Source organism: Macaca thibetana, chromosome 1, assembly GCF_024542745.1.
Source record: "Macaca thibetana thibetana isolate TM-01 chromosome 1, ASM2454274v1, whole genome shotgun sequence".
Taxonomy (NCBI): domain Eukaryota; kingdom Metazoa; phylum Chordata; class Mammalia; order Primates; family Cercopithecidae; genus Macaca; species Macaca thibetana.
This window is the reverse complement of record NC_065578.1, coordinates 111,392,870-111,537,048: the sequence shown is the minus strand read 5'-3', so window position 1 is coordinate 111,537,048 and position 144,179 is coordinate 111,392,870. Positions and strand designations below refer to the sequence as shown.

At 41.7% G+C, this 144,179-nt stretch overlaps 1 non-coding gene and 1 pseudogene across 1 annotated transcript; one reads left to right on the top strand and one right to left on the bottom strand.

The window, feature by feature from the left end:
* Positions 1 to 4,149: 4,149 nt before the first annotated feature.
* On the bottom strand, positions 4,150 to 4,254 carry LOC126945679 (small nucleolar RNA U13). Its single transcript, XR_007722518.1, has one exon. It is a non-coding gene; the product is annotated as a small nucleolar RNA U13 (small nucleolar RNA).
* Positions 4,255 to 63,495: 59,241 nt separating this feature from the next.
* On the top strand, positions 63,496 to 141,265 carry LOC126950991 (uncharacterized; annotated as a pseudogene).
* Positions 141,266 to 144,179: the final 2,914 nt, after the last annotated feature.

Here is a 144,179-nt window from a genome sequence, read left to right as displayed (position 1 = left end):
AGCAATTCTCCTGCCTCAACCTCCTGAGTAGCTGGTATTACAGGCATGTGCCACCACACCCAGCTAATTTTGTATTTTCAGTAGAGACGGATTTCTCCATGTTGGTCAGGCTGGTCTTGAACTCCCAACCTCAGGTAATCCGCCCATCTCGGCCTCCCAAAGTGCTGGGATTACAGGCGTGAGCTAGACCTTTTCCTTCCATCCTTCAGTGTCCTTATATTTAGTTAGATTTTGTTTCTTCATCTAGTCTGTCTTTATATTTCTCTTTTAACTAAACAATATGGTTTATTTATGGTTAATGTTATTACCAATATATTTCTTTCCAAATTTACCACTTGTTTTGTGCTTCCTATTCCCTCCAATACTCTGTTTTTCCTTTTATCTTCTTTTTTATTTTCTTTTGGAATGGGTTTTTAAAATCTTTGCATTTTTATTCTCCACTAGTTTAGATGTTGCACATTCTATTTCTATTATTTGAGTGGTTAGCTTTAAAATTATAACATGTGATCTTAATTTGTCAAAATCTAATGTTGGTAAGTTTTTTATTCTTGATCTACCTGCCTCAGCCTCCCAAAGTGTTGGGATTACAGGCGTGAGCCACCGTGCCCAGCCTTTCACTGAGCTTTTAAGGGTCTCCGATTTATGCAGGGGCCTTAGATTAACTTCTTACCTTTTATAAGCCCCGGGCCTTTGTTTTTTTCTTTTCCTTTTCTCCAGGAAAATGCTCATTGAAAAAGGAAACTTCAGTTTGCCAGTGATGAGCAGGTGTCCTCACAACAACTGGCTGCCCAGCACTCACACCTCTTTGGGTTGGTGTTTTATGTCTTTTTGATTTTTGAGGACTTTCCTTATTGTCATGTCACCTCTGCTATGCATTATTCATTTAAAAACATATTTGAGGCAGGGCACGGTGGCTTACACCTGTAATCTCAGCACTTTGAGAGGACAAGTGGGAAGATTGCTTGAGTTCAGGAGTTGGAGACAGTGAGACCTCATTTCTAAAAAAAAAATTAAAATAGGCTGAGCATGGTAACATACATATAGTCCCAGCTACTCAGGAGGCTGAGATGGGAGGATAGCATGAGCCCAGGAGTTTGGTTACAGTGAGCTATGATGGCACCCTAGGCAACAGAGTGAGAGCTCGTCTCCAAGAAAACAAAACAAAACAAAACAAAGCAAAACAAACAAACAAACAAACAAACAACATATCTGAAAATATTTCACACTACCTTCGTGGGTTCTTTGTACCTTGGTGGTTTTTCAAGATTTCTGGTCTGAAATATGGTCAGGAATTGAAATCAAGGGCTTCCTTTATTTTCTACTCAACTGCTAACATCTTCCAGAATACTTTTCTATTAACAGCTCTTTGGAAGATTCTGTGCCATGGCAAGCCAGATTTCAGTTTGGTTTAAGAGAGAGCTTTCTGTTAGAATGTCTGGAAGATGGAATGTGCTGAGGAGGTGGTGAGTTCCTGGAGGTTTTAGAGTGCAGACAAGATGATCTTTTTTTGGTAATTTTGGAGAGCAATGTATGCACCATGGATAGAATAATGGAGAGATAAGAAACATGGATGTTTCTTAAAGCTCACAATTCTTTGTTATTGGTGGTTGTCCTAAGGAGGAGTATGGTGGTAGAAATGCACTAACATTTGCCGAGTACCTATTATATATGTGGCACACATTATACTGGAAACTTACACAAACTTTATAATCTATTCCTTATAACAATCTTATTGTGGTAGGTATTGTTATCCCTAATTTATAGATGATATAAACAAGGTTATGAGAAAATAAATTTCTTAAGGTCACATATTAAGTGACTGAGCCAGAGTTGAAATTCGTCAGTTGGCTTCAAAGCTGAGGTGCTTTCTTTCACACTATACTGCTGATAGTCCCTGTAATAGGACAGCAGAGACAGATGAGGCTCTCATAACCATCTCCCAGGGGTAGCTGAACAGATTCTTTCCTGCCCTTGCTTTAAGCTCCTCCCTTTTTCTCTGCTTAATTTCCCACTGTTCAGATTTTAAATTGCTGTTTGAAAGACAGAAGTATACACAACCTCAAATCAATTTTGGCTAAAAAAGGAGAGCTTCCAAGTACATGCCACTGGAGGATCACTTAATGGCATCACTTTGATTTTTACTGCAAATGCTTAGGGATAAATGCGGTAGTAAATATACTATCTTGTTTAGCAATTTAAATATTCCCTGCAAGCTCATTAGGTTCTGTCACCTTATGGCTGTTCCTTGTGTGGGAGTGATACTCCCACCCCCACAGCCTGCTGTTCCCAAGACAGGTGTTTCTGGAGTGAGCGCTTGGGGGGATGCTCCTCACACGGAGGGTAGAGAGTCGGGAGGCAGCTCTTTAAAGGAATTACTGATGGTGTTGGTGTAATAAAGAATCAGACTCCATTTGTGGTGTTTGACTGCTGACAGCTTCCTAGCCCCACTAATCCCTTTTCTCTTTCTACCTCCTTATCTGGGGAGGGTTATAAGAGAGCCAGGGTGCTTTTTGCTTTTGTATCAGTGGGAAGTTCAAACCATGCAAGCCCAGGCCATCACCCCAGCCCCACTCCATAATCACCATGAAACTCCAACTCAGTTGTCCCTTGCTACTCTTTCTAAAAACCATTTTTGACCCTGCTTGGAAGTCTATCCTGCTTTTCCCAGAGAATCTCATTATATGAAGAACAAACATTTTTACCCTCTTGGCATGTGGGTGTATGGCAACATCAGTCTTGACATCTGGAAGCAAATTCCGGGTGAGGAGGGATGGCTCATTCTGCCTCTGTGGGGTAATCACAATACAGTCATGCACCACTTAACGATGGAAATCTGTTCTGGGAAATGCATCGTTAGGCAATTTCATCACTGTGTGAACATTACGGAGTGCACTTGCACAAACCTAGATAGTAGAGCCTACTAGACACCTAGCCTATATGGCAGAGCCTTTTGCTCCTAGACTACAAACCTCTACCACAAGTTATTGTAGTGAATATTGTAGGCAATTGTAACACAGTGATAAGTATATGTGCATCTAAACATAGAAAAGGTATGGTAAAATATGACATAAAATATAAAAAATGATATACTTGTATAGGGCATTTAGCATGAATGGAGCTTGAGGACTGGAAATTGATCTGGGTGAGTCAGTGAGTGAGTGGTGTGTGAACATGAAGGCCTAGGACGGCACTGTACTCTACTCTACTGTAGACATTATAAACACTATCCACTTAGGCTACACCAAATTTATGAAAAAAATAAAGTAATCATGCTACAACATTATCATGGTGATGACATCACTAGGAGATAGAAATTTTTCAGCTCCATTTTTATGGGACCATGTCACATGGTCTGTCATTGGGATCATGTCACATGGGACCATGTCACATGGGACCACGTCACATGGTCTGTCATTGACCAAAACGTTGTTATATGGCATATGACAGTGCTGGTAATGGAAAGATTGAGCAAGATGTGACAGGAACCTAGGTTTCTGAGTCCTTGGCTGTCTGTGCCAGACATTGACAACTCTGAAGTGTTCCTGAAAGCAGTGTGTGCAGAGGGCAAGGTCAGGCAAATGCTCCAGTGTTATCACCGTGAGGCTGTAGCACCGCACCTCACAGGCTCTTCTTGTATGCTGTATGGATGATTCCTTTTGCCTGGTGGAAGGTAGCTCAGAACCAAGAATAGAGAGAGGTTGAGTCCCTAAGCCTCATCCTACCTAAGTCTGTACCCAAATATCATGGCTAATGAAATTGGAGAAAGGCAATTTTAAAATAGTTGTATTTCTTCTTTTCCAGTCTGGGTGCTATTTATTTCTTTAGCCAAATTGCACATGGCTAGTATGTCCAGCACTCTGTTGACTAGGAATAGGGCAAGAAAACATCTTTTCTTTGTTTTTGATCTTAGGAGAAAAAACTTAGCTTTTCATCATTTACTATTATGCTAGCTGTAGGTTTCCCATGCATGACCTTTACCAGGTTGAGAAAGTTCCCTTCTAAGTTGACTGAGAGTTTTTATCACGAATGTGTGTTTTGAATTTTGGCAAATGATTTTTGTGTAACTATTGAGATGACCATATGATTTTCCTTTTAGAATGTTAATATGGCAACTACACTGATTTTTTTTCATTTTGTTTTTTTCCCGCATGTCAAATGGGTAAAGTGCCAGTGTAACAAAGTTCAAGAGAGGCATATCTCACACATGAGTGTGAAAACCTAATCATCATGCTTTGATACATTTTTTTAAATGTTAAACTGATTTTGCATTCTGGCGATAAACTCCACTTGGTCACGATGTATTAGCTTTTTTATATATTGCTGGATTCAATTTGCTTAAATTTTGTTAAGGAGTTTTGCTTCTATGTTCATGGTGGAAATTAGTTTGTAGGTTATTTTTCTTAGAATAACCACCTGGTTTTGGGGATCAAGATAATTCTTAAGTAATAGAATGAATTCAGGGTGCTCCCTCCAATTTTATTCTGTGGAAGAGTTTATGTAGAATAAATATTACATATTTCTTAATTTTGGTAGAATTCTTCAGTAAAGTTGTTTGGACCTAGAGTTTTCTTTATGGGAAAATTTTAAACTACAAACCCAATTTCTTTAATAGATACAGGGCTATTCAAGCTATTTCTTCTTTAGTAAGTTTTGACAGTTTGTGTCTTTAAAGGAATTTAAACCATTCACATTTAAAATGATTATTGGTGTAGTTGAATAAATATCTACCAAATTTGTAACTGTTTTCTATTCTTGCACTCTTTTTAAATCTTCCATTAATCTTCCGCCTTCTCCAATTTTAATTTTATATGATTTCATTTTCCCATTTTCTATCTTAAGTTATATTTATTGACATAAAATTTTTATATTTGTTTGGTCTCCTTTTAATGTTGGCAAGATCTATAGTTATGGCCCTTCTCTCATTCAGGATGATATTGGTAATTTGTTATGTTTCTCTCCTGATCAGCCTGTCTAGAAGGTTATCATTTTTATTGTTATTTTTAAAGAAAGAGGTTTGATTTTGTTGGTTTTCTCCATTATTTTTGTTTTCTATTTCATTGATTTTCACTCTTATCTTTACTATTTACTTCATTTCACATTAAGTTTGGTTTTATTTCTCTGGTTTCTTAAAGAGGAAGCTCTTTAAGATTTTAAATTTTTTATTTTTCTAATATAAGATTTGAATGCTACAAATTATCCTGTAAGTCCTGCTTTAGCTTTTTTTTAAAAGGGAAATTTTAATATGTTGTGTTTTCTTTTTTTCAGTCAAAATATTTTCTGATTTTCCTTGCAATTTATTCTTTGGCTCATGGGTTACTTAAAAGGAGGTTTCTTAGTTTCTAAATATTTGGATCTTTTTCACGTATTTTTGTATTGATATCGACTTAAATTCCATTGTGGTTAGATAATATGCTCTGGATTATTTTAATCCTTTTAAATTTATTGAGACTCGTTTCATGATCTAGAATATGGTAAATATTGGCAAACATTTAGTGTATACACTTGAAAGGAATGTATTTTCTTCTGTTGGATAGGATATTCTATAAATGTCAGCACAAGTTGGTTGATAGTGTTGTTCATGTCTTCTATATCTTTATTTTCTGTTTATGGTGTTTATCAATTATTTAGATAACAGTATGAAATCACTGACAATAACTGTGGATTTGTCAATTTCTGCACTTTTATTTCTGCTTCATGCATTTTAGAGCTCTGTTATTAGGCACATAAATATTTATTATTGTTATGTCTTCTTGATTAATTGACTTCTTTATCAGGGCTAATTTTTCTAGTTCTGAAGCCTGCTTTGTCTGAAATTAATATAGCTACTCCTGCTTTCTTTTAATTAATGTTAGTATGTTACAGATTTCTCCATTCTTTTACTTTTTTATTGTAGCAAAAAACACATAACATTAAATTTACCACTGTAGCCAGTTTTAAGTGTACAGTTTGGTAGTGTTAAGCATATTTACATTGTTGTGTGATTAATCTCTAGAATTTTTTCATCTTGCAAGCTTGAAACTCTATACCCATTAAACACTAATTCTTTCCTCCCCCTGCCCTGCCTCCATTCCTTTTCTTTTAATCTATAAGCATCTTTATATTCGAAAGATTTCTTATAGACGACTTATAGATGGGTGTTTTTATTTAAAAAAAATTGACTCCGATGTTTCTGTTTTTAATTGCTGTATTTAAACCATTTCCGTTTGAAGTCACTATCGATGTAGCTGGATAAATATCTACCAAATTTGTAACTGTTTTCTATTATTGGACTCTTTTTCAATCTTCCTTTCTTTTTCTGCCTTCTCCGATCTTAATTGAACATTTTACATGATTTCATTTTCTCTCCTCTCTTAGCTTATCAGTTATACTTCTTTTCAAAAAATTATTTTAGTAATTGTCCTAGTGTTTGCAATACACATTTACAACTACTCTGAGTCTACTTTCAAGTAACACTATACTTCTTCACAAATAGTGTCAGCATAGTAAGGTATTTCTAATATCTCCCTTCTATTCCTTGTATCATTGCTGTTATTCATTTTACTTATCCTTAAGGTATGATAACCTAAAGAATTGTTGCCATCATTATTTTGAGCTACCAGTTATTTATTAGATCAGATAAGAATAAGAAAACTAAATATTTTATTTTGTTATGGCTTCATTTATTCTTTCTGCAGTGCTCTTTCTTTATGTAGATTTAAGTTTCTGATATATATGCTTTTCCTTTCTCTGAAGAACGTTTACTATTTCTTGCAGACCATGTCTACTGGTGAAAAATTTTCTCAGTTTTTATTTGCAGGACACAGAATTCTAGGTTTGTTAGCTTTGTTCTCTTAACCTTAAATATTTTAATGCAATCTTATAATCCTGCCTTTTAATTCACGTGTTTACACTATTTACATTTAACGTGATGATCAATATAGTTGGGCTTAAGTTTGCCACCATAATGTTTCTTTTTTATTTGACTCACGTGTTCTTGTTCCCCCTCCTTTAGTTTTACTTTTCTTGACTTTAAAAAATTGATTTTATATCTTTTATGATCATTTTTTCTTCTTTATTGACTTACTTGTTTTGCTTTTGCTTTTGTTTTTCAGTGGTTGTTCTAGGGTTTGTAGTATATACTTTTAATTTAACACAGTCTACCTTCAAATAATTTTAACCATTACACATATTATATAACAACTGTATAATAGTAAATGGTTCCATTTTTATTTTTCCCTCCTGGCCTGTATGTTTTTGTTGTTACACATTTTACCTTTACATATGTTCAAACAAACCCCAAATGTGTTGTTAATATTTCTACTTTAAACAGTCAATTATGTTTTAAAGAGATTTAGAAATAAGAAAACACATCTTTTATATTTACTCTCATATTTACCATTTTTGGTGCACTCCATTCCATTGTGTAGATCCTAATTTGCATCTTGCATTGTTTTCCTTCCTGTAAGAAATCTGAACATTTCTTACAGCGCTACTCCTCTGGTGATAAATTATCTCAGTTTTTGTATACCTTAAAAACTCTTTATTTTGCCCTCTTTTGTAAAAAGACATTTTAACTCTGTACAGAACTCTATACTGACAGGTTTTTTTCCTTTCTGTTGTTTAAAGATGTGACTCCACCATCTTCTGACTTGCACTGTTTCAGATGGGGAATCTGTTGTAACTCTAAGTTTTGTTCCTCTCTATGTAATATAGCTCCTCCCACCCCCACCCTCCTTTGGTTTATTTTAAGATTTTATCTCTATTACTAGTTTCCAACAATGTGATGATTTTTGATGTTCTTTGGTGTGGTTTTCTTTATGTTTCTTTTGCTCAGGACTTACAGAACTTCTTGGATCTGTGGATCTGTAGTTTGGCTTTTTAAATTTTAGGATAAATAAGAGGTGGTTTTCATAGGTCAGGTTCCCTGGAAACACATCTTTAGATGTAGATGTTCATGCAGGAGGTTTACTGGGGTACACACTCAGGAACAACAACTGAGAGGAGCAGCATTGGGCAGAGTGAAAATGCTGAGAGTTGTCTCAAATTCAGACAAGGGAGCTAAGCCCTACACTGACTGATCATTGAGTGTGGGCTGCCCTTAGGAAGGTGGCATAACCATAGGCAAGGAAGCTTTCTTTGGCCAAAAGAAAATTCTGGAGAAGGATTTAGCTGTAAATTATCTGCAGTCCACACTCCTGGCAGTTGGGGTATTAAGTATCTCACTCCTGAAGGTGAAATATAGGCAGTACACACAGCATCCTTTATAGAAGTGGTTCCTAGTAATATGTAATGAACTTGAAATCATCAGTGCTAGCGGTGAAATACACTCACTACAGTATACCTTACTCCTGCAATGATTTTTGGCACTTCCATCAATAATGATCTTAGATTTTTACTCAACAATTTCATGTATGTAAGTCCTCAATGAAACTGTAAGCTTCTAGAAAACATTTTACCAATGTGTAGCCCCCTAAGTGACTTTCAGAGTATTGTGCTCATTTACTAGTGAAGTAATTAACTCCCAAAAGAAGCTTTTGGATTACCTCATCCAGATTCCACATTTTACAGCTGAGTAAACTAAGACTGAGATAAGTCATACAGCCAACAAGTACCGTACTTGAGACTAGAATCCAGATCTCTTAACCTATAACTCAATAAGTACTGCTTTCACTTTGCCCGGCTATATCACAAGGGCTCATCAGTAATTAGTACATAAATATAAATAAGTATTTACTACTTTACCTCTGGTGAATAAATAGCTCCAAGAAGACTTTAAGTAAACATGAGTGGTATTGCATAGATGTTTTAAGGTAATGTAGGATTCGAAGAAGACTCAAAGTTTTACTAATACAATAAATTACAAGTAATATATTTTATATTGGTAAACAAATATAGATTTTAAGTGTTTAAATAAAAAGAAAAAGACTATAAAGATATACAGTCAGCTCTCCATATCTGTGGGTTCTGCATCTGTGAATTCAACCAATTATAGATTGAAAATATTCAGAAAAAAGGATGGCTATATCTGTATTGAACAGGTGCAGATTTTTTGTCATCATTGTTCTTAAACAATACAGTAAAACAACTATTTACATAACATTTATATTATATTAAGTATTATAGGTAATCTAGAAATGATTTAAATTATATAGGAGGATGTGCACAGGTTATATGCAAATACTACACCATTTGATATAAGGGACTTGAGCATCTGTGAATTTTGGTATCCTTGGGTGTTCTGCAACCAACTTACCATGGATTCTGAGAGATGACTGTACCTTACAACAACATGTTAGCACTCATGATCTCTGAGTTGTGAAATTAAGAGCATTTGTTTTCACTAGCCATTAAAAATTTTTAAACAATAAACATAGATTAATTGTGTAATTTTAAATGAAACTAAATCAAATATCTTGTCCAATGAGCCATTTCAGAATTGTATTGTTATTCAGCATCCTTGTGACAAGTTGCTTATCACCTCTATAGCTAGTCTAATCCATTTTTAGACATTACTGCTTCTTAGAATACCCTTATGTTGAACTGGAATCTATTTCCCTAGAGTTTTTGCCTTTGATCCTTTTTTTTCCCTTGTGGTCATTCATTGGAAGTTTTATTTTAATTCTACATGAAAAACCTTCAGACACACAAAGACAGCCTATTCTTCCTCTACCCAAACGTCTCCTCCTTTTCATCTTCCCAACTTCAGGATATTTGGGCATGTCCTTAGTCATTGGGGACCATCCCAAACCACACCTCAACAGGTCTCTGGGAGCATCAAGCCAGACTCTTAGATGGATCCAGAGTGGCCACTGCTGGTTTATTTACTCACTAAACTAATCAAATACTCAACATGTGTCATGCTGGGGGCTGATGGTACAAGAATAAGTGTCCAGATGCTTCCCCTGGGATTCACAGTCTGGAAAAGGCAGATTTGTGACAGATGTTGACCATGTATTAATAGGTTAATGAAGATGTGAAAAGAGATCAATGGAAGCACAGAGTTGTGACAGCTCTCCCTGGGGGAGTGCAGGAAGCAGTGCAAAGGAGATGGCATTAGAGCTATATCTGAAAGGGAGAGAATGAGTTTGCCTTGGTCCAATTCAGAGAAAGACAAGCTGAGGCCACCAGCTTTTCCCAAGGAAGTTATGCTTCTCCAAATACAGTGACAAGTTCTTAGTGGTTCCCATCCAGTCACAGTGTGTTGGCTAGTTCACATCTTGGGCAGGGTAAGGTATGGAAATGAAAGCATGGCATAAAGCAATAGGGAGTTGTTGTAATCTACTAGGCAGATCTTTAGGCATTTCCCTCCTTTTGCTCCCAATCTGAACAGAGTTTCCCTAAACGAAGATAAGAAAACAGAGTCCACTTTTCCCATAGTGCTTGGTAAATCAGGTTCAGCCCAGTGTGGCCTTCAGCCAGATCCTCTGAACTAAGTGTGTCAATCATTTCTTCCTCATGCCACCTCATTCTTAGAAAACCTTCCCAATCACAGCCTGAAAGGGGTGGCTTTAGTTACCATGTGTCTCTACATCAGTAATATCTGATTACATAGTGTAGACAGCTGGTCCTAGCTGAGCCAATAGATGGCTCTTGTAGGGAATTTAGAATGGGAGTGCAGAGATTGAGTCATTAATTTGTGGGAGCATTCCTGCAAGATTCCATTAACTAGGGACTGAGGTCACCATTTCAGGGCATTCATGACAGACTGTGTGAAAGTGGGATCATGAGTACAGAAACTGGTTTAGGAACAGAGAAATATTATCATGAAGATAACATGGAAGACGTGAAAGACATGTAGTTTGAGGTGGAAAGAAGATAGAGGGAGGAAGAGAGAGAACGGGAGCACATCAACTCCCCATTTCTTCTAAGGCTCATTATAATTTTTTTTCTGACAATTTTGTTTTAGGAGATCTCTCTTTTTTTTTTTAATAAGTTCTATTTTATTCAAATTAGCTTCAGTGAATATCGGTTCCTTGCAACCAAAATATCTCTAAGACATCTCATTTACTCAGTTTACCTCTTTAATTCTTTTTTTTTTTTTTTTTTTGAGACAGAGTCTCGCTCTGTCGCCCAGGCTGGAGTGCAGTGGCCGGGTCTCAGCTCACTGCAAGCTCCGCCTCCCGGTTCACGCCATTCTCCTGCCTCAGCCTCCCGAGTAGCTGGGACTACAGGCGCCCGCCACCTCGCCCGGCTAGTTTTTTGTATTTTTTTAGTAGAGACGGGGTTTCACCGGGTTAGCCAGGATGGTCTCGATCTCCTGACCTCGTGATCCGCCCGTCTCGGCCTCCCAAAGTGCTGGGATTATAGGCTTGAGCCACCGCGCCCGGCCTACCTCTTTAATTCTTATACAATGCTAGTATAATTAGATTGAACTACTAGCCCCTTCTCCAGACCTCCTGTTATCCTGACCCAAAAGCAAGAATCCTTTTTAAGAGAAGGACCAGCCTCTGTTGGGACTGCATTTGACAAGCAATAATTCGTGATGCCAATTTATAAATGTGATCTTGGCTATTCCCGACTACTTTTTGCTCTCCTCAAATCTGTTTGGTCTCACAATATGTAAGAATCAAAGGCAGCTGGCATGAGAAACTCATGGTGGCTTTGAGACTTCAACAATATGCCTGTTCCCCTGGTTGTGGCCTGAGAAAGCTGTTAATTTCCTCAGAGGGTGAGGTCTGAGTCTCATATTGCAGTGCCTGAGAAATCAGAAAGTAGTTGCCTACCTTGTAGGACAGAGATAAAGACATGCTCAGTGTCCCTTGAGACATTTAACTTCATTTCTCCTCAGTCCAGGTGGGTTCAATTGATTTGCAAGTATTTATTGAGCATCTACTGTGTATCAATTATCTCGTCTTTCTTTTCCCTATTGCCCCTCCTCTAACTCCTATCCCTCAATTTACATTCTGAGAACATTTTCTTCTCCAGTACTCTCTTGGGTTACTGATGCACATCTCTATTTTATTGCTGAATTTCTTAAAGAACCATCCTCAGTTGTTATCTCTACTTCCTAAACTTTCTTTCACTGACTTCTTATTTCTGTGCCATCTATCTTCTGCTTTCCTCATGATACAGTTTGGTTCTCTGAATTTTATTGTATCTCTAAATAAATGTCTCTCTTCTTAAGTTAGTTGAAGTGATTTTCCATTCCTTGTAAGTAAACAGCTTTTGAGACATTCTTATTTCCTCGATTCACCTCTCCAACCCTACACAAGACTAGCATACTCCGACTCAGAGTGCTTTTCCCTCACGCATCTAAAGGAATGGGGATTTCTCTGTTAAAGACCAGGTGGATCTAGGAATAGCCAAATCTTGCCTTGACTTAGCCACAAATTCTCCCTTAATGTGCCTGAGATGGCTGTATACATACATGGCAAATGGGAAACCAGGAAGCACTCTGTTATTGGTTGAGCTAGGGCTTGATACCTCAGCTGTTTTGGGTAAAGTCAATTAGAACATGCATCTTGAGCTTAAACCCAAGGAGGATCTCTCTGCAGTTGGTCTTCAGGCTTGAGTGGGCAGGCTCAGTTATTGTTCCTGAGAGAGGAGGCAGAAGAGAGGGCCAATCAATAGCCTGAAATCAGACCAGTGAGATCAGAATTTGACTCATTCCTCCATGGGGAGAGGGAGGGATAGGGTTGGTGGTGGAGACCTCACTTGCCAGAGAGAGACCAGAGGGAATTTATTATGAAAATTATCTTTCTCTAGGGTGTGGAGATAAATATGTAGGTAAAGTGCAGGAACAAAATTTGATACCACCTGTTGACTACAGACCATTTTTGGTATAGACGCTGATATATTTAACCATCTATTTGCACTTCAATTACTCTTATCCCAATCAAATAATTGTTCTCAAAGTATATAAATTGTTGTATCATTTATTCATGGAATTGTTATATCAATTTATTCTTTCACTCAGCAAATGTTTTTTGAGCTAGGTAGCAGAGAATAAAAGTGAATCTGTAAGGCAAGATCCCTAGTCTTAAAAGCTCATAGTCTATGGGTAGGGTTGGGAGTGGGAACGACAGGTTTATAAATGGGTAGGTGCCACAGGGTGTCGTAAGAGAAGCCTGAAGAATGTATAAGGAGAAAACAAAGGAGGGAGGCTCTGGGCAGCCAGATGAATACAGGAGGCTCCACTTCTAGCCAGCTGGTATCACAGCAAGCCCAGAAGAGAGGAGTAACCAAATCCTACATTGTTTATATTAGGGGATGCTGAGGAATCTTCTAGTTCAACTCCTTCAGCTATAGGATAAGAAAACAGATCACCCTTCACCCTCCCAAGGGAAGAACATAGATTGGACTAAAGTCTCAGAGCTGGTCAAGGGCAGGGCCTGGATCCCTGTTCTCCCAGCCCAGAGATCTCTTCTCTAACGTGTCTGCCCCAGGCATCCTTTTACCCAGGTTGGGAGCCCCCAGCCTCTCTCTGGAAGATGTAGTCCAGGGTCTCCAGCCCAAGCTTGGCCATTCACAGGCCGCAGCCTAACTTGTGCTCCCCGTTCTTCCATTTCCAGAATCCTCTCTGGTCTTCACTGGGTGTGAAGCCCCTTGGTCAGCTCCTGGAGCTGTTCATTCATTTCCTCCTTTTTCCAATTTGTTCTTGATAGCTTCCTGCTTCTCTCAGCTGTAACTAGTTCATCCTTAGTCTGATCTAGTTTTTCTAGTCAGCTTCTCTCTCCCCTTGGCTGTTTCTCCTCCAACAGCTCCTGCTTTCCTAGAAGCTCCCTCCTCCCCAGACCCAGCCTCCAGCTCCTCCTAGAGGCTCTTAACCTATCCTGAGACACAGACCCTCCAGCTGCCTGGCAAAGCCTGTGCACCCTTTCTCACAGTAATGATTTTAAATATATTAAGTAAACTCTAGAGGACAAAAAAGGAAACATGTTATTTTGAAAAACAGTTACAAAAACATAAAAAACCAAATTTGTAATATAATAATAGATACACTTTTAAATCAATGTGTTAAATAACAAGACATATTGGTGAGTCTAATGACTTCTATCACGTTGAAGTAATGATGAGCACAAATGATCTTGCAAGGTATCTGTGATGGTTGTAACATGTATGAAAATATCTGTAAATTCTATTGTTCACAAAAGTCACAGGTACTGCATATACTGCTGTAGGTTGCTGCCTACAGTCAGTCATAACTGAAAAAAAAATGCTAAATTTCAGGTGGAAGTTAGTAAAAATGAAGATATAATATTTTTTCCATTCAGGTTTATGAAATCCTTTATGCACAGATCCTTGGACGTTATATCCTTCAAGTCAAGGAATCCTGTATTAGATGTTACCATGATTTGAGATGCTGTATCTGTGTAGCTATTACCAAAATTAGAATCTTCAGACCAGTAACTATTTGGATATCTCACAGGTGTCTAGAAAACTTAACAGGTCAAAAAATAAGTTTTGATCTTATCCTCCAAAATAGCTTCTCCTCATTTTTCTCATTTCAATAAATATCACCTTCAATCCTGGAATTCACTCTCTACACCTTCTTCTCTTTTATTTTTACCTCAAATTTATAAATCATTCCATCATAATTTCATTTGACAAATATTACCCAATACCCACTGTATGCAAGCACTGTTGTAGGTGCTGGGACTCAGCAGTGTATAAGACAAGTCCTTGTCCTCATGGAGCTTACGTTCTAATTGTGAAACATTGACAATAAGTAAGAAAACGCATACAAGAAAGTTAGGTAGCAATAAGTGTATCTCAAATATTATATCTCCCAAAATATTTCTCCAATATTGTCACTTCTGTCCATATCCACTGCCACTCCTTTAGTCTAAATTCTTCCCTGCCACAGTCTCCTAACTTAATTCTGTAGCCAGTCTAATCTTTATCCATGCAGCAGTCAAAGTGAAGGGTGGATTATGTTCCTTCTCTGCTGAAATCCTTCAGTGACTTCCTACTGTGCTTAGAAAAAGCCCAGACTTCTCACCTGGAGGGCCCCACACTATCAAGTACTCATCTACCCTCCATCTTCCTCTCCTACCAATCCCTCTGCCTCTACACTTGGGTCCTCTTGGCTTTGCAGTTTCTTGCAGGCACCAGTTTCCTATATTGGGGCCTTGTATATCTCTAAGGCTGCCTGACTCTTACTGGCCCTTCAGGTCTCAACCTAGTTAACCTTTGTATAAAATTCCCTGTCTTTGAGGAGCACTTTGCTGACCCTTCAATCTAAATTATGTGTCTTTCTCATTCTCCTTCAGAGTAATGTCTTCTTTTTCTTTATATAACAAGCTACTTGTTATAATTATTATTTAACATAATATTCATGTATATACCTAATATCTGTTTCTCTCACTACACTGCAAGTCCCGAGAAGGCAAGCTTTGTTTTGCTCACCAGCAGCATAACAGTTCCTGGGATATGGTTAGTGCTTAACACACATGTAGCTGTTGAATGAGTTATGAGTTACTGCACCTTTCATCTCTGACATCTGCCCCCAAGCTCTTCACATATTCCAGGTTCATACTTCCTCTTTTATGCACAGGCATATTAAAATCTCTATCTGTACTTAAGTTGTTCCTCACCTAATCAGGTACAGTTATACTCAAATTCATTTATCCATCCATTCATTTAACCATTATTTATTGTGTACCTTCTAATTACAAGGCACCATGCCAGGCACTATATAAGATTAAAACATGAATAAGACATGGTTCTTGTTCTCAAGACATTTACAGTCTAGAAGGAGATTTAAGACACTGTCGGATAGCGATAGCAGAAAAACGGGTGCTATGTGCCACCATCAGCAGAGTCAGTGGCAATGAAAGTGCAGAAGAGGTAATAATAATATTTCCAACTTGAGGTTTCAGGGAAGCTTTTATGGAGAAGATGGCATCTGAGTTTGGCCTTGATAGGTGGGAGGAATTTAGACACCCATAGATGGTAGGTAGAGTCCCAGATGAAAAAGCAGAAAAACACAGAGCTTGTAGAAGAATAAGTGGTTCATTGCCTAGGTTACGTGTAGGGGAGCTGTAAAGGCAAGGATGGGGCATGTGAAATTTTGATCTTTATTTGATATTGCTTGAGAGTCAACAAATATTGTGGGACAGAGGAATAAAATAAGAGTTAAGAGGGAGCACTGAAAAGATATAACTGCCTGCCTATATGATTTTAAGTTATTATCCTTGTAAAATTAAGAGATAATCAAACAAAACACGAGGGCAGGAAGAGTCCAGGGAGGAAAGATGTTTCTGTGAGCTGGAGCAGATGAGGAAGTCCTGTGGAGGAACTAGACATTCCTTTGCCTTCAAACTGGAACGCTGACTTATGGACATTAAAGGAGTCAAATTCAAAGTTATGATGGCCACTCTCATCTTTGGACCAAGAGGCCACTGGTTCCACAGCTGGGACATATTAGTTCAGAATGCCCTAACAAAATACCAAAGACTAGGTGGCTTAAATAACAGAAATGTATTCTCACAGTTCTGGAGACTGAGAAGTCCCACATCAAGGTGCTAGCTCCTTTGATTCCCAGTGGGGGCTCTCTTTCCGGCTTGCAGATGGCTTTTTTCTTGCTGTGTCCTACAATGGCCTTAACTCGGTGCATGCACGTGGTGAAAGAGATATCGCTCTTTCTTCCTCTTCCTATAAGGTCACCAATTCTGTTGGATTAGGAGCCTCCCCACCATGATGTCATTTAACCATTACCTCCTAAAAATCGTATCTCCAAATACAGTAGCATCAGGAATTAAGGCTTCAACATATGAATTGCAGAGGGCTGGTGGGAGAGACACAATTCAATCCATAGCATGGGGCAAATCAACCTCTGAATCCTTTATAATCAAAGACTATGAGAGTTTCTAACTCAGTGGTTTCCAAGCAGTGTTTCTAGGAGCATTGGGCATCCCAAGGAGCACTTTCTGAGGACAAAGTACAAGTGGGCTCTACTTTACCTGTTTACTGTATTAGACCTCCATATAAATTTTCTCTGAAGACAGGGTTTTACAGATAAAATCATATTAGAAAATCTCTGGTCTGGTTTGATGACTTCATTTTATGAAAAAAAGATAGGATATTGAGATCTAGAAAGGAAAAGAGACTTTCCTACAGTCACACAGCAGGTAGGGACAAATTCTAGTAGCCAATGAGTAGATCTACCATCCTGTGTGTAGATTTCTAGTCCAGTGTTTTGTCCATTGTTCTTCTTAGGTCCCTCCAGGTTCAAGAGGGGGAAGCCCCAGATGTCCTTATTGTGAGCACAATGAATGGGGAACCCTCCTGGCATATCAAAGAGTGGTTGCTTACTGAAGGTTTTGTGCAGAGCAGAATTAGTGCCTTGGGGCTCCAGCAGGGCACTGATCTTTTATTTATTCTTCCTTCCCCATCTGGTTCACATGCCCAGACTTTATAATGAGTTGGCAGGAGTTATGGACTATTAAATAATTAAGTTATTTTTCCTAAATAAATGTGCCCAGAAAATTATGCCATAAATGCCTAAGTGTTGCTCTAATGGGCTGCTGTCAGACACTCAGAGGAATCAGAAGAGGTAAATGGTTTCCTCTCTGGAGATGGGAGAGACAAATCCATGCCACCTAGGGAGAGATCACTATGCTGAGGTTCTTCAGATCAGTTCAAATCCTTCAAGAAGTCAAAGACTTGCAATGAAGATATAGAACAAAGCTGTTGGAACAAAGAAGAAACCAGTCTGGTCTTCCTTCTGAGGCCCGAATACCCAGACTTGGAGTGCAAAAGTTACATCTGTAGACAAAGAATTTATTTTAAAAAATTTGATTTCCCTTGTAGCTAAAAGGGTGTGTGAAAAAGTGGCAAAGAGCTCCCTGTATGATTCCTGGAGTGAGGGACCTCACTTTCCCTCATCCATGGATACAGGCCATCCAGGGGGCCAGACTCTTTCCCTTGGGTCATCTCCCTTTAACTTTTCACTCATCAGCCTTCAGGTTGCAGCTCAAATGTTTTATCTTCTCTTCAGAGAGGCATTTCCTGACCACCTTGTTGCCCCATTGTTATTCTCAACAAGATAATTTCCCTTTTCTTCAGAGCAGTTAAGCCAAGGTATAATTACATATTTATATGTTTGACGTTTGCCTCTCCCAGACTGTAAGCTCCACTCAAGTGCTATGCTAAATGCCAGGGTATTATGGGTGCCTGATACTACCTGGCACAGCATAGGTGCCCAGTATTTACTGAATGAAAGAGTGGTTCATTTCCACTAATGTGGAAGTTTTGTTGTTTTCTCTTGTTTTGTTGAGGATCAACCATCTGTATCTTCCTGTTACATTCAATAATTTCTATAGCTATGGATTTGCAGCCTAGAGTCAAAAACAAGAAGGAATGTGAGAAAGAAGGGATTTTAGTCTGTAATTGGCCAATGAAAGATCAAATCCTGGAATGGAACTTCCTTTGATAAATTCACTCATTTAGTTTTTCAAAAAATGTTTACTGATCAAGTGCTATATTACTTGCACCGTAAAGTACAAGGGATACATCATGAACAAGATATAAATAGTCTCTGTCTTCATGGAGTAGAGAGAAAACAAAAGGAATTAAGCAAAGTTGTTGCGAGAATCAGCAGGATGATGAGATGGAGTGTAAGTAGGGCAGACTATGCTGATAGGGGGTCACAGAAGGCTGCCTTATACTGAGAGCTGGAGGATGAGAAGCCACTGGTTGTATAAAACATAGACAGAGGGAACAACAATGCAAGAGCCTTAAGGTGGGAATGAACTTAGCATGTTGAAATGACAGAAAGGAGATGAGACTGGCCAGAGGACAGTAAGCAAGAGGCAAGAAGTGTAGGCTGAGATGAGTGGCCATGAAGAGCTCTAAAACTGTGCTAATGAATCTGGATTTTGTTGTAAGAGCAATGAAAGATTTTAAACAGAAGAGTGACAAGATTTGGTCTATATTTTAGAAATGTTGCTGAGTAGAGAGTGGTTTACAGAAAGGTAAAATAGAGTCAAAGAGACAAGTGAATCTAATGGTAATAGTCAAACAAGAGGAATAGGGGCTTGACCTTGGGTTGTGACAGTGGGAATGAAGAGAAGTGGACGTCTGAGATTTATTTGGAGGTAGAACTGACAGGGCTTATTGATGGATTGAGTGTAGAGGGTGAGGGAGAGGGAGAAATTGAGGATGACTCTAGTATGACAAACAGCCTTTTCTTTGAAGTAATGCATCTTTTCAATTTTCTACTGACTTGATCTACCCTGCTTTCCATTGTTATAAACCATTAAGGCTTTCAATATTCTCTCCTTGGCATCACTTAGTCTCCATATTTAGCATCTTAATTCAATAATGTACAATCTGTATGGCTCATATCTTGATCTTCACAGCTCATTGAACCCCTTTAAATGGCCTGCAACACACATGAATTAAACATGGTGGGCAAAGTGAGAGAGGCTCTAAGTGGCAGATATCCTGGCTCTTTCAGCCAAATATTCTGAATACAATCCAGGTGGGGATTATGACTACAAAGTAATGCTCATGGCCACTGTCTCCCCAGGTATTTTCAGGAAAGATGGGGAAATTAAATTGTATCAAGGAGAAAAGGATTTGGGGAAATGAAGGAGGGGGAGAGAGAGAGACAAAATCTGAAATACCAGGGACTGCCTAATCAAGAATCTTGATGAATTTGAGATACTAAAATGGATAAGGTAATCAGTGTTTTGTTAAGCCAGGCTATGCATGTGTGTAGACACACACAGTCAAAGGGAAAAATAGAGGGAGCTGGGTGTGGGGAAATGAGACAAGTAACAGGAATAATGTGGCCACCATTTGTTGAATTTGTCATGCATTATGCTAAATCCTTCAGGCAACACATGCCATGTGGTCCTCACAAATCACCTATGAGGATTATCTCCATTTCACAGATAAGAAAACTGAGACTCATAAGGTTTCAGTGACTTGTTTGTAGAAAAGCGGCTAGTAACTGGTATAGCAAGGATTTAACTCCAGATTAGCACGACTGCAAATCCTGTTCAATCAGTTATACTACACTGCCTTCTTAAAACTGGTAAGAAGCAATGGAAGGCAGAGGTGGCATGTAAAGAGAGGGAGAGAAAGCCTAAGAGGACAAATGTACTTGATATTGAAAAAAAAAAAAAAAAAAAAAAAAAAAAAAAAAGAGTAGTTGACTAAAATGAAGGGGAATCTAACCTGAAGAAAAAAAAGTAAATTAGTGTATGACATGAGAGTGAATCAAATCTTATGAAATTTCTAGAGATGAATATGGTGTGTTAGCAGCTTCCCATTCTATTTCCCTGCTGGCTGTAGACTCATAATTTCTATCTTTATTGCTGTTTCTGCTCCCAGCCATGAAACTGTCTGTCTTGAGATGAGCCAACAGCACCTTACTCCTCTGACCCAGACCAAAGCTCACTCTGGGAATGAAGGGACTGGGGAAGATTGCAGTAGGAACCTTGATTCCCAAGTGAAGGCAATTCATGCCAGATGAAGGACCCCCAAAGGAGCAGCACTGAGCTGTAATTAGCTGAGATTTGTAACTTGGCACAAAAACTGCTCATGTTAGATATTCAATTTCCCTGTTCTTGTTCCAGGTTTTCAAAGAAATTCCCCTAGCATCCTTGTCACTCCTGCATTCCAGGGGACATTCCAGGAAAAGGCTGTTTTACCACTTGAGAAAGAGGACTAGAATAAGTGAAGGGTGTCTCATGCATCTGTGTCCTGAGTTCACCAATCTCCGTATATGGGTAAATATTTATTGAGACCCAACTAGATGGCAATTAATTGACTCATCGATATTATGTCATTACTACAGTCAATGTGGATGTACCACATCCCATACTAGACAGTGGAGCTACACAAGGAGAAACATGACAGATACAAGCCCTGTCCTCATGATGCGTGCAGAGCTGGATAGATATGGAATAAGAAATTACAATTGCCAAGGTGCACTTACAGTGGAGGAGAAATAATAAGCATTTTGGTGTCAGAAGACCTCAGTTTATGCCTTTAGTGGTTCTTTGACCATGGCTAAGTACTTTGTAATCACAGTGAGTCTCATTTTCCTCATCTACAAAATGGAGATCATTCATTCATTCAACAGATGTTTATTGATTAGTGCTAGGATTACTGTAGCTTGAGTCACACGAGAAAGCCTCTTTGGAGATGGCATTTGAACTGAGATCTGATTGATGTGAAGGCATCAACACGTAAAGGGTGGGAGTACAAGAGAAATATACCAGATGAAGGGAACAATCTTGCAAAGTCTGTAAAGTAGGAATGAGTGCAACCCTGTCTACCAAAGCCCATGGGCAGAACGGTATGAACTGCTAATCCAACACTGATTTATTATTGTTTTTGTCCTCAATATTTTCACATGTCATTATTATCCTAATAGAATATACCCTACCCTTAAAGAGCTTCCTTTATACTTGGGGAGGTAACATCTGGAATATTTAGAGAGGAATATAAGATGATGGGTAGCAAAGTGCCAACTGGTGAGAATTCGAATATGCTGTGAAAGGTGGGGGCAAGGGGAGGTTAGTCTGGAAAGGATTAGGTGTATGCTCTTTGTCATGGGAGATACACCAATGACTGTGGGTGAGCCAGAGATGCTCCAAGCAGTGGAAACCACAGATGCTGCCCTGCAACTGGTATCTTCACTTTTTTTCTTTTGCTAAACCTGCTCCAAGAGTGGAGGGGCCTCATTGTAGTTATGGTTTTGATGCCCTCTGGAGACATTAGCCTTGAGGAGAGCCCTTGTGGGGCATGAGGTGGCAGAGGATGAATCCAGAAAGAAGTAGGGGGGAGAATGAGAAAAATCAAGCGGGCCAATGAACCAACCCCAATAATTAGGCATTGGCTCATTTGGTTGATCCTTGGTGGCCATCAGAACTTAAGTTCTCTCCTGCCTTCTGCTCCTCTCTAGAGTGCTCAGGACTGTAGATGGCATGGCTCATGGGACTGGCTGTTTAATTCTGGCTTCATTTCAATTCCCAAGATTATTTTTCTTGCTGTAACCTGTGTTGAAGACCATATGGGCATTTCAGACATCCCACGCCCACAAACCAATAAATACAAATGAAAACAAATCAGCTCAAAATATGTTCTCTCTGTATCTTGCAGGCTCGACTCCCAGTGGCAACAGCTGGAGAGGAGGCAAGGAACCCTGGAACTGCCACCTGATAGGCTGTCTTCCTAGCTCCTCTCGCACTGGCAATCCTTTCATCACACAGGCCTTGTTTTGAAGGGACCTATCCCACCCACAGTGGTTTCTCACCTCTAGGAGGCCAAAAAGCTGTAGTCAATTGCTGTGGCATCAGGAACTCCAGTTCTTCTCAGAGGTGTTGTGAAGAGCTTCCCTTCCAACAGTACATGGCCTAAATACCAGGGAGGAAGTATCTGACTCTTCCCATCTTCAGTGAAACAGAACAACTGTTGTGGATGCAGTGGCTTTGCAAGGAGAGTGGCATTGTCTCTTGGTGAATGTAGTTGTTCAGGGCATGGGGAGGAGACAGGTTTAGTTTTGATGCATATATTTTCACTATTAGTTCTCAATAGTGAAAATCTTAATTCACAGATGAGCCAAGATAGGAGGGCATCTTCCCAACATAAATGAGACACGAAGACAGTTTAGGTAAAAAGTGAAATCAGCTTTATTGTGAAACTGTAATCAAAGAAGAACTGGCTATTGGTGCTACCACCTGGATTCAAGAAGGTGGACAAAATGACCTCAAAATCAACCCACAAGTACTTACCGAGCATCCACAGTTTGTCAGGTACTCTCTATTGTAAGTCTGTTTCCTCAAGAGCTGTGCTGTTACTCTAGAGCAGGGGTCAGCAAACTATGGCCCTTGGGCCAAATCTAGCCACCTGCTTTAGTCAATAAAGTTTTATTAGAATGTAGCCATGCCCATTCACTTACCTATTGTCTGTGCCTGCCTTCATACTACACTGGCAAAGGTCAGTAGAGTCATGAATCACGATGGGGATAAAGTTTGAGAAATGTTAGGCAATTTCCTCATTGTGTGAACATCAGAAAGTGTACTTACACAAACCTAGATATATAGCCTACTGTACACCTAGGCTGTATGGTATAGCCTATTGCTCCTACACAGCATGTTACTGTTCTGAACACTCTAGAAAGCTATAACACAAAGGTGAGTATTTGTGTAGTTAAACATAGAAAAGGCACATAAAAAGTATATAATATAAATATAAGGCATATAAAAAGTATTATAATCTTATAGGACTGCCATCCTATGCGTGACCTGATGTTTACTGAAGTGTGTCATTAGACAGCACATGACTGTAATTGTAACAGAGACTATATGGCCCACATAGCTAAAAATACTTACTATTTTGCCCTTTTTAGAAAATTTGTTGACCCTTACTGTCAAACCTTGCATCTTGACAAAAAACTCCACAGTGAGGTGGTAGTTGTGGGGAGAGATGAGTAGAAAGGGAGAAGGGAAGTAATATGTATTTTGAATAGGTCCAGTAGTTAGGAACACAAGCCGTGGAGTAAAAAAGAACTGGGTTCAAATCCCAGCTCTCTCACTTACTAGTTGTGGGTTTGGGGCAAATTACTTTGCTCTCTAAATCTGAGTTTCCACATCTGTGAAATGGCTCTGACAATTATCTCGCAGGGTGGTCATGAGGATTGGAGTGATTAATGTAAGCACTGCCTAATGTATAATAAGTGCTCAGGAGGGGGAAGCTGTTATTTTTACCACTAATGCTGTATACCAGGCAGTAAGTTAAACACCTCATGTATTTAATCTCAGTTAATCCCTATGAGGTAGGTATTATTATTTCCATGTTAAGGAAGGGATCTATGGCATAGAACATTGCTTTAGGTCACAGGACTTGTAGGTGGCAAAGTGGTCTATGTGAACATACATCCTGTGGATCCCTAAGGAGGGAAAATGATATAACAGTCCCAAAGAGTCACAGTGGGGGCTGGGTAGGGTCCAAGGAGAATCAGACCACCTCTTTTGGAGCTCATGTCAGTGCCAGTCCCAGCCCCAGGAAGAAACTGAGTAGGCAAAGGGGCATGGGACTTATTGGAGGGTGAAGGGCAGAGTTCACTCTCCAGACTAAGGAGCAAATAGGCCTCAAATAGTTTTATTGTGAAAGATGGAGCAGAAGTGGCCAGAGCCCTGAGAATCTTTGAATCAGGTAGTTGATGAGGTCTGCTTTGGAACATGGGAAGGAATTGCATGGTTTCCTCCATTTCCTTTCACTGTCACCTTTAATTTCTACCCACGGCCTCCTCACATTATCCTGGGACTGCACAAGAAGTACCTGGGTTGGGAAGGGAAGGCTAGGGCTGAGATGAGGATGATGTTTAATAGTCACAGTGGATTGAGAACAGGGGAAGGGAGGGTGGCAAAGCTACCAGGTGGTGTCTTGAGTCTATATCATGCATATTTAAAGGCAAACACCAGAAGTTTTATTCAGTTACTTGGGTCTATTGATGTCACTTGGACTGGATCAATATATCTTCCTGGAGAATTCAGAGGAGAAAAATCTATGTGGGACCTACTCTGTAGGGAGAGCACGTTGGTGCCAGAGTGACAACTCTGTGAGGAGAGTGTTAAGCACTCACACACTGAGGTCCTCGCCGTCTCCCTGGCTGGAGCTCTAACTTACCATCCAGATGGAATGAACAATGGGAAGGGGAGTGAATGCGTGGGAAGCTGTCATACATTTACACACAAAAGGATCCAGCATCAACTGAGCTCCTGTGATATGCCAAGCTGTATGCTCGACACTGGAGTCACAAGACTAATGAGGCACCATGACTGCTCCTGTGGGACAAATTCTGGTTTGTTTTGCCCCTGGGACAGGCTCCTAGGGAGATCCAGATGTCAGGGGCCCCAGTAGGGAAGGGGTGTGGAGCTGTCTCCTTTGCCAGCTGCTGCAGCAATACAGTAAAAGGGATAGTTTGTTTTTTCAAAGCCAGCCTCCTTCATTTCCAGGGTACAACACAACCTCCAGCACTGAGTCATCAGGGCTGTTCAGTCTCACATTTTTTCCCATCTCCTTTTTTTTTTTTTTTTTTTTTCTGTACCCACAAGTGGGACGGCTTCATTAAGCTAATTAAAAAGGCACCAGGGAGAAAGCATGACAGAAAACCACTTGGGCTTTTTTATGTGGCATAGGTGGGAGCATGGGCTCTGATTTCCTTTTCTTCAGTTTGGGCTGCTTCTGGTCCTGTGGCTGTGGGGTGGGGGTAAGGGCAGAAGCAGCAGCAAAAGAATGGAATGGGAGAAGACAGAGACCTTTCTCAAGCAGCTGAGCCAAAGCCCAGGCTTCCAGGCCCCGAGGCAGTCTCCATACCCCTTCCTCTCCCACTTGCACAATTTTCTAACATACTGCAAGAAGTATAGTCTGAAAATTGCTGATGGGCTTTGGAAGGAGCATGCCCATGTAGAGCTGTTGCTTGAGAGCCTTTATAAAATAAGATGTCACAGATTCCTCAGCCAATATGTGGAGCACCCACATGTTGGGACAGGCCTTTCTTATATTTAATCCAAATTTTTTTGTTGTTGCCCAAAATCACATGTTTCTTGGAGGGAAAGAATGGAACAGATTTGGCATCGTGATCATTGTTCTTGCTTGGCAACAACTCAGGAGGGCTTTTCCAGCCTGACGACTTGCTCCATTCTGGATGTGGCATAGGCTTTGTCCTGCAGTGGTTCACAGTTTGTAATGCAACCTCATCCAGATGGAGACTCCTTTCCTGGACCTGCAGGGTGGACAATGGAAAGAGGTGCAATCCTTGCTATGGCACAGCTGGAGGCAGGGAGGCGGTAGGCTTCAGGTTGCCTCTTGGTGGCTGAGGACAGTCGTGTTTACTTTCTCTCTATCGTAGGGATCCTCCAACGGCTCGGCTCGCTGGCTTCCAATCTTTCCCAACCACCTCCCCTTAGCGCACTTCCTATCTAGCTTTTGGTCCCCGGGAGAAGGCAGTTGTTGGAGTGCCCCTCCATCCCTGAATGAGCCACACACCCACTCCAGGATTCTGCTAGCCAAGCTGCTGAAGCAGAGGGGGAAGGGGGTGAGGGAAGAGAGAGAGAGAGAACGCACAGATCTGAACTGTAAATTTCTGTGCTCTTTAAAGCCAGGTACTCAGACACTACATTGTCATTTTTCAACATTTTATTATGGAAATTTAAAGGCTTACACAAAGTTGAAAGAATTTTACAATGAAGAATTTTACAATGAAGATCTATATACCCACTTTTCAGATTCTGCCATTAGCAATTTAGTATATTTGTATTATTACATAACAATCTCTTCATCCTTTTTTTTTTTTTTTTTTTGAGACAGAGTTTTGCTCTTGTCACCCAGGCTGGAGTGCAATGGCTCGATCTCGGCTTACTGCAACCTCCACCTGCCAGGTTCAAGTGATTCTCCTGCCTCAGCCTCCTGAATAGCTGGGATTACAGGCACCCACCACCATGCCTGGCTAATTTTTTTTGTATTTTTTTAAGTAGAGATGGGGTTTCACCATGTTGGCCTGGCTGGTCTTGAACTCCTTCTAATCATCTACCAAACCACCTCAGTCCTACTCCAGACCCCAGAACAACTGAATCAGAAACTCTACAGTGGGAAAATGATATGTGGTTTAACAAACCCTCCAGGTGAGTGTTCAAACTAGAGAAACACTTAAATGTCTTGGTGCACTTCAAGATAAATTGAAGATATTGCTATACTTTCTCCTAAATACTTTATTCAATAATTATTTATTTATTGGTCACTTACCAGGTGCAAGGCACTATTCTTAATGATAGAGACAGCCTTTCACAGCCTGATAGACTTAAAATAGCTGTCATTAATAGAGAAGAGAGAGCAGACAGGGAGGGAAGTGGAAATAGGAGGAGAAAGGCATATGGGCAGGAAAGCAAGCAAGTAAAGCAAAGCTGAAAAATTTTATGTGGTTATTGGCACATGCAAGTAACTAGAAGTAAATAGATCAGAAGCCCATTAAGTTTTAAGGGACTTGTAATATCAAGGGACTTTACAATGCTTGCCTAATGGGATTTATAAATTTGTCACAGATCAGGGAATGCTGTGTGCCATTTATTCTTCCTCGTTTTCACTGGGAATGATGACTACAGTTCCATTGCCCTTGTTCCATCTCTGAGTGCAGCTCAGAGGCCACTCTCCGAGGTGCTGAAACCAGCACCCATTAGTCTCTGCCAAGAACTGACCCAGCACGAAGCAACCTTAATTATTGGGTAGATGTTTAGGGCTCCCAGGCAAATTTTCAGAAATGACCTTCTTGGGATTTTTAAAAAACAAACTGCTCTCCAGGTTCCATCAAAGCACAGAGGGGAGGGAAAGAGAGAGGGACTTGGAGAGTGAGGACTTGAAATTGAGTTTCACTGTACTTCATTGTTTCACACTGAGTCAGGCAAATAATTAAGCCTAAATAAGTAGAACTGTCTGATAGCCAGTGAGGGGTATTTCTTATAAGTAGAAAGGTTTAGGTGAATTGGTTTTGATAGGTAAGTAAAAGGCTTTGTGACACTTTAGAGCAGTGAATTTTAAACTATAGTCCCTGGGTCAGCAGCATGAGCATCATCTGGGAACCAGTTGTGAATGCAAATTCTCGGCTCCCACTCCAGATCAACTGAATCAGAAACTATGGAACCAGGCCCTAAAATCTGTGTTTTAACAAACCCTCCAGGTAATTTTGGTGCTTGCTAAAGTTTGAGAACCTCTACATCTAGAGTGATGGTTCTCAACACTGGTTGCACTTTAGAATCACCTGGAGGCTTGTAAAAATATTGAGGCCAGGTACCAGCAGCATGCCTCAAAAACAGAATCAGAATATGTAAGAATATTTTTCAGGTTTTAGTGTGTTTTAAAAGTTTCATGAGTGATTCTAGTGTGCAGCTATGTTGAATCACTGCCTTAAATTTTTATTGAAAATACATAGAAACATCCACTGAATCAACAAGGGGCCACAACTCCCAGCACTGTGACTTCTGGCCACCAGCCTTGGCCTTCTGGGCCCTGAAGGCTTTCTGGGGTTTCTTGGAGACTGACTAGACCCATCATTGCTGCACAAGGACATCACACTGATATGAAGTAGGAGTGTACTGAGGACATTTGCGTAGAATTGACATAAATAAGTGGGGTTTTGCCACCAGAGATTATAAACACTAATTTGTGGCATTGTTTGGATTGACATCATCATATTACAGCTCTCTGATGAGGTCACCAGATTCTGATTCATCTCTGATTTTCCCATTCTGTCTCCCTTGATTCTTTGATTCTAAATGGAATGAGAGACACAGCCATGTGGAGTAGAAGTCATGAAACCAAAAGAATGTAGAAACTTTTCTAAGACATCTTGGGGAATGAGGATGGGGAGCTCTCAACATGTCACCTCTGGTTTTTGTTATTCAAGAAATGTGAACTCACACTTCTTGCAGCATGTGGTTGGATCTCCAGTGTGACAGGCTAAAGGGAAAGAAGATATGTGTAACTGTGCTTTGTAAACTATACAGAATTATATAAATGTAAAGCACTATTATAACTTTTTTCTTTTTATACTAGTTATGTAGTTAGAAGCCTGATCTGGTTCTAGAAGAATCTGAAAGCTGCACATTGAATGAAGGATCTTAGCAGCATTTTCATTATATTAGAGTTCTTAGGAGCTGTGGACTCTGTTGAAAGTTTAGTATTTCAGACCAGCCACAGTTTATCTCCCAGTCACTTCTCTGGGTTTTCTGTTTTCTTTTCTCCCTTTCCTTTCCCTTCCTTCCTTCCTTCCTTTTCCTTTCTTTCTTTCTTTCTCTCTTTGTTTCTCTCTTTCTTTCTTTCTTTCTTTCTTTCTTTCTTTCTTTCTTTCTTTCTTTCTTTCTCTCTCTCTCTCTCTCTCTCTCTCTCTTTCTTTCTTTCTTTCTTTCTTTCTTTCTTTCTTTCCTTCCTTCCTTCCTTCCTTCCTTCCTTCCTTCCTTCCTTCCTTCCTTCAGACATGGCCTTACTCTGTCACCCACCATGCCATCGTGTTGGAAGTATACTGAGATACTGTCAAGAATACATGTGCATTAAAAGAGACTTTCTGGAAAGGCAGTATTTAACCCAAAGAAAGGTCTGTTTCAATGTTGGTGAGCTCTCCTTGGTCTTTACTAATGCATTTCTTGTTTGTATCAACTACTAGGCACCTCAATGAAATCATGGGCTCCCTCAGAGAAACTTCTGAATATTCTCCTTGGTTCCCATTTTGTTTTGTATCAGATAGAAACAAATTAATATGCTGATTAACTGAGAGCCTACAGACAAAAGTTCAGATATCACTGAGGGGTATATTTTGGGAATGAAGTCCTTCTTGAGCTAAAGTGTGCATACAAATAGCCATCACACAGCATAGAAAATGGAAGCTATAGGAGAGGCATCCTTCCTGTGGTAGGAAGATGAGATCATCCCTGTATTGAGGAATCGGAATAGTTTGTGCTTCAAATGGGAGTTTGAGCTCAGTCTTACAGAATGAGTAGAATGTGGACCTGCAGAGGTGAGGGCATGGGCATTCCAGGCAAGCGCAATAGCATAAATAGAGGCATGGAGACCAGAAAGCTGAGGTATATAATGTGGAATAACCAGAGGTTCCATGTGACCAAAGGGAAGAATTCATGGAGATAGTGGAAAATAAAGTTGGAATGAAATGTTGGAGTCAAATTATGAAGGACCCTGAATATCATCCTAAGATCTATGGACTTTACGGATAGAGAGTGATATGACCAGGTTGAGTATATTCAATTTGAAGAATATGAGAAAGGTCCCATTCACTTGTAACATGTCTTCCTTTAGCCCATTAGAGTTTAATTTGAGTTTCCATTAGAAGTTAGTGCGTTTGGAGTAACAGGTCCTGTGGAGTTGATAGCTCCTGAATATAAATGTTTATTCACACATTAGCTTAAACTAGTAAAATGACCACTTTGTTTTCTAATAACAGATGAAAATTAGGCAACTGGGCTACATTTATGAAAAGAGGAGCTGTCCACTGAGGGCAGGCTTTAACAGGGCTCTCCAGTATGGTACTTGGGGCAACAGACTAGGAACAAGAAAATGACTGCAACACAGGAGGTAGCTGTGGGATAATATTTACCAATGTTGTTAACTAATTTACAATTGACAGATCAGTTTTACCTCCAATATTTCATTTTGTCCTCACAAGAACTTTAGGAGGGAGATGAGACAGTGATTATTTTACGAATAGGACATTGAATATCACAGAGGTCAGCTTTCCTGCCCAAAGGTGAGCTGACAGTATTTGGATTTGAGCACAAGTCTCTGGAATGTAATTGCACTTTTCACCATTTTGCAATGCTCACGTATTTCATACTCTTGCCAAAGGTCAGTCCATCAGGGAGTTAAACCTTTGGTTCTTCCATTAAATGCTATCATGTAACTGAGCCTGTAATCCTCAAAGCCATGGACATTGACACATCTCTGAGAGACAAAATCAAGGAGGCTCAGACAGCCCTAGCTCTTGGCCTCCTTCCATCTTTGAACTTCTGTTTATTTTCTACTTGTCAGTGGATTTTCAGAATAAACGGAGTATAAAGAAAGGATATGAGTGATTACAGAGAGCAAAAAAGGTATTATTATTTTAATAAAACACTGAATATTTAATATTATAATTATTGCTTAGGCATGTCACTGGCATTTGTAGGGAGAGGACTCTGAGCCAAACCATTGCTAGAGTCCTTATTGTGCAGTTATTAATGCTGCATGGCTCATGTGCTCATTACTCCCAAACCCCACGCAACTCATTGCTGGTTGGGTCTCTACTTTACACTTCTCCCCATGGAGAGTCTTGCTTCCTGAGACTGAAGTCTGGAGCCGGGAACAGATGCTTGGGGCCCTCATGACAGCTCCAAGGGATACTTCAGAAAGCTTGGAGCTGGTGTGTCAAGGAAGAAAACCCTTTGTTAAGCTCATCCTGGCACTTAAGGAGGCAGGATCTACTTCTCCAGAGGCAACACCATTAAAGGAAGGGCCCCAGAGGGAAGACACCTGATCAGTTGGAGCCAGTCACCTTCCTCGTGCCTCCCTCTCCTCAGCCCTCTCAGTCCTCTCTTCTTTCTGACACAATGGGGAAGGCCCTGGCCAGAGATTGTATCAGTCTTGAATTTGGGAAATGATCTAATCAGATCAATATCGAGCTCCCAAATGAGTCCAATAAACTTCTACAGTGCAGAGGGCAACATGGGCACAGAGCAGGCTGGAAGAAAGGACTTAATAGATAACCTGGGACAGAGAGCTTGGCGCACCATTCATTTGTTTCCCATGGCACCATCAAATTTGAATGCCTGCAATGTCTGCTCAGGTCACTCATTCTTCTGTCCTAGGCACGCATACTCTCCTGCTCACAGGCACATTTGTTCACTATTGGTTCACACCATTTGGTGCATACTCTCTCTGTGTCAGGCACTGTGAGGAGTGCTGCATGGGGTAAAATGTGCTGCGCTGTCCCAGGACACCATCTGCACATCTGCTCCTGCCACTATTCTCATCTTTGCTTAGGTTTTAAGCTCCTGAGGGCAGGATGTAAGTTCTAACAATCTCTGTCTTTCTCTAAATACCTCATGCAATACTTTACCCTTAGATCTTACATATATATTTCCTGAATGCGTAAATAAATAAGTTAATAGATAAAGTGACATGGCCTCTATCTCTAAGTAGTTCATAGTCTGTCAGGGAAGAAAATATCTAATTCAATGAGTTCCAGATCCCACCCGATTTTATGATTCTGTTTTTATGAAATATCTACAATACAATGCAGAATGTAATCCATTCCATACAAGTATATGTATCTTCACAGGAGAGAAGAAACTCAGTTTTCATTCAACCAATTATTGAGTATTTGTGGTATTCCAGGCACTCCTGAATTACTGCTTCCTTTCATCATCTTTTATTCAGGGTGCAGTATAGTTTAATAACAGTAGATACTGTTCATCAAGTCTTGCTATGTGCTGGGCAATAGGCTGAACTCAGTGTGAATGATCTCCCTTAATCCCCATAACAAGCCTTTGAAATAGGTAGCATTATTTCCCTACATTAGAGATGAGGCAAGTGAGGCTGAGGGAAAGTAAATAACTTGTCCAAGAGAGATGGTGTCAGTTACTGCCCTCATAGGAGTTTAAAGTCCTGTTTGACATCAGTCCCTGGGTGTTGAATCACTCTTTCTGGGATGTGTATGGGCTCTGGGACATGTCCTACATCTGATTCCTGGCCCCTTACTTTTTTTTTTTTTGAGATGGAGTCTTGCTCTGTCGCCCAGGCTGGAGTGCAGTGGCTGATCTCGGCTCACTGCAACCTCTGCCTTCTGGGTTCAAGCGATTCTCCCGCCTCATCCTCCTGAGTAGCTGGGACTACAGGCGCATGCCACCATACTGGCAAATTTTTGTATTTTTAGTAGAGACGGGGTTTCACCATGCTGGCCAGGCTGGTCTCGAACTCCTGACTTTGTGATCCGCGTGCCTTGGCCTCCCAAAGTGCTGGCATTACAGGCGTGTGCCACCGCCTGGCCTTGCCCCTTAGCCATGTAATCTTGAGAACCTCATCCTCTCTGAACTTCAATTCCCTGACTTGCAAACCAGGGATAAGAACCACTACCATGAAAGATTGTTGTGAGGATTAAATGAGATAATCTGTGTATATGCTTGTCACATAGTAGGTGTCAATACATGTTGGTTCTTTAAAAAAAAAAAAATAGGGTAACTTTCAAAAAATGAACCAGCAAATAACAACTTGTCCTTCAAACCTGCCCTGTTGGATAACCCTTCTCTGCCCCTGGACAGATTCTAAAGCTTTTCCAGTCACTTTCAGATATTAGAAGTTTTATTTACAGGTATTAAAAAGGCCAGGTGGATCTAAATCAATACTTTCATTTCACATCCAATTTAAGCTTTTCTCTTTCCTCCCAACTCAGGGCCTACTCATGCTCAGCCGCCTGCGGTGGGGTGGAGGGTGGCTATTTATTTCTTACGCTCCCTATTCCATCTCATCCCCCCTACTGGCCACTGCCTGGGGCTCTTGCAGGGCCGGGTGAGAGGAGAAAGCAGAGAGAGGGACACATCTAACTAGACTGGTGCTGCTGCAGTTTGGTAGCAGGGACCTGTGCGAGCTCTTTGGGTGTCCAAATGCTGGCTCTTTCCTTCATGGGGTGCTTTCATGGGTCTTTTAAAGGTTTCCCTCGCTGTTCTCTAACATGAGGACTTCTGGATGACCTCCGATGACTTCTCCTAAGCTCCTTCTGCAGGGTCACGCCCCCTACCCCAGCCTCTCTGCTGGGGTCACTTCATCCCAGCAAGCCGTCCTTTAGGGCAGGTTCTTAAGATAACTCTAGTCTGGCTCTTATTGTGACATCTGCTTGTCCCAGGGAAAGCCCCACTAGACTCGGGCCCCCAGGTAGCTCTGACAGGCAGCTCCAGCCAGGCCTGACCTTATGCTGCCAGGTGAGGATCAGATGCCAGTCCCTAGTCTGTGCCCCTCAAACTCCACAGATGTAGTTTAGGTTCTCCAGAAGCTCTTTCCCTGCTTTGCTTCAGCCTTATGAAGTGAAGGTTTCCTTCTGCTCATTGCAGACGGCCTGCACTTTCTAAACATGATTCTCTGCAAGACTGAGGTGGGGGACAGGACTCCTTACTAAGGTAACAAGTCGCAGGAAATCTACTCTCTGAACCGTCCTTGATTTACCTGCTCTTATTTATGGGACTGAAGCAGGTGATGGGGTGAGGGTCACAGATGGAATTTTCCTGCCTAAACCCTGAAGATGAGATGTGTCTAAGCACTCTCTTAGAATGTGTGGGCATTTCACCATCACTTTTCTCAGCTTTGGAGCCTCAGCTCAAATTCCAAGACAATAAAAAAAAATTCCATTTAACATACTGCTATAATTCTCATACCCAGCCTGCCCACCCCCCACTTCTAATCAGAGTAACAATGTACATAGTTTTAAAAGTCAAATGGAATTCACAAGATTAATAACAGAAGAAAGCAGTTGCTTCTCCTATTCCTCCTAACGCTGTGTCCCATTTCCCAAAGGCAAACACATCCAACTTTTTCTATTTCTCTTGATAATTACATTTTTATTTCTAAATAATGTACACATGTAACCAATTCTGGATTTAAAACTTTTTCTTATTATTTATTGCCTTCCCAACACAGAAGAGGAGAATTAGATCTTCCACTACCCTCTCTCCCTCCACCCACCCTACCATAAATATTTCCTTCCCCCAATCTTTCTAATATAGTTATTTAATAATTTTGATTAAATAGTGTATCTGTTATTGTTGCTATGCAAATTTTAACAGTCAAGCTGTAATGATTACATTTCCGTTCTTGAATAATTTTTTGTTTTCACTGGGATCAATCTTTACTCATTTTGGTTGTTTGCTTAATATGTAATATATAAATAATTCATCTTCAGACTCCTTAACAAAATTATCAAACTCCCCTCAGTAAAGTTGAGCACATGAGGTAGTCTTTGTGTCCTAATGAGTTCTTCCTAGGACTAATATCCGCCAGGAGCCTTCAGCCAGCCTTGTCCCTGGGCTGCTCACCCTCCAAGGTTCACTATACTGCTATGACCTTGGCATTTCCCTTCACTGTCATCCCAAGAAATCATGCCTTTGAACTGTTTAGATCTTCTGTTTCCTGGACTTGTTATCTTTTTCTTTTGATGTATTTGTGGCTTTTTTTTTTTTTTTTTTTTTTTTTTTTTTGAGAGAGAATCTCACTCTGTCCCCCAGGCTGGAGTACAGTGGCACGATCTCAGTTCACTGCAACCTCTGTCTCCCAGGTTCAAGTGATTCTTCCACCTCAGCCTCCCGAGTAGCTGGGATTACAGGCACGTGCCACCAAACCTAGCTAATTTTTTTGTATTTTAGTGGAGACAGGGTTTCACCATGTTGCCCAGGCTGGTCTTGAACTCCTGACCTCAAGTGATCCACCCACCTCGGCTTCCCAAAGTGCTGGAATTACAGGTGTGAGCCACCATACCCTGCCTGTTTTTCATTTTGATGGCGCTTCCTGAGAAAGATTCATGGTAGATCATCCTTTTTCTAGACCTTGCTGGACATGTAAGACAGAGTAAGAGAAAGTTTGCTTGGCTATTGAATTCCAGGTTAGATGCAATTTGTTTTTTCTCTTGGAATGTTAAAGATAATGGTTTATTATCTCCTAGCTTCTAATATTTTTTGTAGATGTATCAAATGCCATATTGTTATCTGATTTTTTAAATGTATTTTTCCCTCTGAAGTTTTTCTCTTTATCTTTGTTCTAAAATTTCATGAGCATGTGTCTTGTGTGGTTCTTTTAAAACTCATTATATTAGGCACATTCTCTATCCTCTCATTCTTTCTCCGGAAGTTCCAGTAGCTGGATATTGGACCTCTAGATTGATTCCCCACTTCTAAAAAAGAAAACTTTCCATCTGTTTGTCTTCTTGTTTCACTATCAAAACAATTCCTCACTTCGTCCCCAATCTATTAAAACTTTTATTTATGCTACTATATTTTTAATTTCCAAAAATTCTCCTGTGCTTTCAATTTTTTGTAGTACTCTGCTCTTGTTTCACGGATGCAATATCTTATTTTTTGGGAAATTGTTTTAAAATAGTTCTTTTCTGTTGTATACATTGTCTCTGTTTCCTTCAAGTTTATTGTCTTTATTTGTTTCTTTGGACTCTGTTTTCTAATATGTAGATGCTCAGTCTCCATGTTTTCAGTAAGATTACTCAGCCCTGCCCTCAGTGGTGTCTGGTATCCTCAAGTTCAAAGTCTTATTGAAACTTTTCCAGGCCAAGAGTTTCAATAAGAGTTTGAATTTGAGGATACCGACTTGGGAGGCTGAAGTGGGAGTATCGCTTGAAGCCAGGAGTTTGGGACCAGCTTGGACAACATAGCAAGACCCTATCTCTAGAAAACAATTTAAAAATTAGCTGGGTGTCATGGTACACATGTGTAGTCCTAGCTGCTTAGGAGGCTGAGGCAGGAGGATTGTTTGTGCCCAGATGTTTGAGGTTACAGTGAGCTATGATCTCGCCACTGCACTCTGGCCTGGGTGACAGAGTGAGTCCCTGTCTCTGAAAAAGAAAATAGATAAATAAGCTTCTCCAATGCACAAACTTTACTCAAGGCTTATGCAGGGTGGTGGAGGTGCAGTTGCCTGGCATCTTGGACTGGAAGGAGATCTGAGAGTGTAAACTTCTTATATAGATTTTAAAAGACCCTCCTGTTTTTAGCCCCATCCCTCACACTTGCCTTCAGAGATCTCTGGAGGCTATCTAGGCTTGATTCTTTTTCTGGCTTTCTGGTGGTATCTCAGCATGATTAGGAAAACATTGCCTTTATGTACTGCATTATATTAGGCAGCTCAATCCCAGGGACAAAGAAGTAAGGGAAAATGGGAGTAAGACAGGGGTAAAGGAGAGCAAACACAAAATGTGTTCCTGTGCTGGCCATCACTCAGTTAAAGAGCCACTGACTGCTGTAGTGGAGTCGGTGGCTTTTAAATATGACTGCACCTTGGTATAATCTATGTGAGGGAAGGAAGAGGGATGAATTTACTTACTAGTCCCATGATCACACTGGTCAAAAGTTCACCTAAAGGGAGTTAACTTCTCTAAAGTTCCGGGTTATGCAGGACGGGCATTGAGCGAGTCCGACAGTGTCAACAGGGAAGCTGCAAGGCAGCACAAACATGAGGTGAAGTACTGGTGGCTGGTGCCTGCATGAATCTGTTTAGATCCCATGCACAGCTGGTTATGACATAATACATGGTAAGGAGTAAGTGGCAAAAGGCAAGACCAGGAGGTTGTGAAGTGATGCGTAGGAGGCATTTGATGTGAGTGGGGATCAACTTGCCTCTCATTGCTTTCTCACCATGGAACTTAGGTTTCACTGTCCTGGGAAATCAGTGTTTTCCCATCTGCTTTCCAGGTTCAAAGATTATGTGACATTTCTCATTTACTATGGTCTCTACTTCCATGATCTTTGTCTTTGTGAATTTATATTTTAAAAATAATTTGTAGTCATTTCAGAAATTTGGCATTTTGAGAAGAAATAGATATAAACATGTGCATTTATTCTGTCATGAGTCAATGTTCACAGCAACCTAGGTAAACTGATGTTTATGAGCACCTCAGTCTCCTATGCCCACCCTGCCGTTGATCTTGATACCCAAAGTTCCATGATTGTTTCTTCTTGTCCCTGATATGAAAACAGTCCCTTTTGTCTATGTGTGGTGGGGTCCAATATTGAACTTTCTTGGTCACCTGATCCAATAGATAAGGGAAAATCTCCTTCGCATGTCGGGTAGGGGATTTTAGAAGGCATCCTGAGAGAGTGGAATCTTAGCAAGGACTCAAAGTGTGCCCGTGATCCCCAAAGGGGAAAACATGATGTGGTGGCAGGTAGGACTTTCCTGGCATATGGAAGAGCAGGGAGTAATGATAGAGAAGGGGAAAGAACACAGTATTTGCAAAGACTGGCAATGAGCTTTGATTGACCCAGTATTTGTGTACTGTGGGATAGGAAGTTGGAAGCATTGTTTGTGGAGGGTCTTGAAGCCAGGTTAAGGGGTTGGAACTTTGTTCTGTATGCAATGGGAATGTTTGAGCAGTGAGGGAACTAATTGTATCAATGCTTTGGGAGGATTAACCCAGTGGTCACGGACTGGACTGATGGAGGAGGAAGATCTGGAGATTATGAAAGCAACTTGAGTCATGTGACAAAAATGTGGAAGAGAAATTAGGGGACAGACTTGGGGGATCTCAAAAGAGGGCTTAAAGATTTGCAGAGCAGTGGAAAGCCTGAGGGTCCTCGCACATGTTCCCTTCACATGGCCAACTCTCTCCCCTGCTTCAGGGGTCAGTTTGAGGTCAGGGGCCCTCCTCTGCACTGCTATCATCCACAGGCTTGGATCTACCATAATACTCTTTATCTTAAACTCTAAATATTGAACTTGTTAGAAAGTTCCTTGTGCACAGGGCCTTTGTTTTATTCAACGCTGTTTGCCCAGAGTCAGGAAAGAGTCTCGTCAATAATAAATGCTCAATAGGTATTTGTCGAGCGAATAGGTGAATAACTCTAGAAGTTCTCCAATAAAATGTATTTGCTGACTTTCTCTGGCCTGTGGGCAGGGGTGGAGGAGGCAGTCAATGGAGCTGGGCTAAGATCAGGGACTGGCATGATGGCTCTGAGAGGATCAAGGCATTGGGGGTCCAGCATTTCAGAGGAGGCAGCATCAAACCAGACCCCACTGAACTCAGGCTGGATCAGGAAGAACCCCTCAAGGACACAGGTGGTGGTTGTACTTATCAGTAGCACATATTGATCACAGACTGTATTTAAGTGCCTGTGACACAAACCCCTGAAGGGACTGTATTATTATATTCATTTTACAAGTGAGGCCGTTGAGGCTCAGGTTGCACAGGGATGCTAAATATCAGAGGCAGAACTCAAACCCATACATTCATCTCCTTGTTCCACATGGATTCAGTTTTGTCACACACACACCCATGCTGACACACGCATGCATGCTCAGGTGCACAGGTGAGCACAGACAAGCCTGCAGTCACAGAAATGCACATGGACACACACCCTAAAACTCAAAGCTTTTACAATTTATTTCACTGTGGGTCTTCCAAAGACCCATGTCTCAGGCTGACAGACTGCATAAGCTGCTGGAGAAGGAGGGGGAAAAAAAAAATCAAAGAGTCTCCTTGGCAGCTCCCATTAAGTGAAATATGAGGTGAAACGGAAGGAAATAAAATGGAGAATGAGATGACAGGGTTTTTCTATCTGACGGAAATACTTGCAAGCCCTTGACCTGATAGCAGCCCATTCATCAGCACTGAGGCAGGTGCAGACCCCTCTACAGGTCCCTTCCTCACACTTGCCACGGAGACAATCTTTCTTTGAAAAGGAATATCCCTGCCAAATCAGTTCAGGAAAGCAGTTTGTGTCGTGGATAACCTTGAGGCCTCCTACATTCACTAGCTTTCCAACTCCTTGCACTAAGCTCCGTTCCACTACGGCCCTGTTCCCAGAACATCTCTTTCTGGTTCCTATTTCCCATAGTCTCCACTTTCCTAGAGCAGCCCTACATGCCCAGATCTCATTCTCCCCTTCCCAGCAAGTCCCCCTATTCGAGGACACTCCAGAATCAACAGTGACCCCTTCCTTGCATCACCCTTCCTTGCCAGATCACCCCATATTCCAAGCTCATTTCTCCCACTCTTAACTCAGACTCCCATTTTCAGGGCAGGCACTCATTCTCAGAATCTAGTACCCGATCCAAGGAGCATTAGCATAGGTGTCCCGGATCACTCTCCCTGTCCCTTCTGCATCTTGAGCCCACCCCTGGTTTGTGGGGACGTTGGTAGCTTTCCTGATCACCTTAGTCTCCCTCTCCCAAACCAGCCTCTTCCTTTTCTCATCACCCTCCATCCACAGGTGAGTGGGAACCAAAGAGCAACACACCTAGGGTGTGAGGAGCTGTAAGGTCACTGAGACCTAAAATAGGTCCAAGTAAATCAGCTCATTCATTACTTGAAGAGGTTCTTTACCTGTCTTTGAAAGCTTTATTTCACTCTGAGCCTATGAAGGGGCTTGATTTGATCCTTCTCTGCTTTCTCCACCCCTGCCCACTGTGGTAGGGTCAGGAGATGCTGCCACTTCCTACTAGGATTAGATATTGGAATAAACTTCCCGATCTCCAGCTTCCCTCTTTAATTCATGCTTATCACAGCAATTCAAGTCATCCTTCCCAGGAGCCATTTTTATTCCATTAATAACTAATTAATATACCTATAGTGGTTCCTAATTATTTCTCCTTACAGACTCTTACAAAACAGTCACTCTTTTCTCTCCTCTGTATAACTACTGTCTTGCACTAGACATCAGAAGGATTAGTTATTAGTCTTATCCTTGAGTACTAGTGTTGTGACCCTGAGAAAGTCCCTAAGCCTTTGTGTTTTCACCTAAATTGGAGGGTAAGAATTCTTGTCTTTTAGGGTTGCAATGAAGTTCAGTTGAGACTGTGCGCAAGTGCCAAGCTCGTGGTGCCCCACAGATCTGTCTTTTTCTCACTCTCTGGACTCTATCTGTGCCTGCCCTGCTCAGGACCATCAGCTTCCTACCTCCAACATAGGCTTGCTCTCTCCTGACTTCATCCTTCACCACCAAGAAAAACAACACTCAAACAAGTCCATGGTGAAAAGTGGGCTCACAGGAAGGACACATAGGTACCTCCTTGACCATGGACCTTAAGGAAGGTGGGGAGCTGGAGGCCCAGCCCCTATCTGTCTGGGCTGTGTGGTATATGGCCTCTTTTCTCTGCTTCTGCTCTCCCCTTCATTGTTCCCTGCTGACCAGCATTCTAGGCACTGCGTGCACGTGGCAGAAATGCCCCCTCCCTGCCCTGCTACCCATGTTCCTTTAGTGCTGGTGCTCAAAACCAATTAACGTTAATCTCTGGGTCCTAACTCAAACCTGTCAGGGAGAGAATTCAATTGGTACTACATGCCTGGTTTTCCTTCCGTCTTGGCACCCCTTCAGTCCTTTGCAGATGTATCCACCTTTACCTCTTTTGTTCTTGTTCTATACTAGCTCTCTTGGTGACCTCATCCATTCCCATGGCTTCAGTGACCACACTGATGATTCCCAAATTTATAAACCATCCTAGACATTCCTTCTGAACTCAAGACCCATACATTCACTGGCCTACTTGATTGCTCCATTATTTTTTTAAATTTCAAAGACACTTCTAATTTTATATATGCAAAACAAAGCTCACACTCTCTCCACCCACCTTCCTCCCCACTCCCACCCCACCCAATTAGGTAGTTTTCTAGTGTTTACACATCCGTATCCATTCAAGAGTGAGCTCTCTGTCATTGTCCTTGACATTTTCCCTTCCATGGGTGGATATCCTTATTGTCATTGTCCTTGACATTTTCTCTTCCTCCATTCCTTACACCTAATCCATCATCAAATTTATATATTTTACTTCCTAAATATCTTTTCTCTCTATCTTCCTTGACACTTCCTTAGTCCAAGCTATTAGATCGCCTAGATTAATATGATAGCTTCTTAATGAGTATCTCCATACCACTTTTACACTCTCTCTAATATGCTGACCATTCTCTATATTGGGCCAGAAGAATTTATTTTTTTAAATGCAAATCTGATCAAGCCTCTTCATTGCATAAATGAAGATAGATTTAAGATTCATCCTGGGATTAGAATAAAATCCTAAATCCTTAACATCCTGCCTTTTCTGGCCCACCTGTCTCTTCAATGTCATCTTTGGCCCACTCTTTATTCTCCCATTTCCGCTACACTGGCTTCTGTTTAGTCAAGGCTGTTGAGGACAGACTCAGTGGAAAAAAGTTTCTGGGCAACCACTCATGAAGGTGTACTGTTAAATCATCTGTGTTTGTAACTCATACTGGCTTTCTCTCTCTCTCCTCACCCCTGGCTGGCCTTTGTTTTCAATTTCTTAAAATTAGAAAGCTCCCTCCAATATTGGGCCTCGTATTAGTCCTTTTTCACATTGCTATAAAGAACTACCTGAGACTGGGTAATTTATAAAGAAAAGAGGCTTAATTGACTCACAGTTCCACATGGCTGGGGAGGCCTCAGGAAACTTACAATCATGGTGGAAGGGGAAGGGGAAGCCAGGCACATCTTACATTGCGGCAGGAGAGAGAGAGAGAGTGCATGAAGGGGGAACTGCCACACACTTTTAAACCATCAAATCTTATGAGAAGTCACTCACTATCACGAGAACAACATGGAGAAAATCATGCCCATGACCCAATCACCTCCCACCAGATCCCTCCCCTGACATGAGGCAATTGCAATTTGAGATGAGATTTGGGTAGGGACACAGAGCCAAACCATATCATTCTGACCCTGCAGTCTCCCAAATCTAATGCTCTTCTCACATTTCAACACCACTCATGCCTTCCAAACAGTCCCTCAAAGTGTTAACTTATTCCAGCATTAACTCAAATGTCCAAGTTCTTTTTGATGGCTGCATAGTATTCCATGGTGTATATGTAACACATTTTCTTAATCCAGTCTGTCACTGATGGACATATGGGTTGATTCCAAGTCTTTGCTATTGTGAATAGTGCCGCAATAAACATACGTGTGCATGTGTCTTTATAGCAGCATGATTTATAATCCTTTGGGTATATACCCAGTAATGGGATGGCTGGGTCATATGGTACATCTAGTTCTAGATCCTTGAGGAATCGCCATACTGTTTTCCATAATGGTTGAACTAGTTTACAATCCCACCAACAGTGTAAAAGTGTTCCTATTTCTCCACATCCTCTCCAGCACCTGTTGTTTCCTGACTTTTTAATGATCGCCATTCTAACTGGTGTGAGATGGTATCTCATTGTGGTTTTGATTTGCATTTCTCTGATGGCCAGTGATGATGAGCATTTTTTCATATGCAGCCATAAAAAAGGATGAGTTTGTGTCCTTTGTAGGGACATGGATGCAGCTGGAAACCATCATTCTTAGCAAACTATCACAAGAACAGAAAACCAAACACCGCATGTTCTCGCTCATAGGTGGGAACTGAACAATGAGATCACTTGGACTGGGGAAGGGGAACATCACACACCGGGGTCTATCATGGGGAGGGGGGATGGGGGAGGGGGGAGGGATTGCATTGGGAGTTATACCTGATGTAAATGACGAGTTGATGGGTGCTGTCGAGTTGATGGGTGCAGCACAGCAACATGGCACAAGTATACATATGTAACAAACCTACACGTTATGCACATGTACCCTAGAACTTAAAGTATAATAATAATAAAAAATAAATTAAAAACAACAACAACAACAACAACAACAACAAATGTCCAAGTTCAAAGTCTCACCTGAGACAAGTCCCTTCTGCCTAGGAGCCTGTAAACCAAAAGCAAGCTATTTACTTCCAAGATACAATGGGAGTACAGGCATTGGGTAAATGTTCCCATTCAAAAAGGGAGAAGTTGGCCAAAACCAAGGGGCTACAGGCCCCATGTGAGTCCAAAATCCAAAGGGCAACTATTAAATCCAGAGGGCAACTATTAAATCTTAAAGCTCTGAAATAATCTCCTTTGATTCCATGTCTCACGTCAAGGGCATACTGAGGCAAGGGGTGAGCTCCCAAGGCCTTAGGAAGCTCCACCCCTGTGACTCTGCAGGGTGCAGCCCCCATGGCTGCTTTCACAGCTGGCATTGAGTGCCCATGGCTTTTCTAGGTGCATGGTGCAAGGTAGATCTACCATTCTGGGGTCTGGAGGATGGTAGCCCTCTTCTTATAGCTCCACTAGGCAGTTTCCTAGTGGACTCTGTGTGGGAACTCTAACCCCACATTTCCCCTCTGCTTGACCTAGTAGAGGTCCTCCATGAGGGCTTTACCCCTGCAGCCAACTTCTGCCTGGATATCCAGGTGTTTCCATACATCATCTGAAATCTAGATGGAGCTTCCCAAACCTCAACTCTTGTCTTCTGTGTACACATAGGCCCAACACATATGGAAGCTATCAATGCTTGGGGCTTGCACCCTCTGAAGTAATGACCCAAGCTGTACCTTGGCCTCTTTTAACCATGGCTGGAGTTGGAGTGGCTGGAACACAGGGTGCCATATTCTGAGGCTACACAGAATAGTGGAGTCCTGGGCTCAGCCCATGAAACCATTTTTCCCTCCTAGTTTTCTGGGCCTGTGATGGGAAGGGCTGCTGTGAAGATCTCTGAAATGCCCTGTAGACATTTTCCCCATTATCGTGGCTATTAACATTTGGTGCCTTGTTGCTTATGCAAATGTCTGCAGCCAGCTTGAATTTCTCCCCAGAAAACTGGTTTTTCTTTTCTACGGCATGGTCAGGCTGCAAATTTTCCAAATTTTTATGTTCTGCTTCCTTTTTGAACATAAGTTTCAATTTCAGATCATCTCTTTGTGAGTGCGTATGAGTATATGCTGTTAGAAACAGCCAGTTAACATCTTGAATGCTTTGCTGGTTAGTTATTTCTTCCTCTAGATACCTTAAATTATCTCTGTCAAGTTCAAAGTTCCACATATCTCTAGGGCAGGGGCAAAATGCTGCCAGTCTCATTGCTAAAGCATAGCAAGAGTGACCTTTATTCCAGTTCCCAATAAGTTCCTAATCTCCATCTGATACCATCTCAGCCTAAGTTCATTGTCTGTATCACTATCAGGATTGTGGTCAAAACCATTCAATAGTCAGTAGGAATTTCCAAACTTTCCCACATCTTCCTGTTTTCTCCCAAGCCCTCCAAACTCTTCCAACCTCTGCCCGTTACCCAGTTTCAGAGTAGCTTCCACATTTTCAGGTATCTTTATAGCAGTACCCCACTCTTCCAGCATCAATTTTCTGTATTAGTCCATTTTCACACTGCTATAAGGAATTACCTGAGACTGGGTAATTTGTAAAGAGGTTTAATTGACTCACAGTTCCATATGGCTGAGGAGGCCTCAGGAAACTTACAATCTTGGTGGAAGGGGAAGAGGAAGCAAGGCACATCTTACATGGTGGCAGGAGAAGAGAGAGAGAGAGCTTGAAGGGGGATCTGCCACACACTTTTAAACCATCAGATCTCATGGGAAGTTGCTCACTATCACAAGAACAGCATGGAGGAAACTACTCCCATGATTCAATCACCTCCCACCAGGTCCCTCTCCTGTCACCTGGGGATTACAATTGAAGATGAGATTTGAGCGGGGACACAGAGATGAATCATTTTAAGCCTCTCCCCAGAAAACTACACACACTCACTCCACCATCTTTAAATCCTACTTATCCATCTGCTCTGAGCTAAAATGTCACTTCTTCAAGGGAAAACTTTCTTGCTGCCTCAACTTACATTATGTCAACTTTGTCAAGCAATCACATCTTGTCCTGTAACTGTCATCCAGGGTACTCAATTAATCACAGCTAAATTTTATAGTTTTATTATGATTTGACTGATGCCATTCTCTGAATGTAGGATATGGTTTAGATGAAAAGAGATCATCTTTTTTGCTCATTTTTGTATCTTTCCTGTTTGGCACTATGGCTTGCATTCCTAGGAGTTCAATAAAAATCTGTTACATGCATTAGTGGCCCAGCTTGAGTTGGATCCATGCCTAGCCCCATCACCTGAAGCCACAGGAATTGGAACTTGAGACCAAATCTGCACATTTACCATGAGCAGCAGATACTGACAAGGCTGGGAAGCTACTCTATAAATTGGACACCGTGCATGTTGGGAGTCTTACATTTGTAAGAGTCTGGGTATCTGGGTATCTCTCTAGATTTCAATGATGTATAAAACAGCCGATATAAGAATAAAAAGAACACAATGGAAAGTGTGCTATAAGAAAAGGGCTTGCCATTCTTTATCTCCATTGGTGTAATGAGGGCTCAGTTACTCATTCAACAGATATTTATTGAACGCTTACTGTAGCCTGGCAGATAGTAGAAATTTACGGCAAGCAGGATCTACATCAGAGCTATTTGGTATAATCCTGCTCCCACACCAATTCTGGGTCGTCAAGATTTCCCAGTTTGTCAGCCTGACAGTTAAAAATATTCTTCTTCCTGTGGGTATAAACTCATTTTCTTCTTGATTCTGAGGATCACCTATCTTTATCCAGTAGCATTCTCCAATTAATAGAGCCCTGCTGGACCTCTAAGTTCCTGCCATCTGAGAAGCAGAGACAAAGGCAAAGCAGCCACTAACCCAAATCACAAAATAAAAACCCATCCCCATAAGCCTTGCTTAGGGATACTCTAGCAGTCTGGATGGAGGGTGCTTTCCACCAGGGCCCCCACAGTTGCATGTTCTCAGAAGGCAGGCAGGGAAGGAAGGAGAAAGAGAGGGAGGGAAGGAGTGAGAAGGAAGGAAGGAAGGAAGGAAGGAAGGAAGGAAGGAAGGAAGGAAGGAAGGAAGGAAGGAAGGAAGGAAGGAAGGAAGGAAGGCAGGCCTGACTCAGACCTCTGCTCACACTCCTAATTGTGATTCCTATGAAGCGAAGATGCTCAGAGCACCTGGCTTTTCTTTCCTACAATGGTGTCTCATTTATCTTCCCTGCCTGAGGTAAACATCTGTTGAACCAAATTGACAACAATAGTGGAGGTGTTATTGACATGGTGCAGGGTGCTTTGTCTATCCAGATGCTTAGGAGCTTAGTCCTGGGGAATTTTCCTGGATGATGGGGAAGAAACAACCAAGGGCGCAGGCTGCGTGATGGGCCATATGGAATTCTTAGTTGCTCAGCCCCTTGGTTCTTGCTGCTCCCCTTTGTGCTTGTCACTTTCCATTTGTTTTCCCTTTGTCTCAAGTCAATTCATATTACTCTTCCTATTGAGGCATGATGTTACCTGGTACCATTCCAATTCTGAAGATGCCTGCATATTAATCTTGACAATGCACCTGTGGTTTCACTCATTCTTACTTTAGCTGCTAATCCAAACAGTCCCGTCTGCGCTATGTATCACCTTGCTTATATCAGAAGAAGGGTTGGGAGCAGGACATACTGATTCACACTTCCATTGACCATGAGCCAAGGTAAGCAATTTTTCAGGCAATTGATATGCTGGTGAGGGAGGCCACAAAACTGGTGCTCTGGGCCAAAGGAGTTTTACCTTTTGTGGCTACCTGGTTCCTTGGTTCCTTCAAGGGAATGTTTTCCAAGTGTTCACCTTGTGTCAGGGGTCCATTCGCAGCTGACGGGGACCTGGCATCTTCCCCTTTGCACCCTTTTCTTGGAAAGTGTTTCCCAGTGGAAACACGGAATATCTAAGTGGGCACTTCCTGGAATGAGGGTGGAGGGTGGAGGAGGGCTTCCACAGACTCAGTGAATGTGAGTGTCTGGGAGTGGGGTGCAAGTCTCTGATTTAACAATCTCCCTAGGTAATTCTGATGTGATCCAAGTTTGACAACCACTTGCTTCAAGGCACTGATGCAGCATGATGAAGACTAGAGACTTCCCAATCTCAGCACTCTCGACATTTGGGGCTAGCAACTTTTTCTTGTGGCAGGGGTTTGGGGGGCTGTTAATGTAGAATGTTTAGCAGTGTTTCTGGCTCCTATCCACTAGAAGCCAGTATAGCAATCCCTCCCATAGTTATAATAGCCAAAACTATTTCCAGACATTGTCAAGGGTCCCTTGTGGGGCAAACCACCCTTGGTTGAGAGCCACTGATGTAGAGGACAGAGCAGAGAAGTTACAGTCAGACAAAAAGAGATTCAAATCTGGTCTCTCACTGAATCACTGCCAGACTTCAGGCAACTTACTGTGCTTCCCTGAGCCTCAGTTTCCTCATCTGTAATTTGAAGAAAATAATAATACCAACCTCCAGGATTGCTGCGATTTCCAGAGTCAGTGCTCAGCAAAGATAAATGTCTGTCTTCTCTATTGGAGAGGATGGCAGCTCTGGGTGACTGCGTGATTGGGGGCTAGGTTGAAGGGCAGGAAACCTCTCCCTTCTGGGGACTAGGAGGCATCTGTGGGTGGAATAGAAGAGTTCATAAGGAAAGAGTGAATGCAGTTGTAGTCTTCGGGGGGAATCACAGAGGCCAGAGTGAAGAGACAAAGCCAAAGGAGCCTTGGATGTACCCAGGTGCCCACAGCTGATCTCCCTTCTCACTGGCTCTGGGGGTGGCAGCCATAAACCATCTCACTGCCTAAGTGTGCTCTGCAGCCTCACAGCTTCTGTGACTGACTCTGTAGCCTGCTGTGCCTCCCAAGTTACTGATGGACCCGCCAGCCTCGAGCGTCTGCCTGTGTTCCTTCTGCCCCATCCTCCCCCTGCCCAGCTGGGGCCACGCAGCTGCAGATCCCAGGGTTCCTGAAGCCCCATGCCCCTGCCAGCCTGCAGTCTCTGGGGCACAGGAAGGCCGCATTGTCAGAAGTGTATTTTTAGCTTGTCCCCTGCTCTGAGCTGCCCCAGCCTCCTGATGCCTATTTTTAGCACCCAGCTGCATCTCCATGTTCAATGGGAAGGTGGAGAATGGCTCCTGACTGGCAGGTTGCTTTGCCAGCCCAGTCAAGTTGGCACAGCATCAGGCAAGATAATTAAGTAGTAAACTCTAGATTTCACAGTTCGAGCTTCACTGAGCCTATGGTGATCACCATTCAGGAGAGTTCATTTTCCCTGCACAAGACTTGAAAACCCTCTGATACCATAATGCCTCAAGTCTAAGCTTCCAGGAAATATTAAATAGCCAAGGAGAGGGATAGAGTAAGAAATGAAGGCCGAGACGAAGAGACCCAGAGAGCACAGAGGAGAGAGAGAGGAACTAAAAGCAGAAACAAACTGACAAAGACCAAAGCAGAGACAGATACTAAGAAAGGTTTGGTGATGGGTACACAGAGACAGAGACACAGACCAAAAGAGAGCAGAATAAAAGAAAAGAAGAGAGAAGAGAGGACAGCCCCAACAGCTAACACTTAGGGGAAATTTCCAGTACACCAGGCGGGGACCAGAACTCTTTATATACATTCTCTTTATGGTTTTACACCCATAACACTTGATTGTCAGTATCATTTCTTAAGAGGAGGAAGGTGAATAATTAAGTAACTTGCCCAGGATTACACTGGGATTGAGTGGTAGAGCAGGACTTGAGCCCGTGCCTGACTTCAGAGCTCGCACTCAGACAGTGTGTGCAGTAGATGGCAGAGCCACACATAGCAACCAGCAGAACCAGAATGGGGGATAGGGACAAGTACCCACTGCCACTGCAGAGACTGCTGAGCTGTTTGAGGCTAATACCTTGTCTGTTTCCCTGGGAAGGCAGCACAAAATGACGCTATTGATCGAGGTGTCGATGCTGAATTATAGCATTTCCCAAAATGTGTGTCACGCTGATAAGGTCCCTGTGCCATAGTTGAGGCTGCCAGACATGCTTCATGCCAGAAACCACAGCGATCGCAGCCCAGCTGTTTTCACTGTTTGAAAATACCATCTCCCACCATGTCATTAAGCTAATTGAACAGGCCAACTTTTCTCAGGAAGGCGGTGAGGGCAGGGGAGCAGGCAATAATAACTTTGGATTTGGCAATTGTCATTCACATCCTGACCGACCTCTGCCACTGTTCTTCTCTGGAACTACTAGATCCACCAGCTCCTGCCAAGGGCAGGGATGATAAATGCTATGCATGGAGAAGAATTATTCTTGCTAATGATCTCCACCTTAGAAACCCTCAGCCCCTGATGAGACCCTCAGTTCATCTTTCTACATTTGTTGAGGCTTCAACCAATGAGGCAACAAGAAAGCCATTTCCAACAACAAGGGCCTGCCTGTGTCGACAGCAATAGTAAGTAATCCCTTCTGCTACTGGCTCTCACCCCTCCCACCCCCAAGCAGCCATCTGTCTCTATAAATCTCCTGAGCAGGTAGAAATTTATACAGGAACTGAGGCTGCCCCTGTCTGTGGGCCCCTCTGATTACCTCTGACACTTTCAGGAAGAGAACCATGGGACTATTATATTATATTATATTATATTATATTATATTATATTCCTAAATCGAATATATTAATTGGTTGGTGCTTCATGGGGAGATGTATACTGGGGGAGCAGAGAATGGAGACTGGATTCCCTACTTGTCCAGAGATGTGTTGGGGGACAGAGAATGTGGGGATCATTTTTGAGACCCGATGGGCTGGCAAAACAGCGTTGTCATTTTTTGCTATCTTGGGACCCTTTGCAGACTTGCTTTCTCTTTTGAAAGGGGCAGATGCTTTCTAGAACACCTGCTCTTAGTGGGGTGACAGGGTACATGGGAAGGCAGGATATGTGAATGCGTCCGTAAAGCAAACCAGTTGTTGAAATATTAAGCCACTTCCATGCTAGTTGGTAAATAGTATAAGTTGTTGAGCCACCATTTGATGTTGCCCAGAGGTGGCCACAATGGTGGTTAATGAGGTCTGAGAACAGTGGGGAGCAGATCTGGGGACCTTGGGCAGCTACTGAGCTGACTGAGATCAATCATAGGGGTGTACACAGCCTTCGCCCCCTTCTCCAACGTGGCCTAGTGTTGATGAGACATGGAAGAGGGCATAGGGTAGGCGGAGGTTGGCGGCAGCATTGTTGGGGGACCTAAGACAGGTCCTCAGATTTAGGTCACGTGGTAAGCGTTGGCATCAGGTGCACATCCAACCATGGTGTGACTTTTGCACAAAGATCTGACCCTGGGGACCTCTGGACTAGCAATTGAATAGGAAGATTATTGGAAGAGCTGATGCAGTTCTCTATGTCCAGTCATAGACAGAGAGGGCCATCATTTAGCTAGTGACAACTGCATCAAACAAAAGATCACAACAACTTTAAAAAAAATCAACAAATAGGATGCTGTTGGAGTTGTTTGATGAATGACTTGTAGTACAGCTTGCACCACTTGGTAAGCAGTTTAAATTAGAAAATACATTTAAAAGGAATAGATTTAGAAATTATTGATATGTTAACTTGTGTGCTGCTTTATATTACTATACTGGCTATTAAATATTTTGAATATTTAATGTTACCCTTGCCCAGATACAAATGCCCCAACTACAGGAATAGTTTCAAGGTCAAAATAACAGACCCAAGTCTGGTACCCTGATCCAGCGGCAGGGACCAGCGAGTGTCAGCATGACCAGGCAGTAAGGGGTAAGGGCAGATGGTCAGAGTCAGAGAGGGCTTCCTGAAGAGAGGAATTTTAAGTCAGGCTTGGAAGGTCAGCAAGGACATTCTAGGGCAGAACATTGTGTGCGTGGGGCATGGGGGAGCAGGCGCTTGGCACAAGACACCTCTCCCTCTTACAGAGGACAAAGCTGGGAACATAGGGACCCTCAGGGCTTGCCAGTGATTGCACCAGACACTTGACCCCCCGACAACCCTTTGAAATCTGGGAAAGAAAAGCCGCCCTGGAATCCTTGAGAGGCTGGGAACAATTAGAGTGGTTACCACGACAGTGAAGGAAATAGGACGAGGGAGATAGTGAGAGAGTCTTAATTAATAGTTTCTTGTGGCGTAGTCCTGCTTTGATCATGAGGCTGATATTTCTGCAGTCTATTACAAACTTCATTAAGTTTATTTACCTGGCAGGCGCCTGCCCTTTCTCCCGTCCTGTCCTGTCAAAGATAAATGGCTCCAGTGGCTCAGCTGATCCCTTCTAAGCTTTGCCTCAAACCGTGGGCTGCTGGAGGACACCTGAAGGGAAGCCACAAAGCAGGAGACCCAGGGGAAACCAACACGTCAGATGATCCTCCCAAGTCAGTCTTTTCCACCACAATGGAGAGGCAATGTTCATTGCCCGGTGACCAATCAGAACTGAATTCCAAGTGCTTATGCATACTTGTGAGGTTCTTTCTAGAGCTGAAAGTGAGCCCATAATGTGGTCTCTGTGGGCTCCAGGCTATATTCAGGCCAATGAGTTGTATTGGGGAAACAATTTATCACGAGAATTGTGGAATGTCTGCCTTAAAAGACATTGGAAAGGTCACCTCCAGCCACCCACCCAAGCTCCAATCTCTTGTGCACAAGTGATTGCAGACTACGCTTGAACTCCTCCAGTGACAGGGAGCTCATCATTCCAGAGGCAGCTCATTCCCTCCTCAGACAGCTCTGACTGAGCCCGAAATCTGTTCCTCTAACTTCAAACTTATGATTCTAATATTCTCAGTGGAGTCAATAAGTTTAAAAAGATAACAACTAATTTATCTTCCACAAACTTCATCATATATTTGAAGAGAGAGATTGTGTCTTCCCAGGAATTTTCTCTTAAATCTGGCTAAACATCTTCAATTTATTTATGAATTCTTCACGTGGCATAATTTATGCCACTTTAAATATATCATTCCCAGAATTGACCAAATACAGTCAGACCAGCACAGGAAAGAACAGGACTATCACCTCCTTTGTTTTAGATATTGTGCTTCTACTAATGCAGCCGAAATCACATCTGCTTTTCTGTCAGCCACATTACTCTGTTAATGAAACTTCTGAGATTTAAACATGGGCCAAAAATAACAGACTATAAAGTGTGCTAGTTTATCAGCACCAGGAAATGGCTTAATGTAATAGGTAATGATATTCTATGTTATGGCTGCTGATAGCAGATCAAGTCCTGAAAGCTCTGCCAATTTAGATTGTTGTGGCTCAGTAAACTGATGGCTATTTTTTCAATGGTTTTAAATTATATTAATTAATCTATTAATTGATTATGTTTAAGAGAGTGATTTTAGAAATGTTTTGAATATGTTCAAACCAGAGTTAACAGGTAACTTGTTTGTCATTAGGACAATCATCCAAATAATAAGCTATTAAATTCACATTAGCATATAATAATTGTGTGAAGAATAACTAAGCAATTAATTAACATTTAATGTAATTCATAGTAAATTAGATGGCAAGACTTATTAAATGTCAATTAGCCATATTAGCTACTGACACCTAAGCGATTCAACATGCTAATGCTAATTAATTTCTTATTTCTTACAAGCTTAATGACTTAACAAAATTTATTTATGTACTTAGAGATTCTTAAAGTCACCAGACATCCAGATATGAGTGGCTGTCTCTATGGTGGTTTGGGAAGGAGTTTAGGAAAAATTGATTAGTGTTTTATTTGGAGCCTCTTCTCAGCATCCTTTCTTACTGTATTCCTCTTGGAGAATTTTATAGGGAGGAAGAGTATGCAAAGAGCATATTGGGAGGTGATCCCAGGAGCACTATGAGGGAATGGGGAGTAAGTCAGAGAAAGGATGGAGCCTGTAAAGTGTGCCTTAATGGGCAGTTTGCTGCTCTGGGCAACCAAAGCTCTCTCTCCATAGGGATACCCTAGAGATGAGATGAAACGAGAGGCAGTGTTAGCTCCCTGAGGGACAAGAAAGCTACTGTTTTGTTTTTTGTTTTTTTGTTTTAATACCAGCTCCCATCTAGGTGTTAGTTCTGACTGTTTTGGTTAACTGAATTGACTCACTGCTCTTGTGCATCTAAGTTCAATGTGAACATTCTTTGAAGGCATTCATTCATTTGGTCATTAACATGCTTCAAGCCCAAGCTGCCAGGAGCCCAAGACCATGGCTGAGCTTCAGGAGCACTTTGGACCATGACCCCTGTGTGCTACCGGGACTCTTCATCCCTCCTATAATTTCTACTATCCCTGACTGGCTTTCTTCACACTTCAGAAACATGGTCTCGAGCTCCAAGCTTTACATCTTTAAGACGCAAGCCACCAGGACAAAATGACTCTGAAGTGCTCTCACTCTTGGCAAGAGGACCTGGGCTTACTTGGATCAGGTGCCCATATTCTGGACCAACCCAGTGGCATGAACACCTACTGCATCATGCTTCCAGGAGAAGAGCTGCTGGGTGCTGTTCAGACAATCCCACTGAAGTCTGTGATACCTTCTAGGACTAGGCACTGGAATGGAGGTGGACCTGCACAGCTGAGCCGGAGTTATCTCCTCTACTCCTGTTGCTCACAGCTTAGTGACAGAGAGAAGCAGGGCAGTGGGATGGATGTTCAGAGAGGTATCTCAAGGAGCTACCTAAACACGGAGGTGGCCCCTGCTGAGTATTGTAAGGAGTAGGGAATGGGGTGGGAGTAATGCCTGAGTTAATCTCCTGGGAGTTAGCTACTGGAAAAGTAAGGGCAGGCTGTCCAGGTGACAGTGAGGTCTTCGGGGAACCTATGGAAATTTTGCATGACTGGTTTGTGGCATCCCAAGGCAGGTGGCCCGTTCCATCCACTTCCTCAACCCACGCTGGACACAAGAGCATAGACAGGACACTAAGTAGCAGTCTCCACTTTGGACTCTGTCCCTACAGAGACACAGAATCAAATGCTTTAGTTAATATATTCTTGAAAAAATGCCTTCCAGAATAGGATAACTTTTTAGTGAGTGAATCAGGTTGGACTCTAATATTACACTGTATTGGTCTCATCATTCTTAACTGTATGTATGTTATATTGGCCAGTGTCTTTACTGATATGTTGAATTCTCATAATAACTTCTATGATATATGTGTTATTATTCCCAATTAACAGAGAAAGGCACTGAAATTCTGAAACTGAGTACACTGCCTAAGGTTTTAACCTAATCTGTAAGTGGTAGAGCCTGTCTTCAAACCCAGATTTGACTGACTCCTAAGCCCATATTCATTCATTGATTCATTTATTCAACAACACTATGTAATAGGCATACTGTGCTGTGCTTATTACATAGTGAGATAAAAAGGGCACGACACTGTCCCTGACTTCAAATGGCTACAGAATAGCTCTAACAGTGAGAAAAGTGCTAGGATGTAGATAGACACAGAGTCAGTGCAGTGAAGACACTGGAGTCAGTCAAGGATAGGGGGAGTCACCCAGAGGTAATGATGCTCAAATTCCAATCTGAAGACTGAATGAGTGTCAAGCAGGTGAAGAGCAGATGAAGGGGATGTGGTAAATGTATTTTAGGCAGAGGGAAGAGTGTGTACCAAAGCCTGGATGGGAAAACAAGCAAGTGGCCTGATGGAGAGTGTGGAGGGAAAATCATGAAGGCAGGAGACACTGAGAGGTGAGAATGTGGAGGTAAACGGGGACTAGATTATAAAGGACCTTGAAGGTCTCTGTGAGGAGTTGGACCCAAGTTTTATGCCACCTTCACTAAAGAGCATGAGAGTTTTTGACCCAGTTCTGGATTCTGGACTGAGGACTCTAGTTGGTTGGCAAGACTGTGAAAATTGACACATGAGTAGAGGAATTCTTCCTGAATTTGTGAGCCCTCTTCTTCATGTAGGGAAATGCTCTTTAAGATGACCGTTCATTGCAGGTGTCCTCTCTGGCCAAACATAATCATGAGGAAGTATAGAGAAAGATAAAGGCATGCTGTATAAGAGCAACAACAAACTTCAGCGCAAGTCTTGGCTCTGCTATTTACAGGTTGTGATGTTAGGCAAAGTTCTTAGAGTCTCCCTCATCTATAAAGTAGAGGATTCAGCAGGGCAATTATGAGAATTAGATTAGATGTATACAAAGTGTCTGTAAACAGGGACTAGATTATAAATGACCTTGAAGCTCTCTTGAAGTCAATGTTAGTTCTCTTCTCCACAACTCCTCCAACCTTCAGAAATCGCAATACATAAACACCAGTAACTGTCTACCTACATAACAGAAAACCTATGCAATTACATCCTCAACTATTTGAAGACAATTATTTGCCTTATTAAGCTTTCTCTTCTTCAAGCCAAATATTACCTTTCCCCCAGTCATTCTCCATATGACATGCTTTCTAGATCCCTACCATGCTGACTATTCTCTTCTGAATAATTTCTAGTTGGCAGTTGTTCCCTCCAAAGTGTCTTGGCTGGAACTGGACCAGAAGTCCAGGTATAGTCTGAGCAACACAGAGCACAGCTGGGCCATCACAGTTCTTGTTCTGGATTTCGTAATCCTATCAGAGCAGACGCAGCTACCATTTCCTCTGAGCAGCTACATCTAACTGGAGGCACATATGGAGTTGGTGCCTTTTCCTCCACCTTACCTCTCATTTGCTGGGTAAAATAAACCTACTAAACTTCCAGAACCTGAGGACAGGCTCCGTTTTGTACAGCTCTGGCTACAGCTCAATACCCATGCACATTATTGGGATTATGTGCAAATGTGGAGTCAGTGTGGTGCAGTGGAAAGATAGATCTGGGTTCAAATGTCAGCTTGGAAATCTACTAGTAACAAAACCATATGCAATTTAGTTAATACCTCTGAGACTTAACATTGTCATCTATGAAATGAATATAATAGGGCTGTTATAAACCCAAATGCCCATCAATGATAGACTGGATAAAGAAAATTTGGTACATATACACCATGGAATATTATGCAGCCATAAAATCGAATGAGTTCATGTCCTTTGCAGGGACATAGATGAAGCTGGAAGCCATCATTGTCAGCAAACTAACACAGGAACAGAAAACCAAACACTGCAGGTTCTCACTCATAAGTGGGAGTTTAACAATGAGAACACATGGACCAAGGGAGGGGAACGTCACACACTGGGGCCTGTCAAGGGGTGGGAGGCAAGAGGAGGGAGAGCATTAGGAAAAATACTTAATGCGTGTGGGGCTTAAAACCTAGATGATGGGCTGATAGGTGCAGCAAATCACCATGGCACATGTGGTAACAAACCTGCACATTCTGCACATGTATCCCAGAACTTAAAGTAAAATTTAAAAAAAGAATTAAATAGGTTTTGGATGGAAAGTATTGGCACCTGTAGGCATTCATGAAGTCTTTGTCTTTCCCTGTACATGACCCTAGGCTCCTGAGATATAAAAGTGAGGCTTATTTTCTCACCTAGAAAAACTTATAAGAAGGGAAGCAGACCTGGTTCTAATAAAATGTATGGTATATGGTGATAGACGTAAGCTCAGGGAATGGTGAGGTCGGCATATAGTAGGTTCTCAGTAAGCGTTTGCTGAAGGAATAAATATTTCGCCATCAAGCCATGTATCCCAAATCTTGCAATTAGGCAATGGATTTTGAAGAAATCTAAAAGCAGGGTTTAACATTTATCTGGTTAAGTTGATCTATTGGTTTTCTTGTTACAGCCCATCAGAATATTTTTAGTCTTTATTCTAACATACAATACATTAGCTATTGTGTTTAGCTTTGTGCCCCTAAAGGTGTGATATCTCATTCAATTATCAACAGATATGTTGACCAGGATGGTACAGGAGATAGACCTGTGGCATCCTACTAAAGACTTCCCTTTAAGATGTTCTTTTGAGCCTAGGATATCAGGGCATTTAAAAAAAAACTACTGGAAAACACTCTGTAGATGTTGCCAGAAGTCCCTTCCTAGGGCCCAGCCTTGTATGGGACCAGGCAGCCATAACTTCCAAGCAACAGCAGCTCTCAGTCAGCATCCTATTTAACCAATGAGTCAAAGGGACTGGCCATGCCTCCATTGCCATAACCTTGCAGATCACTTTCTACCCTATCTTTTTATGACCCACCTGTCACACTGCTCCCAAAGGGATCCGTAATTAAACTGACTCTCGCTCACCTGCTTAAAACACTTCAGTAGTGGGTTGCTTGATACATGAACTCCAATTTCATTAATTTAATACAAAAGGTCCTCCATGGTTTAGCTCCTGCGTATTCCTCAGCCTTATATCCTGACATTCCATTTTTCATAATTTAAGCTCTAGTAATTCCTAATTGGTCATATTTAGCCATGTATCTTAATATTCCTCTGCCATACTTTTGCTGAAGTCATTCCTTCTGTATGGGCTATTTTTACCCTCTTCTAACCCCCTTCCCTAGTTTATTATATTAGTCTTCCAATTCAGGGTTCATCTGCTTTGCCCACATCCAGAGGGTTAGATGACCCTCTGGGCTCCATAGACTCCTGTGCACAGTCCAGTATCTGCACTTAGTATATTGATAGTAATCATCTACCCTACTAAATTTGAAGCATCTTGCACAGAAGGACCAAGTTTCAGTCATCTGAGAATTTCCTCTTACTCATTTAGGACGTGGTACATGAGAATTGTGAAATAAATGATTGTTGGAGAGACAGAGAGAGAGAGAGAGAGAGAGAGAGAGAGAGAGAGAGAGTATTCTCAGAGCAATTCTACTAAGTTCTAATGATTTCCCTGAGAGGTAGAATAGAGATAATTTTGGGGTAGAAGCTGAGTCCTAGAGAGGTTGAATGAACTGCCCATGTTCTCTTGGCTGGGATTAGAGTCTAATTTTCACTCCTAGCCCATAATTTCCATCAGTAGGCAGTACTGCCATCCACAATCTGATCCTTTAACATTCAGAACTGTGTGTATTAATGGCCCTGGCTCACTTGGGAATGCCCAGGCACTATTTTGGAGAGAGGAAGTGCATTTACATTGGGCAACAGGTCACTGCATTTTTCTCTGGTGAGGGCATTTTCACCCTAATGGAGGATTCTGGAGGCATTTTGCTTTACCCCATTGGAATTAGTTTTTACTGGTAAGATTTCAGACACTCTGGTCGGTACTCTTCCTAATACAGGAAGTGCTGCCAAGAAGTAGATCTTTTGGTGAATGTGAAATCACAGAGCACAGGTAACTGGTTTCTTCAGCACCTGTAGAGTCAATTCAACTTGAGAGACCATCTAGGTAGTCCTGAGGAACTGGCCAAACAGCAGGCTTAAAGGTTAGAGAGCATATTGGGAGTCTGATGGGAAAGGGAAGGGTGGACTGGGGAGGGGAGAAGAGAACCCTGGCCTATAGCCTTTGAGAGCAGAAGTCAAAGGTTATGCCCACCCCTTAACAGGTTAAAGGAAAAGACAAGCTCCCAAAGAGCCTCACACGTGTTGAATGTCAACTGCATTGCCGTCCTCTGAAGGATGACTGGCATCAATAAACTGGTCCTCTGTGGAACAAGGACAACAGAAGTCTCTTACACAGACAGGATGCTTATGAGGTGGCTCTTAACGTCTTCAAGGCAGGCTTTGACCTCAGGTTCTTTGCCATGGTGGAGTGTTTGATTATAGCCTAAGGCTGCTTCCAGTGTTGTCACTGGAAGCAGTTTTAGTCCTGTGCGTCCTATGGTTACAATGCTAGCAAGGATCAGGAGGCTACACTGAGTTTGGAGCCCAGGGACTCCAGACCAAGAGAGTTCATATGTTCAGCCCTATTTGGAAGGTGCCTGGCAGAAATGGAGTCGGCAGAGAGAATGAGGTGAAAAGAGCACAAAACAGAGCCTATGTCGATCATTCAAAATCAAGAGAATTATATGGGACATTACCCTGTACCTTTGGGCTAGCAAAGGCACCCCAGGGACTGGCTATAGGATGAAGACAGATTGCTTGAGGCTAGTTTCCCCTCTAATCTCCACACCCCAAACCTGCAGACCTCAATGACTGCCCAGTCCTCTGGTCTCCCAGGAGGTGAGTCACCTTCATATTATAATTCAAGTGTTAGTCTCCACAAAATACCTGCTGAATTTCTCCCAGCAGGAGACACTTCTTGCTACAAGTCATGCTGATAATGCAAGGGAAGGCAGCTAGAATGAGGGGGCATACTTGTTTTCAGCCTTCAGCCTGGCTTCCATCTTCCTGGCTGGCTAGCAGAGTGTGTCCTTCATTTCAGCTCAGCCTCTCCTGACCGCCTTTATTTTTGCCACTAAAAATTTGGAAATTTCTGGGACTTCCTGGCTAGGACCTTGGAGAGCTCTGAATCCAGCCAGCCTCCTGTGAAGTGCAACCACTTCTGGGGCTGGCAATATTGCTCTATGGGGCCTCCTAGACTATCCTTTAACATCCCTACACCAACTCCAATCCCAATGTGCCTGCTCACCAAAGACACGGTGCTGGAATTTTCCTTGCTCTCCACTCCAAAGAATCTTCCTCTTTTTTTTTCTTTTTGAGACGGAGTCTGGCTCTGTCCCCCAGGCTGCAGTGCAGTGGCGCGATCTCGGGCTCACTGTAAGCTCTGCCTCCTGCGTTCAGCCATTCTCCTGCCTCAGCCTTCCGAGTAGCTGGGACTACAGGCACCTGCCACCACGCCTGGCTAATTTTATTGTATTTTTAGTAGAGACAGGGTTTCACCATGTTAGCCAGGATGCTCTCGATCTCCTGACCCCGAGATCCGCCCACCTTGGCCTCCCAAAGTGCTGGGATTACAGGCGTGAGCCACTGTGCCCAGCCAAGAATCTTCCATCTTGATTGGGATTATTCCTCTCGTCTCCTATTTACTCTTTTTTGCTTTCCCTGCATCAGTTTCTCTGATAAGTGTGGCCGACAGCCTCTCATGGGCCTAGAGTCTTTGAATTACAGAGCAGGTATGAAGTACACTCATTGTCGTTTTGGAAGGGTTGGGAAAAGATAGAAGGTGGAAAGTGCAGTCATGGCTTGAGATGAGAAAACACTCCCCAGGGAGTTTTTGACCCCGATTTCTTTTTAAGGACTCCTGTCATCCTTCCCATGAGTAGAACAGGCTACGCATAATCCAAACACGAAATATGTAGCACCTCCTAAGTTGGGAACACGTGTGGAGATAGAAAGATGTTAAGGAGAGGGAAGGGAAAGTGGAAGAGTAAAAAAACAGTTTCCAAGATTAGAACTGATCATGCTGCCAATGACTTTAGGTTGTTGGAGGAATAAAAAGGGAATGAGAAAGGGCAGGGAGTAGTGGGGGTCTGAGCCCCTGGAACCTGATTTGTGGTCTTGCCTAGTGTGATGGTTAATAATGAGTGTCAACTTGATTGGATTGAAGGATGCGAAGTATTGATTCTGGATGTGTCTGTGAAGGTGTTGCCAAAGGAGATTAACACTTGAGTCAGTGGGCTGGGAAAGGCACACCCACCCTTAATTTGGTGGGCACAATATAATCAGCTGTCAGCAAATGTAAAGCAGGCAGAAAAACGTGAAAAGGCCAGACTGACCTAGCCTCCCAGCCTACATCTTTCTCCCATGCTGGATGCTTCCTGCCCTCAAACATCAGACTCCAAGTTCTTCAGTTTTGAGACTCATACTGGCTCTCCTTTCTCATCAAGCTTGCAGACAGGCTATTGTGGGAACTTGTGATCATGTAAGTTAATACTTACTAAACTCCTCATATGTCTTATTTCTTCTGTCCCTCTAGGGGACCCATAAACTGATTTTGGTACCAGGAGTGGTTCTAGAGGAACAGATATTAAGGATGGAGTTCTTTCGTTGGTTTTGGGGTTTCTGGAGTTGGCTACTTAATATGATTAGACCCAAAAATGCTAAGGACTGTACTTCTTCTTTTTTTTTTTTTCTTTTTTTAAAAAATTTATTTATTTATTTATTATTATTATTATACTTTAAGTTCTAGGGTACATGTGCATAACATGCAGGTTTGTTACATATGTATACTTGTGCCATGTTGCTGTGCTGCACCCATCAACTCGTCAGCACCCATCAACTCGTCATTTACATCAGGTATAACTCCCAATGCAATCCCTCCCCCCTCCTCCTTCCCCGTGATAGGCCCCGGTGTGTGATGTCCCCCTTCCCGAGTCCAAGTGATCTCATTGTTCAGTTCCCACCTATGAGTGAGAACATGTGGTGTTTGGTTTTCTGTTCTTGTGATAGTTTGGTAGGGCTAATATCCAGAACCTACAAAGAACTCAAACAAATTTACAAGAAAAAAACAAACAACCCCATCAAAAAGTGGGCAAAGGATATGAACAGACATTTCTCAAAAGAAGACATTCATACAGCCAACAGACACATGAAAAAATGCTCATCATCACTGGCCATCAGAGAAATGCAAATCAAAACCACAATGAGATACCATCTCACACCAGTTAGAATGGCGATCATTAAAAAGTCAGGAAACAACAGGTGCTGGAGAGGATGTGGAGAAATAGGAACACTTTTACACTGTTGGTGGGATTGTAAACTAGTTCAACCATTATGGAAAACAGTATGGCGATTCCTCAAGGATCTAGAACTAGGTGTACCATATGACCCAGCCATCCCATTACTGGTTATATACCCAAAGGATTATAAATCATGCTGCTATAAAGACACATGCACACATATGTTTATTGCGGCACTATTCACAATAGCAAAGACTTGGAATCAACCCAAATGTCCATCAGTGACAGACTGGATTAAGAAAATGTGGCACATATACACCATGGAATACTATGCAGTCATAAAAAAGGATGAGTTTGTGTCCTTTGTAGGGACATGGATGCAGAAGGACTGTACTTCTAATAGTATGGAGAACACTGAGAGTCCTTAGCATGAACTGTTTAGAGAGTTATGCAAAATAAATGCATTTGACACTCCTGATTCACTGCTTATGAGAGGCAAGGAGTTTAGTGACTTTATACCTAATACCTTTGACTATATGTGTAGAACCAAGGAACATAATGAAGCTGGTTGGTTATTCTTAAGTTCAGTAGACAAAGTGATGAAAGAAAATGATGAGCTCTCAGGGATTCTGTCTCCTGGCTTCAGAAGCACATACTGACTCTCAAATCTGCAAGATTGCCCTTAGTGAGAGTCTTACCTCTTGTAGAGAAAGAGCTGAAACTGTGGAAAAACAGAAACAAGCTCTTATCATGTGAGTGGCTGACCTGCAATGAAAGGTGCTTGCACAGCCTCAGCAGGTGTCTACAGTTAAAGTCAGGACATTGATTGGAAAAGAATGGGACCCTGAAACTTGGAATGGGGATGTGTGGGAGGACCCTGATGAAGCTGTAGACATTGAGTTTGTAAACTCTGATGAACCTTTCTTGCCAGAAGGAACAGTTTCCCCATCCCCAGTAGTGGCAATATCCCCCCATGACCCATGCTGCCATCAGCCTTTCCACCTTTGTATGAGGAGATAAACCCTGCACTGCCTGTGGCAACAATGATGGCCTCCCCTGAGGCAGCTGCCAGGCAAAATAATGTTGATTCTCCTCATGAGCCTCCCCCAACACCCCTATTTTCTTCTAGACCTATAACTAGACTAAAGTCCCAGCGGGACCCTGGAGGTGAGGTTGAGAGTGTGACCCATGAGGAGGTGCACCACATCAAAAAGAATGTGCTTGAGTTCTTTAATTTATATAAACAGAAATCTGAGAACAGGCATGGAAATGGATATTAAGGGTGTGGGATAATGGTGGAGGGAACACAGAGTTGGATCAGGCTACATTTATTGGTCCACTAAGTAGGGACTCTGCATTTAATGTTGCAGCTTAGGGGATTCATAAAGGTTCTAATAGTTTATTTGCTTGGTTAGCTGAAATATGGATTAAAAGATGGCCCACTGTGAGTGAGCTGGAAATGCCTGATCTTCCTTGGCTTAATATAAAAGAAGGGACCCAAAGGTTTAGGGAGATTGGGATGGTGGAGTGGATTAGTCACTTTAGACCTACTCATCCCAGCTGGGAATGAGATATACCCTTGATCAATGCCTTGCAAAATAGATTTGTGAGGACAGCATCTGCATCTTTGAAGAGCCCTGTAATTGCTCTTCTCTGTATGTCAGATCTAACAGTGGGAACAGCAGTCACTCAACTACAAAATTGAAATACAATGGGAATAATTGAATCCCGAGGTGGCAGGGACCAAGTGGTGGCACTCAACTGTCAAAGGAAAGGTTGGTATAGCTACCATAATGGAAAGCAGAGGCAAAGCAGCAATTAGAATAATCTGACCTGTGTATAGCTGTGGCATTGGCTAATTAATCATGGTGTTCTTAGAAATGAAACTGATAGGAAGCCTACTGCATTCCTACTTAAATTATACAAACAGAAAACTTCTAGGTAGAATGGACAAAAGCCTAATTTGAATTACAAAAACATAGAATCATGCCCTCTCAATCAGTTTCCAGACTTGAGCCAGTTTACAGACCCAAAACCCCTTGAATGAAGAAGAGGCTGGGTCTCCTTGAGGAAGGACCCCACTACATTACGGACAATTTATGCAGTGAATCTTTCTCCCATCCTTCCCCAAGGAGACCTTTGGCCTTTTACCAGGGTAACTGTATATTGGGGAAAGGGAAATGATCAGACATTTCAGGGACTACTGGACATGTTCTGAGCTGATGTTGATTCCAGGGGACCCAAACATCATTGTGGTCCTCCAGTTAAAATAGTGACTTTTGGGGATCAGGTAATTAATGGAGTTTTAGCTTGGGTCCAACTTATAGTGAGTCCAGTGGGTCCCTGTACTCATTCTATGGTCATTTCCCCATTGCCAGAATGCATAATTGACATAGACATACTCAGCAGCTGGCAGAACCCCCACATTGGCTCACTGACTGGTAGGATGAGGGCTATTATGGTGGGAAAGACCAAATGGAAGTCTTTAGAGCTGCCTCTACCTAGAAAAATAGTAAATCAAAAACAATATCACATCCCTGGAGGGATTGTGGAGATTAGTGCCACCATCAAGGACTTGAAAGATGCACAGGTGTTAATTCCCACCACATTCCTGTTTAACTCTCTCATTTGGCCTGTGCAGAAGACAGATGGATCTTGGAGAATAACAGTGGATTATTGTAAGCTTAACCAAGTGGTAACTCCAGTTGCAGCTGCTGCTACTAGATGTGGTTTCATTGCTTGAGCAAATTAACGCATCTCCTGGTACCTGGTACGCAGCCATTGACTTTGCAAATGTCTTTTTCTCCATTCCTGTCCATAAGGCCCACCAAAAGCAATTTGTCTTCAGCTGGCAAGGCCAGCAATACACCTTTACTGTCCTACCTCAGGAGTATATAAACTCTCCAGCTTTGTGTCATAATCTTATTCGGAGAGACCTTGATCACCTTTTGCTTCTGCAAGATATCACACTGGTCCATTACATTGATAACATTATGCTGATTGGATCCGGTAAGTAAGAAATAGTAAACACACTGGACTTATTAGTGAGACATTTGTGTGCCAGAGGATGGGAAATAAATCCGACTAAAATTCAGAGACCTTCTACCTCAGTAAAATTTCTAAGAGTCCAGTGATGTGGGCCTGTGGAGATATTCCTTCTAAGGTGAAGGATAAGTTGCTGCATTTGGCCTCTCCTACAACCAAGAAGGAGGCACAACATTTAGTGGGCCTATTTGGGTTTTGGAGGCAACACATTCCTCATTTGGGTGTGCTACTCTGGTGCATTTATTGAGTGACCTGAAAGGCTGCCAGTTTTAAGCAGGGTCCAGAATAGGAGAAGGCTCTGCAACAGGTCCAGGTTGCTGTGGAAGTTGCTCTACCACTTGGGCCATATGACCTAGCAGATCCAATGGTGCTTGAGATGTCAGTGGCAGATAGGGATGCTGTTTGGAGCCTTTGACATGCCCTCTAGGTGAATCACAGCAGAGGCCTCTAGGATTTTGGAGCAAGGTGCTGCCATCTTCTGCAGATGACTACTCTCCTTTTGAGAGACAGCTCTTGGGTTGTTACTGGACTTTGGTGGAAACTGAACGTTTGACTAGGGGTCATCAAGTCACATGCAACCTGAATTGCCTATCATAAACTGGGTGCTTTCTGACCCATCTAGCCATAAAGTGAGTCATGCACAGTAACATTCCGTCATCAAAATGGAAGTGGTATATACGTCATCAGGCTCGAGCAGGTCCTGAAGGCACAAGTAAGTTACATGAGCAAGTGGCTCAAATGCCCTGATCTCCACTCTTGCCACCCTGCCTTGTCTTCCTCAGCCTGCATCGATGGCCCCATGGTGAGTTCCTTATGATCAGTTGACAGTGGAAGAGAAGACTATGGCCTGGTTCACAGATGGCCGTGCACGATATGCAGGCACCACCAGAAAGTGGACAACTGCAGCACTATAGCTCCTTTCCCTTAAGGACAGTGGTGAAGGGAAATCTTCCAAGTGAGCAGAACTCCAAGCAGTACCCCTAGTTGTGCACTTTGCATGGAAGGAGAAATGGCCTGATGTGCGATTATATACTGATTCATGGGCTGTAACCAATCGTTTGGCTGGATGGTCAGGGACTTGGAAGAAGCATGATTGGAAAATTGGTGACAAAGAAATTTGGGGAAAAGGTATGTGGATGGACCTGAGTGGTCGAAAACTGAAGATATTTGTATCCCATGTGAGTGCTCACCAATGGGTGACCTCAGCAGAGGAAGATTTTAATAATCAGGTGAACAGGATGACTCATTCTGTGGACACCATTCAGCCTTTTTCCCCAGCCACCATGTCATTGCCCAACGGGCCCATGGACAAAGTGGCCATGGTGGCAGGGATGGAGGTTACACATGGGCTTGGCAACATGGATTTCCACTCACCAAGGCTGACCTGGCTATGGCCACTGCTGAGTGCCCAATTTGCCAGCAGCAGAGACCAACACTGAGCCCTTGATATGGCACCATTCCTCGGGGTGAACAACAAGCTACCTGGTGGCAGGTTGATTATATTGGACCTCTTCCATCATGGAAAGGGCAGAGGTTTATCCTCACTGGAATAGACACTTACTCCAGATATGGATTTGCCTATCCTGCATGCAATGCTTCCACCAAGACTACCATCTGTGGACTCATGGAATGCCTTATCCACTATCATGGTATTCCACACAGCATTGCCTCTGACCAAGGCACTCACTTTATGGCTAAAGAAGTGTGGCAGTGGGCTCATGCTCATGGAATTCACTGGTCTTACCATGATTCCCATCATCCTGAAGCAGTTGGATTGACACAATGGTGGAATGGCCTTTTGAAGTCACAATTACAATGCCAACTAGGTGACAATATTTTGGAGGGCTGGGGCAAAGTTCTCCAGAAAACCGTGTATGCTCTGAATCAACATCAAATATATGGTACTCTTTCTCCCATAGCCAGGATGCACAGGTCCAGGAATCAAGGGGTGGAAGTGGAAATGGCACCACTCACCATCACCCCTAGTGATCCACTAGCACAATTTTTGCTTCCTGTTCTTGTTACATTATGTTCTGCTGGCCTAGACGTCTTACTTCCGGAGGGAGGAATGTTGTCACCAGGAGCCACAACAACAATTCCATTAAACTGGAAGATAAGATTGCCACCTGAACACTTTGTGCTCCTCCCACCTTTAAGTCAACAGGCTAAAAGGGAGTTACAGTGTTGGCTGGTGTGATTGACCTGGACTATCAAGATGAAATCAGTCTACTACTCCACAACGGAGGAAAGGAAGAGTATGAATGGAATACAGCAGATCCATTACGGCGTCTCTTAGTATTACCATGTCCTGTGATTAAGGTCAATGGGAAACTACAACAGCCCAATCCAGGCAGGACTACAAATGGCCCAGATCCCTCAGGAATGAAGGTTTGGGTCACTCCACTAGGAAAAAAATCATGACCTGCTGAGGTGCTTGCTGAAGGCAAAGGGAATACAGAATAGGTTAAAAGAAGGTAGTCACCAATACCAGCTACGACCACGTGACCAACTGTAGAAACGACGATAGTAATTGTTATGAGTATTTCTTCCCTCTTTTGTTAAAAACATGTTTGTGCATACAGACACTTATGCTAAGAAAATATCTTCTTTTTATTTCCTTTCTTCTTTATCACGTGACATAAGATTTATTGACTTCATATCAGCATTTAAGTATTGTTAACTTTATGTAATAGTGTTTGGGTTGGGGATTGGTGTGTTTCCAGTTGTACAAAGGATAGTTGTATTATGTTAGGCTTAATTATAACCTTATTATTGTCTTTATTTGAAGATTATGTATGATCTCAGGGGATGCATATGGGTTCAAATTGACAAGGGGTGGACTTGTAATGGTTAATAATGAGTGTTCAGGTGATTGGATTGAAGGATGCAAAGTATTGATCCTGGGTGTGTCTGTGAATGTACTGCCAAAGGAGATTAACACTTTCCTAGTCAGTGGGCTGGTGAAGGCAGACCCACCCTTAATTTGGTGGTCACAATATAATCAGCTCCCAGCGAATATAAAGCAGGCAGAAAAACACAAAAAGGCCAGACTGACCTAGCTTCCTAGCCTACATCTTTCTCCCGTGCTGCATGCTTCCTGTCCTCAAACATCGGACTCCAAGTTCTTCAGTTTTGTGACTCAGATTGGCTCTCCTTGCTCCTCAAGCTTGTAGACAGCCTATTGTGGGACCTTGTGATTGTGTAAGTTAATATACTCAATAAACTTCCCTTTATAAATATGTATGTATATTTGTTTATGTATTTCTGATTAGTTGTGCCCCTCTAGGGAACCCTGACAAATACATCTAGTATGTATTGGCCACGCAGTTTACATGTGCTCTACATGTGATGTCTCCCATACCCTAACAAGGTCAATCTGAGAAAGGCATTTTGCTGATAACTCAGAAGGGAGAAATGAGAGGTGATTTTAAGATAAATCAGCATAATGACAATAAGCCCGTCACCTTTGTATACACTTTGCTGTTTACAAAGCACTTTCATATCTTTTTTTTTTTTAATACTCATGACAATTTTGGGAAATAGTCTGGAAAGGAATGGCTATTTCCATGTTATAGGTTTTATTATGCATTTCTTCTAGGCCCACTGTATTGAAAGCAGAGGAATATTTCTTTTACCCAGGAGTCTGTGGTTTAGGTGATGTCCTCCACAAAGCAGGCAGGGAAAATCCTACAATGAAGATTCACGAACACAGTGTGAAAGACCTCAGACCACTGCTGGGCCTCAGCCTCCTATCTTCAAGAAAGGCTGGAAAATTAAAGTTAGTGTATTAAAGTCAAGACATGGACATTAGCTCCTCACGTTCTCTGGTCAGTCTCAACTCCAGCCTTATGTAACGCTTCCCACAACCATCTGATACAGCGCATAGACTCAGAAAGATAAAGGGGTTCCTCAAATGATGTACAGATGGTAGTGACCTGGAGAGGGCATGAATGCATGTCTTTTGATCTTGGCGTGGTGTTTCTTTCACTCCACCATACTGTTTCTCAAACAGTTGGGAACCGTTATAGTGGCCCAGGCCAAATGACCTTAGAACAGTAATTTTTGTCCTGGTAGGGCAAGCTTTAGTTATTGTGCTCATTCCTTTATTTCTTCTGCCTCTTTACATACTGCTACTGCCCCTACAGATGTCCAGGGTCCTTGAAATGCTGCAGGTTGCCTTGAGCCCTTTCTACGCTGCCCCCACAGGCCTCCTTCTCAGGCAGGTCCCTGGGTCCTGACCCTGGCTCTCTGAGAACTTACAGAGCCTGGTGCTGTGACCCAGAGCCTGGCTGAGTGGCAGCCACAGTCAGTTCTGAAATGAGGCTGAGTCCTAAAGAGGGATGTACCTCTGCCAATCCTCCCTCCTCTCCACTGATATTAAGCTTGGGGACTGGAGCTTTTGGGGCCTTATAGATACACATCATCTATGGCCAGAGATTTCTAAAAGATGTTTTTTGTTTTGTTTTGTGTTGGTTTCTACTTATCATTACTGGGTTTTAAAACTCCAGATGTCTTTGAGGCTCAGCCCTTGATTGCAAATGGGAGCAAAGTAAATGAGACAGACTGCTTGGGGAAGATGGGTGGCAATTAAGGATTAAGATGAGTAAATGGGGAAGACAGATATCTTACCCTCTTGCCAGGACTAAATTAAACATCTGTCTTGCCTGATGGCTCTTGTGGCATTCTAGAGAAGCTTGAGAGGGGTGAAATAAAGGATGTTTTGTTATCAGTAATACTTTTTAAGTGGGTTTCAGCTAATTCTTAGACTTTCCATGAAGGCAACCATGACATCTAAAAATTGTGAACATTGTGTTTTGCTTTTCAGTATTTACTTTTACCTGCCCTTGGCAAATTATTTAACCATTCGGTGACTTATTTCCTTATCTGTAAAATGGGCATAATAATGATACTTCCTAGGGTTATTATGTGAATTAAGTGAAAACCAAAAGGTGCTTGGAGCAGTGCCTGGACTATAGTAAGCACACAATAAAATTTTAGTCTTTTGGCCGGGCACGGTGGCTCATGCCTGTAATCCCAGCACTTTGAGAGGCCAAGGCAGGCGGATCACTTGAGGTCAGGAGTTGAAGATCAGCCTGGCCAACATGGTGAAACCCCATCTCTATTAAAAACACAAAAATTAGCCGAATATGGTGGTGCACTCCTGTAGTCCCAGCTACTTGGGAGGCTGAGGCAGGAGAATCACTTGAACCCGGGAGGCAGAGGATGCAGTGAGTCGAGATGGCGCCACTGGATTCCAGCCTGGGTGACAGAGCAAGACTCTATCTTAAAATAATAATAATATTAATAGCAATAATAAAATTTTAGTCTTTTTGTTATTATTTGTACACCTTGCCTTATTTAATTAGCTGGGGCTTTCAGAACAGTGATGAATAATAGTGGTGATAACAGGCATCCTTATGTTTTTTCTAAAACTAATAGGGCTATGTCTAAGACATTATAATCATGTATGATGTTGGCTATTAGTGTGAGACAAAAAATTCATTTGTTAAGGAATTATCTTTCTTGTCATAGTTCTCTGAGAATTTTTAAAAAATATATAATCAAAAAGACATCTTGAATTTTATTTGATTTGGGGTATCTATTAATCATAATTTTTCTCCTTTGATCTATCAGTAATTTGTTTGCATTGTAAATTATATTAATGTATTTCCCAATACTGAACTACCCATGCATTTCTAAAATAAGCTTTACTTGGTTATGGTGTATTTGAAATATGTAATATGGTTTGCATCATGTTTAGGACTTTTACCACTATATTAGTAGACGAGGTTTGGAGAAGGCCTAGTTTATGATTTAGTTTTGGGACATGTTGGATTCATAAAATGAATCTGGAAGTTTAAAAATGTTTTTCTAGGCTCTGAAACAGGTTGACTAGTGCGAACGTCTCCCCTTAGGATGTTTGAAAGAAATGAAAGTCTCTGGGTCTAAGATCTGCATGAGAAATCCTTATGATTTCTCCCCTGGTTATTGCTCTGGTCAGATTTTCTGCTTCACAAGGCAATATTGGAGATTCTATTTTCCAAAAGTTGGTTCTTTTTACCTACATTCTCAACTCAATTAGCATACTATTATTTCTAATATTTTCTCATTTAGTTCCCCTCTGTGGTCATATTTACTCTCTCATACCTCTTCTATGTACCTGTCTTTTCTCTATCTTTTCATTGATTGCATTTGCCACAGATGTGTCTAATTATAAATACTTTCAACAAATCATCTATTGGATTTATTTAACAATTTGACTTTTAAATTTTCATCATTTTATGCTTTTGGCTTTGTTAATGTTTTTCTTCCCATTTTACTTATTTTTTTGTTTTCGTCTTTTCTAACTTTTCGAGTTGAATGCTAACTTTGATGTTTCTTGTTTTAAAATTAAAGCATTTAATTCTATGTGTTTTCCTTTAGAAAAACTTTGGCTATATTTCATAAATTTTGGTATATGATATTCTGCTTTTTAGCTTGTTTCTTGACTTTATCGTGTTTTTTTTTTTTAAACTTTTATTTTAGGTTTGGGGGTACATGTGAATGTTTGATACATAGATAAACTCATGTCATGGGGGGTTGTTGCACAAATTATTTCATCAACCAGGTATTAAGCCCAGTACCCAATAGTTACCTTTTCTGCTCTTCTCCCTCCTCCCACCTTGCATCCTCAAATAGACCCCAGTATCTATTATTTCCTTCTTTGTATTCATGAGTTCTCATCATTTAGATCCCACTTATAAGTGAGAACATGTGATATTTGGTTTTCTGTTCCTATGTTAGTTTGCTGAGGATAATAGCCTCTAGCTCCATCCATGTTACCACAAAAGACATGATCTTGTTCTTTTTTTATAACCGCATAGTATTCCATGGTGTATATGCACTACATTTTCTCTATCCAATCTGTCATTGATAGGTATTAGGCTGATTCCATGTCTTTGCTATTGTGAACAGTGCTGCAATTAACACTCAAGTGCATGTGCCTTTATGGTAGAATGACTTATATTCCTCTGGGTATATACCTAGTAATGGGATTGCTGGATTGAATGGTGGTTCTGCTTTTAGCTCTTGGATGAATCTTCATACTCTTCTCCACAATGGTTGAACTTACTTATACTCCCACCAACAGTGTATAAGTGTTCCCTTTTCTCTACAACCCTGCCAATATCTGTTGTTTTTTGATTTTTTGATAATAGTCATTCTGACTGGTGTGAGATGGTATCTCATTGTGGTTTTGATTTGCATTTCTCTAACGATCAGTGATACTGAGCTTTTTTTCTTATGTTTGTTGGCCTCATGTATGTCTTCTTTTGAAAAGTGTTCATGTATTTCGCCCACTTTTTAATGGGGTTGTTTATTTTTCTCTTGTAAACTTGTTTATGTTCCTTATAGATGCTGGATATTAGACCTTTGTCAAATGCAGTTTGCAAATATTTTCTCCCATTCTGTAGGTTGTCTGTTTTACTCTGTTGGTGATTTCTTTTTGCTGTGCAGAAGCTCTTAAGCTTAATTAGATTCCACTTGTCAACTTTTGTTTTTGTTGCAATTGCTTTTAGTGTCTTTGTCATACAATCATTGCCTGTTCCTATTTCCAAGATGGTATTACCTCGGTTGTCTTACAGGGTTTTTTAGTATTGGGTTTTACATTTAAGTCTTTATTCCATCTTGAGTTGATTTTTGTATATGGTATAAGGAAGGGGTCCAGCTTCAATATTCTGCAAATGGCTAGCCAGCTATCCCAGCACCGTTTATTGAATACAGAGTCTTTCCCCCATTTCTTGTTTTTGTCAGCGTTGTTGAAGATCAGATGGTCATAGCTGTATGGCCTTATTTCTGGGCTCTGTATTCTCTTCCACTGGTCTATGTGCCTGTTTTTGTACCAGAACCATGCTGTTTTGGTTACTGTTGCCCCACCGTATAGTTTGAAGTCAGTTAGCATGATGCCTCCAGCTTTGTTTTCTTTGCTTAGGATTGCCTTAGCTATTCATGCTGTTTTTTGGTTTCATATGAATTTTAAAACATATTTTTTTTCTGGTTCTGTGAAGAATGTCCATGATAGTTTAATAGGCATAGTATTGACTCTATCAATTGCTTTGGACAATATGGCCATTTTAATGATATTTGTTCTTCCTATCCATGAGCATGGGATGTTTTTCCACTTGTTTGTGTCATCTCTGATTTCTTTGACCAGTGTTTTGTAATTCTCATGTGGAATTCTCAATGATCTCATTGTAGAGATCTTTCACCTCCCTGGTGAGCTGTATTCCTAAGTATTTCATTTTATTTTTGTGGCAGTTGTGAATAGGATTGCCTTCCTGATTTGGCTCTCGGGTTGACTTGCTTTGATGTATAGGAATGCTAGTGATTTTTGTACATTGACTTTGTGTTCTGTAACTTTCCTGAAGTTTTTTATCAGCTGAAGGAGTTTTTGGGCCAAAATTGTGGAGTTTTCTAGATATAAAATCATGTCATCTGCAAACAGAGATAGTTTGACTTCCTCTCTTACTGTCTAGACGTCCTTTATTTCTTTCTCTTGCCTGATTGCTCTGGCTATGACTTACAGTACTGTGTTGAATAGAAGTGGTAAGAGAGGGCATCCTTGTGTCAGTTTTCAAGGGGAATGCTTCTAGCTTTTACCCATTCAGTATGATATTGGCTCTGGGTTTGTCATAGATGGCTCTTATTATTGTGAGTTATATTGGTTCAATACCTAGTTTATTGAGAGTTTTTTAGTATGAAGGAGTGTTGAATTTTATTGAAAGCCTTTTCTGCATCTGTTGAAATAATTCTGTGGTTTTTGTCTTTAGTTCTGTTTATGTGATGAATCACATTTATTGATTTGTGTATGTTGAACCGACCTTGTATTCTGGGGATGAAGCCAACTTAATCTTAATCATGGTAGGTTAGCTTTTTGATGTGCTGCTGGATTCAGTTTGAAGTATTTTATTGAGGATTTTTGCATCGATGTTCATCAAGCATATTGGCCTGAAGATTTTTCTTTTTTGTTGTGTCTCTGCCGGGTTTTAGGATCAGGATGATGTTGGCCTCAGAGAATGAGTTGAGGAGGAGCCCTTCCTTCTCAGTTTTTTTGGAATAGTTTCAGTAGGAATGGTACCAGCTCTTCTTTGTACATCTGGTAAAATTTGGCTGTGAATCTATCAAGTCCCGGGCTTTTTTTGTTTTTGGTTGGTAGGTTATTTATTACTGATGGTATATACTATTCTTATTTTCTAAATAATTGATAATTGTGGTTTTGGTTTCACCATTGATCTAGTAGTTATTTCAGAATATTTCCTTTTTTTTTTTTTTTAACCTCAAAGTGGTTAGGGGCTTTTTATACGTGTTTGTGTGTGTGTTCTTAATTTCAATTTCATTATATTGTGACCAGAGATGGTGTCCTATAGAAGTTTTGCTTTTTGAAATATACTGATTTATTTTTACGTCCTAATATATTGTTGGTTTTATTAAGTATTCCTTAAGCCCTAAATTGTGGGCACATTATCATGAACACAATATTATCTGATTGACATACTACTCAATAGGGTCCTCCCTTCTTGCTGAGCAGTGAGTGATTCAGTCTTAAAACCTCATCTCTGTCCCTGTTTTGTTGGACTACTTTTAGTATGAATTGTATTATTCGGATGTCAAAAAGGAGTTAGAAGTGCAAGAGATTCATTGGAAAGATGCTCATGAAAGATAAAGGGAAGAGAAATCTGCAGTAGACAGGAAAACTTCCAAACCATTTTGCAGACATGATGCCATGAAAGAAGAGGAGGAAGGAAGGGAGATTAGGCAGGAAGAGCCAGAGGCTGCACTGCAGCTCCGAGAAAGGTTTAGCTGGTGCATCAGGGGGACTTGGTATAAAGATCACTCATAGAAGAGTCCTGCCCTGGGAAGAAATGTCCAGACCCTAGGAGCCCCTCTGTGCTCAGTGATTGGCTGGCTGCAGCCCAGTGAGAGCATAACTTTGGCTCAAACACTAAAGTAGGCCTGAAGACGCTGTGGCTGGAGGCTGTTGCCAGTTCTCAGAATTGCACTTCAACTGCCATAGCTATGACATACCACATGATCACAGCTATGATTGAACAAAATCCTCAAAGTCATATATTTGTATGTGAGTATATACACGCATAGAGTTTTAGAAATATACACACTAACGACTGAACAGAAGTTTACCTTCTAAGAAGGGAGTAATATTCAAAGACTAAAAGAAGGAATTTTCACATTAAAAATATTTCTGTATTGATTTAATTTTTATAATAACCTGTTCTCATAATAATAATTTGTGTGATTAAACATAAATAAAAATATAAAATTAACCTCTTTATCCTATTTAATCTTTTTGCTTAACTTCTACTTTAATGGTAGTAACATTCCACCTTTGCTTTCCTTTATTTGCATTTACCTGATATATCTTTACCAACTCTTTTCATCTTTCTGAGCTATTTTGACTTAGATATCTCTCTTGTAATAACTCATTTAACATTTTAAAATCAACCTGAGATTTTTTTGTCTTTCAAAAAGGATTTTTGATCCATCTATTTTTATTGTTATAAGGAACACATTTGTGTTTACTGCTATCATGCTTTATGCTATAGCAGTTGGGTTCTTGTTTGCACACAACAGAAACCTAATATAACACAGGCAGACAAAGGAAGTACTGGAGGGATATCTAGAAAGAGAAAATCAAGTTCTGAGAATAAATAGGAACTGTGGAAGGTAAGGCAGAGCAGAAATTATGCAAAAGGATGTGGGAGGGCACTGCAGCTGATCCCTCGCTGCTGCCACCCCTCAACTCTGCTATTTCTTCTTACTTCCACTCTATGGCTGGACTCTTGATCTCACAGCAGCCAAGCCCAAATAATCTCTGACTATAAGTGTACTTTGTGTCACTCCTTCCTTTCAAAGCCTCAGGTTGTAGCATCTAACTGCTAAGAATGAAGTCCAGGGCCAAGTGCCTGGAAAATGATGATCTTCCCCCATCATCTTCCATTCTGGGAGTCAGACCTGCCATATGCTGAGCTCCCAGAAAAAACAAATACCCACCATGTATGCATTTGTTGCTCATGATGCCTTTTTTATTTTTTGGTATTTGGACTTCTTTTTTATTCTTTTACTCCTGTCATCTCCTTTGTTTGAATGCAGTGGTACCATATTGAATTCTCCTAAATTTTAAAAATGTACTTTTTATATTTAACAGAATGTTTTAAGTAAACAGTGAAACATTATCTTTCATATTCCAAATTTTGTCTTTGGGTGACTAAAATTTAACAATTGCTTACTCTTTCCCCCTTCCCAATTCATTAAAACATGCCTACAGTCTTCTTATGGTCTTCTTCTTCCCTCCCTCACTTTTATCTCTTCATTCTTTGCCTCTAAATTAATATAAATTAATATAGGAATAATATATCATATAGGAATAATTTGTTTCATGTTTGGTATCCTACTAGACTGTCAAATTATTATTCCACTTTCCACAATAAAGGTACTCCTCTTTACTAACTCCAAAGTACACTTTAACTCTTCTAATCTATGTATGTATTTATTTCCTTCAAATTCTTCCATATGTATATATATTTCTTTTACCCATGTTATTTTAGTTTCATCATGTCCTGAGTTTTGTTCATATTGTTTAGAAGCACTGTCTTTTTGCATCTATTATAAATGTCAGGTAATTTCTGGAATTTTTCTTCTGGCTCCAGTAGTATATCGTTTTAAGAGGTACAAAAGCAGAGTGACAAAAATGACGGTTACACAAATTACTTGGATATAGCAATGACCTAAGAAGTTTGCAATATATGATACATCTGTCTCTCTGGTTCCTAATAGACCCTACTAGTACACATAAGAAAAGGATCTAGCTGGAATTAGCAACAGGAAATTCCTTGGTAGCTGTACATACTGCTTTTTGTAATTTTCCATTTATTCATTAATTTAACAAATATTTATTATTTACTTACTACATGCTAGACTCTGTGCTAAGTGTTGGAGATAGAGCAGTAAGCAAAATAGGCATGAAGCCTACCCTTGTATAGCTGACAGTCTAGTGGAATACCAAAGATGAAACAAATTATTACTAGTATGACTGAATGTTATGAAAGGAGACATTATAGGCCACCTTAGGGGGAAGGGGTCTCACCTAGACACTAAGGAAGTGAGGTCTAGTGGTCTAGTGTGTTTAAGTGAAAAGTAGAGAATGAGTTGGTCTTAATTTTCTGTCTTGATGAAAAGATCTTTAAAACAATCTGCCTTATATGATTGCAGATTAAATAACTTTTCTTTTATAAGTGATTTAATATGCTTTTTATAGTTTTATCATACTTCTAACTGAAAAAAATGTGATCTTCTCTCCTCTCTGCCCTACCTACCCCCTGCCTGGCCTCAGAGCTCTGCATGTGTTCACCAGCATACCTCTTTTTTAGTCTCTTGGGTGATATTTTCCTTGTATCTTGAGCTCCTTATCAGACAGTTTCTCTTACTCACCTTGAGCAAAGCAAGATCTTCCAGACCTGATGTTTTCCTATAGGCAGAGTATGTGAACCATCTTGGCCTCCTTTTTGTCCACTGGAGCAAGTCAGTGGACTGAGTGATGTATATGATTCCATCTACTTCCTAGCCACACAGGCTCTCCTGCTCACATTTCCTGGTTCTTTGATGTGCTATATAGGTAAAAACACTAGATCTCCTTAGTGTCTAGGTGAGACCCCTCTTCCCAACGGTGGCCTATAATGTCTCCTTTCATAATAACCACTCATATAGTAATAATTTGTTTCATGTTTGGTATCCCACCAGACTGTCAGCTATATAAGGGCAGGCCCATGTCTACTTTGCTTACTTGTGCACCCCCAATACTTACACAGAGCTTGGCACATAGTAAGTACATAATAAATATTTGTTAAATGCATGAATAAGTGGAAAATTACAATAAGCAGTATGTACAGCTGCCAACGTGTTTCCTGATGCTGACTCCAGCTAGAACCTTTTCTTACATGCACTGATAGGGTCCATTAGTAGCCAGAGAATGACAGATATATCGTATCTTGTGAACTTTCTAGGTCACCTCCATTTTGTGAGTATATCAAGGAAGACACTATTCTATAACAAACAATTCCAGAATCCCAGTGTTTTAACATAGTAAAAGATAATTTCTCATGCACATCACAATACAGTGTGTACTGGTGTTGGGGAGTGAAGCAGGGTCCAGGTTCTGGACAACTTACTCACAGAGGAACCTGGGCTTCTTCTATCTGTGTCTCCACCATCCTCTGTGTCTTTGGGACCGTCTCCACTCAGTCTGAGAACGGAGAAAGACAGTATGAAGTATTGTGCTTGGGAGGTGACCCTCATATCTTGTGCTCATATTTTTTGGCCAGAACTCAGGCATATTGCTAGACCCAACTATAAGGGAGGCTGTAAAATACAGTGGCTCTGTGGGTCCGTGAAGCAGAGGAGAGCACAGATGTCGGTGAGCACCAACAGGCTCTGCCACAGTAAGGCAGAGCTTCCATGTGATATGAGATGAAACCTGGGAATATTTTTTCTATCTCAATTCTGCTTGCCGCTTTGAAAGCAGAGATTCCCTCCAGATTCTGTCATTAAGTTTTCCATCAGTCTTAGTTTTCAGTGTCGTGATTTTCATCCTTATCGATGTTTCCATGAGTGTTTTAGTGAGGAAGTTGATAAAGGCTTCACTGAGAAATGTTAGCCAGGTGCAATTTTAAATGGGAAGGTCTCCTTGAATCCTTCCTAGTAGATGTTTTATTTTATGTTATTTTGTTTTGGTCCTAAATGAAAGACTGTACATTTATTTCTGTTAAGGTTCATTTTGTTGGAATTAGACGATCATTTTGACCTGTCAGAATTTCTTTATATCCTGATATTATATCCACTGGTTAGGAATGCCTGGAATTTCCAGAGATAACACTGGAGTTTCTCCAGGAGGCTGCTGCCCACATAATCCAGATTATTTCTTTTGGGGCATCCAGAGATGAGAGGGCACAGTGGGGAGGGCTGGTCTCTCTTTCATGACTTGGGGCTGGTCGACCAAAATATTTGTAGTAACTCTTCCATCTTGCAATTCAACTGCCCACCACGATCTCCTGCCTTGGTTTTTCTGTTTGTTTGGTGACATTGTTAAAGGGGAGCAGAGAGAAAAGGAGCCTTGGGCAGGGAAACAGGCACAAAAAAACAGTCACTGTACCATTAAGGCCAGCCTGTGTGCCTTCCCACTCTTTTTGCCCTGGCCACACTAAGGACAGGTTGCTGGACTATTCATCTCTGATTAGATAGGGGAAGACTGTGGTCCCTGTCCTGGAGGTTCTGGTAAATTTAAGCAACAAGTACATTTAAATTGGGAGGCAAGTGGTGATGGTTAATTTTATGTGTCAGCTTGGCTAGACCACATGATATAGTCTGGATGCTTGGTCCTCCAAATCTCATGTTGAAATGTGATCCCTAATATTGGAGGTGGGACCCGGTGGGAGGTGTGTTTGGGTCATGGGTGTGGATCCCTCATGAATGGCTTGGTGCCATTCCTGTGGTAATGAGTGAGTTCTCACTCTGTGAGTTCATGCAAGAGCCAGTTGTTTAAAAGTGTGGCACCTCCCTCCGGCCCTGCTTTGCTTCCTGTCTCTCTTACCATGTGACATGCTTGCTCCCCCTTCAAGCGCGCTATGATTGAAAGCTTCCTGAGGTCCTCACTAGATGCAGATGCTGGTGCCAGGCTTCTTGTACAGCCTGCAGAACCATGAGCCAAATAAACCTCTTTTTGTTATAAATTACCCAGACTCAGGTATTCCTTCATACTAATGCAAAACAGACTAATACATCACAGTATCCAGATATTTGGCCAAACACTAGTCTAGATGTTTCTGTGAAGGTATTTTTTAGATGAAATTAGCATTTAAATCAGCAGACTTTGAGTAAAGCAGATTACATGGGTAAGCCATGATGTGGGTGGGTTTCATCCAATCAGTTGAAGGCCTTAAGAGAAAAAAGACTGACCTTCCCCAAGAAACAGAGAATTCTGCCAGCTGGCTGCCTTGTTCTTGAGCTGCAATGTCAACTCTTCCCTGGGTCTCTAGCCTGCTGGCTACCCTGCAGATTTTGGATGTGCCAGCCTCCACAGTCACACAAACCAATTCTATAAAACCATTCTCTTTCTCTCTCTCTCTCTTCATTTCTCAACCCTAAGGTTCCGATTCTCTGGAAAACCCTAACTAATATACTAGGCAATCACTTCCTCTCCTCTAAGAGCCTCTCCCTTCTGGGAGAAAAAAGCACATCTCTAGAGGCCCCTCTTTCTTTTTCTTCCAACAGTTTTTCCTTAGATCCACACTATGATCGATTTTCCTCCTCTTCCTCTTCCTCATCATCTGTGTTATCACCATCCCCAATTATAAAATTCTTACTGTGTGTCAGATGTTGCAAGATATTTACATACATTTTGTAATTTATTCCTCACACTATCCTCATTCTACAGATGGGGAAATAATGACCTTTGGAGGAAGAATGACTTGCTCAAGGTCATGTACCTACTAAGCTAAAAAATAATTTTCAAACCTGGAATAACTAACACGAAAGCACCTTGTGAGCAATCACAACGTTACAATGTCTATTAGAAATCTATTTGCACAGGTACTACATGAATCAAAATTTAACATACAATGACCTCCAGAAGCTGTATCTACACCAGGGCCAGTGTTTAGAAAGCACCACGGACACAAAGAAGTTCATGTAGTCTGGGGTAAGGAGTAGTCTATGGAATTGATCAGATGTGGGGTCAAGTGCTGGCTCCATTACACTTACTATTGTATGAACTTGGACAAGTTTCTTAACCTCTCTGTACCTCAGTTTCCTTATTAGTAAAATGGAAATAACACCTCTTCCTTCAATTCTTGGATGATTAATTGAGAAAATATGCAAAAGTACATGTTTTTAGTGATCAGCTGATAATAGCCTCTCAACAAACAAAAGTATTTATTTATTTATTTTTAAAAAGACAATTAAAGCATAAAAAACAAAAGCCAGAGATGGAAAAATCTCAATGGCCAAAGCATAACGTCCATGGGAACTCTGTGCTTCTGTTTTAGAGGTTCAGAGTCAGTGACTCACTCAATTACTTGCTACCAGAGAAAGATTTCCAGCAGTACTCAACTGAGCACCAAGGCAAGAGACAGTAGCAGCAGTCAGACCAGGTTGCTCTGACCCTTTAAGGGGAAGAATTCTTGACACTATAGTGATTGTCATTTTGTCCCAGGCTCTTAAGTCACAGGCTAGACAACCCTTTCTTTGTCTTGTGCTTTATAGCTTTGACCCTCAATGGAAGGAGGGAAGGAAAATAGCTCTGAACATTTAGCATTTCTTCTATTCCTCCAAATCTTCAGGAAAAACTACAAGGACAGTCAAGGGGATGGTTGAATGACCCCTGAAGGACCTGGCTGCCCTTCTTTTGGTCTGAAGAAGGGAAATAATGGTTATTGGCACTATCAGTGACCCCAAGGAAGAATCTAAACACTTAGCTTCATTAAAATCTCACCACCAATTCTATTCCACCATGGGGCTGCTAATGAAGGGGAAGAGTCATTTGCAAATCTGAGCCAATGTGAACTATTCACGTTCCCACTGGAGGAGATGCAAGTGGCTGGTATCACCTAGGTGGCCTTACAGAAAATCCAGTCTCATAATCAAAGTCTCTGTAATTCAGTCTCAATTACTCCATGGTGCTCCACAGTGTCAGCCAGCTGCAAGAAAAGTCTTGCATTTGGTAAATTACCCATCTCTCTCCAAAGAGCCACACTAAAGAAATTTCACTCTGTTTTCCATATGCTGTCTCATTATTATTTTTTTCCTGAGAGATGCTTTCCAAATTGGACCACTTTTTCCTCCTGCAACCTTGAGGACCCCAGTCAGGACCCAAGGAAGGAAGCATTGCAGAAAGTTTCATGCGTGTATATCAAGACCTTTGGACCTGAACAAGGTCCCAGTGACTGAGATGGGGTAGGACTGGGTATACTCTCCTTAGTCTCTGACCTATGAGCAGCCTCTTAAGTGTCTGTGTTACTGGACAGAAGGTTCTGATCATGAGTTTGTCTAAGTTCTTGGTGTGTTGAACAAAGAATTGAACAGCACACACAAACCAGCAACGAAAGTGTAAATCTGTTGAAGCGAAAGGCAATAGAAGTGAATGTACAGAATGGGAGTAGGCCCGAGCAAGCAGCTCAAGGGCCCTGGCAGGAAAGTCTTCTGGGGTTTGAGTACCCTCTAGAGATTTCCCGTTGGTTATACCCTATGTAAATGAAGGATTGAAGTGGAGGCTTGGTCCATGACCAATCAAAAGCTGAAGTGAATTGATATCTTATGCAAATGAGGATTGGCCCATGCTTGGCCTGCAGCCAATCAGAGATACTTTTCCATTTTTCATCTATGATGCAGTGGAAGGGGGAGTTGCAAAGGGAATAGCCTCTGATCCTGTCACTTGGGTGTGGAGAGGTGGGGTTTTCCTTTTGATCCAATGCTAGGAAGTCAGTGCAAATTGGTCTTAAGTTCCCTGCCACCAGACTCTATTCTTCTGCCTCATCTGGAGAATCTGAAGTTTGGCTGGTGTCCTTGGGTTGGTGTTTGTTCTGAAAGGATAGGACCATAAGTTTAGCCTCAATAAGCAATGAGACAAAACACCAAATGTGCTGTTTGTTTGTTCATTGTTTTTTCAAAGGTATTGGGCAGCACCTAATCTATGCATCAGGATCCTAAGAAAAACTTGAGATTTCCTTTTTCCTCTCAACCTGGCTGGTTTCTCCTAAAGGTCAGGAGTATATGAGATCTACAGCTGAAACCAGTATGCAAAAGGAAAAAAAAGGCATTGATAGACCAGGCCAAGTGTAGCTAGCAAATCTTAATGAGAAAAGAATGCAGTAAGGACTAAGAGATGCTGGCTGAGTTCCAGACCCAGTATTCTCATGTTGTGAGACCTCAGACCAGATCCTAAACTCTCTTATACTCAGTTTCTTTATCTGCAAAATGGGGGGTAAACTACTTGCCTCACAGAATTGTGAGGATAAAATGAGATGCACTTTATGAAATGTACTTTGTAAATGCTAACATGCTTTACAAATATAAGTTATTTTTGGTTAAAATGAAATATTAGACCAAAGCTTTGTTTGCTACATTCCTCTCACTTTCCTTGATCCCAGCTGCTTAGGGAAAATCTCTTGGCCCTAAAGTCAAATGTCAGAAAAGGTCCCCACTGTGCTCTGTGAATTGCAAAATAAATCCTTCCTCAAGTCAAAGAGGCCTGTTATTTTTTCCCTCTCTGCATAGAGAACAGTGATACGTCAAATTAATAGGTGTATGATGCTTTTGTAGTTTAAAAGTCTGCTTTCAATATGCTTCCTTACATATGCCTCACAATGATACTTGGGGGATGCTTCAGTGTGGTTGTATGCCCATTTGATACACAAAGATACTGTATCAGTCTGGGTTCTCCAGAGAAACAGAACCAACAGGAGATATACATATGTTATACCTAGGCATACCTCATTTTATCACACTTTGCTTTTTTGCACTTCGCAGGTATTGCACGTTTTACAAATTGAAGGTTTACAGCAACCCTGCATTGAGCAAGTCTACCAGTGTTGTTTTCCCCATAGCGTGTGCTCACTTTGTGTCTCAGTGTCACATTTGGATAATTCTTGCAATGTTTCAAACTTTTGATTATGATTATGTCTGTCATGATGATTTGTGATCAGTGATCTTTGATGGTACGATTGTAATTGTTTGGGGGCATCAGGAACCACACCCATAGAAGATGGTGAACTTGATAAATGTTGTGTGTGCTCTGACTGCCCCACTAACCAGCTGTTTCCCTGTCTCTCTCCCTCTCTTTGGGCCTCCCTATTCTTTGAGACACAGCAGTATTGAATTCAAGCCAATTAATAACCCTACAATGGCCTGTAAGTGTTCAGTGCAGGGAAGAGTCTCAAATCTCTCACTTGAAATCAAAAGCTAGAAATGATTAGGTTTGGGGAGGAAGGCATGTTGCAAGCTGAGATAGGCTGAAAGCAAGGCCCCTCGTGCCAAACAGTTAACCAAGTAGTGAATGCAAAAGAAAAGTCCTTGAAGAAAAATAAAAGTGCTACTCTAGAGAACACAGAAATTATAAAAGTTTAGTGGTGTACATAGATCAAATCAGCGAAATCATTCCTGTTAGCCAAAGCCAAATACAGAGCAAATCCCTAAGTCTCTTCCAGTCTATGAAGGCTGTGAGAAGTGAGGAAGCTGCAATAGAAACGTTTGAAGCTAGTAGATGTTAGTTCGTGAGGTTTAAATAAAAAAAATCATCTCTATAACATAAAAGTGCAAGGTAAAGCAGCAAGTGCGGACAGAGAAGCAGCATCAAGTTATCCTGAAGATCTAGCTAGGATAATTGAGGAAAATGGCTACACTAAACAACAGATCTTCAATGTAGACAAAATAGCCTTATATTGGGAAAAGATATCATCTAGGACTTTTGTAGCTAGAGAGGAGAAATCAATGCCTGGCTTCAAAGTTTTAAAAGGCAGGCTGAATCTCTTGTTAGGAGCTAATGCACCTGATTACTTTAACTTGAAGCTAATGCTCATTTACCATTCAAAAAATCCTAGGGCCCTAGGAGACTTCTGGTTCCAAAATGGTGGCAGAGAAAGAAGCTGGCATCACTCTCCCAACAGAAAACCAAAAACAACTATCCAGTGTTGCATTTATCACCAGTAATATCCCAGAACTCAAATATGGAGATAAGATAGTTTCTGGGACCACAGAGAAGTGAAAAAACTTCAAGTAGACAGTAAGAGAATTGTACTGCCACATCTGTGATGCCTCTCCCCACATTCTTCCCTGCACCAAGTGTATGAAAATTACCCCCTCCCAAATTACTCTTTCTGTGTTAGAAAAAGTGAGACAGAGGTGGATAACCAGCTTCCCTATTATCTTGGACTTCCCGAAAGGAGATCTATCCCTGCCTTAACCCGTGGAAAACATTGTGAGTGCCCGAAGGGAGAAATATCCCTGAGGACAGGCAGAAACAAAGGAGGGAGATGGGACTACCACCCTCAGCCGTGGAGGCTCTGCTCTGTAACACAGACAAACGAGATGCCAAAGAAGAGTCGCTGTTGAGCAGCACCATGCAGTAGGAGGTTTATCATCCAGGTCCCCTAGGCAGCCTTCCCACATGGCCAGGTCCCTTTGGGACCTCCCTGATTCAAGAAGGTCAGTGCTCTGATCATTTACTAGAGCCAAGGCGAATCTGGGCTCAACATACCACCTTAATACCAAGAGGGAGGCAGTGACCTAGTAGTAAAGAACCTCTAAGCAAATATATCCAATGTAAAACAGAACAACCTAGATAAATAAGACTGGAATAAGTACCTAATTCTTCAGTGCAAAGACATAGACATACATCCACAAGAAACAACAGCAATCAGGGAACCAGGAGCTCCCTAACTGGACAGAACAAGCAACCAGTAACTGATTCTAATGAGATGGTGATATGTGAGGTCTCTGACCAAGAATTCAAAAGAGCAGTTTTAAGGAAACTCAGTGATCTCCAAGATATTACAGAAAAGCAATTCAGAAACTTAACAGGGAAATTTAACAAAGAGATTGAAATAATCATTTAAAAACCCAGAAACCTTGGAACTGAGAAATATATTTGCTGAACTGAAAAATTTATTCCAGGCTCTCAAAAGCAGAATAGATCAAGGAAAGTAAGGAATCAGTGAACTCAAAGACAAGCTATTTGAAAATACACAGTCTGAGGAGAAAATTACATGTAAGATACAGAAAATTATCTCAAAATACCAAGTCTAAGAATCACTGGTGTTCAAGAAGGAGTTGAGCAAGAGGAAGGAGTAGAAGATTATTCAAAGAAATATTAACAAAAAACTTTTCAAAACTTCGGGAAGATATAAATATCCAGATACAGGAAGGCCAGAGAACACCAAACAGATTTCACCCAAATAAGACTACCCTAAGGCATATAATGATCAAACTCTCAAAGGTCAAGGACAAAGAGAGAGTTCTAAAAGCAGAAAGAGAAAAGAAGTAAATAATATATAAAGGAACTTCAGTTGGTCTGGTGACAGACTTCCAAACCGAAATCATGCAGGCCAGGAGGGAGTGGAACAATATTTACAAAGTGCTGAAAGAAAAAAACAACAACTCTCATCAAAAAATACTGTATCCAGCCAAGTTATCATTCAAATTTGAAGGAAAGATAAAGTCTTTCCCAGATAAACAAAAACAGAGACACTTCACTGCCACCAGAACCATCTTACAAGAAATGCTAAAGGGAGTTCCCCAGTTTGAAAGAAAAAACAACACTAATGTGCAAAAAAGCATAAAACCCACTGGTAAAATGGAGAATATGGACAAGCCCAGAAAGCTTTAATTATCTAATTACGGTGTGCAATCAACTTATAACTCCAGTATGAAGCCCAAAACACAAATCTATCAAAAAATTAATAGCTACTACAACCTGTCAAGAAACAGGTAATATAAAAATGTGTAAATTGAGACAACTAAAAGTCAAAATGTGGCATAGGGATGGGGTTAAGCATCACCTTAGAACCAAAGTTTAGAAGTTTTCCCTTTTTATTTTTTCTTTGTTTCTATTCTTTTATTTGTGATGTAAGATAAGTTGTCATCTCTTTAAATTAACTTGTATCTGTAAGATGTTTTTTGTAAACCTCTTGGAAATCATAACACAAAGATCTATGATAGAAGCATTAAAAATAAAAAGAGGAATGAATTTAAAAATCCTAGAGCCCTTAAGAATTTGCCAAATCTACTCTGTCTGTGCTCTATAAATGGAACAACAAAGCCTGAATGATAGCACATCTATTTATAGCATGATTTACTGAATATTTTAAGCTCACAGTTGAGACCTACTGCTCAAAAAAAAAAAAAAATTCCTTTCAAAATATTACTGCTCATTGACAACATATCTAGTCATCCAAGATTTCTGATGGAGATCTACAAGAAAAAGAATGTTGTTTTCATGCCTGGTGTGATATTGTGAAATTTATATTTAGCCTTCCTCCCTGTTTCCTGACATACAACTCCTAAAATCCTTGGAATCTCCAAAGCGATGTCTTTATGTATGCTAATGATTGACAGCTAACTTCAGGATGGGGCTGGTCACTGGAAAGACAAAGGCGTTATTAAAGCTTTCAGCCCCACTCTCCAACCTCTGGGGAAGGGCATAGGGGCTGAAGGTCAAGTTGATCATCAATGACCAATGGTTTAATCAATCAGACCTACATAATAAAGCCTTTGTAAAAACCCAAAAGAATAGGGTCCTGGAGAGCTCCCAGATAGGTGTACACATGGAGGCTTCTGAAGAGCAGCACACCCAGAGAGTGCATGGAAGCTCTGTGCCCCTTCTCATATGCCTCTCCCTAGGCATCTCTTCATCTGTATTTTTTGCAACATTCTTTATAATAAACTGATAAATATGAGTGTTCCCCTGAGTGCTATGAGTCACTCCAGTGGCTCCCAAAGAGGAGACTATGGGAACCCCAATTTGAAGCCAGTGAGTGAGAAGTTTGGGAGGTATGGACTTGTGACTGGTGTCTGGAGCAGGGGAAGTTTTGGGGACGGAGCCCCAAACCTGTGGGATCTGACATTAACTTTAGGTAGATAGTGTTGGGATTGAATTGGAGAACACCCTGTAGGTGTCTGCTGCAGAATTGATTAGTCAGTTGGTAGTAGGGAGAAACCCCCACAAATGTTGTCACAGAAGTCTTCCTTTTTGTTGATGATTTTTGTATTGAGTGAGAGAATAGGAAAAAAGCACTTTTGAGTGTATTTGAGATTTTCCCAATGCCTGCTAACACAACATCCATCCTGCAGCCCACAGATGAAGCAGTCATTTTGACTCTCAAGTGTTGTTATTTCAGAAATACATTTCATAAGGCTGCCAACAGTGATCCCTCTGAAGGATGTGGGCAAAATAAATTGACAAGCTTCTGGAATGGATTCACCATTCTAGATACCATTAAGGACATTCGTGATTCATGGGAGAAGGTTAAAATGTCAACCTTAATGGGAGTTTGAAAGAAGTTGATTCCAATGCTCATGGATGACTTTGAGGAAGGAAGACTTTAGTGGAGGAAGTAACTGCAGATATGGTAGAAATAGCAAGAGGACTAGAATAAGAAGTGGAGCCTGAAGATGTGAATGAATTGCTACAATCTCATGATCAAATGTGACTAGATAAGGAGCTACTTCTTAGGGATGAGCAAAGAAAGTTGTTTCTTCATGCAGAATCTACTCCAGGTGAAGATGATGTAACATTGTTGAAATGACAACAAAAGGTTTAGAATATTACATAAACTTAGTTGATAACTTAGTTGATAAAGCAGTGGCAGTTTTAAAGAGGAGTGACTTCATTTTTCAAAAAGCTCTGTGGGAAAAATGCTATCAAATAGCATCCCATGGTATAGAGAAATCTTTTGTGAAAGAAAGAGTTAGTTGATGCAGAAAACTTCATTGTTGCCTTATCTTAAGAAATTGCCACAATTATTCCAATCTTCAGCAACCACCACCCTGATCAGTCAGCAGCTGTCAACACTTGAGGCAAGACACTCCGTCAGCAAAAATATTATGACTTAGTGAAGGCTCACATAATCATTAGTATTTTTAGCAATAAAGTATTTTAAATTGAGGTGTGCACATTTTTAGATATAATGTTATTGCATAACTTAATAATGTCAACGTAACTTATATGCACTGGAAAACCATATAAAGTTATATGCACTGGAAAAATTTTATATGCACTGGAAAACCAAAAAGTTCATGTGATTCACTTTATTGCAATATTTGCTTTATTTTGGTGGTCTGGAGCAGAACAGGCAATATCTCTGAGGTACACCTGTATATAATATATGTATATATCATATATATTATATACTATATATTCTATATAGTATAGAATATATATTCTATACAATAATATATAATTCTATATATATTCTATATAGTATATAATATATAATATGGACAATCCTTTCTATCATATATTGTATATTATATATACATATATATATCCTGGAGATATATATCTATATGTATATCTATATATCTATATCTACATATACTATATATAATTATAAAATATATATTATACATATACATATACTGTTATTTATATCTCCTTCTGGAGATATATATGTATATATAGTGTTGATAGAAAGTATACATATTATATATAATATTATATATATATATACTATGTATACAATAATATGGTATATATATGTATTATATACACATAACTCCATTTGATGATATATGTAATATTATATATTATTATATTATATGTTATATATATTATATATTATATAATGTATGTTATATGTATATATACACATTATACACATACACATATTATATATTATTACTATATGTTGTAATAATATATAATATAATATATAATATATATGACATAGCCTATATATGTGTTTTATATATATGTATGTATATAACATATATATGTCATACATTATATGTTATATAATACATAATATATAATATAACATATTATATGTTATGTTTATATATGTTAATATAATATATTATATATTACATATATTATATATGCAATATATGTTATATATTATGTAATATATATTATATATATTATATATTATTACAACATATAATATATTGTAATAATATGTAGTATTATGTGTATGTGTATATATGTGTATGCATATGTGTATATATAAGATACTATGTATTATATAGCATAAAATTTATTATTATATAATAATATGTATTATATAATATACTATATAATGTGTTATATATTTTATATATTCTAATATTATATAATGTATTATATAATCTAATATTATATTATAAATTATATAACACATTATATACTATATTATATAATATAGTATATAATCTAATAGTATATAACATAAAATCCAATAATATATTATATATTACATATTATTATATGTGTTATATTTTATATAATTTAATATATTATATAATATAAAACATGTTACATAGATAACATATTACATATGCCATGTATCTATAACAGTATATATTATATATACATATTAGAATATATATTTATATATTTATGGATATATTTTTATATATTTGTGTATATATTTATCTCCTGTTGGTTCTGTTTATTGGTTCTTCACCCACACAAAGGTACAGAAAGAGATTTATTATAAGGAATTGGCTTACACCCTTATGGAGGCTGAAAAGTCCAGAATCTGCAGTTAGCAAGCTGGAAACCCAGGATACCTAATGGTATAGCCCAGTCCAAGTCTGAAGATGTGAGAACCAGGAGAACTGATGATGTAAGTTCCAGTCCAAGTCTGAGTTGGAAGAACACTATTGATGGCCTAGCTCAAAGACAGTCAGGTAGAGAGAGTGAATTCCCTCTTACTCCACCTTTTGTGAATTCTCTCTTAGTTTTTTGTTCTATTGAGAACTATAATGGATTGAATGAGGCCCACCAGTTGTGAGGAAGGCAATATTTTTTCCTCAGTCTGCCAATTCAAGTGTTAATCTCATCCAGAAATACCTTCACAGACACATTTAAAATAATGTTTAATTAAATATCTGAACATCCTGTACCTCAGTCAAGTTGATACATAAAATTAATCATCACAGACACTGAGCCTCAGAATCATGCAGCATTTAAATGGTAGATCCAGGGCCTGAGTCAAGTTTTCTTACCACAAATCCCTATTTTCCCAGTGCTGTCACCCACACTAAATTGCCTCCCTGTGATCACACTTAGGTTGTTGGTCAGAAGGGACTCAGGTGAGAGAGTATGGAATAATTTTCTTAAATCAGTCCAAATGTATTAGGAAAACCTGCTGTCCTGAGGGAGAATCAGCTGCGTAGCTTAGAAGTTATCCTAAAGTTATACTAATGGGTGAACTCAGACTCTGCTCTCAGGGAGCTCACATATAATACACAAGATGAAATTCTAGTCAACAAGGATCTCCATAAAATGTGGCCTGAAATTGTGTTTCTTAGTGGTGGTGATTATCATAATAGGGTTGAAGGAGCTATGTCAATCCAGGAGCCTTCCTGGAGAAAGTAACCCTTGAAATTTAAGAAGGAGAGTGGGTGGAGTGACAAGCACTCTGTAAATCAGGATTACTGGGATCAAAGTAATGGGCTGGGAGTACAGACAAGAGAGCGTTTACCTGCTATACTGCCTATGGATTTTCCTATCCCACTCTATTTGCAACATAGACTTGAAATAGACTCAATAACTATAAGCTAATAGTTACATCATGTGCTATTACATAACGTGCTTGCAAAGCACTTTGATTTCTATTATTTTAAAAGTCTATTTCTCACAGAAATTTTGTCAAGTAGTGTTTTCATCTGATTTTCCCAGAAAGCAGAGAATGAGATAAAGGTTTATGCAACACTAATTTATTAGGGAGTGCAAGCGCAGGGAGCGGGAGTAAGGGAAAATGAGCTCAAAGCAGGGAAAGTGCACAATATATGAGGCATTATTTAGCTGGTTACTATGACTGCGACTAATTGCTTGATTTTATGGTGTAGCTCTCTGAGAAACTGTGTAAATTACATCTCACCCTAGTCCATCTGGGATAAAACAGGGGAAATAATTCATCCACTGACTTCCTTCTCTCACTAGTCAAGGGTTGGCTTTTTGGAGGCCATCTAACATTTGGGCTTCAAGTGTGTGAGAGTCAAACAGGACCCTATAGCATCCTAAGCCTTAGAGACAACAGGAAAAACCCATGACAAGAGGCAAAATGCTCTAGGTGCAGGCACAAGTTGAGGTACTGAAAAGTTATATTTACTTGAAGTCAGTCAACACTCAAGCACAGATGGTTAACACAGTGATGACTGAAACTAGAGACAGGAGACAAGTTCTAAGAGAATCAAGTGGTACACAAAAGGTGCCTGCTACAATCTACCCCTTGCACTACTCAAACATTCTGGTTCTCTCAAATACGTCTGGTTCCCATTTTACAATATGGAGCTTCCATTTTTGTGACAACAAAATGCTCTCAATTCTTCCCAGAGAAATCAGATACAAGTACAATTGACCAAAGAGTCTTTTTCAAATTGGTGGCCATGAGCAGCCTCTTAAAAATCAAAAGCAAGAGGGTTAGTGAAATAAGCTACAATCCCTGTATCCAGCTATAGTTAAAAACTGTAATTGATACTCATATCCATTATCTATTCTATCTAGACTTCTCTCAAATTTGGCCAACACTTCTGTTGGTCTGGATTGCTTGCCAGTTGAGGTAAGCCAGGCTTTCATCCCCACGAAGTCTGAGCTGTTGTAGAGTTATGGATGGAATAACCTGTTAAAGGTTCATCTAAAATTCTAGCTTGGTGATAATAATTGCAAGTTTGGAGCACTTTCCTCAAGGATGTGGTCTATGTGTCAAATCAAAGGCCACTAGATAGAACTGTAACCTAATAGCTGGAATACAGGGATCCAGGAACCAAGAGATGGAAAAAGGATTAACCCTCACAACTCCATTCTCAGTGAATCATGCTGCATCCCTAGGTTCTACCAAGTTAGAGATCTTCTCTATCAAGTGTCAATAGAGTATGATTCCATTCAGGAGCATGACAAGGGCTACAATTAACTTGAAATTATTATTGCCACTTACTCACTTTGGGATCCTTATGCCAAAGGACCAGCAGACAAATAATAGAATTCCTGAACTTGTGAGAGTAATCACAAGTAAACCCTACCATGAGAAGCACCTATGAGTGAGAACATGCGGTATTTGGTTTTCTGTTCTTGTGATAGTTTGCTGAGAATGATGGTTTCCAGCTGCATCCATGTCCCTACAAAGGACACGAACTCATCCTTTTTTATGGCTGCATAGTATTGCATGGTGTATATGTGCCACATTTTCTTAATCCAGTCTGTCACTGATGGACATTTGGGTTGATTCCAAGTCTTTACTATTGTGAATAGTGCCGCAATAAACATACATGTGCATGTGTCTTTATAGCAGCATGACTTATAATCCTTTGGGTATTTGGGATGGCTGGGTCAAATGGTATTTCTAGTTATAGATCCTTGAGGAATCGCCACACTGTTTTCCACAATGGTTAAACTAGTTTACAGTCCCACCAACAGTGTAAAAGTGTTCCTGTTTCTCCACATCCTCTCCAGCACCTGTTGTTTCCTGATTTTTTAATAATTGCCATTCTAACTGGTGTGAGATGGTATCTCATTGTGGTTTTGATTTGCATTTCTCTGATGGCGAGTGATGATGAGCATTTTTTCATGTTTCTGTTGGCTGTATGAATGTCTTCTTTTGAGAAGTGTCTGTTCATATCCTTTGCCCACTTTTTGATGGGGTTGTTTGTTGTTTTCTTGAAAATTTGATTGAGTTCTTTGTAGGTTCTGAATATTAGCCCTTTGTCAGATGAGTGGATTGCAAAAATTTTCTCCCATTCTGTAGGTTCCTGTTCATTCTGATGGTAGTTTCTTTTGCCATGCAGAAGCTCTTTAGTTTAATTAGATCCCATTTGTCAATTTTGGCTTTTGTTGCCATTGCTTTTGGTGTTTTAGACATATGCCCATTGTTACATCTCTTTTGTTGTAAAGTAAGTCCTTTGGTTTTATATGACGCCACATGTGTTAACATATTGGTAAGTCAATTCCTTCTGAATAACCAGCACTGAGAGCTTATATAGAATTCAGAAGGAATTGACCAATAATAATGGTTTCCTGCCCCTCTAGAGTGGAAAGAGTCCAATACAATTGATCCATAATCAAGTTTACCTGATCTCTTTGAGGAATAGTAGCATACCAAGGGATCAGCACAGTGGCTGTCTACAGATCAGTCTTGGTGAATGGGAGCCCATGACATCTATCCCTGCCACCATGTTCATTTTGTTAATGGGCTCATTGTACCAGGACCGGAGTGGCAGAAGAGAGGCTTGAGGACAATTACATGATGTAGCACCCATTTACCCAGTTGTGGAGAGCCTTCTCTCTGGTTAATTTTCTTTGGAGGGTGTTAACTTGAACACAAAGATCTACATGCTTTATTCCCATTCCTTAGGCTTTCATCTCCCAATTTTCTGATCTTACTCCTTTCCAACCCCAGAGTAATTAGATAAACCATTCACTAATGCCAAGGAGTCTGTGTGTCTATATGGGTGGATAGAGATATATATGAAGAGGGGGGTGGGTGGAGATTTCAGGCCACTTTTCCTTCCATTCAAATGGATGAACAAGAACAAGTGTGTTGCTCCTAGATCTGTCCTCTGGGATGATTTCTCTTCCCTATCACATTTAGGGTCATCCCTGAAAGGGACTGCATTGTGGCAGCAGTTCAGCAGTTCATTTTCGGTTAGCACCAATATATTGTGTTAAGTCATCTGTGAACCTAGCCTGAGTTTTTCTTTTTCCATCAGTTGGTCATGGGGAAACCCTCATGAGGCTATAGGTTTGCATGGAAGGACAGACATCAGTGCACTATACATTAATGACATGGAACTCTGTACCACATGTCTATGTGATTGATTAATGCCTCTCGAGCCTAATTTGGTCTGATTCCAAAAATATAATTTCTTTGAGACAGTTGATTGTCACTGTTCACTTAACTTTATTACTTGGTGGATCTGATAATTTTCAGTTCATGATGGGTAGTTCAAATCACATGATCACTTGGTATCCCATGGTCAGGCATTTAGTTTCTGCTAGGGAGTCCAGTAGCATACCAGGAGCTGTCTTTCAAACGGAAAGTAGTTCTTGTTGTAGAAGTTATAGTCTTTTTCCAGAACCTTAGGTGCAATGTTATCCACCATGGGTAACTCAAACACCATTGAATATGGTGAGTCACATATCCCCAGTGGCAAGTAGATTATTCTGCTACTGGGCTACTGCAGAGCTCTCTCTTGTTCTTGGCCCTATTTGAAACTGGCAGTCTTCTGAGTCATTCAACACTTTGGTCAGAGCAATATTTTCTGGTGTGGTGAATTCTATCCCAAAATGTAAAGTCTACCAGCATTGTGCCTTTTTATTAATGGGAGAAGGTACAAAGTGCAGCAACTTGACCTTTTCCTTAGAGATAATGTCCTTGTGTGCCCCAAGCCACAGGACCCCTAAAACTTTACCAATGCATAAGACTTCTGAACATTCCTTTGTTTTATCTCTCATCCTTTGATATGCGTGTGTCTTACAAGGGCATCTAGAGTGCTTGCCACCTCCTGATCACTGAGTTCATTTAGAAAGGTATCACTAATAGCAGACCATCATGATAAGCTTTGGAATTCTAAGATGATCAAAATCCATGTGAGCTATATTGTGATGGAGAGAGGGAAAGTTAACAAAGCTCTAGAGAAAGATAATGAATGTATATTGCTGTTTCTGTCATATGCAAGTAATTACTTCTGATCCTCTTATTGATGGGGATTGAGAAATATGCATTTGCCAGCTCAGTAGCTGCATACCAAATGCCAGAGGCTGAGTTAGTTTGTCTTAATAAAGATATCACATCCAGCATAACTATGGTTGGGACTACCACTTCCTTTAGTTTATGTTAGTCCAGCATGAAATGAATCTTAATTCATGGCTTGTCTGTTTGTTTGTTTTGCAGAAACCATAGAGTTAAATTAAATGAAGATATAATGAGACTATCACCCTTATATCTTTTAAGCCTTTGATGGTAGTACTCACTTCTGCAATTTCTCCTGGGTTGTGCTTCTGAGTACTATTTTGGTCAGTACAGAAAGTGGGGGGGTTGATCAACTTCAGAGGGTTCCACTTGGCTATCACTATCATATTGACCCTGACTTCACAGGTTAGAGGACTGATGTGAGGATTCTGCCAGCTATATCTATCCCAGATATATACTTGGAGACCAGAATATAATAGTAGAATGTGTCTGCAGACTCACTGAACCCATTGTGAGATGGATTAGGGCTAGGATTCTATTTATCACCTGGCCTCCATAAACTCCTTCTCTAACTTTAGGACTATGATGGCATTTCAAGTCCCTTGGTCAGAACTTATGTTAAACGGTGACAATTCTTAAAGTTATTGAAAAGTCAAGATATTCTCCTGGTTATACACTGGCAAATGGCCACATGTCCCCATTGGGAAGGATCGGAAGATTATTTAACATTTATACTTGCAGTTGCATTGCAGGGTCCTTCCTAGAAGAAACCCTGTCTTCTCTCCAATCACTGGGTTCCGAGTCTATGTACTCCCTTAGATCAAGAAAATAAATGAAGAACTAATGACTTTCCATTTTGGTGGCTAAATTACTTTTTCTCCTTTATGTACACAAGTCAAGAAACACCCTACATGACAGGATCATGTAGTATGCTGGAGCCAGTCTAGTGAGCTGTGCATATCTCCTCAACTCAATGCCGAGTGAAGTCAGACTAGTAGCTTTGAAAATGGTCATGATGAAAGTGTTAACATCGTGGAAGCTGGCAAATGCTATAAATAAGGGTTGTCTTTCTTTTTTCCCAGAAGCTGGTTGTATCAAATCAGCTTTTTTCCAGAAGCTAGTTGAATCAAACTAATTGATACTAGAAATCCCAGTTACTTGGCAGCATCTCCCATCAGCAATTTTAACTTACTATTAAAAAAGCAAAAGCTGTCACTAAGCTTCTCAAACACATGGTCAGGTGGTAGGTTCTCAGGTCTTGTATAGTACCTTGTTTCTAATATTCCTGCTTTCTTGAGCCCTGTGATCTCTTCTTCAGTACCATACCAAAGAATTTCCAAAATCTTCACCTAATTTACTATAGGCCATTATCGTGTCCAAGGTTTAAGGAGTCATCCCAATAGATTATAAGAACAAGCTATAGGCATCCTTGCCAGGATATAGGTGAGATCTCCCATATTAAAAATATTTTCTATTTTACATTTATTCCTCCATTTGACTCCTTTTCCCACAAAATTCATTTTGAGGGATAGCAGAAGATTTTGAAGAGAATAGTCATTATCTCATAAAGTACCTGCCTCAGGTGAAGTCATTACATAGTTTCCAGGCAAGAAGAGGATGTTCTTCCCTGTCAAGGGAGAAGGAACTGCTTTTACTAACTTTCAAGGTTCAAGGGAATCTGAAAGTTCTCAGACTTGTCCACCCTAATGCCCCATTCTTGGTTTCATAAGCCCTCTCTTTTCCTATCCAAGCCTTGACTAAAACATAAGAGAGGGAAGGTTGTACATATTCTCCTCTTGGAAGTTATAGCACCCTTACAATTAGATCGTGGGCTTGATTTTCGGCACTGTGTGTTCTGCAGCTTCAGGAGATGAGTCTCCTTAAAGCTGCCATAGAGAGTTTCTGGTTTTCACACTGTGTCTTGAGTTGGCAGTTAGTTTTCCTTAGCTTATCATTTTCTTTAGTAAAGTCTTCCAATGCAGTTAACAAAGTCTAGCTCACTCCATATAATTTCAATGCTTCCAAATTTTTCAAGTACCGCAGCCATCACGTATTTCAATAGTTCATCCTACACTTTCTCCAATTAATATCAAGTAAAAATTTAGTGTTTTTATATCACTGTATGCCAAAATTATTACTACCCTCTTCACTAATAGCAACGAGGTACTTCTTGCCATCAGATTCTGGGTAATTCATCTCCAAAATCCCACCTGGAGATTTTACTTTCTAGGGGCATTCCTGATACCAACTGTCTTATCCTGGGTTTCCCAGAGTACAAGACTGCCAAAAAGAGTTATGTGCTTTTACTTTATTAGGGAGTGCCATCCCAGGGAACAGGAACGAGATCAAGAGGATGAAGCAGGGACAAACTATGAGGATGTGTTATCAACTGGCAATTATCTAACTGTGACAATTACTTGACTTTACAGGATAGTCCTCCAAGAAGTCATTTAAACTGCATCTTAGCAAGATTCTTTCAGGGAGAGAACTGAGGAAGAATTTACCCATGAACTTCATTATGTAGTGGTCAAAGCTTTACCTCCAATTACACCCTGCCCCCTTCCTGTCTCTGTCCTCTGTCTCTTCCAAAACTCAGAACGAAGTTTCTGGGTTGCATATAAGTAGGTACCAAGCAGGGGCCAGAAATGTTCCATGCCTCAATGTCAACAAGAAAGCCTTGAAGGAAGCAAGAGTTATGCAGCAAGGGCGTGAGATAAAACACTATCAGCCTGTGCCTGTGTAAAGTCAGCTGGAACCCACGTAAAGCTGGAAGTCTCAGTAGCAGGTGAGACAAGAGATCAATGAAGCCAAGAGAACCTGAAGTAGTACATAAGAGTGTCTGACACAAGTAGTGAGACTAGACTGTAAGCTCCTTGAGGATAGGAGCCACATCTTATTTATCTTGGATTCCCTAACATAATTTTTGGCACATAATTCTATTGATCAATAAATATCTGTAAATTTCAATTGGATGAATGATGTTAGGCTCAGAAATTGATACCTTAAAATATGGTACTTCTTGCTTAACTGAAGAAGATGAACATGCTTAACTGAAGAAGAAGCCTTAGTGTCTCTCTAACACACACATTTCCCACCTGCCCCCATTTTCTGTCTCTCAGTCTTTTGTCTCCCCCAAATCACAGGATGAGGTTGTTTCCTGAAGGTTCTTTATCTGCCTAAACTTGGGACCCACCAAAGAAGAAAACAATTATGTCTGGTCCCTTTCCTGTGTTTTCAATAACTGAATTCATAATACAGGAAGAAAGACTGAAGTCTATCAACAAATCTGGACAGACTTTTATCACAACCATCATCTGCTCTGTGGGCCCAACAGACTTTGTCCCAGGCCATTGTATGTTCTTCAAGTCCATTGAATTCCCCTAAAAATCATTTACTATCCCTCTAAAATCATTTACCGTCCCCTTTTCTCTTTCCCCTAAGAAGATGGTTATCTGTACCATCTTCGTGTGTGGTGGGGTAATAACTCTGTGATTTCCCCTGTGAACACTAATAAATTTGTGTGCCATTTTTCCTGTTAATCTACCTTTTGTCAGCTGATTTTTCAGTGAACCTTCAGAAGGAAGACGGGAAGTTTTCCCTTGGCCCCTATAATTATTATTTTTTTCTCTTTACAGATGGAGAAACCAAGGCTCAGATGGGATAACCGACTATTCCAAGTTCAAGAGACAGTAAGGAGAGGAGTGGCAATATCAACTCAGATCTTCTCTTAGCCATGCTGAGGGTAATCGCCTCACAATTAGCTCTTCAGTGGATATTCCTTGCGAGAGCTAAAATTCTATTAGGCTTTTTCCAAGATATCTTCTTCCAGAACTCAGTTAATCCAGGTCAAAAAAGCACTGGAAGGTAAATTGGCAACCACTCATTGTATCACATGATGTTTTCCATAATGTAAGATTGTCCCAAACAAAGGAGCTGGTAGCAAACATAGTGAACATCAGCTGAGACTCTATAAACCAAGAAAGCCCTAGGTTGACTGTGTTCATGTGACTTCAAAAGAGGGTCATTTGCAGGGGATGTTCCTGCAGCGCCTCCTTTGCACCCTTTGCTACCCTTTAGATACCATTTGACCTCGTTTTCTTCTCTGTGTGATGGCCAAACCACAGGCTCCCTCTTCTTTCTGGCCTCATGAGCATTAATCAACTTCAACCTTCCCCAAGACCTGGCAGGGGAGATGCAGTACCTACTTCTTAATAAACTCAAACTGTCATTGAAGATGAAAGATGAGACTGCAAAAGCTTGGAGCAACCCAACTCCCCAGCTTGCCAAGTGCAGGGAATCAGGAGGGGAGTGCCCTCCAGGACAGGTCTCTGTGGATGGTGCAGAAAAGTCAGCTGCCTTCTCTTTTTTCCCTTCTCCTTCTTCCCCTAAATGCTCCCTCAGTGACACCACTGTGTCTGCAGTAGAGAGAGACTGTCTAGCTGTTTCTTTTTCAGCAAGACAATTTGGTGTGTGGTCTGTGGTGCCCACACATTCTTCTTTGCAATGAGTGGTGGGTGAACAGTGTTTTCCAAGTTGGATTTTACAGTACCATAAGTAGAAACAGATCTCCCAGAGCCCCGAACACTTTTTCTGACTGAGTTGGGAGGATCAGTAGGCTCCTGTGTAGATACCCCAGCAGATTCCTTGGGAGCAGCTTTGCAGCATTTCCCTCCTCACTGGCCCTCGCCATTCATAATGAAAGCTCAATTAGGTGGTGGACTTCCACTTTTGTAACTGCCAGGCTAGTTATAGCATTATGCTTTCATGCAAGATCATGCTGAGATATTTGGAATCTGTACATGTAACTATTTAAATGACTGGGATACTAACTGCTCTCTACACATTCCCACCCCCAAAGCCCTTTCACCGAGCAGCTGGTACTAAGTACTGTTTACAGAGAGTTTTCAAAAGGCAGGGCACTGTGCTAAGCATTTTACAGATATTATTTCACTTCACCTTCACAACACTCCTATTCGATAGATTTTTTTTTTTTTTTTATCAAGAAGGAGAAATTTGAAGCCTAGAGAGGCTGAATGATTTGCATAAAGTCATGCAGTTAATGAGTAGCAACGTCAAACTTGCGTTCAGGTCTGCAGATTCTGAATATCACTCTTCCCACAACTACAACCTTACCTTTTAGGCAAATTAATAAATAAGCAAGCATTTGCTGAGCACCTACTATATAAGAGGTTCTGTGCTAGGAACTTTCACATCCACCTAACAACAATCTTGATTTTTAGGGGAGGAAACTGAAGTCCTAGCTTGTTAGCAATGTCAGGGCAGACCCAGGATTTGATGCCTATTTGACTATAAGGTCCTTGCCTTCTTCCTTCCTTCCCTCCTTCCTTCCTTCCTTCCTTCCTTCCTTCCTTCCTTCCTTCCTTCCTTCCTTCCTTCCTTCCTTCCTTCCTTCCTTCCTTCCTCCCTCCCTCCCTCCCTCCCTCCCTCTTGCCTCCCTCCCTCCTTCCCTCATTCTGTCTCTCTCTGTTCCTTTCCCAATTAATCATGTATCGATTCAGCTAAGGTTAGAATCTTATCTTTGCATTCATAAGAGATAATTTATGCATTGTGCCTACCTCAGTATTTGGCACACGGGAGGCAGTTGAATCATGTTAATCCCTGCCCCCAAATCACCTAGATAAGTTTTTTATTGCTACTTCCCTCCCTGGTAAATAGAAAAGAGACAGCTCTTTTCCAGCTACCTGTTGAGAAGAGATTCTGTCAAATTTGGCTCACGTTTCCTCTACTTGGGGAGCTGTGCCCTACAGATGGTATAGCCCAGCCCTTTCAGGGACACTTGGAAGTACTGATGGCATCATGTCAGGACTGAGGTCTCCGTTCTGGTAGTTTCTGAAGAATTAATGAAAAGATAAACTTTGCAGGATCTCAACATACAGGCTTTGTTTTTCCCTTACTTCTTGTTTTGCAAAGACAGGCCCCTGCTGGCCTTTTAAGCCCAAAGAAAACTTAACAAACACTTGCTGAAAACACCTTGCTTTTTACCCTGCATCAAATAACCTCCCCCACTCCAGAGATTTGCGTTCCAATCTCTGCAAAGGAGCAGCAAGAGGAAGCAGGATATTGAGTCTCATTAAGTTTCTTTGCTGTGTCAGTCGTCTTTCCCAGAGGGGGATGTAATATTCTCTTCATAATACTCAGCCCCTCTCACAAGTTGGCAGCTCCTTTCTCTCAACTTATATTCTTAGCTAAGAATGTGTTCACAGGGATTTTTTAGAAGCCTCCCCAAATACCCGTTTACTGACTTTCTCAGAGCATTTCTGAGATGGCACAAGGATGTGTGGGTTCTGAAGTCAGCTTCCTCTTGCTAATGAGGCTCAGCTCAGCACCTCTCCCCAGCACTCCAGGCAGGGGTTGGGGGAGACCGCTCTGCCCCTGTTCCTGGCCCAGGGACAAACACTCATTCTCGGCTAAGTCCTGTCCCTGCTGGAACTGGTAGCATCTTCCCAGGCCTTGACTCAGATGCCTTGCTGGGTTGGCTTCCTGAATCAGGAAGTCATGGGTGGAGATCATGGGTCTCCACATTTGGCTTTGGAGTCGTGGCTTTGCCATTCCCCCAGCTTTGGTACTGTTTTGTATGACTTTGTTAAGAATGTTAAGAGATATTTTCTGGTGTAAAAAATACCTGAGATTTTTCTGCTTTGACAAATGTTATGATGTCAAGTATTGGACCTGTCTTGGGGTCTCCCCAGGAATAATAAAATATTATTAGCTAATAATATTATAAGCTAATAATTAGCTTACATAGCTGTGGCACTATTCTAAGTGCTTTACTCATTTAATCCTATAATAATCCTATAAAGTAGGCACTATTATGTACTTATTTTAAAGATGAGAAAACTGAGACACAGAGAGATTAAACTACTTTCCCAGTGCCAGATAAGGTAGGAAGTAGTAGAGCTAGGATTATTACCTGGTCATTCTCACATGCTTAACCTTGACATTAAATTTCCTGAGCAAGCGAGTCCCTACAGATGAGCTGAGCAGTAGGCCTTGGAGAAGAAAGGCTCTGATTTGCTTTGTCTGAACTTTAGGGCCCCTATGTGAACCCCCCTCCATCCCAGCTGAACATCCTCATTTCCCCCCACTTCCCATTGTGGAGATTCTGCTCTGGCCAAGATAAATTTCTCCCTGTCCTCTATCACAACCACACAACTCCCCCTGCAATTCTGTGTTTATTCATCTGCCACCTCTTTCTCTGAATGCTTTTCCTTCTTCCTCCACTCCAATTGAAATATCACCTTGCTCTCCTTCCAAAATTATCCCTATATCGTCTAGTTCAGGACAACATTCTGGTCTTACCCAGTCCTGCCTATCTCCTAATTCAAATTTATTTGTGGCTGTCTTAGGGAGTGGGTGTGAGGCAAGTGGGGGTGCCAAGAGAGAACTTTCTAGGTGGCTGACACTGAAGACCATACTTCTAGAGAATCTTGCTCCAAGGTGAGGCATCCTCCTTAAAGTCCCAGGAGTCTGTTCTTCTATCATTCTATTCACTCCTGCCTTCTTCTATGAGCACGGCACTATATTAATATTGTGGGAATGCTAATACAATAAGATGCAGACTTTTCCCTAAACATACTTGCAGTCTAGTGTTGGGTCGATAGTACATGTACATTACAGTGCAAGGAAGCAAGTCCTTAGTATCTCACTAGGGACATCAAGTGCAAGGGAACTGATATGGGGGAGATCACCTGGGTTAGGGTCAGGTAAGGAAGGTTTGGAGGGATGTATTCATTTTTAAGATAACGTTTTTCAAGGCTAAGAGACAGTATAAAAATGGCAATGCAAAAGCAATATTTGGGCTCGGATGAAGGAACCTGGGTGGGGTAAACAGGAGACATAATGCTGAAAATGTACCTTGTGGTCAAAATAGAAAGAACTTCACAAATTAGAGAGCATACTTGAAAATGAATAATAAGCATTAGAGAATAAGGAGTCTGGATTTTATAGTGGGTGCAATGGGGAAATTTTGAAGGTTTTTAAGGTTGGGGGAAATGGTCAGAAGTAACTCCAATAGCCACATAAAGGAGTTGAGGTATTAAGCATCTGTTGTACAGACCAACAGGCCTTTGTAATAAAGAAATCTAAGCACAGGGATAATGGCCTAAGCAAAGGAGTGGCAGTGAAACTGGACAGGAAAGACTTGCCATCTGATTGTATACAGAGAGGGAAGGAGTAAAGGCGAGTGCAGGACAGCAAGAGGAACAGGAAAATAGGGGGAAATGGAGATTTTGATAGATGAGGGTGTGAAAGAGACAATTGTTGGGTTTGAGGTGCCTAAAGAACCTCCGGTGGAATCATTAGCACACAATTTGGAATTGTGGCAGAAGCTGGAGCAGCATTGGTCTGTTGGTCCCTCATAGAGAGGAGTACTCTGGGCCATTAAGGATTTGGGTCTTTGCTGCTACCTCCCACCCCAGCCAAGGACTGATTTGCCTAAGGACAGATATTTCCAGATGTGCTTCTCATCCAGGAAAAAGCCCAGCTTGGTTCACAAGCACCACTGTTTTGGGTTTCTGTCTCAGTTTAAAGATTTATGTTTTCTTCTGTTGGAGCTCAGAAAATGATATCCCAAAGTGAAAACCTCCAAAGCAAAGTTTTTTCTTACCTTCTCCTGCCTTCCTGTCTCTCACCTCTCATCCTCCCCCATGGCAGCCATAGAAACTAGAATTTCTCTCCCCTAATGTGGGTCATACAAATCAGAACCCCTTCACCTCCCTAAACCAGCCACAAAGCCTACAAATATTACTCTAACCTTCTCTTTTATTTGTGTGTAACAGCTGGTCGTAAAGGAAGTAAGACCCTCATTCCAGAGGGGTCCTATCCCATACATGGGAAGAAGAAAGGCTACAACAGAGAGGCCAAGAAGAGTCTGGACAGGCCTTGCTAGGTTTTCTACTCAGTCTCTTACCATTAGGTCATACGCTTTTTGTAAAATCACATTTCTAGACAGCCTTCCCTGCTTTATTGAACTTAAGCATATAGTCAGATAGCTTCCCTTGTGTCTTGGAGTCTTCATTCTGAAAGCTCCCATGTTATGTAAAACTATCATCAAATCAATTTGTTGTGCTTTTTTCTTGTTAACCTGTCCTTTGTTATAGGAGTGCTGGCCATGACCCTTGTGATGGGAAGGAAAGGGATCACTCCCTTTCCGTCCTTACACTTCCCATGGTTAGCCTGACCTCTCTGTCAGGATTCTGAACCAGGGGGGAAGAAGCTCTTATATGGAGATACTGTTATCTACCAGGCCTTTCCTACAGCTTCCATTCACACTGTTTTTCTTAATGTTACTTACAGAGTGGCGTTTCCAGTGTATTAGAAATAAAATGCCTCCCAAGCTGCTCTCTACTCCTTTATTAACTAAATCCAGAATTCCCGCCCCTTCACCTGAAATGTTCAGAATTGGGAACATCTGTTTGCCTCTCCGTTGACATTGCTGACTTTGACACTGATTGGAATGAGTGAGTTTTCCTTTTTGCGCTGCTGTCCCATAATAAAGTAAACATGGCCTTGATTTTCCAAGCATGTTCAGTTGGGAGTAAATCTTAAACAAATGTGCATCCTGCTGAGCACTACTCACTCCTCCACCTTTCTACAAGAGTCCTTCCATGTTTTTGGCACTTTTGAGGAATGTCAATAAATTTTTCAGGAGTTGAGAAGAACCAGGATAGAAAGAGAAGAGGAAGGATAGGAGGGAAAAAATGCACTGGTTTTCCTTTTCAAAAACAATGATAAACATTTCAAAGATATTCATTATTCACAACAAATACTCACAGATATTAGTTTTTTTGCTTCTTAATCCACAAGGGAAAAAATCAGCTTAGGCCAAAAGCATTTACTGAGCATCTGCTAGAAGCCAGAAAAGTAAAGATTCAGGAGGCATAAAGATGAATAAGAGGCCGGGTGTGGTGGCTCATGCCTGTATTCCCAGCACTTTGGGAGGCCGAGGTGGGCGGATCACGAGGTCAGCAGATCGAGACCATCCGCTAACATGGTGAAACCCCGTCTCTACTAAGAAATACAAAAAAATTAGCCAGGCGTGGTGGCGGGCACCTGTAGTCCTAGCTACTCAGGAGGCTGAGGCAGGAGAATGGCATGAACCCAGGAGGCGGAGCTGACAGTGAGCCGAGATCCCACCACTGCACTCCAGCCGGGGGACAGAGCGAACACTCCAGCCGGGGGACAGAGCGAAGACTCCATCTCAAAAAAAAAAGAGAATAAGATACAGAATAAGATACCTAGCCCATAAAAAGCAGAAAATCTCAGTCAGAAAGACAGATGTATAATAAAAAAGTAGGATTGTACAGAAAATAGTCCAAGTATGTACAAAGTTTAGGACCAGAACAATGATTCATCTCTCTGATATAATGGGGAGACCTCAGAGGTCCTTAGTAGGATTTTGTAAATAGAAAAGAGAAGTGAGATACAGAACATTGTAGACAGAGGATAGACAGGTGGAAAAGCATGAAACAGCAAGGTCCCTTTATAGGACTATGAGAAATCTTGTCTTGCCGAGGAAAATGTGGAGATGAGTGCTTCGGGATGGGTAGAAAGATCAGGAAATCTCCAGGAGACATAGGTAGGGCTAATGACGATTCTGTAAAGTGCCTTGTAGGCCACACTAAGGAGCTTGACTTTTATCCTGAATGTCAAAGGAAGGCAATGAGAGATTGTAAAAAAGAACCTAACTTTAAATTTGTACATTCTAGGAGGAAGATATGAGTTCAGTTTTAGATATAAGTTTGAAGTTCCTATCTAAATTAGTTAAAAGTAGATATATCTAATTTAGGCTATCCAATAGGGATATATTGGGTTGGAATCCAGGGGAAGCTGGAGTTGGGGAGGAGATACAGAGAGAGGAATCATTGCATAAATGGTATTTCAGCCAGCATAGAAGATGAACTTCCCCAAGTCGAGTGCATGGAGTCAACAACAACTCTGGACAGCACCCTGGGGAGCATCAACATTCAAAAGGTGGACAGAGAAAGATAAACCCATGAGAGAGATCAAGAATGTCCTAAGCATTGGAAGATGACAAAGATAGAATGGGGTTAGGAAAGTCAAGACATATTTCAAGAAGTGTGATCCTCAAAGCTGAATGTAGAGAGGTCAAGCAAACTTTTGGACTGGAAAGGTCTTATAGACTCAGCAAACATAAAAATCTATCAATGAAAGCAGCCTGAATGGAGGGCTGGTAGATGGAAGTCAGAATGAGGCAGATTGAGAACTGAATGAAAATAAGAAAATGGAGGTAGCAATTGAAATCTTCTCTTTTTGAAAGCTGAACTGCAAAGAGAAGTGGCGAACATTGAATCAAGGAAATTTTTGTTTATTTTAAGGTAAGAGAGACTTGAGCATGAGTGTGACTATGGGAAGAAGCCAGTCTTAAAAGAGAAGATGAAGATATAAGAAAGAGAGGAGATAATTGAAGGAACAAGGTTCCTGACCCCTGGGGAGGCAAGGGCGTGTTGGTTGGAATAAGATCCAGAGCACAGAAAAACGCGTGACCTTGGACAGGAGGAAAGACAGCGCTTCCTCCATGGGAGGTAGGAAAAGGGTAAAGCCATTGATAACGTAACAGTTGTGAGACTGGAGGAAGAAGCAGAAAGGAAATGAAACTGATCATCTTGAGGCTAACATGAGCTAACTGGGTGAAATCACATCACAACGTTTTGACTGGACATCCCTGTGATAGAAATCTCTATATACAACAAAAGCTTTCCAGGCTCTGGCTAGTGGCCCGTGTATATGACAAAGCCAAATACTGTGGTCAAAGAATGAGGATAATTCATAGAGGCAGTGTCAAGGAGACATTGCCAGTAATGAAAAAGCACTCCAAAAAGGAAGTACAAACGATTTGCAAATTGTAGCTAGTCTTGTAATTACTGTGCAGGTGGATATCCCTAACTCTACATCTCCTGATTCTTCCCCAAGCTCTTGTATAGTTCACTTAAAAAATTAACACTAGTTGAACATACTACCTAAAGGGCCAATTGGGTACAGTCTGACACTCCCAAAACAGGAGTTTTCTGTATCCTCCTGGGAACTGCACCAATTCTAAGCCAGAGGGTGAAGATAGTTTGAGTTGGCTGCCCTGAGCCTCCCTCTTTTGTCCTTTTTCCTTTCTTAGCAGCTGGATTCTTTTCTCTCCTTCAGGCACTCCACCTCCTAATCACTACTCTTCACCTGCCATGAAAACTCGCTTTCAGCATAGGATCTGAAATTACACTGGTCATTTACACCTTAATGTAATTCTAAGGAACTGTTTACTCTCTCCCAGAGGCATGGTTACACAAGTCTTCCATTTTAATTTTATTAAAGGCTTTGATCCCTCCTAGAAGGTGTTAGACGTTCAGAATCTGGAGTGAGAGCCCCTATTATAACCTCCCAAATCTTCCAAAACGAGGGCAGGGCACACAGGCACTTTTCTGAGGTGACAGCCCAGCAATGATCAGAGTCTTTGAGTATTTCTCTCTCTGGCATGCTGCTACTTTTCCTTCTTTATAGTTCTTTGTTGATAGAAACGGATGTAAAATAGCATAAATGCTTGGAGACAAATAAAATTCATTGTTGGCAGAAATGCAGTCTCATCTTATTGCCTTCTCCCAAACCCTTATGACTATCCTTTTCTCCTGTCACCTTAGTGAAGCCAGTCGCAGTTGCATAGTTCCAACCCTTTAACTGCGTCTGAGTACCTCTGGATGCCTGTAATTCAGGTGTTAGAGCAGTAGCTTTGTGGAGACCATTTCACTCAAGCTTCATCTTCAGGCAAACAGCTATGTCTTAGAAAAGTCCTGTTTCGCTAATCTTATTCCATGCATACTTCTATATCAAGGGATGAAAAATCAGGGTTGACATCATGTGTATTATTAATATGGATAAAATCCCACCAGGCTGCTCAAGATGTACAACAAGCACTTGCTATTCTGCTACTCTGGCCCTAGAAAAACCAATTGCAGTTGGCCCAGTAATCAGTTACTCCTGAGAACGTGGTTCTTTTAAAAGTTTTCAGAGACTCCAATGGGAAGACCATAGAGTTTTGAGGGTCCAGCTCCTCGGATTGCTATAACTCAGCATCCCTAAAGTAAAGGTTTCACAAACACTAAAATCAACATCTGAAATAGGATCTTCGTTAGACAGATACCTCATTTCATTCCCAAATAAGACTTGTCTCTCTATCCTTGAAGGGAACTTTAGCACTAGGGCAGCCAAGACTGGTGGGGTACCTGCCCTAAAGTGTGGGACTTCAGAGAAAGAAACTTACATAGCAAACTAACATTTCCTGAATATTTTTTTCCTGCTTGTAAAAGTGATACATGCCCACTGAGGAAGTTTGGAAAATAAAAAAAGACATAAAGAAGAAAATTAAAATTACTCATCATTCCATCTACCCGTATCATTCTTGTGTATTTTTTTTGTTTGTTTTTTGAGATGGAGTCTCGCTCTGTCACCCAGGCTGGAGTGCAGTGGCATTATCTTGGCTCAATGCAAGCTCCATCTCTCGAGTTCACGCCATTCTCCTGCCTCAGCCTCCCAAGTAGCTGGGACTACAGGCGTCCGCCACCATGCCCGGCTAATTTTTTGTATTTTTAGTAGAGATGGGGTTTCACCATATTAGCCAGGATGGTCTCGATCTCCTGACCTCGTGATCCACCAACCTCGGTCTCCCAAAGTACTGGGATTACAGGCGTGAGCCACCGCACCCGGCCCATTCTCGTGTATTTTCTTTGAGCCTTTTGTATATTTTACAAAATGGGAGCTTATCACAGATACAATTTTATATTTTGATTTTTGCACTTTACATCAGAGCTGTAACAAGTTTGATTATAAAATCTCAAACTCATCAGATTTTAAACATGGAATGCTTTTACTTTTACAATATTTCCCGATTACTGTGCCATCTCAAATCCCTCTCTCACTGGGGAAAAGAGATTCTTGACAACACTCTATCCAATTCCATAACTTTCAGTCACATTCAGTTACTAAAGTGGGATTGTTTTGGTTTTAAGCTTAGTCTTTCATATTTAAAACATTTAATTTCATATTTAATTGATTCATGAATGTCCTCAGATTTCCTCCTATCCCCAAAGGGTGGGCTGCAGTTTCAGCTTATACTAAAAAGTAAAGAGGGGGCAGAGGGCAGAACTGTGCATTCTTATGCATAGCCCCTCTTTTCCCTGCCTTTACCCCCTGCTGTATAGGGATATGTAAGGGAGTAAAAGGAAAAAAAAAAAAAAAAACCTACCTACATGACTACCCTTGGCAAGTTGCTGCCCCTTCCTGTTGGTCATCACCACTAGTCTGGCTCTTAGTCACCAGGTCCATGTGGATGGGCAAGTCTTAACTGATGTGGGGACCATCCCCAGGCTACTCCCTTTTGTCTCAAACTTCAGCATTCCTGCTATGCTCATATATTATTCTCTATGGCCAGTGGGTGTAAGAAATGTCTGTGGGGCTGGGTGTGGTGGCTCACACCTGTAATCCTAACACTTTGGGAGGCTGAGATGGGTGGATCACGTGAGGTCAGGAGTTCAAGACCAGCCTAGCCAACATGCAGAAACCCTGTCTCTACTAAAAATACAAAAATTATCCAGGCATGGTGGCACATGCCTGTAATCCCAGATAGTTGGGAGGCTGAGGCAGGAGAATTGCTTGAACCCGGGAGGCAGAGTTTCCAGTGAGCCAAGATCACGCCATTACACTCCAGCCTGGGTGACAACAATGAACTCTGTCTCAAAAAAAAAAAAAAAAAAAAAAAAGAAAGAAAGAAAGAAAAGAAATGTCTAGTGGGCACCCAGGTGAGTTCTTGCCCCCTTATCACTTGACCATACCACAAAACCTCTCCTTACCCCTGCACTGTTCTGTCGCCAGCTATGGCAGAACCTTGGAATAAGATGTTTGTCTCTCCCTCTTGGAGACACCCACTGGGACCCCCTCTTTTTGTTTGAAGATGAGAATAAGTTAAATTTTCTTCATCTCTTCTTCCATGGAGAGATAAAAATGAGTAAACTTTCTTCATAACACTGTTCTTCATTAAAAGGTAGCTTTATTTTATGTCTCAGTAATAAAAAGCCACTAAATCAGTTCTAGTTTTGTCAACTCTGTTGGTATGAGGAATCTCAAGATTAAAAATCAGATTCCCTTTAAACTCAGCACCTATAATATTTAATCACTTTGTTTTTGACAGTTCTCTGTCTCTGCTGTAAACTGCACTATTCCTAAGGGTAAACATCTCAATCAGTACCATCCTCTCACAAAGGAACTTTGAAAACATCGTTTCATGGCTCCTTTACCCCATCATATGGATTATGATATTTTTACATATTTAGGTTGTTTCTACTTTTGTATTATAAACAATGCTGTGACAAGCATCTTTGTTCACATTTTAGGTAGTTTTCTTAGAATTATAGCTAACAGTTATTATGCATATCTTATATTTTAGCATTTTGTTAAGCAAGCATTATCTTATTTAGCTGTCATAGGATATTGGTACAAATACTGGTGATAGATATACAGAATTGATTCATTTATTAAACAATAATATTGAACTCCTAGCATATGCCAGGCACTGTTCTCAGTGTTCTCTTTCATCTATGCCTTTCTTGGCAGTGGTGCACTACACAAGTTCTGAAACTTGCTATGTAACCTTAGTAGCTCATTGAAAGCAGGGCAGAACAACTCCCTACACAGGCTGAGAAAATCTCTTGGATGCCAACATCCTTGATTCAGACCCCAGCTGCTCCCTTGTTTCCAGGAATAGAGCATAAAGTGCAGGTTATGCCACTAGTCATCTGGAAAAGTCTCAGGAGATCTCTGCTTTGTCTCAAGGTTTTAAAGTCAGAAAAGTATAAATCCTGTCCAAGGTGCTGAAAACAGCTGCTCTTACTATGTGTGAACAAAAAAACTATCACTGACTGCATTTGGTCATCACTCAACCCTCCGAAGGATCAGCAGGACTGATGCTTTTCTTCTAATCATTGTTTAAGTAATGAATGAAACTAAGTTTTGGGATTTTCCTCCTTTCTCCTTCCCCCTGGACCAAGTGATATTAAGCTGTAGAAATAGCATTCATGTCATCTGTGGAGTGACCCATCCTTTCTAGGAGTGAGATAGTGGAAAAAGGTCCTTCAGATATCTGAATCCTTGAAATCTCTGGTTAGTATTGTGTTGGTTACGGGTGTGATAGAGGAGAGAGAGTGGGAGAAATGGTACATGCACTAGCTGCACTGAGTAATCCTTCCCTCCTATCTACTCAACACTAATGCTTTGTCCTCTTCTACTGGGAAAACAGTAGAATTTAGATAAGAGGCAGATATAATAGCTAAAAACTTGAGTCTAGAGTCTGGTAGTCTCAGATTTGAATTTCGTATCTGTCATAAGCTTGTTTAATACAGTTGCTGCTTTGACATCTATTTTTAAACCCGACATCAGTTATTCAAAACCCAGTTTTGCCTTGTCGCCTTTGGTCTAGTTAAAGCTCCCCATCCCTGTGTGTTTGCTTCAACACAGCCTGTTCATTCCTCCTTTCAATGGTGGAAAGCCAGATACACCCCACAGCTGCTGGTCAAGGTACAACCTAATGATCAACACTAGAGTCATGTAAATAACAAGTTCTCGCCTATGCATGTGCTTTTTAAAAACAAATCCATATACAACCCCCACAGGAAAGCCTAAGGGATAGTGCCCATGGACATTAATAAAGGCATAGTCCCACAGGCTCTCTCTCTCTCTCTCTCTCTCTCTCTTTCTCTCTTTCTCCTACTCCCCCTCCACCTCCACCTTTCTCCTTCTCTCACTTCCTCACTCCCTCTCACTCTCCATCCACTGGTTGAGCTTCCTGTTGCCTTCAGACTTTCCAGCAGTTCCCCAGTCAGCACCCCTAACTTCTTGGGGACCTGTGAGTTGTACATTTCTCCTGTTTTATGCATTTTTGTTTTATGTCCTCATTGTGGCTCACTTGACAAACACACCTGAATGTAACTCCACCTCCCCCTCTACCCAAATTAGGGCTTTCTTGGAGAGTGTCTGTCTTGGCTTGTGGTTACTCTTAAGAGAGAGACCTCAAGAACAAACCAGAAAGAAACCATAACAGTAAAAATTACAATAGTATCACTATATGTATCAGTTAGGATTAGGCATAGTTCTAACTAAGAGAAAACAAAAGTTTCATGAGCTATCAGGGATTAATTTTTCCTCTTCTAAGTTCAGAGCTAGGCAGTTGAAGGCTGTGAATCTCCTCAGGAATGCCATTAAGGGCCCAAGTTCCTTTTTCCTTCCTGCTATGTCTTGGTGTCATGTGGTTTCCATCGTCAGAATTATAAAATGGATGCTGCAGTTCCAAGCTTCATGTTCACATTTCGGACAGGAAGAATAGGCAAAGAGCATGGAAGATGAGTCTGTCTCTTAGAGAAATTTGTTCCAGGAGATTCACCTAGGAAATTCGACCTACCTCTTACTGACCAGACTTTCTATTGACCAGACTTTCTTATGCAAGAGAAAGTATAAAAAACAGTATTTTAACTTTCTAATCTCTATAGCAAGGAAATCAAGGGAGAAGCCCCTTGTAAATGTTTTATTATCTGTGTGACCTTGGTTATGTTACTTGACCTAAAAGCACTTTCATTCGTGCCTCTATAAAATGGGCATGATGTTGCCCCACCTTGTAGAATTGTTTCAAGGACTGAGATCATGCATGATAAACCCTTATCAGAGTGCCTGGCATGTCATTAGCTCTCTATAAACCTCTCTTTTTAACAGTAAGTTAGAACAATGTTTATACATCATGAAGAGAAAGAAATATACAATTCAGAACAGAGTTGCAGCCTCTTGCCCTAGGATTTCTCACTTAGCTGGGAGCTCAGCCGAATTCTGAAAACTTACTTTGCTAATGCCTATTTATTGATGGCACCTAACGGAATCGAGAAACTATCAAAAATCGTGATCCCCTTTGCAGTGGTAGCTATTACGCACAGAGTGTTTGAGAATGCACCCTTCATTTGGCACAGTGCTTGTGATGATCTGCCTCACTGTCATAGCTGTGTCCTTAAAGAGCTATGCATAAAGAGAAATTTGGTTAATATCTTTGCATGTGGAATCAGTGGGTTTGGATGTGTGACCTTGTTCTGCCACTTAGTATCAATGTAACCTCAGGTTAAACCTCTTTGGGTTTCAGTTTACTCATCTGTAAATTGGGGATGTAATAACTCTTCTCCACCTCACAAGATTTTGGGGATCAAATAAGGGAGTGGCAGGGATGTGGATCTAAGAAAGTGGGGGTTTGGTGACTCTCATCTGGGAAACCCCCTTTTCCCTGTTAATACATTCACCTGAAAAGATGCAGCCACTCCCATTTCCTCTAGATCTGGGGACATAGGCCCAGATGCCAAGTAGGAAGTTTGTCTTCACACTCCCTCTTCCCATTCTGTGAGCAGCCGCTGCTGCTCCAGGATGTCTATGCTCTTCAACTCTTTCTAGCATAAGACTCAGCTCCTGTGCCTACAGCAAGAGGACAAGAATGACTACAGGTGCAGGCAAGATAACATTAATTTTTTTTAGTCCTACTATGTTGTGGGCACTTTGCTGAGTTCTCTACATGTGGTATATATTTTAAATTTCAAACATCCTTTTCATATATATGTCTTATACAAACACATGCATATATATACTTTTTAAAATAAGCAAAATAGACTTCAAAAGTTAACCAACTTGCCCATGGTTACATAGCTAGTAACTAGGCAGAGTGTGATTGAAACCCAACTCGTCCACTAAAGAGATCAAAGTATCAACTAGGGGATAATTTATCCAACATTGCCATTTTATAGATGACAATTCCAAGGGTTATAGCAGTGATATTACTTGCTCATGGTCACACAGTGATATTAGCTGGGTTAGAACTGGATTCTGGATTTCTGAATGGACAAATTAATAGTTTTCCTATGGTGTGATCATGTAGTCCTGACAGTAGAATTTCGGATATCAGCTGAGGAATGGGAATGGATTCTCAGGGCAAACAAGGTTACTTGCCCTCCAAAAATCAGACCGGGAGGCCCTGCAGCTGGCAGTGAGGTGGTTCCATTGCACTGAATATTGACAAAGATTCTTCTACTCCTTTTGAAAATATATCTTATAGAAGGCTCTGCCAATCCTTGCTTGAACTCCCAATGAGAATCTGCAGGGAGGAGGTAGAGAGATGGGAGGAGAGAATGAAAAGCAAGAGAGAGCAAAACAAGGCAAAGATAAAATCAATGCCTCATTGCAAGCAGGTGGGAGCTGTGGTTGTGAGGAATATTTACTGTGTAGTGGTCTAATGATTTTAGAAATGTTTTTTTGACTGTACTGAGCGCTTGTGGGATTGTTTTCAAGAAATAAAATACATTAAAGCTCAGTCAGTAAGAGCTTAAAGGAGGACGGAGCACAGGTTCCAAGCCCATTAGCACACCCTGACGTTAAGAAAGGCCTCGTTTCTAATGCATTTTTAATTTATTCTGTTTTGTAAAATAAAACTTTAAACTGCTTCTTGTGCCATCAAATTTGTAGGCAGCTCCCAAGCCTGTCCCCTGCCATGGAGCTCTGCTGAGCTGCAGGGTGGTCACAGCTGAGTCGCAAGTCCAAGTGTTCTCCTGTTCTAGGCTTCCAGATGGCTCTGCCAGGCTCAGATCTTTGCAAAAGCCTTGCCCAGTTTCTGCTTGTGGAGGAAGCTGTCCTGTGCTGCTGGGATTGTTGCTGGAGATGACAGGAAAGCATTTCAGGCCGAAAGTGGTTTTGCCCCTTGGAAAACCTGTAGGTCTCTGAGACCTGGACCTGTAACCAAGGCATTCACCCTCCCTAAGGAGATTGGAGACCCCAGGAGAGCATTCCTGCCTAAGAAGTGGGAAAGAGCAGTATGAACTTTGTAAACCTGGAACGCATCGCTCACACAATCCTCTCTACAGCCCTAGGAAGTAGGCATTATTTATTGTTATACAGTTGACAGAATTATGACTTCGAAAGGCTAGTCACTTGTTCAAAGTCAAATGGATAATAAGTGACAGAGCCCGTGATTCAGGTTAGTCAGACTCCAAAGCCAGGATACGGGAAGGCAGAGAAGGGTTAGCAAGATGGCCATGTCAGGATCCTTGCCAACACTGCTCCTAGAGAGGATTCAGAACTCAGCTTAAAACTTGCATTGCCTCTTTCAAAAGAAAAAAGCACCACTCGTCTGAGGTACAGCTTACCAAGAGAATTTGGACTTTTCTTTTTATTTTTCTCCCCTATCTAATTTCTTTCTGTAAAATCTCCCCCTTCCTTCCTTCAGTTCTCTGCTCAAACATCTCCTTATCAGAGAGGTCTTCCCTGACTACCTACATAAGACAGATCTCCTACCACCACCCAGGATACTCAGGGCAATGAGTATCCTTACCTTGCTTAGTTTTCTCCATAGTGTTTTGTTGTTGTTGTTGGTGGTGGTTTTGTGTGTGTGTGTGTGTGTGTGTGTGTTTACCACCAGACCCATCATATTTACATATTTGCTTATTCCTAGTCTTCCCCATCAGACTGTAAGCTCTGTGTGAGCAAGAACTTCTTCGATGTTGTTGCATCTAGAGGAGTGTCTAGCATATAACAGGTGCTCAATAAGTAGTTATTGAATAAATGAATAAGCTTCCTAGCTCTGGGGCCCATCTCTCTCACTATAGTTCACTGGTCACAATTTGTGGGCAAGAGTAACTGATTTATATCAGCTTGAGAAGAGTGTACAAGAAGTTGATATTTCCCATAGTGAATACCCTCAAAGTAGACTCAGATTATCTGAATCCACAAGGTGCATCAAAGATTGGCCAAACCAATCCTCTCATTTTAGAGACGAGGAAGAGGCCCAGAGAGGTAGAGTAATTTCCCCAAAGTCACAAAGGTCAAAGCTTCTTATGACCAATCTGATTCTCTTTCCACACAACCAGGTGGGCTGCTCCTAGGGGGTTGGGACCCTAATGTCTGAGGGCACGTGGAGAATTTTCAGAGCTCTGTGTATCCTCTTGTTGTTATGGGAAGCTTGGGTCAGTTCTACACTGGAGAAAGGTTATCAGGTTAGGGGAGGTGAGGGACTGAGCTTCTTGCTAAGCCAGGCAGTGTGGCTGTTATGCCCTTTCTCCATCTCTGCTTGCTAACACCACCTAACATAGCCTGCACACCTGACTATGACCACAAGCACAATAGGAAGCTTCCTTTTTGGTATGACTTTTGCAGCTCTGGGAAGGACCCCTTACTCCATATCTGCTTTTCCAGAAAGCCTGACGTTTCTCTAACAGAAGATGAAGCCTGATGCAACAACAAGGAAAGGGAGGAAAACTTTCTGGGAGAAGGAGGAGCACATGGACTTGAAGTCCACTCAAAGGGATAAATCACTAGTAGAGGATCACATGCTAATTTCCTAAGAAGTAACAGGGAAGCATGTCCACGGTGTAAGAATGGGAAGACCCACTCTCACACTCTCACTGCAAGCCTGCTGCATACTCCAGTGCTCAAGGCTCCCTCTCCCACCTTTCCAGATGGAGTCTGATGCTGGGCCTCCCATCACCACCCTTGAGCACCCAGGAGACTTCCCTGGGAAGAGACTTCTGAATTAGGATTTAACTATGAGGAAGAAATGCACATTTATTAAGCATTTATGTGTCCAACATTATGCTGCTGCTTTCGCGCACTTTTTCTTCAACTACAGAAGACAAATGAGATTATTCAAATTCAAAGATGAGAAATCCTAGGCTCAGAGAGGTACATAAACTTGAGCTAGGGTACACAGACCTGGTCAATCCAAGCAACCCTGGCCCTCAAGCATCAGGCGGGCTGCCTCTGTAATCAAACTGACTGTGTGGACTAGGTGACATGGTGGCTAGGCAGGGCCTTCCTTTGGTGGCACTGACTACGAGGACAAGACTCCATCCCAGAGAGTGTCTCTGGGAGTCATCTGAGTGAGAATCCTTCAAGGAGGTTATCTGCGGGCCACAAGGGGGAGCACTGTCAAGAAAACGCTCTGAAGCAAAAGCGGTTACCACCTCCATCTTGTTACTGTCGTGGAGACCCATGAGACCAGCTCAGCGCGCAACATACCCAGACCCCCGATTTAGGGAAGATGCATAGTAATAGATCAGATTACCAGGTCTAACTTAATTGCTCTTTTTCTCTTCATAATCAGGGAGAAAGCGGTGGGAAGGTCCTCAGAGTTTCTTTTCTCCATACTGATGTGATCGTCCATGTCAGTGGGGCTCAGTCCAGTACCTAATGGCCTTCTCCCCTCCTGCTAGTGCCACCTGGACTTTTCTTCTGGGATGGCGCAAAAAACTTCCTCCTCACCTTTCATGAAAAAAAAATGTTTTCTGTTTTTCTTGATAGCCCTACCCTTCCCCAACCTCTGGTATTATTCAGCTTGGCTTGCAATTTATTTTAAGGATATCAATACCAACAAATCATTTTTTAATTTTCATGGCACTTGCTGAAAGTTTGTTGATAAAATAACCCACAAGTGCATGATATTGGTGATAACTGTGTGGGGGAAATGGCCTCTGCTGGCAGCCAGTTCTGGGAGCTGTGCTGGCCTACTGAGGAATGCAGGCTGTTAGAAAGGTGGGCCTTTCTACTCAGGGTCTAGCCTTGTGGGTTCAATTGCTCTGCAAGAGGAAGAAAATTGAATTTGGAAAAAATGCAACTTATGGTGGAGACAACGGGGGCAGAATCCCTAAAAGACATTGTATGTCAATGAGGGAGGAAGGCTGGGGTGTAATGGAAAGTAGGTATGAGAGGATACAGTACTCAGTGAGATAAAAAAGAAAGTCCTTGGTGAACCCAACGCAAATTGGGAAGCAATAATAGAGGTGAGTTCATCCATAAATCAGGTTGTCCATTTCTCTGCCTCTGGATGGTATTACCTGTAACATCACAGTTAGCCAGGATTCTCCTCTATCCAGAGACAGTATTGAGGAGAAGGGTCTCCTGGGATCACAAGAAACCATCCAGTCTAATGGACTAGTTTTTCATGTGAGGAAATGAAGCCCCACAGAGATGAAGTAACTTATATGTCATAAAACTACCCTGTGGCAAAGATGGGGCTGAAGCCTGGTTTATGAACCTTAGGTTCAGTGCTCTTCCATTTAACAAATATATTCACACACCTATCCACCCACCTCCACCCACTCACCCATCCACCCATCCCTTCACCAATCCATCTACCCACTCACCCACCCATCTGCTTATCCTTTTACCCATCCATCTACCCACCCATCCATCCACCCACACACCCATTCATCCGTCTATCCACCCATCCATTTATCCACCAATCCATCCACCCATCCCTTCACCCACCCATCCCTCACCCACCCATCCCTTCACCCATCCATCTATCCATCCATCCATTTACCCATCCATCCACACAACCCTCCACCACCCACCTACTCACCCACCCATCCACCCATCCCTTCACCCACCCATCCCTTCACCCATCCATCCCTTCACCCATCCATCTATCTATCTAACCATCCATCCATTCACACAACAATCCACCCATCCATCCACCCATCCACCCATCCCTCCATCCATCCATTCATTCATCTATCCACCCACCCAACCATCCATCCACCTAGCTACTCACTCACCTATTCCTTTACCCATTCATCGATCTATTCACCCATCAATCTATCAAGTGTGTACACTTGAAAATTGATACGTTTATGTTTTATGAATTTTGCCTCAATTAAAAAGCATATGATCTTCTGTTTCCTTCAGGTCCTGGACTGAGGTGGGGCAGGGGAAGAGAGTGCATCCATTGGGTTACAAACAGGAAGTTCTATATGACTGCTTCTGGGCCTCATGAACAGGGTGATGTTCCCATAGAAAGTGCACCCTACAACCAAGAGGGCCTAATCCTGAGGGATCCTAACTCTTGTGGGCCCTGTGGCCCTAGGCCCCCAAGCAGGGGTATTTGGTGGGCCCTTCCTCGCATGGGTCCAGAGTCTTCTCCACAGCCTTACCAGAGGCAAGGCCACAGTGAGCTATGTGAGGAGAGGCCACAGACCTTGAATTTATAACAGAAATATGAATTTGAAAACTCTCAACAACTTTAGTTACTGTCACTGTTTTTAATAGATTGTTATCCTTTATGCATTCAATTATTATCATTGTCACCAGCACATGGGGGAAATTTCAACGTGCCTGTTAAAAATGTCAGGTTTATTAGACATTCACTCAAAGCTTAGTTAATTTTGTTGTTTTGTTCTCTTCTCCCTGCTGCTTTTATTTATTTATTTTTTGATTGTGTGTGCTTAGCTAGTCTAAACATATGGGCTAATTTTTCTCTCCTGGTTTTAAAATACTTTAATGAATTCTGCAAAGGCTCATAGCTGGAATGAGTACAAGAGGCGCAGTGCTCCCCTGAAGTTGGAGGGGAGGGGGTATATGCTGGCTCTGCCCAAGCTGCCATCTGCTGGGCCTGTCCCTGGGTAGAACAATTCTTTCTCAATAGAGGCTGCAGGGCTTCTGGCCTTGGAACTTTGGTTTCCATTTTCTTTTTGTCGGGGGTAGGAACATTGCTTCTCTCTTCCTGACAAATAGTCTCTTCAGAGAGTTCAAATGATTCATCCTTGACCTTGGGCCTCTAAAGAGGGTCTCTGTTTAACATCCACACTCACCACTTTGGATGATGACTTCTCCTTCATTCCTCTTGTCTTTCCTGGTACAGAACTGTTTTGTTGTTATTGTTCTTGTTGTTGTTGATTTCTAAAAATGCCCACTGAGAGTGAAGAGATTCAGGAGAGGCTTTGGACCAACTGCCACAGGGTACATTAAATACTTGTGGGTACCACAAAATTAGCCAGCTGATGCAGCCAAGGAAACGGATTCAGTGGTGAGATGTCACACGTGCCATTGCCTCACTAGCCAGGGCCAGAGAAGGAGGGACACGCAACAGCCACCTTCCTCAGTAGGCTTTCCTAGTATTTGAGTCTGTCCACTGCAGGATCAATAGCTCTAATATCTGCCCTGCACTCTGCAAGGGCCACATAACCATTATCATGGAATAGTGAACTCCCAAGACAAGCTCTAAAAGGGAAAATTCATGACTTTAGGTTGATTCATCAGATGCCAATTCTCTATTTTATGTTTCTCTGGGAATCAGTCTTTTCCTTCTACTGTGTGGCTGTGTATGTGAGGGTTGGTGGGGGATCATGGGGTACGGGAGCTACGTTAGTGCTCTTTTCTCATTTCTTAAGTTGGAGACATAGCTAATTCATTTCTTTCAATCTTTTTTCTTTTCTAATGTAAGTTTCAAAGCTATAAACTTCACTCTAATTACTAAGTTAGCTGCATCCCACAAGTTTTTATATATAGCATTGTTGTTATCAATAATTTCTAAATTTTAATTTCATTATATTTATTTGATGTATTTGAAGCTTTTATCATTGTATAATAATCTTCTTTATATTAGTTAATGCTTTACCTTACCATGTACTTAATCTGATATTGATATAGTCTCACCAGCTTTTTATTGCTAGTATTTACTTGGTATATCTTTTTTCGTGTTTTTGCTTTCAATTTTTGTGGTCTTATAAAAACCATTTAATGGGACTTTAAAAACCTAGCCTGGCAATCTTTTCCTTTTAACTGGAGCATTTATCAATTTGTGTTTATTGTGATGGCTGATAGGTTTATTTCTCTCATTTTATTTTGTACTTTTTATTTGTTCCACTCTTTCTTATTCTTTCTCCTTTCTTGTCATCTTTTGGACTGATTGAAGTGTTGTTAATATTATTATTCTTTCAGCTTTTCCTCTACTACTCTGAAAACTGTTTTTTATGTTTAATTTTTGGTGGTTATCCTAGATATTTTAATATGCAAACTTGATTTAACAGTGTCTAAAATTAATCAGTATCTTTATCTTCCTCACAAATGATTTAAGAACCTTAGAATGCTTTAACTCTCACCACTCCTTTTCCAGCTAATATACTATTTTTGTCTAGTATTTTGAGTTATAGCTGTTTGTAACCTCACAATTTAGACATTATTATTTTTACTTTATTCAGTCTGTTTTTATTTAGATTTACCTACATACTTCCAATATCATATCTCATCATTCCTTCTTTGAGATCATTTTTATTCTGCCAAATGTACATTCTTTTAAATTTTTGTTAGTAAGAGTCATTTTTCTGGAAATATACTTATTTCATCTTCCATTCTCAAAAGGTAATTTCTTGAGGTATGGAAGTCAAATCATTCTCTTAGCACATTGAAGATATTATATTGCTATTTTCTAGCTTCTACTGTTACTGTTAAGAAGCCAGTCATTGGTCTAATGATCATTCCTTTGAATGTGATCTGTCTTTTCTCTTTGAAAGTATAAATATTTCTTACTTTAAAGTGCATGAATCATAAATGTACAGTCTTCTAAATTTTTACAAAGTAAATGCACCCATGCAGTCATCACCTGAATTTGTAAAAGTGAAAACAAAACCTTACAGCACTCTAGAAGCCTCCCTTAATCATTACCCACCTCCCTAAAGATAAAAACTGTTTTCATATCTGTCTTCATAGATCAATTTTGCCTATTTCTGATCTGGCTGGGTTTTTGTTTCCTTTTTGTCTTTTGTGTTTTACAGATTCACTCTGCTTTGTCTGGGTGAAGATTTCATTTGACATTCCTACTTAGCATTTGCCGGAACTCCTGGAACTGAGTTTTGGTGAAACTCTTAACTCTTTCACCAGTGCCTCCTCCCAATTTCTTTCTTTTTCTTTTTCTTTTTTTTTTGGAGGCGGAATCTTGCTCTGTTGCCAGGCTGAAGTGCAGTGGCACGATCTTGGCTCATTGCAACCTTTGCCTCCCAGGTTCAAGTGATTCTCCTGCCTCAGCCTCCTGAGTAGCTGGGATTACAGGCATGTGCCACCATGCCCAGCTAATTTTTGTATTTTTAGTAGACATGGGGTTTCAACATGTTGGCGAGGATGGTCTCAATCTCTTGACCTCGTGATCCACCTGCCTTGGCCTCCCAAAGTGCTGGGATTACAGGCATGAGTCATGGCACCCAGCCCTCCACATTTCTTTATTATTGCAGTCAAGCCAGTAAAAGTTAGAATCTTACCTTATTCTTCGGATTTCATCCTTATTTCATAGTGTTTCAAATCTCTTTGTTTCCCAGGGTTATGTTCTGAATCTTTCAATTCACCAATTTCTCCTTCAGCTGCATTGAATCTGTATACTATTTGATTTTCCACTGAATTTTTAACTTCAGTTATATTTTTAATTGAAGTTCTATTTGTTCTTTTTAAAAACATGCTTGGTCATTTGTTATAGTCTCTTTTTCTTTGTTCATTATTTTCAAGATTCCTTTTTGTATCTGGGAGCATATTAAACACACTTATTTTGCATTCTATGATAATGTTAATGTCTAAAATATTTAGGATTCTGATTCTGCTGTTATTTCTGCTGGATTTCACTTATAGTACTTTGTTTCATATGTGTTTTATAATTTTTGATGATAACTTCATGTTTCTTGAGACTTCACCTGGGGAAATTATTTGAGGCCTCAGGCAAAATTGCATGCTTTCAGAGAAAATTTGTGTTTGTATCTATTGGGCACTTTGGAGTTTTACCAACTGGATGCCATTTGAAATCAAATTTCCTGCCTGAGGATTTCAGTCACAAGCTCAAATGAATGGTTATGATTCTCAGGGAAGATTTTTCGCACTCCTCCAAACATCAAGTTAAGACTTGTAAGTTTTCTTGCTGTTCCCTTCTGCATAGTGGGTTTATTTTACTTTTAATACAGTTTTGTATTGCAGAATAGTTATAGATTTACAGGAAAGTTTCAATTAAGTACAGAGAGTTCCACATACTTTTCATCTAGTTTCCTCTATTGTTAACATCTTATATTTGTATGGTACATTTGTCACAATTAACGAAGCAATATTGATAGATTATTATGAACTAAAGTCCATAATTTATTCATATTTCCTCAGTTTTTACCTAACGTTCTTTTTCTGTCTCAGGATCTTATTTAGGAAACCACGCTACCTTTTGTCACCGTGTCTCCTTAGGATCCTGTTGGCTGTGACAGTTTCTTAGACTTTCCTTGGTTTTCATAACCTTGATACTTTTGAAGAATACTGGTCAAGTATTTGTAGAATATCCCTCTATTTGGATTTTCTCATGATTAGACTGGAGTGAGTTGGTGGGGGACATCATCAAGTGGTATTATTTTTCATTTATTCTTTCACTGAAGAGACAACTCTCTGTAGTCTTAGCTTTATGCAATCTGTTTTATTAGCTTGCCCAAGCTGGATGGGCTTGTGGCTTTATCTCCTGATTTCTGAGCCTTCAGCAGCCACCAAGACAGAAGCTTAAAGTCCACAGGGTTTGGCAGACATGCTAAGGGCAGGTGCTGATCAAAGCTCTTGCTTATCTCCCAAGGCCTTGGCTTTCATTTTGATTTGGCTTCTGCAGATCCTTACTTTCTTACTAGCTCAGCAATTCATATAGGAGGGTGTTTCAACATAATTCATCCAGCTTTTTATGTTGCTTTCATTGGGACAGTTTTTCAGGAGACCATCTTGCTGGAATATAAATTTGCTAGAAGAATCTGACCCTACTTAAAGCATCAGCCTGTGTCTCAACACATCTCACTTTCCATGTATCCAATTCCGTGTACTGAGCATCTATCAGGGACCAAGTATCTTGATAGGTCCTTGGATAACAAGTGTCCAGTCTCTGTACTTTTGTCATTAGACTATAGAGACTAGCAGAGAAACAGCATGTGATGGAATGGCATGGTGGAGAAACCAAGGAAACAGTGTGGTCTCTTCCTTGGAGAGTGATGAAGAGAATGCTGACAGGCAATGTCAGGGCAGAAGGCCGGGATCGAGCCAGGGAAGCCTGACAGGCAACACTCAAAACATTAGCTTTTATCCTTAGAGCACTGGAAAGCCACTGAAGGTGTTTTGACTCAGAGGTGTGATGGTGATGCATGGGGCTTTTGGGAAAGTCCTCTACCGATGCTAGCGAGGATGTGTCGGAACTTGGGTTGAAAGACTAGTGAGGAGGCTGTTACAGCAGTCCAGATGATATCGTGGAAAGGGGAAGCAATATAATCTGAGGAATATTTAGGAAATAGAAGGTATAGGACTTGGCATTGGTTTGGATGTGCAGAGTAAAAAATGGAGAGGATCAAGGATCATGCTCAAGTCTTTGAAAAGTATAACTGGAGGGATGGTGGAGCCGTTCCTTGAGAATGGAATGCTGGGGATGGAGGGCAAAGTGTGTTAGGAAAAGCCAGTGCATTGAGCTTGTAACATATTTACTTTAAGCTGCCTTTGAACATCCAAAAAGAGCTGTCATGTCGGCTGAGATAGAGTCCAGAGCTCAAGGACAAGGGCTGAGCTAGAGATATAAATGAATCCTGCCGGAGGTCCTAGGGCAGAGGGAGAGTGTTGGGGGAGAGGCTGTTGAGAGTCTGAGAAAAAGGCAGGGGAGGGAACAGGTCATTACTCACCCAGGGAGGGGATGCTGGGGTACATGGATTCTTCCTTGTGGGCTTTCAAATCCTGAAAGGGGGGCATTTTGTTCTGGAATGTATATAACATGATACAATTTATGAAATTCCTTCTGGAATATGATCGTACTGAAAGCTGGCCTTTTTCCTCCTGTTTGGTTCCACTCCCTACTTACCTCTTTCCGCTCTATTCATGATATTCCTTCTGTTCCTCCAATGCACCATAAACTTTCTTGCCTCAGTACTGTGCCTTAGGAGACCAAGGCAGCAGCACATTAAGATAAATCCTCAGGCAGAGCTATGTAATCTGGATCTGATGCCAAACCCTGTGACTTTTCTGTCACACCTCAGAGTACCCTTGAGACCTCTTCCCTTTAGCAAGGGGAGCTGGTCAGTTGCTAGATTTAGACAACTGGTTCCTCAAGGGAGAGTTTGAGAATTGCTCGGAGCTGGGTAGGTGTGTGCTAGCATTACCAAAATCGGAGTAAGGTAGGAAGGCAGGTAGGAGGCCCTGGGCTGAGCCTAGGGAATGAGGGTGTGTATCTGAATGTGTGTGGGGAAGTGAGGAGGGTAGAAGTCACACAGGACAGACACTCAGGGGCTTCTAGAGACAAGTTTTGCCTCACTGATGCTTTTTCATGGACAGACAGCACCAGGCCATCAGGCACATGTGACATGAGACAGGTCCAGGACCTGAGATGCAGCTTCCACTTGGTGACGTAGGGCTCTTGACAGCAGGAAAGCCCAGGCTAAATGAACCTCTAGAAATGATTCCTACTTCGAGTTCCAGTCCTGATGGAACCTTGTGATCTGCTCAAGCACTTGTGTAAAAACTGATAGAAAGTCCTCAGAGCAGTTGCAGAAAGTGTGTCTTTACTTCCCAGATGACATCCCTGTGGCTCACAAGGAAAGCCTGGGCAAGAAGTGGGCCCTGTGAATGTGGGGCAAAAGGCCTGACCCCAGCCTCTCCTCCCTATCCTCATGTGACCTGCCATTCTGGCTCACCTCAAAGTCTAGACTAGTCTATTCGTCCAACAGACATCTACTGAGCACCTATTACATGCCAGGCACCGTGGGATACAAAGATGATTCAAATGTGGGTCTTTCCTTCTAGGAGACGAGAAAAGGAGATGAGATGAGCCCCCAAATAGTAACAGAGAAGAATGTTGGGGGTTCAGAGAGCTCCAAAGAAGTTTAAGGAAACTATGGATCCTCTGGTTCTCTCCTTCTTCCTTGTTCAACAAGTATGTATGGGTAACCCACCTAGCCCAAGCACTACCATTCCTGTGGGCTGCCTGAGACAGGAAGACCTGCTTTTCCATGTGGGCTCTCCAGCTTCACTCCTGGCTTCCCTGCCCAGTGGGACAGGATTTCCTAACTTTCAAAGTCCCCCTAACACCTGGGGCCTAGGTTTGGGATGGCAGCAGAGGCTTTGGACTCAGACTGGCCCATATTTGCACCCTGGCTTTGGCACGCGTGGTCTTGAGTGAACCTCTTTGAGATTCAGTGGCCTCACTGAAAAATAGGGATAATAATAGCACTGCACAGGCTCTGCATGTCAAATGAATAAACACATATGGAGATTGTGGTGCAGAGTAGATGTCCAATCCATGCCAGTTTCCTTTCCCTTCCTCAGGGCTCTAAGCCTCCTGGGCTTCATCCATACTTCTGCCAGCTAAATCAACCTTCACTTTCAGGCCTGAAAAGCTGTGGAGGACAAGGGCCTATGGGATTTCAAAAAGGGAAGGAAACAACCAACCTCTACATCCTCTCTCAGATTTCCTCCAGGAGGCCTGCCACTCACTGGCAACCTGAGCCCCATGCCAGTATGGGGCTCACCAAGCACGACTGGCTACATGAGGTTTATCAGAGGCAAGATTGACCTTGGGTAAAATGACCGAGTAGGGAGTGCTGTGCCCTATCTCTCTCCTCTGGTTCCCATGCTAAGGTTTTTTTGTTCTCCTCTTACTTGGGATCAGGACATGATTCAGATGCTTATCTAACCTTGAGGACTAACTGATGGAAAGGTTTAATTTGTTCCTCCACCCAAGGGCACTCCATTCAATAGAGCCAACCATCCTATGGTCAGGTAAACTCTAGTGTGGACTCTAAGATGTTTGAACTGAAAGAGTATTTGGGAATGTGAGGAGGGCAGAGGGCCATCAGGGTCTCCTGAGAGTGCCTTGGGCTGGAGACATTTCCTACACCTTGAAAGGGGGCTGCGAGGGTATCCTGCCCTCTGATTAAAAGTTCCTCCTTTAGGTATAATTCTCACCTTGTGGCAGCCAGAGAAGGGGCCTAGCAGACCTCCTTCTACGGAAGGAGCAGTTGACAGGGTCCCAGCCACTGCACTAGGGAATTGACAGCCACTTCTGCATTGAGACCATGCTTTCTACAGGCTGCTCCTGCCCAGTGATAAGCACAGCAGGGATACTGAGGTAGACCCAACCCTGGGAGACTGGTGACTCCTTTATTGGCTTACTTTGGCTCAAGCACTCCCCAATGGCTTTAGACTGCTTGGCAGTCCAGCAGGCTTCCACCCTATCTTCTCTCCCTCTCTCCTTCACTCTGGGTCAGATTTGCATCAGTCTGACATATCTCCCAGGTTCCTTGACTCCCCCACCATCACCACCACTTTCTTTTTTTCTTTCACACAGGTCTTTTCCCTAACAGGATCCTTGCACCTTGAATCTTGGGGAACCTGAACTTAGGCACAACTCCATGCCCCTCTGTCAGCAATGCCGTTAATGCCATGGGTGTCTAAACCTACCCGTCTTTAAATGTGCTTGCTCTCCAGTAATGAGGCCTGGGAAAGGCTTCGGCCAAGTGTAACTAGGAGGTAATGCCTTCTAGTGTGTTTGCAGGAGTCTTGGTCAAAAGACAGACACAGTAGAAGAAAATATGTCCAGCATGGCTAGACCTCACCTGCTTTTGATAAATAATATTTCAGCAGTTAAGAATGTTGACTCTATAGCACAAAATGCTCTAAAAACCCAAAGAAAAACAAAACCCAATATATTTCAGCCATGAGGTAAAGTATTTAAGATGTGACATAAAGTGTGATAGGAAAGAAAATAACTTGATAAGTGTACATGCTTTGTAGAACTTATTGTACAATAGGAATACATCATATAAATTGAGTGAACATCTTTTGAGAACAGTTTCATGCTGCTGGTTGCTAATTCTCCAGACAGGCTTCCTACTATGTCTCAGAGGGAGCCAGAGGCTGAGTCCAGAAGCAGCCAGAAGGTTGACATGGGTGAAGGGCAAGCTCTTCTGAAAAGGAAACCAGAGATGATCTGGAGGGGTGGGCCTTGGGAGTTTGGCTGAACTTACAGCGGCCTCTGGACATAGAGTGAGCAGCCCCAGCAGCCATTCCTCTGGCTCCTGTGTCATGCGGAGCAGTTGGCAGATGCGTAGGTGCAGCCAGAAGCTAGGCATTAAAGACTAAGCTTGAAGACCATCTCCTCCTTGAATTCCCTCTGATTTTCCAGCTAGAGGTGCTCCAAGTTGCCCCAGCTCACTTTGCCTGTGCCTTGTACAACATGGTCCACTCTCTTCCTTGTATTGTGGCTCTTTATATCTGGCTTTTCTCTGATGCTTAACTCTTAGCTCCCTGGAAGCTACATGGCCTATCACTTAAGGCTTAGCACAGTGATTCCTTTGGAGCAGCTCAAAGCAGAGAGGAAGTCAGATTGGCAAGCAAAAACCCACCACACAATGCAAGACCTCCCTGAAAAGTCTCTATGGATTTGTACTTGCAGGCATGGACCCTCGTTCTAAATTTCTGAGACCAAGCTTAAACCTGAGTATCATGAATCAGAATGCTATTTGATTTTATGAGCTATAGTTTGTTCTTCCAACTTTGTGCTGTAATTAATTGTGTGGTGAGTCCTTAGATGGGGATGACATTCAGATGCGTTTAGACTAATGAATTGTTGTTGCTTGCAAATGATACAGTTGCTTCTGGCTTAATAAGTGGATCCTAATAGACTTTTATGATGGACATTTGATTTGTCAGCAGGGAAGGTGCTGACAGCCTTCCTTTTGTTTCTGCTTTTGTTCCTGGAGGTTTCCTGGCCTTGTACCAAAGCTCAGGAAACTCACTGAAAAAGTCTGGCATTGGGTAATTGTCGGAAAATCTGCCTTCCAGCTAGCACCCTGCACTTGGGAATGGAGGGATTCCTAGGAAAATGTACTCCCTGACTTTCTCTTGTCACAACCTGGAGGTACAGATGGTGATGTGTTATCTACGCTTCTACATGTTGAGATTCCATCAAGAACTTTAATACAAGAACCTATTACTTTATGAAATAGGACTGCCCTAAAAAGTCACATATAAATCTGATTGTGTTCAAGAGGAGAGATGAGCAGATTGAGTCAAATTGGATTTTAAATGTATTAGAGACTCTGAGTGTTTGAGAGAACACTGGGTGATGCTTAGAAGAGTGAAGAATTTTATGGAGAGAAAATAACCAACCCTAAAAATTCTGCTTGGCTCATATATTCATCCATTTCATCACAAAATTTACCTTATTGGGCACCTACCATGTGCTCGACATTATTTTAGTGACTGGTGATACAAAGACAAATAAGCCACCTGCTGTGCTTTTGAAGGCAGCGGATGTGCTCAGGACTCAGTTGGGCCAAGACTCAGTTGAGTCCCAGAACACCTACATTAATAGCAGGTGAAGGCCCTGCCCTTGAGCTTGACCGGTTGTTTCCTTGCCTGGAATGAGCATATTCATGAGTCCCCGGGCTAGCAATGCTTGCTCCTGGGGTCTTAGCAACGGTGTCCCTCTCCTTCTGTCAACATCCCCTTGCCTTTAGGATAACAATGATATAAGAAACACACAGAGGAGTATTAGCGAGGCTTTGATGGAGGAGAGGAAACCACTGTGGCATTATTGAGTGGAAAGTTATTCCAAGCAACAGGGGTGGGAAGAGCTTGCCTTCTTTTCAAAGGCATAGTCTTTCCTTTCATCCCCAGAAGAAGCTTGGCTCTCTCTTCCTCAGCTGCCTTCTATCCCTTTCTTCCTGCTGCCTCCAACCTGTGGCTCCAGGAAAATCGAGTGTCTCTAAGGTCAATTGCCCATGGTTGTGGAGAAAGCTTATTAAAGTGATATTTTCTCTGAATTACAGCTGGCGCAGGGGCGGGAGGCCGCTTTACATATGTCGGCCTGGCAGTACACAGGAAATGGCTGTGTTAAGCTGTAACAACTGTGCTCCATGCCACCAGGCAGCAAATGGATTTCGGTTCCACTTTAATTTCTAACGAACGGCCATGCCTACGCTGCATCCATCAGCAGGAAACGATTCCGCCGCATTAACAGCCTTGTTTAGTGGCTGCCTCCCTGCTTATCACACCTCAGCCTGATTAAATTCTTATATAAAGAGAAATGCTTTTGTAATAAGTATCTGTCGGGAATTTCAATCAGGTTCCAGGACCACCATTGCTGAGTCATGGTTCTTTTCTTTCCAATTAATGAGGCTTTCATAGGTGCTGGCAGGGGTGGACTTCAGAGGGAACAGCAGATTGGTTTCAGGGGCACAGAGAGGAGGAATGAGTAGAAATGTAAAGAACTGCCTGGGCGGGTGATTTCCTGGAGTAGCTAGAACTCTGAGAACAAGTCAGAGTTCCCAAGGTCTCTCCAGGCCTTTGTGGGTGACATTCCTCCCCCAGGTTAAGAAGGCAGAAAGAATGAGCCATGCTGGGGCCGTGCTGGGCTCACTGTGTCCTCTGCAGCCTGGCCACTTCACTGGCCAAGTCAGATATGGTACATCCAGAAGGAGGGGAGGGCCAAAGGGAGGGAGCACAGTGCTCTGTGTCTACAGGATTCTGAGGTCTGTAGATTCATGTAAGCATGGATTTAAGTGTTTACTGTGTGTGAAGTTCTCTTTTACGAACCCCTGTGCCTTAGCCCAGGAGTCCCCATTCCCCTGGGCTGGAGACTGGTAAGAAGTAATGTTAGGAACCTGACCGCACAGCAGGAGGTGAGTGGTGGGCCAGCCAGCATCACCGCCTGAGCTTGGCCCCCTGTCAGATCAGTGGGGGCATTCGATTTTCATAGGAGCGGGAACCCTGTTGTGAACTGTGCATGCGAGGGATCTAGGTTGCACACTCCTTATGAGAATCTAATGCCTGATGATCTGAGGTGGAACAGTTTCATCCTGAAACCATTTCCTCCTTCCAACCCCCACCATCTGTGGAAAAATTTCTTTCATGAAACTGGTCCCTCGTACCAAAAAGGCTGGGGACCCACGAAATCTGCACAAGGAACCAATGAGGTCACCATTATTTTCTCTATTGTATGCATGTGCAAACAGGGAGGCAACAAGGAACTGAAATGAGTTGACCAGTTCACATAGCTAAGTAGGTGGAAGAGCCAGGATTTGCCCCAGCATCTGCTCCAGAACCTTGCCCTGAGCCTCCATGTGATACTTTCAGGCTTGGTGAGGTAGGGAACACATTGGAGCATCTGCCTACTCAGCTGTGTACCACACATGTTAGGCAGTGTTGGAAGCAGAAGATAATTAGATGTGGGCCTTGTCCCACAGGAATTTGTGATACAACTGGGGCAGAACACACACACCTACAAGATGGCTACAAATAAAAATAAAAAAGTTCACATTAACAGATATGCAAGCAACCAAAAAAAGAAACTATACACATGTATAAGCACCTTTGAACTCAGAAAGCAAAAAGGCACCATCCTCTGCACCTCTGGGCCTTAATCATTACATTTAAGAAACCTGTAGTTAGCTTGATATCTAAAAATGTTAGATATTTTTTAAAAACTTTTCTCTTTCTGCTCTTTTTGGATCAATCACATATATTTTTACTTTTTATGTTATATATATTTTTCTCAGTCAGCTTTTAAAAAATACATTCTTGTAATGGTTACTGTCAACATTTCATATTTTCTATATTTTGTTTTGTGAGCATACTAAGTTTGGCTTTATAAGGAATTCATTTATTTCATCTAATTTGTTGTATTTTCTTCTAAAAAGATAGGTGACTTCTCCTCTCTTCTAACACCAGTCAGTGCAACTTTAGGATCTTTGAGAACATTTTATAAGCTTTAATTACTAGAGTAATTACAAAATAAAATGTATTTATTAAACAAAATATTTTGACAAAACAAAAAGAAAGCTGTAGTTAGAACTGTGGTGAGGGAAGAAGATTTGCACCAACTTTATGATCAGAATGGATGCACAGCTAATCTTCCTCGCCATAGTGACTGGTTAAACTCTGAAGACAATGATGGATTTCAATGGAAGTAAAAAGAAGAAGGGCAAGTGCATTGTCAACTCTGTCCATCCTCTCCAAGGAGCCAAGGGGAAGTAGCTGTGGATCAGGCCCACTAAGATGCAATTGTCCATGCCTGGTGGAGGCTCTGTTGGCAGTGTTGGTGACAAGGCTGTGGAAGAAGGGGGAGGGACCCCACCTGGCTATTCATCGGCTGTGATGGACGTCAAGTTGATGCATGTTTGGCTCTGATCATGTGGAACAGAAGCTGAGCATTTTGACTCAGTATGAATTGCTCTATGACTACAGAACAGGGAAAGGGAGAAATGAATAAACTTTCCAAGAAACTAATTAACCCACAGACAGTTCATTCTGTCGTTCTAATCCAGACAGAAAGCGATAATGGACACACAGTTCAGAGACAGCTCATCAGGACACAAAGTAGACCAGTTTAATCATCTTTCTCTGGCAGATAATGAAGCCATTTCATTTTATTTTGGTTTACATCATGTTGGACTCCCCAGGCCCAGTGAATAAAGGGATGGCATTTTGCCGGGGACACACACACACACACACACACACACACACACACACACACACACAGAGACAGAGAGAGAGAGAGAGATCATTGATCTCTGGAAGCAAGAAGACTTCTCACCAAACCTAGCCTTCATCATCATGGTATAGAAAGTCTGTGGTGAGAAATGTGTCGTGGGAATGGGGGAAGGGAGTGGGTTTACACAATTTTCAAAAGGCAAAGAGGCCGGTGTAGTGGTGCGTGCCTGTAGTCCCAGCTACTGGGAGGATCACTTGAGCCCAGGAGTTCGAGGCTGTAGTGTCCTATGATTGTACCTGTGAATAGCTACTGCACTGGGCAAAGGCAAAGAGAAGCTCAGGCTAAAGAACAGTCCATGGCCTTACATAGCAATTAGTAAGAAAGATGACCAATTAGTAAGAAAGAGACAACCTGCTTTGTCATTGAATTATAACATCAGTGTCCCCTTGAACACCCTGGCTCAATCACCAAAGCCATTGTGGATTTGGGAAGGTGGCAGCCTTCTGCCAGGGAAGGTAAGTGGCCCTGTGTGTCCTTCAAGAGGGGTACCCAAGGCAGAGTTTGGGGTCTGGACCCACCATTCTCTCCCTTTCCCTGGCCCTAGCACTGGAACAGCCCCGGGCATCCATGTTTAGCTTTATCTCCCATGTATCCGTCCACCAAGTTCTGCCATATATCCCTTCTTCCCCAGGCATGCTGCCACTGCAGAGTAGCTCTGCATCTCCCAGCTCTGAGCTTCAGTTGCCCATCCAGCAAATGGAGACATGAAAACCTGCCTCACAGGTTGTTGAAAGTATTCCAGGAGATACAGTGCCCAACATGCTTTGTAGGGAGCCCAAGATGAGTGTTCAGGAAGGGCTGGGTATTAAAGCAATGTCCTTTATTACTCCCAGTGACATATGCCTCCCATCTACATCTCTTCCTGCAGACTCTCTGATGCCAATGCCCAACCGGCCTTCTGAAATCCCTACTTTTGTTGTTTATGCATAAGTAGCCACAGCCCCTACTGAATGCCTGTAGGCTCAAGTCCAAACTTCCCAGCCCGGCCTTCAAAGCCCTTCTTCCACAGCTTCCACCTCATCTTACCAGCTTCATGTCTCGTAAACACACAATTTGAGACTCTTGCACTTATTATCCTGGACTTTTTACTGTTATTCCCTTGTGCCAACCTATTCTTGCATTTTAGAAGAAGAAAGTAATTAACACAGTAGGCACTCAATTTTTACTGGACACATGGATAATAATGAAAAGAATAGATAAGCTTGGTATTTGACTTTAAGAGAATATATGAAGATCTCTGTAAAAATATTGTACCTAGTTGAAAGAAAGGGTTCAATTTAACATTGACTGAGCATCTACCCGGTGCCAGTTACTGTACTAGACAGAATATGAATCTAAAATAGGACATCAGGTATTGTGGTAGGCTGGGCTAGAAGATGCTTCCTTTTGGTGTCTCACATAATTTCCCATGCATGAAACCATCTTCTGGTCCCGTGGGTTTGGCTAGGTCTACTGGCTCATACAAAACACAGATGCCAAGACACACACCGTTGCACATGGAAACACAAATGCATGCAGTTAATGTAGCATAAATACTCAACAGGGGTATGCAGATTCCATGTGGCCTGTCCTACAGGCAGGATTACAGCTCCTTAAAGCTTTGACTCTGTTACCCTTCACAGGTTATTGGGCAGCATGCAATGAAACACACAGTTGTTTTTTGTTTGCCTCAATTCCTTGGCCATTGGCCCCCTACTCCCTCATGGCCATTCGGGCTGTGTTCCTCTCAGCTCAGACCCCTCCCTTTGTCCTCCTTCCTAATACCCTCCCCCAGGTCTCTAGCATTTTCATCCTGTCATCCCCAACAGTCCAGGTTAGGAAGTAGCTAAGGTTGGCATTCACAGCATCTGTTTCTACCTGGCAGCACTAGCTCCAGGTGAGTAGCTGTCAGGCACTGTCTGGATACTGTGCCTGGGGCAGCCCAACCTTTGGCAATTTGAGGAGGGGGCAAGAATAAACTGCAGTTGGCTGGCCTTTGATGCAGCAGCTCTCCACTTGCTAGGGAGCGCCAGTGTGAGAATTGAGGGAGAGAAGGCTGCAGCTCCAGCACCCATCCCAGGAGTGGTTCTGCAGAGTGCCACACATGGTAACCCTCCACCACTATGAAGCGAAGGGTCAAGACTGCTGCCTTAAGCAAGCTGGGAAACAGAGATGCCTGGCATAGAGCCAGGCAGAGTCCAGGGTGAACTTGGGCCTATCAGTTAACCTCTCTGAGCTTCTGTTGTGTCATCTGTAAAGTTAAAATAATCACTTCACAAGGCTGCTGTGAGGAAGTGCAGGTGAAAAACCAGAGCTCAGCACTCGGCACCCAATTGACGCTCAAAAGTGTTTGTTTGTACCTTTCATAATCCTTGCCCTGCCCACCTCATGAGATTGTTGGAAGGATCAAAAAAGTGCTTTGTGAACTGCTAGGTGTATATGAATGGGAAGTACTGAAATGTTAGAACAGGGGTCTGCAAACTATTTCTATGAAAAACCAGATAGTAACTATTTTAGGCTTGTGGGCCATATATTCTGTTGCAACTACTGAATTCTGCCAGTGTAGCAGGAAAGCAGCCATAGACAATAGGTTCTTAAACGGAGTGATTGCACAAGTAAAACGTGATTTATAAATGCAGGAAGCATGCCTGCATAAGCCTATGGGCCATAGTCTGCCGACCCCTCTGTTAGAAGTTGGGAGTAGGGCACCAGGGTCCTTGACCCAAAGTGATGAGATTTGCTCTTTGCCTCTCTTTTGCAGCTCCCTGTGGGATGTTTGGTGTGGATATACTGGGAACTCCAATCCTCATGAGCCCCATGTCCCAGCAGGAAACTTATAACTGAGAAAAGAGTATAAGAATTACCTCCTACCCACCTGCCAGCCTCTTGTGAGTCTACAGAGCTGACCTGGGAAGGACTTGACCAGGGTCAGAAAGTTCAGTCACTGGCCCGGGCAGGAACCACATGGGATGACACAGCCAAATGCCCACAGAGCAAGACAGGTAATAAAAATGACTGACGGCTCTGGGTGCAGCCCGGTCTATCTTTTATTTTCCCACTTTTAATTGAGGTATATGGAGAAGTATTCCTCTACCATGAGAAAACAGCAGTGTAAACACGATGATAAATAGCAAGTAATACTCAAAGTCAGAGAGTAATAGAGAGTGGTGAAGACTGAGGTGAATGGGACAGATGTCAAGGGGCGTGGGGAGCTACTACTCAACTCCCGCTGAATGCCGCCCACTGGGAATTAGGGACAAATGTTAACCTATCTTCCATTTTTAAAGACAAACTGTAAACTCAGATTTTTCTTGCAAAATATCTCGATGGTCTTAAACATTGGATCAATTCAAACAAACAAACATTATACAGGCCAAAGAAAACAGATCTAGAACATCTAGGGAGATCATGTTGTACATCGAAGACTCCAGACCCCTAGAAACAAAAGCTTCAAGGCCTGTTCTGGAGAATGCAGGGTTGTTCAAGGAAAGGTTTCTCGGGGAAAAGCCTGGGAGTTTTCCATATCTAGGGTTTCTTAAACTCAGCACCAGATAATGCTTTGTTGTGGGGGACTGTCCTATGCATTGTAGGGTGTTTAGCAGTATCCCTGGCCTCTACCCACTAATGCCAGTAGCAACTCCCTCTCCAAGACAACCAAAAGTGTCTCTAGACATTGCCTAATGTCCCCTGAGGGGCAAAATCCCCTGAGTTGAGAACCACTGGGTTAACCCTTCCAGGGACAGAGGCAGGAGGCCGTGAGAGGACAGCCCTGAGATGCAGCTGCCAAGTGATTGCACTTCAGCAGCCGATTAGTGGGCAAATGCTTTTAAATTAGCAAATTTTAATTTAGACCTAAATTTTCATTACTGCCCAAGGCTTGAGGAAAATTGGTGACCATTTAAAATTATTAATTGAAGCCTGTGGGGAATCAGTGGAGGGTGAAAAGCAGAAATGGTCTGGATAATGAAGCAGGCTGGAGGATCGGGGTGGAGGGGCAAGGAAGGTGGGGCAACAGCTGGCAACAGACTGACGAGGAGCCGTGGCTGGCTGGGAACCGGGAGACCTGTCAGGGAGTCCGGTTGCCATGCCCTGGAAACGGCTTGGCGGCAGCAGCAACAGCAAAGGACCTGAGGGGAGGTGAGTATCCAGGGCTTTGAAGGTAACCCCAGCGGCCTGGAGCTGGAGCCCAGCCCATTTCCATGGGGAACCTGCTGTGGCAGGGACAGAGGCAGGAGAACAAGTCCTCAAAGAGGGAAGCCAGTGGGCATTTTCCTAAGTATTAAAGCAAACTTTGGTGCTGTGCTTTACAAAACTGTTTGAGTGGATGAATCGATTATTCTCTCTCGTTAGACTCAGAAAACCATAATAAATGCAGATTTCTCCTCAGACTGATGGCTAAAGATCTAAATGTCTTCAGAGTTCAGCTCTGTCTTCAGGCACTGGAGGCCTGAAAAACATGGAGGAAGAGACGCAGGGATTTGAGAGAGAGATGCTTCTGATGGAGGTGGTGAGGGGCCTGAAGGCAGTGGCAGGAGCGTCTTGGATAAGGAGGAAGGGGCTGAGGAGGGTCCTCTGGAAGAAAAAGTAAGTGCTGAGGGAAGTCAATAGTCAGTCAGGCGGGGACACAGGGCTCTGGAGGGCAGGCAGGAATTGGAGGAGGACATCCTGTTAGGAGGAGCTGTGGTCTCAAGCTTCCTCTTAGTTTTGATCTTAAGTGAACCCTCAGTAAATCAGGGTTTCTCTATTTTAGTGTCTTGCATGGATCTTGAAGTCAAAAGGATACAGCTGAAGCCAGAAATATCCCTGAGGTCCTGGCTGCTGGCCACCAAGGGCCTCCCAGGGAGAGGGGAGGTGGGGACTAGTCTCAGGCCTGGCCGTGTTCTGGGGCCTCTGCTGCCTGTAGTCCGGGGTAGATGAAAGCCCACCTTCTAGCCCTCTAATCAAGCAGGGCAGCAACCAGCAGTCCCACTTCTGGATTTAAAAAATTGGAGACATAGAGAAGTAGTGACTCACTCAAGGCCACCCAGCCAGGAAGTTGCAGGCCAAGGTAGTCACCCAGGGCTCACACTCTTAGCTCAGGGTCCTTCGCACGTTCCACATTGCTGGTTTTAAGAAAGAAGTGCCTGTGGATGGAGAGTTAAATGAGATGAGAAAGCCTGAGCTCAGGATTACCTGTGGGGAGTGGCTTGGACTATATTGGGGTCCCCCTGGTTTGCCTGGTACACTTTAGCAAGAGGACACAAGCACTGCTCTGAATGTGAACTGACAAGCCCCGCACCCACTACCCACCCACCTCAGCCTCCACCACACACTCAAATGACCTTATTTCCCTTTGACAAGGCATGCATGGTCTTCAATAACGCAGGCCCCCACCTAACACAGAAGAGGCCTGTCACCCAAAAATAACTTGAAAAGCAGACAGAGGCAAGCAGATAAGCATTCAAAATCATTTATTTATAGCACAGAACACAAAGCCGTCAAAGGGACTACAGGCAAGCGACAGCCACAGCACCCTTTGCAGGGCAGCTGAGGGAAAATATGTCTCCGGATCTGGCCTGCCCAGGCTGGGTATGCTGAGAAGTGGAGGACAGAGCGAAGTATAAGGGTGAGGAGGGGAGAGAAGGAGCAAACACCAAGACCTCAGCAGAGTAGTAGATTCGAGAGCCTCAGCAGGAGGTTTTTGGGAGACACAGAGATCCCCATCACTGGGGGTTTATGCAGAAGCTGGGACCCCGTAGGCTGGTTGGTAGAATTCCTGCATGGGCTTGGAGATTTGGGAGGCTCAGTGCTTTGCAACTCTGGTTACAGCTGAGAAAGGCAACTTTTTGCTGGCTCATGCTCCCATTCCTTCTGGGGAAAGTGACATCTGTGGCTCGGCAACCCTCGGGCCCATGGAGCAGAAGTCAGTCTGCATTCTAGATCAGACACTGTGCTCTGACAACCTGTAAGTCCCCTTTCGACTGAGAGTCCGAAATTCTGGAATGTTCTAGCCTAGTGCCACAGTCTTTAGAAAAGAAACATCAAAAAATCGTGTCCCATGAACAATTATTTCTGAGGAACAAAAGGGATGAGAATCTAGAGAATTTGAGACTTACAGAACAGAATTATTTCTGCAGAAATGTCAATAATAAAGGTGCTTGTATAGCTCATTGTGTGTATTTTGTTATCGAAAGCCAAAAGTACACACTTATCAAAACTGACAACATCAAACTTAAATGTCGCTGAATCCTGAACAAAACGTACATCCAGACCCAAATCAACAAGATTCTATCTAGACCATCAAAGGAAATGGCAGCCTGGCTCCCAGCCACAGATGGTCAGCAGACGCTTGCCAGGCCATGGACTGGCCAGCCACTGAGGCAGAACATCTCTACGATTCTGCACCATTCACCATCAATTTCTCCCCTCACTTAAGATTTCACTAGTCATGTTGCTCCTGAGGCCAATTGAGGTGAAACAAATAGCGGCCTGTGAAAGCTAATTGTAATCCCTCATTGATCAGTTATGTGACATGCAATTCAACCCATGAAAACTTGCAGTTGGAGAGCCAGAACTCTGCACGGGTGAGCACTGAATTTTTGCCTTGGCCTGCCTGCAGCAAGTCTATGTCAAGGATTCCCTGTATGCCAGGGAATCAGCAGGAGTAAAAGACAGAGACTTTTTCTCAAGGAATTGAAATCTCCTTGGGGAAGAAAGATGATTAGGTTACTCCTTTTTCCCTGCATTACAAAAATAAATTTATTTTGAAATAACTTCTAACTTACTGCAAAGCTGTAGGTATGTAGGTACAGTGCCATATTCCACCACCCAGATTCCCTCATTGTTATTAGCTCTCTGCATTTGCTTTATGCATGTGTGTGCTGGTTTATTTATCTGTGTTTATCTATACCCATTACCACCTGTCATTTTCTAAACCATTTGAAACAGCTGTAGACATGACGTCCTATCACTCCTAAATACCCCAATGTGTGTTTCCTCCAAACAAGGACCTTCTCCACGTAACCACCAGACGACCCCACCAATCAGAAAGTCAGCGTTGGTACAATACCACCACTCCATCCTCAGACTCCGTTCAGCAATGGCTCTTTCCTTTTGGGTCCAGGATGCTGTCAAGGAGCATGTGTTGCACATGGTCTTATGTCTCTTTGGTTTCCTCTATCTGGAAGAGTTCTTTCACGTCCTCAGCCACTTTCAAGAGGACAAGTCTTACATTCTCTAAGATGTCCCTTAGCATAGGCGGTCTCATGTTTCATCTTGGCAGAGTCAGGTAGGATTTCCTGGCAGGAATACTGCAGAAGTGACACCATGCTCTTCTCAGTGTGTCACCCTGGGGCCACACGATGTCAACCTCTTTCAACGTGAGTTGGCTCCCTAGTCATGTCATTAAGTTTTCCATCTTAAAATCACCACTTTCCCTTTATAATTCTTTAGTATTACATATAATGCCAATATCCTGTTCCTCATCTAACCTCTACCCACCAGCCTTCGCCTCCATCTATGATCAAATATCACTATGGTGGTTGCCAAATGGTAATATTTGATTTCCATGATTTCATACTCACTTATTTGACATTATACTTTAAAAAGCTTTTTCTTATCATTTACTTATGAAGTCCTATTTTGTTCAATAGGGACGTTTTGATGCTCAAATTATCCCAGATTTAGCCGGCCAGAACCCCTTCAAGGTAGCTCCTGTGTCCTTTTGATGTGTCCCCATCACTCCTTCAGCTTCTTTGCTTTCCGGCACAAAAGATACTCCAGGATCATCCTGTACTTACCCTGTCCCAGCCTGGAATCAATTGTTTCTCTAAGAAGTACTAGTTCCTTTCAGTGGTGGATGGTACTGAGTGACCATGATACGAACATGTGGTATGCTCTTTGTGCTGTGATGTCATTGCTTCTAGGCCTGTGCAGTAGACAGAACTAGGAAATACATGTATGTATGTATCAACACACATACACACATTTGTACTATTTGTATATAGAAACCACAAGTTCATACTGATTCCTCCAATTCCAATCCAACTCTTTAGCGTTCTTTCCAGCCTCTCCTCTTTTCATGTTTGTTAGTACTGTTTCCCAAAATGGGAAATCTGGTTCTCATTATTCTTAATATACATACTTATTTGTTCAATCTATTTACTTATTAGCTAATGTAGCCCATCTCCCACACATGCAGGCCATCTCCTCTACCTGCTTCCTGCACCCACCCTACATCCTTGGGTGCCAGATGGAAGTGTCTGATATGCCTTTTCGTGGCTCTCCTCTCTTCGTTCCCACCCATAGTACTGTGTGACAGGCTTGCTGCTGGCTGTTTTGTGCTGAGGAGTGAAAGGACAATGGGGAAGGGAGGGAAGATGGGAAGTGTTGATTATGCCTTTAAACGTGCTTAGTACTTGAGTTTGCAAAGCCTTGTAAACTTTACTGTTATTATAACACTCTTTTGTATACATCACCTACCACATTTTATGAGGAAGCAAAAACAAATCTCAAAGATTAAATAACTTACCCCAAATTACACAAATTGTAGGTGACTGAACCCGAACTAAAACCAGGAACTCTGATTTCTTTTAAAAAATTTCAACTTTTATTTTAGATTCAGAGGGTGCATGTGCAGGTTGTTACATGGGTATATTGTGTGATGCTGAGGGCTGGGATACAACCCTAGGTCGTGAGCATAGTGCCCAATAGCTACTTTTTTAACCCTCGCTCCCCACCTCTCTTCCTCCTGTAGTAGTCCTCAGTGTCCATTAAGGAACTCTGATTTCTAACCCAGAATTCATTCCACCATGTAATAGAAGAGGCGATGACACACAGCATGCTTCCTCTCAAGTCCTAGATCATGTGGCATAAATTTGTATCTGTCACCTCTTCCACAATATAGATTGTCTATTTCATTGATTTGGCTTTTTGCCAATATGATATGGCAAAGGTGATGAGATGTCACTCCTATGATTGCATAGTTTTGTTATACAGGACTCTGTCTTAGCAGGCTGGAGAGAGAGAGAGAGTCTCCTGCTGGCCTGAGGGAAGGAAGCCACCTCGATGTGAGGGTCTGTGAGAGGCCATATGACAGGGAGCTGCAGGCAGCCTCTAGGAACTGCCAGCAGGCCCTGAGTAACAGCCAGCAAGAAAATGGGGACTTCAGTCTCATCTGCAAGGAATTGAAATCTGCCACATGAGCTTGGAAGAGGACCCCAAGCTTCCCAGAGGAGTACAGCCCAGCTAGTACCTCAATTGCAGCCTTGTGAGTCCCTGAGCAGAAAACTCATATAATCAATGCCTGATTCCACACCCACAGAAACGGAACTAATAAATATATGTTGTTTTAGGTTGCTCAGTTTGTTATGCAGCATTAAAAAGTGAATATACTCACTACTTCTCACTGGATGTTAATGATAAGATACAATTATGTATTTTATGGTTTCAGTGATGAGATTATGTGGATTTATGCATACTTTGGTGTATAAACTTGTTCCAAATGTATCTGCTAGATGAGAATATTAATTTATTTGACTAGCTGTGTCAACATCACTCTCAGGGAAAAATCACTAGACTTTACGGTCTCATCACTCAACAGTGCTTATCATAGGCACCCCATGTATTAGAAAGGTAGTATATACAGTAGTTTAGAGCACGAATTGTGGAATCAGACAACATGGATTCAAATCCCAGCTTAGCTACTTTTGCTTATGTTCTGGTTACCTACTGCTATATAGAAAACCACCCTAAAACCTAATAACATCAAAGAACAGCTAGTTTATTTCCTTAAAATTCTATGGGTCAGAATTGGGTAGGGTTCAGCTTGGAGTTTATTCTGTTCTAGGAGGTGTCAGGTGGGGTCATTCAGGCACCTCAGCTCCTCCACGTGGCATCCCTCTCTGTGTGTGGTAAGCCTGGGCTTCCTATGGGCACGGTTGTCAGAATTCTAACATGGCAGCTGGCTTCTACCAGGGAATGCTCCTAGAGGTCAAAGGTAAAACCTACAGATCTCTTAAAGCCTGGCCTTAAAGATTACATAGCACCCCTTGTATCTCATTCTATTGATCAAAGCCAGTCACAGGATTTGAGGGAGGTTGGGGGGTGGGGGCAGATAGGCCCTTTCCATAGGGTAAGTGGCAAAGAATTTGTAGCCATCTTTCACTACAGCTTGGTTAAGCAGTATTTTTTGTTTGTTTACCATTTTAAAGAAATAATAATAGTGGCTATCTCATAAAGTTGTGATGATTAAATGACAATATGTGCCATGTGCCTATTACAGCACCTGGATATAGTAACTGGTATATAAGTGCTTGTTATTATTACTAGATTTAAAAGAAAATGTTATTTCCCACTCTGGAATGTCAGCCTCTGGAGAGCAGATGCTGTACTTCACACATCTTCATCCCTCACAACCCTTGCTTGGCCTGGCACTTTGGATATGTTAGCTTAAACCATATGAAATTGGCCAATGTTTGACCATTTTTGGCATACAAAGATGGTTATTTCATAGGGTTCGACCTAACAGTAATAGTACGTGCTCAATAAATGTTTACTGAATGAATGATAAGGACTTTGTATTTATTTGAATTTTTTACTTAGTCAGTTGAGTCAGCCAATTCCATCCTGAATCTTTCTCTTGGAAGCCAGACTTATATACTGCCTTCTTAAAGTTTCCTCTTGGGTGTGTCTAATAGGCATCTCAGGCTCAATGTGTCCAAAATGTAACTCTTACCTCCAGTGCCCTCACCTCATCCCTTTCTAACCCAGTCTTCCCCATCTCAATAAATGGCCTCACTATTAAGGTTAAAAAAAAAATGTATTTCTTGATTTTCCCTTTTTTCTCCCAGCCAGTTCACAAGCAAGCCTTGCTGGGCTTCTTTCAAGGGATATCTCCAATCTGCCACTATTACCTGCACCCTGTTCCAAAGCTCCATTGTCTCTCACCTCATTTTCCTATTGCTCCCCTGATTCCATTCTTGCCCCCCCCCCCGCCCCATCTCCTAAAGTCTAGTCCATACTTAAAACCCCAAGGGATTATTTAAAAATGAAAATCAAATCATGGCCCTCCTCTCCCGTGACCTGGCCCTGACCACCTCTCTGGCCTCATGTCCTACACTCTGCCTGCCATGCACTCCTCTCTTACCACACCAGCTTCTACTAGTCTCTAACCTGCCAAGCCCGTTCCCTCCGCAGGCTCGACTGCCTGAGCTCTTCCCCGAGATATTGTTATGGCTGATCCCTTGCCTTACGCAAGTCTCTGCTCAGCTCTCAGCTTCTCTGAGAGTGCCCCTCACCCCAAAGCCTCCCCAGCTAGAGAGGAAGAGGAAGGAGACTGGTGACTGGTTCATCACCTACAGGGCAGTGGCCAGCACAGGGCCTGGCACACAGTAGGCACTCAATACACAGCTAATGAACGAATTAACAAATTGCAAATGGGAGAGAGACATGGGAAGTGGAGGTAAAGGAAAAAGGAGAAATGGGGGAAGCATTTCAAAAGGTATCAGTATATGATTTCCAAAAGTGACTTTTTTTAAACAAAGAAAACACAGAGCCATAAGTCCTGTGGTGGTACAGAGTGGGGTGCTGTTAGGAATCTTGGTGGCTGAAATGGCATTTGAGATGGTCCCAAAGGGTCGGGCAGAGTTTCTGTAGCCAGGAAAGGGCATCCCAGAGCTTTTCTGCATGGCTGGAGCACAGTGTGCCCAGTGTTAACTGGGACAGGAAGGCATCCCAGGGTAGCAACTAGGAAGAGGCAGGCTTTGCTCTTTGGTCAGTGAGACCCTCTGAAGAATTATAAAGTAAAAAGGAAACTAGCATTCACTGAGGACCTCCTAAGCAGCAGGCACCAAGCTAGGCAATCTCACATTTGACAGTCATCTCCTTGTATTATTTTGAGAAAGAAAATGACCCAGAATCCCTTAAAATAGTGTTTGAGGGAAGCAGTGTGCAGGAGTGATTGGGAGGGAGAGGTTTGTGGAAGGCAGGCAAGAAGTGATGTGGTCCCTCCTCAGGTGGCAAAGGAAAGCAGATTGAAAGGACATTGCAAACGAAAAAGAGGCTTTTCATAGACACAATAATTTATATTAACACATCATATAGACATGTGTGTATGTA